At 46.6% G+C, this 111,447-nt stretch overlaps 1 protein-coding gene across 1 annotated transcript; it reads left to right on the forward strand.

Moving 5' to 3' along the window:
• The first annotated feature begins 35,192 nt into the window (after window positions 1-35,192).
• On the forward strand, window positions 35,193-108,428 carry SLC9A1 (solute carrier family 9 member A1). The gene is made up of 12 exons (XM_020983239.2): window positions 35,193-36,635; window positions 92,710-93,170; window positions 97,199-97,449; window positions 99,599-99,816; window positions 100,813-101,015; window positions 103,180-103,269; window positions 103,711-103,781; window positions 103,874-104,047; window positions 104,422-104,533; window positions 105,105-105,206; window positions 105,634-105,706; window positions 106,515-108,428. Exons 1-12 carry the CDS (start codon window positions 36,290-36,292, stop codon window positions 106,835-106,837), a joined length of 2,424 nt encoding a protein of 807 aa, XP_020838898.1. The 5' UTR covers window positions 35,193-36,289; the 3' UTR covers window positions 106,838-108,428.
• The last annotated feature ends 3,019 nt before the right edge of the window (window positions 108,429-111,447 follow it).

A 111,447-nucleotide genomic window follows, 5' to 3' on the forward strand; every position in this document is an offset into this window, starting at 1 on the left:
TCTCTTCTCTCTCTCTCTCTCCCCCCCTCCTCTCTCTCTCTCCCCCTCCTCTCTCTCTCTCTCTCTTCTTCACTCTCTCTCTCTCTCCTCCTCTCTCTCTCTCTCCCCCTCCCCCTCTCTCTTTTCCCCTCCATCACTCTGTCTCCTTATCTCTGTCTCTCCCCGCCTGCCCGCCTGTCTCTTAGAATCAGAAGAGCTAACTTCTTGATCTGTCTTAGTGATAATCTCATCTTTCAAAAGGTGAAAGAACCAACAAGGAGACATTCCATACTGCGTCTGATTCTCACTAAGAAGAGAAAGTGGCTATTGGGTAGAAATGATGGGAAGCTTGAGGGTAGGTGGGGACTCCGTCCTGGAATTTGTGATAGAGGAGGAGAGGAAAGCTGGGCTTTGTCTGACATGCACCAAGGGTTCAGAGGAAAGATAGGCAGGATCCCATGGAGTAATATGCTTCAGAAGCTCAGAGGGATTGGAGATACCCAAGAAGGTTATTCTGAAGACACAAAGGGAAAAAATTCCAAAGAGGAGGAAAAATAGGAGTCATTTAAATAGACTTGGATGCATTGGGAACTCATCAAGTAACTCAGATTTTAAAAAGAAATATATAGAATATGGCACCTAGGTGGCGCAGTGGATAGAGTTCAAGGCCTGGAGTCAGGAAGACTTGAATTCAAATCCAGCCTCAGAGACTTCCTAGCTGTGTGACCCTGGACAAGTCACTTCACGCTGTTTGTCTCGGTTTCCTCATCCGTAAATGAGCTGGTGAAGGAAATGGCAAAGCGCTACAATATCTTTGCCAAGAAAACCCCAAAAGGGGATCACGAAGAGTCAGACATGACTGAAAATGACTGAACCAACAAATAAAAACAGAGTATGGAAAGAAGGCCTCACTGAGGACAGGTCATGTCCTGAACTCATTGCTTTCTTTTTTACAAGAATAATAGGATAGTGAGTGGGGGCAGTGCTGTGGATATAGTTTCCCTAGATTTTAGCAAATATTTTGATAAAGTATTTCGTACTATTCTTGTAGAGAAGATGGAGAGACATGGATGACATGATAATATAATCAGGTGGACTAGGCCCTAGCTGGATGGCCAGACTCAAGGAGTAATTGTGAGTGGTTCAGCGTCAATATGGCAGAAGGTCTCCCTCGGAGTGGCCTTATATAACATTTTTATCTAAATTCATAGATGGCATATGACTGATGACACAGAGATTGCTAACACAGAGAATGACAGTCAGGATTCAAAGGGAAGTTGACAGACCGGAGCATTAGGTTGGATTTTTTTTTTAGGCAACTGAGGTTAAGTGACTTGCCCAGGGTCACACAGCTAATAAATGTCTGAGGCCATATTTGAACTCAGATCCTTCTGACTCTAGGGCTAGTGCACCATATAGCTTGTTGTTGTTGTTATTTTTCCTGTGTTCTTTAAGAGGACCATGACATCAGGGCGGTGATGCCATGACATGTATAAGTGAGGGAGGGCTGTGCAAAGTCACCAGCCTCACTTTTTGCTCTATAGCCATCTGGATCCAGTGGCCAGATATGGATCAGGATGACTGGAGATGGCCCAGGATGCAGTGGGGAACCTTGGCCTTTTCAAGCTAAGGTCTTTAACAGGTCTTAGTTTGACTGAGACAATACCCATTCAGTGATTGAGGCTTAATAAGAAATGAATTGCCATGTAGCTACCCCTGGGTTGCATTTCATAGGATGAATTCAATTGACTTGTGTACGAAAAAGAATCAAGGGGCAGCTAGGTGGCACAGTGCATAGAGCTCCAGTCTTGGAGTCAGGAGGACCTGAGTTCAAATCCGACCCCAGACACTTGATGCTTACTGGTTGTGTAACCCTGGGCAGGTCACTTAACCCCAATTGCCTCACCAAAAAGCAAAAAAAAAAATCAGCTCCACAGATGGGGGAATTATGGTTTTGAATTGTTTTGAAAAGGATCTGAGGGTCTTAGTGGATAGGAAGCCCGATATGAGAAAGTAGTGTGATGGGGCAGCCAAAAAAGTCAATGGGCTCTTGGGCTGCGTTAGGAGGGACATAGTTTCCAGGAAGCAGCAGATAAGAGTCTCATGACATTTTGCTGTGATCACATCTCATCTGAAGTAGTGCATTCAGTTCTAGGTTTAAGGACTCTGATGAGCTGTAGAACGTCCACAGGATGGTTGAGCTCTTGACACAAGAGGATGGGAAGGAAAGGAGTATGGCTAGCCTGGAGAAAAGAAGCCCACCTTCTATGGGACATAATAGCTTGTTTCTAATATTTGAAGAGGGATTAGGCTTGTTCCCTTTGGCCCTAGAGGGCAGGCCCAGGGACTGCAGGGAGTGATGGTGATAAGGAGGACAATTTAGTCCTGAGGTCAGGATAAGCTGCCTAAAAGTAGAGTGGTTAGCCTCAAGCCCCACTGGAGGGTCTAATTAGAAAACACTTAATAAATGTTCCTGGAATTTAGGGAGAAAAGGGCACTCTTGGGGGAATGTAGGGTTAGTTTGCTGTTGTCATTTTCTCCTGGTTCATCAGTCATCTGTTGTGTGACTCCATTTCCCCACCTGTAAAAATGGAAATAATAAAATTTGCACTATGAAAAAAAAGAGATGATGGTTTCCCTCTTCTTTCAGAACTTTGACACTGGCTGGCAGGTAGACCGCATGTCAGGTATGTTATAGTGGGGAATTCCTTTGTGCATGGAGGACAACATTTTCCAGTTGTCACATTCCTTGAATCTGTTATTCTGAGGCACCTAGGTGGCTCAGTGCACACACACTGGGTCTGGAGTCAGAAAGATCTGAATTCAAATCTGACCCAGATACTTACTAGCTGGGTGACCCTGGGCAAGTCACTTTACCTCTGTCTGCTTCAGTTTCTTCAATGGTAAAATGGGGATAACAATAGTACCAACTTCCCAAGTTTGTTAGGATGATCAAATGACATAATATTTGTAGTGTGCTAAGGCTCAGTGCTTGGCACATAGTAGGTGCTATATAAATCCTAGCTGTTATTATTATTATAATTATATGAGGGAATACATCCCTATATATGGGAGGAAGATTTCTTGTCATTTATTTTGTTATTCTGTTTGATTAAATGTCTTTTGTTTTAAACTAATGTGTCCTCTGGTTGGTCTAGTAGGAGAAAATATACCAGTGGGGCTTGTGAGCTATGATTCTGAGTCTGACCTACAGGAAACTTGAGTGGATTTGAAGGGGGCCCATATATGAGGAGGGCCCTGGGGTCTACACTGGCAAATATTTGCTAGTCTTTCTTGATATTGTTGTGGAAGCAATGGAGACGTTGAGCTACATGAACATTGGAATTGGAATTTGGTGAATGGCTAAATCTCCAAAGTAGTCATGATTCATGATTCCGAGATGACAGCTCAGAAGGACATGGTGTTCCCGTGATCTGTTTTGAATTGGAGCTGTTCAGCATGAGTGTTGGCCTTCTGCACCATCCGCCATTTTTATCAATGACTTGGATAAAGACATAGACAGCATCCTTATTAGATCTGCAGATTTGGCATCAAGCTGGTCTAGGAGCAATGGACAGAAAATACATAGGGCTAAAAACTTCCTATCCGGGCAGCTAGGTGGCGCAGTAGATAGAGCTCTGGCCATGGAGTCAGGAGGACCTGAGTTCAAATCCAGCCTCAGACACTTCACACTTACTAGTGACCCTGGGCAAGTCACTTAACCCTGATTACCTCACCAAAACAATCAAACAAACAACAAGAACAAAAAAACCACACACACACACACACACACACACACACACACACACACACACACAAAACCCCTTCGTATCAATTAGAGCTATCCCAAAATGAGAGGTAATGGCTTCCCCCGAGCTGAAGTTTTCAAGAGATCTGAGGCACGCAGACCCACCAGCAGGCTATTGCGAGAGTCCAGATGTGTTAAAGTTTTGCATTAAAACAGTGGCAGCATCAGAGGAGAGAAGGGGGCATGTGCCCTTTGCAGGTTTGTGGTAGAGGAGATTTTAATTCAGATATGGGTTGGAGTAGTTGGCCTCTTTTAACTCTGAAGGTACCTTTATTTTGTGTAATACTATTCATGCATCAGTACACAGAGAAGTCCTATTTGTGGGTGGGGGTTTTGTTCACATGCAAGCAACTAGAATGCACACCACTGTATTCCCTCTGCTGAGAGCTTCTCAGCTCACAGAATCATGAAATTTCGAAGTTGGGAGCCACCATTGGGTCCAGCTTTCACCTGACCCAGAATTCCCCTCTACAACATCCCTCCATAAGTAGTCATCCGGCTTCTGCTTGAAGATGCCCCCTTCTCTCCTCTGATACTGCCACTGCTTTGATACAAAACTTCCACACACCTGGACTCTTATAAGAGCCTGCTTGGGGGAGAGGGGACTGCCTGCCTCAAGTCTCTTCCCACTCCAGTCCATCTTCCAATCATCTGTCAAAGTGATCATTTTTTGTTGTTGTTGTTTGGAGGCAATCAGGATTTGGTGACTTGCTCAGGGTCATACAGCTAGTGTCTAAGGCTGAATTTGAACTCAGATCCTCCTGACTCCAAAGCCAGTGCTCTATCCACTGTGCCACCTAGCCGCTCATCTGTCACATAATTGGCCCTTAATAAATTTGTGTTTCCTTCTTCCTTACTTCCTCAAAAGGAAAAACAAAACAAAACAAAACTCTTTTCATTACCCTGTGCATTCACTGTCAGCCTCCTCTCATTCTGAGATTTTCAGGCCTTCTGGCATTGTTCTTACAGGACCAGGCACCCTCTTGACTTTCTCCTTTTCTAGCTGCCCTCCTTTTACCATTTATATTCACTTTAGCTTTTGGGTGAGTTCCCTCTATATCCATATCAGACTGTTAAGACAGCTTCTCCTTTTCTTCCTGATCAGTATTTATTTTTGAGTCAGTTTCATTCTCAAGTATTTCCTATTCTCCTAGGTACAACTTCTCCTCTACATTTTTGGCCACAAGATCCTATGTATGCTTTTTTTTTTCCTGAATTCTTCGAAATCTGCTCTCCAGAAACGTATGGTGCATATCAGACTCTACCCTGCTTCCTAGTGCTAATAAGGATTCCTGGCTTCTTTCCAAGCTTCTGATTGTTTTTACTTCAGGACGTGGCTCTTTCTTATTGGCCAGAATCAGGTCCCTTCTAGTCGTTGCCCCTAGTCATTCCCTCTGACTTTTGAAGAATTAAATTAGTCTTATGTCCAGGATTAGGACATAACAGGAGGTAATAGTAATGGGCACTTTGCCTTCGGAAGGCCAGAGCTGGAGAATTGTGTTCAGTTCTGGGCATGACATTTAAAGGAGATTGACAAATTTGTCCAAAGAAAGGTAAGTAGGGTGGTGAAGGCTGTCAGAATGTTCCAGTGGGAAGATGAATTAAAGAAATTGGCAATATTTGCCTGGAGAAGGGAAGATTTAAAGGGAACCTGACAGTTATCTTCAAGATCTGAAAAGCTGTCACATGTAAGACGGATTAGACCTGTTCTCCTTGGCCCTAGAGGGAGGAAGACTCTGAGATTCTGTGATCATCAAAACAAGTCAAAAACTTGTCAATTAATTTGATTTTGTAAGCAAGAGAGTTTCAGCATGTGTCCAGAGAGCTGAATGTCCCCATCACAACTATGTCGTGTCTTGATACCAGCCTCACGCTCTGCTTCCCAAATTACTTATCTATTTCCCCCTTCTGTCCAGGGGGTCTGTAGCCTATGTCCATGACAGTATTACCTCTATCAATGGAGAACCACTGATCCTCATTAAAAATGCTCCCTCCATGCTTCCCCTGTCCAGGTCATGATTTTCTACACTCAAGTATTTCTTCTAAAATCAGTTGATCCTTTAAGGTATGGTTCTCTTTTGAATAAAGTGTATCCTTTCATGGCTACATTGTAACATAGTTATCAGTCCCATCCAATCAGTTCTAGGTGCTACCTATTTCCCCTTTTGTTTCAGGGCTGATGACTTACCTTGCTTATCTCCCACACTTTGTGCATTTTTTATAATATTTTATTAATTTATTTTTGGTTTTCAACAATCACTTCCATACACTTTTAAGTTTTAAATTTTCTCCCCCTGCCTCCTCACCTCCCTCCCCGAGATGGTGTATAATCTGATATAGGCTCTACATATACATTCCTATTAAACATATTTTCACATTAGTCATGTTGTAAGGGAGAATTAGAACCAATAGGAGGAACCACAAGAAAGAGGAAACAAAACAAAACAGAAGAAAAAAATGGCAAATAATATCCTTCAATCTGCATTCAAACTCCATAGTTCTTTCTCTGGATGTGGATAGCATTTTCCATCATGAGACTTTTGGAGATGTCTTAGATCCTTGCATTGCTGAGAAGAATTAAGTCTATCAAAGTTAGTCATCGCACAACGTGGCTGCTACCGTGTACAGCGTTCTCCTGGTTCTGCTCACTTCGCTCAGCATCAGTTCATTTAAGTCTTTCCAGGTTTTTCTGAATTCTGCCTGCTCATCATTTCTCATAGCACAATAGTATTCCATTACATTCACATGCCACAACTTGTTCAGCCATTCCCCAATTGATGGGCTACTTTGTGCATTTATGTACAGACATTCAAGGCAATGGCTTTCTGTGAATTACTGGCCCTTTTTAATGACTTTCTTACTTTCTTACTATGTGCTACTCTGGTTTGACAGAGACACGTATAGAGAGACCAGTTCTTTTGTGCTGGCCAAAAAGTGGCACAAAAAAGACGAGTGAGTAATAAAGGCAACGATTTTTGTTGCTGAGGGCAGTGGAGTGAAGTCTGCCTCTTCATTTCAGCGTTCTTTGCCTAGTCCAGCTCCCCATCATTTTCAAGGAACAGGAGAGACACAGTGGGGGAGAGGAATGCTGCTGAGAACTTTTTTCCCATCATAGATTTATCGAGCTCCTTTGCACTTTTCTGAAGTGTAACTCTTGCAGTGTTTGTCAGGAACAGGAGGTTTTACAAAAATTTACAGGAACTTCTGACTGCAACTCAGAGGAGAGTTAGGTGGAGTGAGTCTGAGGAACCCAGTAAAGAGACCAATATAGTAGGTTCTGAACTTTCTGAACAGTGAAAGACCAGCAGGTGGCAGCAGAGAGCAGCCAAAGCTATAGGCCTATAGGACCGTAGACTTTACATTTTACAATTCATTTTACAGATAAGGAAACTGAGGCACAAGGGGGTTAAATGACTTGTCTAAAGTCATAGCAGACCTGGTGTTTGAACTGAGGTCCTCTTACTCCCAGTCCAGTGTATTTTCCAGTTTTCCATTTCACTTTTGAAGATAGAAAGTTCAGTAGAGATGATGAGATTCGAAAGCATCATGATATCATCACGGGAGGATGTTAATGACTCTGTGCCCTTAGAGGTATGTCTAGGCAGCATAGGCAACTAGCTGGACCTGGAGTCAGGAAGATCTGAGTTCAAATCCAGCTTCAGACCCTTACTAGCTGTGTGACCCCGGACAAGTCACTTTACCTCTGTTTGCCTCAGTTTCCTCAACTGTAAAATAGGCATAATAGTAGCACCCGCCCCTCAGGGTTGTTGTGAGGAGCAAGTGGGATGATGTTTGTAAAGCACTTAGCATGGTGCCTGGCTCATAGTAAGCTTCATGTGTACTTACATGTGCTCTCCATGCTCGTGCGCTATCCACCTGTATTCCTGAAACTGTGTACCATTTCATATACGTTCTCTGGATGTGTTCCTTATATGTGTATCTTGCTTGCATATATTAGGGACATACATATTCCCCGAGTTTATGTCCTTTCCACATGGGTGGAAAGTCCCTTTGTGTGTGTCCTCCCTCATAGGTGATCTGACAATCTAAGGGAAAGTGTATTCCATGGAGAGAGAGTTTGGTTTTTCGTTTGCTTTTTGTGTCTTACTTTACACGTGAGGTTGTTTGATTAGCTATCTTGTGCTTTAAGCAATTATCCCTTCCACATCAAAGGGGATAGGGAAGCAGCGCCCCCTAGATCTGGAAAATCCCTGTGAAATTTTTTGGTCCTTCCTTCCTACCAGAGAAGAAGTCTGAATTATCATATTAAAAGATAAAGTATTATATAATACTATACATATATTTTATACATTTCTGAGTTTCTAAACTTTTTCTATATCATCTGCTGGCCTTCATGTGTCATCTATGATTTCCACAAAATTCCTATTTAATTTCTTATGCCAATATATTGGCATATATTGAATATATATTGAAATATATTGAAACTGCAGTGGGGAAAGTCTGACTGTGGAAGGGATAACTATCCATCCTTCAATTGGTGGTAATAGTATGGGGGGCTCACAAGCTCTGGTTTTGAGTTGATGCTGACCCACAAAATGCCTCAAACCCAGGGCAGTGACTTCAGGCCTATGTATGAATGAACCTTGCACTTTACATGCAGAGGCCGGCTTTACTTGCTCTTCATTTTAAGTATAAAGTCCCCTTGATCAGATTTAGAGGATTTCAGGTAAATACATTTTTATAAGTCTTTCTTAGGTGCATTCCAGACTCACCAAGGTGCCTGTAGAGCTCCAATCACCAAAATCCCGCTGTCAGGTACTATCTGCTTACCCAGCTGTTCCTTCACAAACTTGGCTTTCACTTTTTAAGGTTCTGTCTTTAAGAGTAAGCAATGGGGAAAGCCTGGTCTGGGCCCAAGGTATTCCTTTTCTTGCCCAGGACTTTATAATCTCTTCTAATACTTACTGGATTCCTTCTGATTGTATCGTCTGTCTCCCACATGAATTATTAGTAAAGGTCTTCCAGTTTGACATTGTCTTGGGAGGCTTGCTGTAATGTCCGGATACTAGAGGAAGTCAGCAGCCTTCATTATTTCTATCAGGTCCCAAAGGAGGAAGGAAAGACCTTTTCACCCTCCCTGCATCGAGGGAGAGTCTAACAGTTTTAGTCTAAAGAGCATTAGGGGGCTAGGAATTAAGGGACCTAGGTTCTATTTACAGCTCTGCTGCTAACTTGACATGTGACTTTAATCAAGTCACTTTCTCCTTGGGTTTCATACTTATGTGTTAAATGAGGATCTAGGCTAAATTATCTCCAAGGCTCCTCCCAACTCTGACATTCTGTGTTCTAAGGGCCCTCCCAGATCTGACATTCTGTGTTCTAAGGCCCCTCCCCCTCCCAGTCCTGACATTCTGTGTTCTAAGGGTCCTCCCAGCTCTGACATTCTATTTGTAGCCAGGGGGAATTTGCCTTGCCATTTATCTCTTTGAGTACTTTTCCTTAGGGCCTGAGGAGATGATGCTCGGAGAGAGTCACTGGCAGAGCAATTTCTGACGATCCTGGCACACAAAAAGAATTGTGCGTTCCCCTCTGGGATCGTGGTGATGCTGTCTCTTGTGACAGGAGGAGCGGGTGCACCAGGATTAAAAGGACGGTGGCTGTACTTGGCTTCTTTCCTCTCCATCCCTCTGTCTCTGAGACTGTATCAGCGAAGGCTGAGATAGACACAACAGAGGAATGTGCAGAGAGGGCAAGCAGGACCCTGGAGCGCTCAGGTGGGCTTGCTCAGATGGCATTAAAGCCATGATTAATGCCCATAGTATCAACTGAGGCCTGGCATCCACAGTGCCTTCTGTGCATCTGCAGCGTGGTGAGCTGGGGAAACACCAGCTTCCCTCCTTCCAGAGCCTGGGGCCTGGAGTCAGGAAGACCAGAGTTCAGATCTGGCCTCAGACACTTAATGGCTGTGAGTCCTTGGGCACACCCATCATGATGACAAAGAGGGAAAATGATGACCACTGGAAGGGCTATATGAAAATAGACCCACTAATACACTGTTGATGGAAGTGTTTTTTGGTCCAGTCATTCTAGAAAGCAATTTGAAACTATACCCATCAAAACATCACTAAACTGTGCATACCCTTTGACTTAATACATTTACTGGGTATGTATTCCAAAAAGATCAAAGAAAGATGAAAAACACCCACATTTACTGAAATATTTATGGTGGGTCTACTGGTAAAAGAGTAAGAAACCAAGGAGGCAAAAGAACAGAAACTAAGGAGGTATCCAACTACTGGGGGACAGCTAAATAAATTATGGCATACGAATGTAATGAAATATTATTGTGTTATAAGAAATTATGAAATGGATAGCTTCCTTTGAAACGGTCCAGACTTTTATGAATTAATGCAGAGTGAAGTGAGAAGTAAGAGAACAATTTATATGACAATATATGACAATAACATAAAGAAAAGCAACTTTGAAAGATTTTAGAATTCTGATCAATGCAATTATAAACCCTGATTTAAGAGGACCAAAAAAGACCTGCCTCCTGCCAGAGAGCTGGCGGACTTAAAATACAGAATGACACCTACATTTTTGGACATGGCCAATGTGAGAATTTTTTTTTTTGTTTCACTGCATATTTCTTATAAAGGTTTTCTTCCTTCCTTCCTTCCTTTCTTTTTTCTTTGTCTTCTTTCTTTCTATGTTTCTTCTTTTTTTTTCTTTTTTTTTTACAGTACAATTGTTGAGAAGAGAAGAGAAAATGAGAGGGAGAGAAAATAAATGCTTGGTAGTTGGAAAAAAATAATAAGTAAAAAAAAAAAAAACAAGTCCCAAGGCCCCAGTTCAGTAACCAAAGCTGGACATACGAATCTTAAATAGAATAGAAGACTTCCAAGAATTCCTGATGAAAAGACCAGAGCTTAATAAGAGCTATGAGACATAAACACATGTTCGAAAAGAAAAACTGAGAAAAAGAAAGAAAAAGAAAAAGAAAGGACCAGAGGTGACCTTGGTTCTGTTCTACGGGTTTGAGAAAAAGAAAGAGAAGAGAGAGTAAAGGGAGGTACACACAAGTGTAGAAAAGAGGAAGAAGGAGATAGAGCTTGCTACTTCTCATAATTGGGGTGTGTGAGAAGAATACAGAAACATAGAAGAAGGAGTGGGGACATGGGCATCAGATGGACCTCACTCTTAACTAAACTGGACGACGAAAACACACAGGAATACATGACACTCAACAGGGAAACAGACTATTGAGGGGTGGTGTGAAAAGGGAGGATAATATGGAAAGGGAATTAAAATCTATGGGGGTGCCTTAGATTGCCTCTTGCACAATTAGGGAATGGCTAAAAAAATTGTGACCTATGAATGTAATGAAATGTTATTATGACATAAGAAATGGTGAGGTGATTGCAGAGAATTTTAGATTGTACGAATTGACAGAAGGGAGCCGAACCAGGAGAAAGATTTATATGAGGGCAATAATGTGATAGGGAAGAAAAACAACTTTGAAAGACTTAAGAACTCTGATCAAAACAATGGCCAATCATATTACTGAGACAGCTAGGTGGCACAATGGATAGAATGCCAGACTTTGGGTGAGGAACACCTGAGTTCCAATCTGGCCTCAGACACTTACTGGCTGTGTCACCCTGGGCAAGTCACTTAACCCCTGTCTGCCTCAGTTTTCTCATCTGTAAAAATCGGGCTTATAATAGCACCTACATCACAGGGTTGTTAGGACAAAATGAGATAACTTTTGTAAAGCACTCTGTAAAGCTTGAAGTGCTATATGAATGTTAGCTGTTATTATTGTTACTATTATAACTCCAGAGCATTGATGATACATGCTACTCACCTCTTGGTGGAGAGGTAATGCGCATAAGCAGCAGAGACTTACGTTTTTGGACATGATGCTATGTGGATTTTTAAAAATTTGATTACATTTACTTGTTACTATTTTCCCTCCTTTCTTTTTTCTTATTTAATATTTTATTTTTTCCCAATTACACGTAAAAACAAATTTAACATTTTTTTTCAAATTTTGAGTTCCAAATTTTCTCCCTGCCTCCCTTCCCCCCACCCCACACACACATCGGGAAGGCAAGTAATTTGACATAGGTTGTACATGTATAGTTATGCAAAACACATTTCCACGTAAGTCATTCTGTGAAAGAAAACACAGACAAAAAACAAAACAAAACAAAGTAAAGAAAAAGTATCTTTGATCTGCATTCAGGCTCTACCAGTTCTTTCTCTGAAGATGGACAGCACCTTTTGTCATAAGTCATACAGAACTGTCTTGGATCATTGCATTGCTGAGAATAGCTAAGTTATTCACAGTAGATCACCACACAATATCGCTGTTACTGTGTACAATGTTCTGGTTCTCCTGGTTCTGCTCATTTCACTTTGCATCAGTTCATGTAAGTCTTTCCAGGTTTTTCTGAGAGCATCCCACTCATCATATACAGCTTGTTCAGCCATTCCCCAACTGACAGACATCCCTTCAATTTCCAATTCTTTGTCACTACTAAAAGAGCAACTATAAATATTTTTGTGCACACAAGTCCTTTTCCTTTTTGTTTTTTAACTCTTTGGGATACAGACCCAGTAGTGGTATTGCTTGGTCAAAGGGTACACATGGTTTTACAGCCCTTTGGGCCCAGTTCCAAATTGCTCTCTAGAATGGTTGAATCAGCACCCCCCCTTTTTTTTTCTCTTGGTTAGTTGGTGAGGAAGGATGGTGAGAAAAGGGTTAGCAATAGTGCTGCCTCTCAGAAAGAGAGCACCATTGAAAATATTGCATTCACAGCACAAAAAGGTCTTTTCTACAGTCTCTATATTATGAAAATATTATGAAAAACCTAAGCAAGCAGCAATGTTAGGCTCAGGAAAAGGACTTCCTGACTATTGATGACAGGTGTTCAAAGCGGATAGAACCGCCCCGAAGGTAATGAGTTCTCCATGACTGGAGATGTTCAAGTGGAGGTGGGATGACCTCTTGTGGGGAAGGCCAGAGAGGGGATTCCAGCTATAGGTTGGACTGGACGACCTCTGGGTTCATTCCAACTCTGAGGCTCTCAGAATCTCCAAAGGGATCCTGGCCTGTTAGAGTTCATTGAAATATGCTTTTTGTCTCTTCCAGCCTACAGAGATATATGTTGTTGGTCTGTTTGGGGCCTGCCTCAGAACAAAGGACTACAGTTGTTCTAGCCATCAGCGATGGTCACTTTGGAGCCAACCCTAATGCTGCCGAGGAGGGCAGGCTACCTCTCCTTCCTCATGTACTTAGCAGGCTTCCCCAAGGGTTTTCCTGTTCTAGGTGGGGAAGAATATGGATAAGTTACTGCACCTGTGATTTCATTGGCATAGAGAATTCCCTGGTGAGGAAATTCCCTCTCTTAGGGCAGGCTGGCACCTTCTTTGCAACTTATGATCTTAGTTGCCTATGGCACTGAGAGGTTTAAATGACCTGCTCGCATCACAGAGTCATGCAATAGCAGTGGCAGGACTTGAAACCAGGTTCTCCCGGCTGTGCGGCTGGCTTTCTATCCACTACTCTGATTCCTGGGACACCCTGATACAGAGGAAAGAGCACTGAGAGAATAGTCAGAAGACCTGGGTTCATATCCTCCCTGTGGAATCTTCAGCCCCCAAGAAAGGAGTAGATCTAATGAAAAGATCATTAAGAAATGGGCCTGGGGGCAGCTAGGTGGCACAGTGGATAGAGCACCGGCCCTGAAGTCAAGAGGACCTGAGTTCAAATGTGGCCTCAGACCAAACACTTGACACTTACTAGCTGTGTGACCCTGGGCAAGTCACTTAACCCCAATTGCCTAAAAAAAAGAAAAAAGAAAAAAATGGGCCTGGGGAGGTAGTGGAGAGGAATGGGGGATGGTCCAGTTCTTTTCTAAGAGAACTACAGAAATCATGCAGGATCTAGTAAGAGTTCAGAGGATAACCAAATCCAAAGGGCAGGGGAAGGTATTAAATTCAGCAAATATTTAGAATATATAGACAGCACTGTGCTTTTTGCTGAGGATTCAGAATTTTTTAAATGACCTGGCCCTAGCCCTCAAAGTGCTTATAATAGAATAACCAGGAGTAGTGGCTACTCTGATATAAGGTAGAATGTGATGGGCCGGGGGTGGGAGGGAAGAGAAGATCCAGGCTCAATGCTTTGGGAAATTTGAATGGGAAATCACTTTCAGCTGGCAAGAGGGACAGGGAGGGAGGACAGAGGAGGCTTCACGGGGAAAGTGGAACTTGGGCCTTGAAGAAAGTGGTGGGTGGGGGGCAGCTAGATGGCACAGTGGGTAGAGCACTGGCCCTGGATTCAGGAAGACCTGAGTTTAAATTTGGCCACAGACACTCGACATTTATTAGCTGTGTGATCCTGGGCAAGTCACTTCACCCCATTGCTTCTTAAAGAAAAAAAAAGTTAAAAAAGAAAGAAAGAAAGAAAGTGGTGAGACTTCAACAGACAAAGATCCAGGGGAAAGTTTGTAGCAAGGCATGGATTCCAAGCATTGGAAACAATATTAGTTAAGATACTAAGAAAGAAACATAGAATCGCAGCTGGAAATAACATTAAGCATCCTTCAGGCGAACCTCTTCATTTGACAGATAAGGAAACTGAGGCCCAGAAAAGTTAAGTGACTTGTTCAAGGTCTCCTAACTAGGAAGCAACAGAGTCAGGATTTGAATCTAGAGGGCAGGATGAGGACAGAGAATGGAAATTAGTCAAGTTTGAGTAGAACATAGAGCACGTGAAGGAGAGTAGCATGAAAGGCTGGAAAAGTATGGTGGAGCCAAGAGATCTTGAATGCCAGAGTCAAGAGTTACAGCTTATTCAGTGGGCAATGGGAGTGATGGAGGTCACTAAAGGTTGGTTGGTTTGTTTTAAGCAGAGCAGTAGCACAGCCCTAGTAGTATAATAGGCAACAGTGTGGCCAAAAGATTCCTATTTACTCCCCATGCCATCTCACCTTTTTTGCCTCAGTTTCCTGTTCTGTAAAGTGAAGGAATGGGACTAGATTGATCTCCAATAGCTCTTTTGTGATCTTAGCTTGTATAAGGGTGATCCAGTTGAGGTTCTCTCTTTTTTTAAAAAAAAATTATTTTATTAATTTATTTTGATTTATCAACAATCACTTCCATATGCTTTTGAGTTTAAAATTTTTCTCAGTTGAGGTTCTCTTAAAATAATTTATGTGAAAAGAGATGAGGGCTGTAGATCAAAATAGGCATGGTAGATGGGGTGTTGAGTTGGAATCAGGAATATCTGGATTCAAATCCCATCTTTGGCTCTTATGTGATGCTGGGCAAGTCACTTCTCTATGCCTCTGTTTCCTCACCTGTAAAATAATGGGGTTAAGGTATATAGGGTCTAAGGTTCCTTCCAACTCTCAATCTATGGTCCTATTCATAGATGATCTTTTTGGAAAATCATTGATTGGAAAATGGTTTAAAAAAAAGTGGTGACACAGGAATGTAATGGAATATTATTGCACCTTGAAGAATGAAATACAAGGAATTCCAAGAAGCACTGGAAAACTTGTATGAACTGATGCAGTGAAATAAGGAAAACCAATGTACCTAATGCCTACAAGGCTGTAAACCAAAGAAAAATAAAACCAAGCTGAGTGTTATGTAATTATAATGACCAGTCTTCATTTTGGAGAAAGGATGGGGGCAGGGTAAAGTCAAGTTGATGGCATGATAAGAAGCAGTGCAGTGAGCTCCAAACGACAAATTCCTCCAAACAGATCTAGAAAATGAACTAAATCAAATCCTGATGAAGAAATCCAGAAAATGTCACAGTGAATCACTTGTCCAGGCCAGGTCAGCATAAGGAGACAGATAGGGAGATCTGTGGACAACAGTAATTGGGTCAGTTCAGGAGCACATTGTGTAGGGAGGATTCCAGTGCCCAAGGACAGACTATACACCTGGACAAGAGGAGGTCTCAGATTCAAACTAAGATACCTCCACACCATTACTTAGACTCTGAAGTGGGGATAGGTGCCAACTGGCAGCGTTGTTATCCACTACCCAGTTCCATTACAGATAAGATTCAGATAAGACTGAGAAGGGGATCAGCTGCAGGGGAGTGGCATTTTGACTAGGGAGGCTGGGTGGTATATTGAGAAAGGAGAAGTTCAGAAGACAGCAGCCACAGCAGCAGCAGTGGTGTGGCTTAGATCTCAGGCCCAGAGCAGGGTCTAACTTCCAACATGTAATCCATCCAGGGCAGGAATCCCAGACCAAAGGGAAGCTTATTTTGCCATTCTGAATCAACATAGCTTTCCAGTCGGCTGATAGGGGCAGAGTGTAGCAATTTACTCTTGCACAGACCCAAATCCAGGCCCAGAACTTGCTGAGCTCAGACTGGAGGGCAGCAATCAGATATTTCCCTGAAGTAAGTCCCTTTGGAAGTACTGAAAGCTTGTGGGTCCCCAGCCTGTCCCTGAGATAACAGTATCTGGAATAACGTAACACCCGACAACCCAAGAAAGCAGCAACAGGACCAGAAGAACTTCCTCCAGAAGTACTGCAGAACCCAGCCCTAACATCAAGTCAAAAGTCAGGAAGGAGGATGAAACAATGGGAAAATAAAAAAAAAGAAACCCATTATAGTGAGCTATTATGGCGGCAGGGATGTTCAAGACACAAACATAGAAGAAGAGAGTGACTCCAAAACATCCACAAGCATTGCCTCAGAGAAAAATGAAACTTGGTGCATAAATTCAACTAGAATTCCCAGAAGAGATGAAGTATGAGTTTATATAAAAAATTTAAAAATTGTTTTTATAAATGGAATGAGAGGGTGTGAAGAAAAAAAAATTGGAAAAGAAATAAGAGTAATGGGTAAAAGAATGGGGAAGTGAATTAACAGCTTGGCATAAGAGATACTGAAAATTTGAATGAACCGAATAGAAGCCAATGACTCTATGATGCAACAAGAAATATTAAAACAAAATCAAAAGATTGAAAAAGAAGAAGAAAATGTAAGGTATTTTTAAAACTGACCTTAAAATTATTTTGAGTAGAAAAAAATTAAAGAATCATTGGACTATTTGAATGCCATCACCAAAAAAAGAGCTCGGATTTTTTTTTTTTTTTGGTGAGGCAATCGAGGTTAAGTGGCTTGCCCAGGGTCACACAGCTAGTAAGTGTCATATGTCTGAATCTGGATTTGAACTCAGGTCCTTCTGACTCCAAGGCCGGAGCTCTATCCACTGTGCCACCTAGCTGTCCCTTAGATATCATATTTCAAGAAATCTTAAAAGAAAACTGCCCAGGACTTGTAAGACCAAGGAGCAAAGGGGAAATAGAAAGAACCCATTGTCACCTCCTGAAGGAAACCCCAAAATGAAAACTCCCAGATACATCAACCAAAATCCAGAGCTACTAGGTCAAAGAAAAAATGCTGTAAACAGTCAGAAAGAAAGACTTTGAGTACTGAAGAGCCACAGTGTAAGCAGTTACCATTTTAAGCTATTCGGGAATGCAAAGGATATGGGTACTAGCCAAGAATAACTTATCCAGCAAAAATGAGTATAATAATCAAGGGAAGAAATAGACTTTTAATGAAAGAGAGGACTTCCAGGTATTCCTGATGATGAAAAAAGACCAGGGCTTCAGAGAAACTTTGAAGTTCAAACACAGGAGGAAAGAGAAACAAAAAGGTAAACAAGAATGAATAATGATAAAGAGTTAAGCAAAGATAAACTGCTTATATTCAAATATAGGGAAATGATACATACATCCCTTCTGACGCCTACCATCATCACAGCTCATACAGGGTGTCTAATTAGACAAGGCCTTCTAGTGTTCCCGTTATATCTTGACTATCTTAAAAAGAGAAGGGATAGAGAGGAAAAAGAATACACTGGGGGTGAAAATTATCTAACATAACCAGGGTGTACCAGTATCTCTATCCAAAAAAGGAAGAGGAGGTGGAAGGAGTAGCTGATACTTGAAGATCACTTTCATCCAAAGTGTTCAAAAAGGGGAAGAATACACACACACACATACACACACACACACACACACACACACGTTGGGTACAGGAATGCATTTCACTCAACAGGGAAATAGGAGGAAAAGGGGAGAAGGGGGAGGGAGAATTAAAGGGAGGATAGATTAAGGAAGAACTTAGTCAATAGACATTTATTAAGGCCTATGTGCCAGGAACTGTGCTAAATGCTGCGGATACAAAAAGAGGCAAAAGACAACTTCTGCCCTCATGGGGCTTATACTCTAATGAGGGAGACTACAAGCAAACATATGTACAAACAAGCTATATATAAGATAAATAGGAAATAGTTAACAGAGGAAAGACACTAGAATTAAGAGGGGTTAAGAAAGACTGGATTTTAGTTGGGACTTGAAGGAAGCCAGAGAAGCCAGGAGGTAGAGATGAGAAAAGAGAGCTAGAGAAAATACCTAGAACCAAAGGATGCAGTGTTTTGTCCATGGGACAACATGGAGGCCAGTGCCACTGGACCAAAGAGTATACAGTAGGGAATAAGGTATAAGAAGACTGAATAATGGTGGGAGGGGAGTGGGTTATGGAGGGCTTTGAATGCCAAAGAGAGGACTTTGTATTTGATCCTATAGACAATAAATATGGAAGTTTGTTGAGTAGGGCAGGGTAACATGGTCATACCTTCACTTTAGGAAAATCCCTTTTGTGACTGAACAGAGGTTGGATTGGAGTAGGGGGAGACTTGAGGCAGGCAGACTCACCAGCAGGTTATTGCAATAGTCCAGTTGTGAGGTGGCAAGGGGCTGAGCTAGAGTGGTGGCAGTATCAGAGGAGAGACGGAACAGTATTTGAGAGATGGTACAAAGGTGAAATTGACAGCTGTTGGCAACAGCTTGGATATGCCCAAGTTGGGAACCCGAGTGCCTAGGAGGATAGTGTTGTCCTCTATAGTAATAGGGAAGGTGGTAGGAGCAAAGGAGGGCTTAGGGGGAAAGATAATGGGTTCTGTTTTGGATATATTGGGTTTAAAGTACTGGACATTCAGTATGAGATATCTGAAAGGCAGCTGGAGATGTGAGATCAGAATTCAGCAGAGAGGCTGGGCAGGGTACATAGATTTGAAAATCATCAACACAAGCAGAAGCAAGAGGACTTTGTACACAATAACAGCCACATTATGCAATGACTAAGAATGTTAAACTGAACCCTTCTCAGCATTACGAGGATCTAAGACATCTCCAGAGGCCTCGGGATGGAAAATGCTGTCCACATTCAAAGAAAGAACTACGGAAGTCGAATCGCTCTCACTTATTTTTACCTTCTGTTGAGTTTTGTTTCATCTTTCTGATGGTTCCTCCTATTGGTTTCAATTTTTACTTACAACTTCACTAATGTGAAAATATGTTTAATGGGTATGTAAATGTAAAGCCTATATCAGATTGTGTGCCGTCTTGGGGAGGGTGGGGGGGAGGAAAAGGGAGAAAAATTTTCAACTCAAAAGCATATGTAAAAAAACATAAAAAAAGAAAAATTAAAAAAAAAAAGAGAAAATCATCAACACAGAGATGATAATTAAATCCATGGGAGTTGAATGAAGTATAGAAGGAAAAGAAAAGAGGGCCCAGGACAGAACCCTGTGGGAAATTCCATGGTTAGTGGGTGTGACCTGGATGAGGATCCAGTAAAGGAGACTGAGAAGGAGCAGTCTAATAGGCAGAAGAACCAGGAGAGAGTGTTGTCCCAAAAACCTAGAAAGAAGAAAGTATCAAGGAGGAGAGAGTAATCAAAAGACTGCAGAGAATGAAGATTGAGAAAAAGCCATTGGATTTGGCAACTAAAAGATCATTGGTAACTTTGGAGTTACTGATAAATAGTTTGGAATAGTTGGAATCGTTTCAGTGGAATGCTGAGATCAGAAGCCAGATTAAAAGGAGTTAAGAAGCAGGTGAAAGGAGAGAAAGTGGAGGCACCTATTATAGATGGCCTCAGCAAAACAAATTCTAAGGATGTACAAAAACGTTTATGGCTTTTTGTGGGGTGGCAAAGAATGGGAATCTGAAGGGGTGTCCATAAATTGGGGAATGGATGAAGAAGTTATGGTGTACAAATATGATGGAATATTATTGTGCTGAATTTTTAATCATAATAACCAACCAGGATTATAGACAATTAATGATGAGCCATGCTACTCACCTCCTTGAAAGAGGGGTGAAGGACTCAGAATGCAGAGACAAATATTTTTAGGACATGGCCAATGTGGAAATTTGTTTTGATTGACTGTGCGTGTTTGTAATGGGTTTTGTTTTTCTTGTGTTCTCAATGGGATGGGGGGCAGGGTGAAAGGGTGAGAGGGTGGATGTTGGCTGATTAAAACAAAAGATTTTTATTTTAAAAGGAAACTTGGGAACTCTGATCAACCCAATGACAAACCATAATTCCTTATGATCAAACATGCTGCCCACCTCCAGATAGAGAAGTAAAGGACTCAGAGTTCAGTGTGAAACATATGTATTTAAACACACCCAATGGGGGAAAATGTGTTTTCCTTGACTATGTATGTTTGTAACAGGGATTGTATTTTATTTTTTGCTTTCTTTTACTTGCTTTCTCAATAGGGGTCAGAAGTACGGAAGAAGGAAGGAGAGAAAGGGGATTTTTTTGTTTGAAAATTAAAATTTAGTTAAAAAATAAATGATAATCTTAAAATTTTTTAATGGGGAAATGTATTTCCTTTTATTGGACAAGGAAGGGATTCTGGAATATTTCATACACTTTCAGATATGGTTGGCATATTAGTTGGTTTTACTTAACTTTTTTTTGTTGTCATAAGGAAAAGTTGACTAGGACAGACTTTCTGGGAGTGAATATAACTCTGAGTGAGTATGATGTAAAAACAAAAGGTATTAATAAAACTTTTAAAAGAAAAGAGATAAGGGACTGAACTGGGGTGGTTGCAATCAGAGTAGAAAATAATAATAAGGAAAATGACCTATATGTACAAAAATATTTATAGTAGCTCTTTTCTGGGGGCAAAGAATTAGACATTGACGGGCTGCCCATCAACTGAGGAATGGCTGAACAAATTGTGGTGTGTGATTATGACGGAATACTATTGTACTATAAGAAATGATGAGCAGAACGCTCTCAGAGAAACCTGGAAAGACTTATATGAGCTGATGCAAAGTGAAATGTACTGCATACAAAGTAACAGCAAGATTGTAGGATGATCAGCTGTGAATGATTTAGCTGTTCTTAGCAATACAAGAATCCAAGACAGCTCTGAAGAACTTATGATTAAAAATGCTATTCATCCCCAGCCAAAGAATTGATGATGTCTGAATGCAGATTGAAGCATATTTTTTGAAGCATATTTTTTAAAACTTTATTTTTCTTGAGGTTTATTTTTAGTCTATGCTTTCTTTTACAACACGGCTATTATGGAAGTGTTTTGCATGACTACACATGTATAACCTATATTGAATTGCTTGTATTCTCATGGCAGTGGGGAGTAGGGAGGGGAAAAGGGAGAGAATTTGAAACTCAAAGTTTTAAAAATGAATGTTTATAATTGTTTTTACATGTAACTGGGGGAAAATAAAATGCTAGATAAATAAATAACATCAAGCAACTCTCTTTACAATTAAATAAGCCTAGCAATAAAAAAAAAGAAAATAATGATAACAATAATGATAATTGCTTGCATTTATATAGTACCTATTATGTGCCAGGCACTGTGTTAATCATTTTATATATATTTTGGGATGAAAACCAGACACTTGGAAATTGATTGGATGTGAAGATCTTGCCTTTCACAGGAAGAGGGAAGAGTCTAAGGTTAAGCACTGGGTGGTGCCAGCAACAGAAATAGAAAAATGGAAGAAAAAGGATGACTTTAATTTTGTTTTATTTTTATTTTTTGGCTAGGCAATGGGGTTAAGTGACTTGCCCAGGGTCACACAGCTAGCGAGTGTTATGTGTCTGAGGTTGGATTTGAACTCAGGTCCTCCTGACTCCAAGGCCAGTACTCTATCCACTGTGCCAGCTAGCTGCCCTGATGACTTCAGTTTTAGACTGTTTTATCTGTAGAGGGATGGCTTGTCTCATGCAACTTCTCTTCCTGTCTTAGCTCTTCCTCTTTCTCCTACCTAGCACCTCTGCTCTCTCTTCTGGAATCTGCTGGGACATTTTCCGAGACAAACTTCTCTCTGTACCCAGCCTCTCTGTCTCTTCCCAGCCTGTGACATCAGGAAATCATGCCTTGAGGGTGATTCCCATGTGCTCACTGATTTCCTTCTTTTATAGTCTCAGTCATCTTGCCCAAGGCCCAATCCAGCCTTCCCTCCCAGCCACACACCATTGCTCATTTGGAGGTGCAGTTCAGTCAGTCATGTGGTGACTGTTCCTCTCAAGGAATCCAATGAGAGACCATGTAGCAAGGTGAAAAGCCTTAGGGCTTTCTGTGTCCCTTCAATGTCATATGGCACTTAACACGTACGACTGAGTCCTTGACCTTTTGATTGATTTTTCCCCCCATTACAAGGGAAGAGAGTGAAGTCTTCAACTTCAATTGGGAGAATAAAGCATTGAACTTCAGAAGATGGAATCTAGCAGGGTTTTGCAGCAAATGCAACATTTATGCCTTAAGGAATAAGGAGCAACCGTTAGGAATGACCCTAGCTCAGAGGAAGGACCCACCCAGCATTCATGCTAGATCTAGATGTGGAACAATTCTTTGTAGAATCTAAGCTAAGTTCTGAGCTTATTTCCCCTGTGACCAAGGTGGCATAGGAGAGAATATGCCCCAGAGGTATTGGGGGAAAAACTTGTACATTTGTTTTTGCTATACCTTGAATATAAATGTTGTTTGTAAAAAAAATAATAACTGATATTAAGTGGTTAAATGGAACTGGGATGCTGGCTAATGGCCCCTAACAATTTAAGGAGGTGGGATGGGAAGAGGAGGGGAACACAGTCAGTGGGAGCTCAGGTCAATGGCATTAAAGAAGCAGAATCCAAACTTCACAGAATAAATACCCCTTAATGAAAGGATTTGTCCTGTAAAACTTGGACTCAGTCAAAAGGCTGCACCCAAGAACCTAGAAGAGCCTCTCAATATTATCCTTTGGAACCCCGAGGGAAGATGTAGCAAATAATCCTGGAAAAGAAAACCAGAGTGTGCAAACTACATGAAGATGGCATCATAGTATAGTGAAAAGAAACAGCCTGGTGCAATGGAGGAAAGTGTGAGATTTGAGGTCAAAAGATCTGTGTCAAATCCTAGCTTTGACAATCATTAGCTCTGGGTCTCTGGAGAAATCATTAACTTCTCTGGGTATCACTGTCCTTATCTATAAGATGGAGATGATAACCACTTAGTTACCTACCTCATATATTGATGCAGGTCTAAAGGGAAAGGGTATGCTCCTTGCTTTTGGAGGGAACAATATCATTCTGAAGTCTGTGCATTGGCGCTCAGCAATTTTTAGCATCTTTAGTTTAAAAGGACAGGAGGATGGAGCTGGAGTGAGAGGAAGAAGCAGAAAAATTGAAAGAAGCTTTCCCCTTGGTTGTACTTAGACTGTCTTGGTAGGAACATTATTAAAAGGAAGCAATAAAGTTCTTCATAATATTTTGTGGTTCCCAAGCCAAGAAGCCACTCCTTCCATACAATGACTCTTCAGTACTTGTCCAAATAGCATGTCTTTAACCACCTTTCTGTTTCCCGGCTTGCAGTGCTGTGAGTGCTAAGAAGCCAGCACAGGGAATAGAAACAAGACAGTGAGATATTAATCCGGTGGAGATGCTTGTAGTCGCCCAATTCAACAGGCTGGTACATTAGTGAAACTGCCTGTGCCCCTCTTCCATCATACTGAAGATGAAAGATGGAGAGTGGACTCTCAGCCTCCATTCCTTGGTGGCTTAGGAAGTGAGTTTTTTAGGAAGTATGTGGTAGCATTTGCTGCTTGATTTAACTCTTTATTTATCCTGCCTCCTATTTTTCACTAAATGTCCTTTGCTTTAATTTGATATTATGTGATTTATTCTGGCTTGGTTGGAGAGATTCAGTGGAAATAGGGGCTTGTGAGATGAGCATTGGGATAGACAATTAAAAGTTGAGTACCATGTACTTGGGAGTAGCCAACAGGAGGTCATGTTAGGGAGCTACCGCCCCCCCCCCCATGTTGCTTAGGGAAAGTGCTTTAAAAACTGTTAAGTACTATAAATATGTTATATTTATTTATCAGCTATTATTACTGTTCTTGGAATTCTTCTTTTCTGATCATAACCTCTTTACCTGCTGTTCTTCCTGTGTTCTTGAACCCAAATCCTCTGACATCCTCTGGGGCCTTGCTCCATCAGTTACTTATCCCCCACTATCTCCTCCATCTTTGGCCATATCTCTTCCACCAGCTCCTTCCTTTCAGCCTATAAACATGCTCAGTTTCCCCTTCCTTGGACACTTCAATGGATCCGTGATCTCATTTGATGTGGGTACATTTCACAATGGTGCATACCACAACTTATCAGGGCCTTGTTATCCTAAGCAGTTCTTATCACCCCTATAAATCCTCCACTGAGACCCTGGGGTCTCTTTCTATCCCTTTAACAATAGCTACTCCCTTTGACTTCATTATTCCCCTAATCTCTTTCTCACTCTGTGGGTCTCTGTCTCTGTTTCTGTCTCTCTTTTCTCTGTGTCTGTATATGTCTCTTTCCTTCTTTCTCTGTCTCTCTGCCTCTTTCTGTCTCTCTGTCTGTCTGTGTCTGTCTGTGTCTTTTTCTCTTTCCTTCCATTCCGTCCGAACTTTGATACAATTACTTTACTTCTTTATCACCCTTGTTAACCTTTTACAGTTTGCCTTCTCTCATTTCTTCCTTCCTCTATTGAAACTGCTCTCTCCAAGGTCACTAATGACCTCTGAATCACCAAATCCAATCTTTTTTTTTCCCAGGCATCATCCTCCCTCCCAACCTTTCTGCAGCTTTTGACACTGTTAACCACCCCCTCCTTCTGGGAACTTTTTCTCTTTGACTTTTTTGTACCACATTATTCTTTTTTTTTTTTTGTAAATATTTTTACACTTAAATATGTACCACACTTTGCTCATTTTCTTCTATTCTCTTTGACTATTCCTCCTCCCTCCTACCTGAGAAACAGAGGCATTCGTCAAGAATCCATCTTCAGCCCATGTCTTTCTTCACTCTTTCCCTGGCAATCTCCTCCACTCCCATAGTCTCAACTGTTGTCTCTATGTGGATGAACTCTGGAGCTATATCTCCAGCTGTGATCTCTCTCCTGAACTCCAGAATCATTTGCTGTCTGCACATCTCTGCTTCATTGTCCTGACATTCCATAATCAATGCTTCCAAAGACGAACTCAACCTCTTCTCTTTAAAACCAGTTTCCCCTCCTGACTTCCCTTTTTCTTTTGATGTCACCAGGCTCTCAGTCACCAGACACAAAATCTTGGGAACGTTCTTGGCTCTTTTCTCTCTTTCTCACCCACCACATTCAATCAGTTGCCAATCCTGCTAATTTTTCCATCATGATGTCTTTTGCATCTGACTCCTCTTCTCTCCCCACTGTCACTGCTAGCAGCTTGAGAACTTATTATCTGTCCTTTGACTATGGCAATAGCCCTCCCAAATTTGTTCCCTTTCCTATAGTCTCTCCCTGTCAAATCTATTGATGCTGCATGAGGTACCAGAACAATTTTATTAAAATACAGTTCTGATCACAACATTCCCGGCTTACAACCTCTCAATGACTCCCAATTAATTATGGGATAGAAAGGGGACTAAACTAGTTCCAGAATTGAGTCACAAGATGGAGTCACTGTGGTTTGCTCAATTCCCACAATTAACCATTTGCTGTCCTAATCCCCTCAATTCCCTCAATTTCCTCAGTTCCCCCTTTTGATTAATGGGGGAGTGGGCAGTCCACTTCCACCTATGGATCACTTATCTATACGCCAACTTTATGAGGTTTTTTCATATAATCGTTATCAGAATTACGTAAGTCAAGTTACAGATCAAACTACTTAAAGAGCTCACAATTGACTAATTTTGAGAAGGGAGATTTGTACGCCACCAAGAAAACTAAAACATAAATACCATGAAACAAAAGGGTAAAGCAATACAATAATGATCATCAATACCAACTAACATCAAGTCTCCTTGTATCCCAGTAACCCATTCCCAAAGCCCATTTAACCAGCACATTTTGAGTCTCTGATGTCTCATGTAGGCAGCTGGTCCTTGGATAGCTTCTCTTGGACATTCTGGAATCAGGACAGCTATGAAGGAGGCTCTGCTTCTCTGATTCATTCCTAGATAATTCTTTGTGTGTGTGTGTGTGTGAGGCAATTGGGGTTAAGTGACTTGCCCAGGGTCACACAGCTAGTGAGTGTTATGTGTCTGAGGCTGGATTTGAACTCAGGTCCTCCTGACTCCAAGGCTGGTGCTCTATCCACTGTGCCACGTAGCTGCCCCCATTCCTAGATAACTCTGCTAGTTTATAAGACTTTATACAATTTAGTCCAGTCTTTTAAATTTGGTTTTCCAAACCTGAAGCTTCAGAGAATTTCAGTTTTTATATATCACGTGCTGTTTTTATCCTTACCTAAACCCTGTACCTGATAGAAGAATCTTTTAAAAAATTCACATGTGTAACTTATAAAATTAATCCTTCTGTCTTTTAAAATATCAGACAGATACCTTAAAATGGGAAAATAATTTCAATTCTTTACAATTACAATACAATTTTATGTGTAAAATCTTTAATCCAATTTTGAGAACTCATTACTATAACATACTCAAAGCCTGAATTTCCACATTAGATACATTTGGAAGACACTCATATACATGTGTATAATTCTTAGAGAAAACAGTCTAATCATATTGCTTTCTCAAAATTTACTATTCCATTTAATTAGAAAACTTTTATATTATCTCTTTGTCTGTTGACATAGGATTCAAACCCAGGTCCTATGATTATAAATTTTGTGCAAATCCCCTACCTCCCATTGCCTCTCCAAACCTAGGTCAAATGCAACTTCTTCCATGAAGCCTGTCCAGGAATCTGTCCAGATTCCTCTTGTCAGAACTGATCTCTCCTCTCTAGAAGTACTCCATAATACTTGGTTTATGCATCTCTTATGGTTGTTCCTGTATTATATGCCTCATATACCTTATTCTCCTATATGCTCCGTGAGTACAGGTACTCTGCCATTCATCTTTTTTATCCTTCACAGCCTTGCATGGGCCAAATGCCCAATAAATGCCAGTTGAGTGAATGAATTACACTTGGCTCCTGCCCTCAAGGGACTTAGAGTATAGCTGGAAAGATTATCAACCTTAACTCCCATTTTTTCAAAAAATTTAATAGATTTCTTTTTTTTTTTTGGTCACTTACATTTCTCAATGTATCTCTTCCCCTCCTCCCAGAGAGCCATCTTGTAAAACAAAGAATTAAAAAAGGGAAACCAGTTCAACAAAACTACCAACATCTCAAACTAATCTGCCATGATATACAATGTCCAACACCCATAGTATTCCATCTATGCAAAGATGGTGGGGGGCAGGATGATGGAATACTTTCTAATATACATCCTTTGGGGGGGGCAGGTAGGTGGCATAGTGGATAGAGCACCGGCCCTGAAGTCAGGAGGACCTGGGTTCAAATCTGGCCTCAGACCAAACACTTGATACTTACTCGCTGTGTGACCCTGAGCAAGTCACTTAACCCCAGTTGCCTTTAAAAAAAAAAAGGAAAAAAATATACATACTTTGAGACCGAGCTTGGTCATTATGATTTTGTGCCATTAAGTTTTGTTTGTTTTGTTGTCCTCTATATTTTTGTTGTAGTCCTTTTGCATATTGTTTTCTTTCATTGGCTTATTTTGCTTTGCATCAGTTCACATAAGTCTTCTCATGCTTCTCTGCATTCATCATTTTTGTTGCTTCTTAGAGCTCAGTAATTTTCCACTACATTCATGGATTACAGCTCATTTAGTCATTCCCTGTTGAAGAGCACTGACCTTGCTTCCAGTTCTTTCTCAGCTCCCTTTTTCAACAAGCCAGTTACAGTGCAGTACTCAGAGAGGCAGCTAAGTGGTACAGTGTCTAAGGTGTGGAGTCTGGAAGATCTAAGTTCCAATGTTGCTTTAGAATCCAGTTTCCCAGATTTTTCCATTTTAAAAATAAAGTTTTATTGTATTTAAAAATGTAAAAACTTTTCTTATCTGGGTTATATAAAAAGAGGCAGAAGTGGATTTGGCTGTTAGGTTTTACTTTGCTGACCTCCTGCTTTTAGACAATTATTAGCCAGATGACCCTGGGCAAGTCATTTAAATTATCTCAGCCTCTGTTTCCTCATCTGGAAAATGGGGATAACAATAGCACCTTCCTCCCAGCTTGTTGTGAGGATCAAATGAGAAAACATATGTAAAGTGCTTTATTAATTTTAAAGTATTAAAGTAGCCATTATTAGTAGTAATAATATAACTAACATTATAATTATAATAATTATTATTTCTTACCCAGTCAGAGCTTTCTTCCCAACAGCTCTGAGAAGTGCAGGTATTCTTTCCTCACCCCATTTTACAGATGAAGAAAGTGGGATTTGGGTAGGGGTCCAAAGTCATACAGCTATAGGTGCCAAAAGTACAGTGGTTTTTCTATTTCATTGTGGTATTATTATACAGCAAGATAACATAAGATCAAAGGATTTAGAAGTGGACAAGACCTCAGAAACCAACTAATTCAACCCTTTCATTTTAATGATGAGGAAGGGGAAGGTTGAGTGGTTCATCCAAAGTTACACAGGTAATAATGGAATTGAAATTTGTACCCAAGTCCTCTCTCTCCAGATGTAGGGCTCTTTCTAGAGCTATTACTAGGAATTTTGGTGCCCAGGGCAAGCTACCCAACATGTACCTCCAACTCAACATTTTGAGATAAAATTCAGTTGAGAGAAAGGGCAAGACTGCCCTGTGATGAGTGTCTGGGAGCGAGCGGGAGACCAAGATTCCAGGACACTGCAGTCAGCTATAGGACACCGTAAGGCGTATGCTGAGTAGGTCATCCAAAAGGCAAAACTGGACCAGGGAGGAGCCAACCTGGGGTATGACTCTAGCAGTGGGGCATTGGGAGGGGAGGGAGGGAGCTTCTCATTTTAGCTAATTATTCTTGTTAACTAGATGAGAAGCTCAGTTTTTGCTGAAGAAGCAGAAATGATATTGATGTCTTCTATGCTTCATTGCCTTGGTTTAAAATCCTGGTCATACCACTCTTGCTGTGATTCGGATTCTTCCCACTGTATTATGATACCATCAAATAACAGGCTAGTTAAATTAGTGCTGCTGGGCTTCATTGGAGGTAAAGATCAAAGTGGAGCTGGGGTGGTCAGAAAAGGCTTCTTTTAAGTGGCCCTCTTGGAAAGGCTAAGGATGACAGATCTCTTGAGCTCAGGAGTTCTGAGCTTCAGTGGGCTATGCCTATCAGGGGGTCTGAGCTAAGTTTGGCATCAGTGTGGTGAGCCCCTGGGTTGCCCGAAGTCAGCCCAAGATCAGAAGCTGAGCAAGTTAAAGCTCCCATGTCCATCTGGGGTGGCATTGGGCTTGTGAGTGGCCGCTGCACTTCCAGCCTGGGGAGGGCCAGTCTTTAAAAAAAGAAAAGAAAAACAGAGGCACTTGAGCTGGGCCCTGAAGGATGGTTGATAAATGGAAAGAAAGTAGGAGGGCATTGCAGGAAGGTAAGGCCCACTGATGAGAGGCTCTCTTGCACTTTGGAGACTGGCTGAACCGTGTTACTCCACTGATCATGACAGTTGACTTTGTGAATCTTGCTGAAAGGTACTCACTCCTCTCTGAAGTCTTCCCTGGTCACACAGAAAATTGTGTGAAAATTTTCTTGGGTCGTTTTGTTTGGAACTCTGTTTCCCCCCATCATTTCTACAGATATGCTCCATCCAGCTGTCCTTCTGAGCTGCCTGTCCAGATGCTGCCCCCTGATCTTCTCTCCACCTGGATATGCATCCTCCAGATGGAACCTGTAGAAATTTTGGCCCCAGGCTCTAGGGCAGTCAATCCACTCAACTTTGGAACTTCTGCCCTGGGACTGAGCTATCTTGATCGTTGAATGAGTAAATGTGGAGTCACCTAGCCAACTATACTTAACCTGCCCCCACAGCAGATCCAACTTCAAATCCCATCTAGCCATCCTCCCTGCCACTGCGTGGAGTGTGATATTCCTTCCCTCCCTGTCCACCTCCAGCTCTGGGTACAGTAATCAAATCAAAGGTATATCGAGCAGCTGCCCCATGGATCAACCTACATTCTCCTCTTGTGTCCCTCTACCATCTTAGAATGAGAATGGAAGCTCTTTGAAGACACCTTCTTCCTTGCATCCTTCCTTCCTTTCTTCCCTCTTTCCTTCTTTCCTTCCTTCACTCCTTCCTTCCTTTCCTCTTTCCTTCCCTCCCTCCCTCCTTCTTCCTTCCTTCTTTCCTCCTTACTTCTTTCTTTCCTTCCTTCCCTTCCTCTTTCCTTCCCTCCCTCCTTCCTTTTTCCTTCCTCCTTTCTTTCCTTCTTTTCCTCCCTCCTTCCTTCCTTCTTCCTTTCTTCATTCCTTCCTTCCTCCCTGGCTGTGAGAAATGGGAGACGAGACAAGAGCAATTTAAAATCTCCCACTGCCAAAGATAGTCCGTCGTAATGGATTGAGGTCTAGATGTAGAGTAAGGAAGACCTGGATTCAAATTCCATCTCAGACACTTTCTAACTGTGTTGTCCTGGGCAGGTCACTAACGTTTCTAGCCTCAGTTTCCTCATCTGTAAAATAGGGACAACAATAGTGCCTGAGAAAACATATGTAAGGTACTTTGCAAACCTTAAAAATGAGCTGTTATTATCCACTCACAGGTGCAGAAACTCCCTTTACCATGGCACAGACTCACAGAATCTCAGGGTGGAAGGGCCATCCTCAGTGACCATCTAGTCCAGCCTTTACCTGAACAGGAATACCCACTGTAGCATCCCTGTCAGATAGGCCTTCAAGCCCCTACTCAAAGATCTCTTTATGGCTTAAAAAGGGCTTCCTCACAGCAACCCTATAAGGTTAGCAGCTGACTCTCTGGCAGCTAGGTGGTATGGTGAATGGAGCACTGAGCCTTGACTCAGGAGAAGATCTGAGTTCAAATCCCACTTCAGACACTTAAGCTGCGTGACCCTGAGCAAGTCACTTCACCTCTGCCTCAGTTTCCCTAATTGTAAAATGGGGATCATAATAGCACCTAGCTCCCAGGGTTGTTATGAGGATCAAATGAGATGACATAGTAGGTGCTATATAAGACCTTATTTCTTTCTTTACCACCAAGCTTCAGCTGCCTTCTTACCCTGAAAAATCCCTTGGGTGAGTTCCTTCTGGGAATTAATATTTGAGGAACCATCCAGGCCAACCGCAGGCTCACTTCAAACCCCACTCAGCCCAAGCATGGCTCATGGTTCAAGGGTGGAGAATAACTTTCCTTCCTTTCCTTCCCCCCTTCCCTTTTTAGCTCCCTTGTATTGTTGTCTTTCCCCATTAGAATAACATTTCCTTGAGGGTAGGAACTATGTTTCTGCTTGTAGTTGTATTCTCAGCATTTTGCCTAGTGCCTGGGCACATCTGCTGTCAGTAAGTCTTTTCACTCATCCCACAGTGAGCTCATTCAGGGCTTTCTTAGCAAAGACACTGGTGTGGTTTGCCATTTCCTTCTCCTGTTCTTTTTACAGATGGGGAAACTGAGGCAAACAGGGTTAAGTGACTTGTCTAGGGTCACATAGCTAATAAGTATCTGAGGTCAGATCTGAGGCTTGACCCATAGGAAGCACTTAACCAATACTTGTTGACTTGAGGCACGTGGCACAAGTATCATATACATGCTCGTTTTTATTCTGGAGGAAATACAGGCGCAGGGAAAGGAAGTGACATAGTACGATCATCAATTTAGAGCTGGAAAGGACCTTGAAGGCCATCTAGTCTAATCCCTTTATTTTGCAGATGGGGAAACTGAGGCCGGTCTTGCCCAGGGTCACATGGTTAGCAAATATCTAAGACAGACTTAAAATTCAGGTCCTCCTGATTCCACGTCCAGTGCTGTATCTACGGTACCTCCTGGCTGTCTCTAGGACACCTAGAAAACGGAAGTTGAATGATTTGCCTCAGTTCACCCAGCTAGTAAGTAGCCAAGTCAGTATTTGAATCCAGGTCTTAGGACTCCAAGTCTGATGTTCCTTCTGCTGCTTCATGGCACAGCTGCTCCTGGTATAGACTCCCCACCCCCTTGCCCGTATATGTGGAAGGTACATATGTGTTTCTGCCAGGTGTGGCCAACCCTGATGGTGCCTCCTGGCCTACCTTTTGCAGCACTGTTGTTATAACCTTCTCTGGGGCTGTTCAGCATCTCCGGGGCTGGCATTTCCTGGTCCTAGTGCCTCAGGGCTGGGAAGACTGTCACAAAAATTGAGGTCTAGTTTCTTCCCTGGCTGGTACCCAAAGAATGGAGGAGAGGGGGGTCAAACAGGGAAAACCCTTAGGAAATCAAATCAGTTTAGACCATCAGCCAAGACTATCTGGAGCTTGAGAAAGAATCTTTCTGTCGCTCCCCTACCCCAGCTCCGGGAAAATTCTTCTCTGGGACCCCCTGTTCCACTACTTCTCACTTTGGGTCCTGAAATTGGTCCCCTTATCAGTTACTGCCACCTCCCACTTGAGGATGATTCACCGATTTTACAGTCATGAGCGCAATGGATTTGGAGTCAGAAGACCTGAGTTTGAATCCTAACTTTGATATATATTAGGTAGGAAACTATAAAAAAATCACTACCTTTCTTTGGCCCTCAGTTTCCTCATCTGTAAAATGCAGGGGTCAAACCTGATGATCTTTAGCTGGTTTTAGATCATCATTGAGGGACTCTGCATTTCCTACCAGCCACAATCCTTGGACTGGACTCCACCATGATCATGCTCCCCAGAAGCCTCAATAACGGGAAATTCATCATCCTGCCTTGGAGGTTGCATCAGCCTTGGTGCTCACACCTGCCTTGTCAATATCCTCAGTACCCTATGCCTCTTAGATTGGAGGGCTAGAGCAAAGAACTCCCAAAGCCTCCATGTTAAAGAGGGGCTCCCAGGCCAGCAACTGCATTTCTCACCAGCTGCACTACCTGGTCTGGGCTTCGCTATCTCCCCGCACCCTCTCACTTTCCGTCCCGTTTGGGTATTGTCTTCCCCCATTAGACCATAAGCTTCTTGAGGGCAGGCAGTGTTTTTCTTTTTGTAATTTGTATCCTCAGCATTTAGCACAGTGCCTGGTACATAGCAGCTGCTTAATGAATGTTTATTGACTGACTGCTCCCTCACCCCTATGCAGAGGATTCCAAGATCTGTTTATCCAACCCTAGTCTTTCTGCTGGTCTTCAATCCCTGTGTCACCAAATACAATGCGGACACCTCGAACTGGATTTCCCCACAGGCTTCTCAAACTCAACATGTCCAAAATGGAATCCATGATCTTGTCTTCGCTCCCCCCACCTCCATCCCTAACCTTTCCCTCTTTTGAACTCTCCTCCTGCTGTCCAGGGTACTTCTATCATGATTTTCTACAAGACTTGAGAAAACTCAGATTTCCGTTTGTGAAAGAGGTACAAGAGGCCTTTCCCCACTCCTCTCCCCTCCCTCCTCCCGTCCCCCTGCCTAGTGCCTTCCCTTTGGAATTGCCTCCCTGTACACAACATAGTTATTTGCACGTTGTCTCCATTGTTAAGCTCCTTGAAAGCAGGAACTAGGTTTTCGCCCTTTTTTTTTTAATCTCCAGAGTTTGGCACAGGGCCTGGCACATAGTAAGTGCTTATTAAATAGTTGTTGATTGATTGAGCCCCCCAGTCACCCAGGCTCCCAGCCTCTATTCCGCGATCTCCCTCAATCCCACATGTTCACTCTCTTGCCAAATCTTCTCAAGATTGTTCTCTCCCACTCATTCAGCCACTACACTTGTTCAGCCTTGATTGATTCACACTGGGACTACTGTGATAACCTCCTAATTAGCTCATCTCTCCCCACTCCAATTCATCCTCCACTCAGCTGCCAAGATGATTTTTTTAAAGCATCCCAGGTGTGACATGCAATGGCTCCCTAGTACCTTGGGGATAAAAGATGAACTCTAGTTGGCATTTAAATATTTCATACCAGATAGCAAGATAAGGTCAAGATGGATTAATGATTTAGACATAAAGGGTAATATAATAAGAAAATTAAAGGTACCTTCTCACATGTATGGATAAAAGAATAGTTTATAACCAAGCAAGAGATAAAGAGTATCATGGGAAGCAAAATGAGTAATTTTGGGTAATTTTGATTATATTAAATTAAAAAGCTTTTGCACACCAAAACTAATGTAGTCAGAAAATGGAGTGGAAATTTTACAGCAAGTTTCTCTGATAAAGACCTCATTTCTCAAATATATAGGGAACAGACCCAAATTTATAAAAATAATAGCCATTAACCAACTGATAAATGGTCAAAACTAACGAACATTCAGTTTACAGAAGAACCTTCCTATTTTACCAGCCTTCTTACGCCTTACTCCCAGCCATAATGGCCTGCCTGATTGCTGTTCCTTACCTATGACTTACCTATGACTTACCCTATGGCTTTGTACTCACTGACCACCCCCTTACCTCTGCCTCTTAGTTTGCCTGGCTTCCTTAGAGACTCAGCTTTCGGGGCAGCTAGGTGGCACAGTGGATAGAGCACTGGCCCTGAAGTCAGGGGGACCTGAGTTCAAATCTGGCCTCAGACCAAATGTTTGACACTTACTAGCTCTGTGACCCTGGGAAAGTTACTTAACTCCAATTGCCTTAAAAAAAAAAGATTCGGCTTCAGTACTATCTCCTGCCTCTGAGATTACCCTCCACACACTCCATATAGCATATGCACCTTTTGCTTCATGTTTGTCTCCCCCATTAGAATGCAAATTCCTTGAGGGCAGGGACTGTTTTTGCCTTTCTTGGGATGCCTAAGGTTTAGCACAGTGCCTGGCACATTGTAAGCGTTTAATAAATACATGCTGTGACAGGCTCAATGACTACAATGTTACACCCTACCTCCCTGCCCCTGACACTTCAGGCGGTTCTTCCATTCAATTTCCAGGGAGTTTCTCTGGGGAAACTGAGGCGCAGAGCAGTATTGATGGATTCTAGGTCCTGATGTCCTCAGTGCAGACTCGGACTGGAAGGAAGAGTAAGGGAAGGCAGCTGCCGGCTGCCGCCCCCCTGCACACCTCCCCGAAGCGCCGCTAAGAGGCGCTGTAGCGCGGCGGGCTCTGTTGGTGTTTCTCTAGCCTGCCGCGCCGGCCGCTCGGTGGTACGTATAAAAGGCGGTGCCGGGTTGACGGTGGGCTTAGTTTGCTGCTGCCGGAGCTGGAGCCTAAGCTACTGGGGATCGGCAGGAGCTGTAGGGCCGGGGACGCCAAGCTGGGGCCACGCAGCTGGCTACCGGCTGCCGCGGGCTGTCTCGGCCCTCTGGAGCCGCCCTCAGCGGCCGGAGCCCCTTCCCCGCCCCCGCACCCCACCCTTTCTCTGGGAACCTCACCCCGGCACGCCCGGCCACCGGCCTCTTCCCTGTCCTCGGGCTTCCTTCACCTGCCCGGAGTCCCGGCCTCCTCCCCTCCCCTTTCCCAGCTGCGGGGTTCCAGCCTCCCCTCTCCTTCCCCAGCTGCGGGGTTCCAGCCTCCCCTCCCCTTCCCCAGCTGCGGGGTTCCAGCCTCCTCCTCCCTCTCCCCAGCTGCGGGGGTCCCAGCCTTCTCCCCCCCTCCCCAGTTACTAGGTCCCAGCCTCTCCTCCCTTCCTTTCCGCAGCTGCCGGGGTCTTAGCCTCATCTCTGTCCCCTTCCCCAGGCTGCAGCTTCCAGGCTTCTCTGACTCCCTCCCCAGCTGCGGGGTCCCAGCCTCCCTTCCCTCTCCTGCCTCCCTGGGCTACCTCCTCCTTCCCACTTGGCCTCCTAACTTCCCTCCTTCCCTCCTTCCCTCTGCTTTTCCCGCCAGTCTCCTCCTTGGTGGAGGGGAGACCTAGCTCTCTCTTCTTGCCCACAGCTGGGAATCCCAGCCCTCCGCCCTCTTCCCTCTCCTCTCCCCTGCCCCGGGATTCCCAGACTCCTCAGCTTTCCTTTCCTTTCCTCCCTCATATGGAAATCCTGGTCTCCTCTCCCCTCCTTCCCCCCCTAGTCTGTGCACATCCCTTTCCACCTGCCCCACAACTCTCTTCCCTCTAAGAAGAGCAGTTCCTTAATTTTTTAAAACATGAACTTTTCTTAGTAATTCTTGTTTTCTTTTGTCTTTATTCCACCCCCACCCCCCACCCCCCTCAACGAGTTTATTTCCTATCTTTGGGCTCTGATTTCCAGACCTCTCCCTAGATTCATTGCTGCCTATGCCCCAGATCCTGCTTTTCCCTTGTTGAGGTTGGAGGGACCCTCCCCTTAAAGAACAACATAAGAAGATGCCGGGGCCTGGCTTCTGTGGTCTGTCCCCACTCCGGGTGTTCCCCTCCGTGTTTGTGGTGGCTGCCCTGCTAGGGTTGCTTCCAGTACTGAGGAGCCATGGGCTGCAGAATACAGTGACCTCAAAGGTGTCCACCATGGGCTTGTATATAGGCCCTGGCGATGGGGATGTCACCTCAGCTCCACCAGAGGTCAGCCACGAAGTCCACCCGGTGACCAACCATTCGGGGCCCTTTCATGGGAAGCCTCGCAAGCCATTTCCCGTCCTTGGCATCGATTATACTCACGTGCGGACCCCCTTCGAGATCTCCCTCTGGATCCTGTTAGCCTGTCTTATGAAGCTGGGTATGTTGTGTGACTTGTATCTGGGCTGGGCAGCAGGGATTGGAGGATGTACTGTGCAACAGAATCACCCCAGTGGGTTGGGGAGAGTTCCCCACTCCCCCTTGCCTGGGGTTTCTGAGGCCAGCTGTCCATAGTCCAAATTCTTTCAGTAGGGCTGTTTTCTCCAGGGTCTGCGACATTACTGAGGGGTCCAGGATCTCTGACAGTAGTGGGGAAATGTTGCTCTTACTCCCTGCATGGGCAGGCCTAAGGGACAGATTTGGTTGTGCCTTCTGTGTGTGTTAAGGCTAGTGAAGAGGGGGCTTTCACTGGGGTTCAAATTGCCAGATGGTTATTTGGTGGTGAGGAACGTGGTCTTTTTTGTTTCTTTGTTTTTGCTGTGGACACCTTCCATTTTGCCTAGTGGCAGTGATCTGTGGGACTGAGGCCCTGGGTAGGTTGTATGTCTTTTCTGGCTTGCTTGAATACCAGGTGAACTCCATGCTTAGGTGCGCTGGGAATCTTCCCAGGAGTTTGTTTTCCCCCTTCTCACCAATCCTCTACCCACGTTGGGAACCCTGAGCTGTCTCAGCCACCGGGGCTTTAGGAGTTCAGAGGCTCACTCAGGAATGCAGATGTTTCCTTCCACTTCCAAAGATTTAGCAGTCAGCTTTGCATCCTGGCCAGATTGGGAATAGCCTGGAGATGATTTGTGTGTCTATAATGCTGTCCTCTGTTCAGCTTATGGGGCTGGGTAGACCTTGGGAATCTCTGAGCTGGATCTGTGCTTGGGGAGGAGTCTGTCTGATCTTGGCTGGTTACCAGATCAGTCCCGAGTGTATAATACTTAGCTGTTTCTTAAAACTCAGCCTGTGCCTGGCCATGGTGCTGGCCTGGGAGCTGCCGGAGCTGAGGGGATGGGTGGATGAAGGTCCTTAGCACTATGGATGGGGCATCCTGCTTTGAGAAGTGATTTTGTTGACCTGGGTGAGGGTGGCTGGGGAGGATTAGTGGCTAAAAAGTGACTCCTCCCTGGAGAGGCCCAGGTGGACTGAGCCACTGTCACATGGGAGATTGACGGACCAGCCTGTCTGGACCCTGTCATGCCCAGCCATCCCAGTAGTCTGACTGGTTTTGCGTCAGGGGAGCCTTTTAAGCTGGTTTTGCCCTGGGCCAGCTCTGGGAGTTTTGGTGACCTGGGTGTTCCAGGGACTTGGTGGAGAACCTTCCTACCTTCCCAAGGACATGTAGGGGTGATGTCAGGATGTTAGGTTTTGGATAGTGATGCAGAAAAGTTGTACTGTCTTCTCTGATTCCCTGTATAGCTAATTTGGGATAGGTATATGATATGCAACCAGGCAAGGCCACCTTGCCTGGCACCCTGGTCCTAGCTTACCTTTCTGGTACCTCCACTGCAGCTGAACTTCTTGCAGGCAGCAGGACCTACTTACGAGGTCTGGAGGCAGGCAGCCTCATCTTCTGATCCAGACGATCCTGTGACCTTGGCAGAATGGAACTTCTCTCTGCCCCAGTCTCACCTTCTGTAAAACAGGGATGGTTCTTGAGGTGGAGACCATGCTAGTTGCCTTATAAATCAGTTTAATCTATTGGGCATTAAGTGCCTGAGGAGACTGGTGTGGTGATGCAGTTGGATTAGAGCTAGCCTCAGAATCAGAGTCAGGAGGACCTGGTTTCAAGTCCTGCTGCTGACCTTGCACTCGCTGAGTGACCCTGGGCAAGTCCTTCACCCTTCAGTGCTCTCAGCACCTCTCTTACGACTAAGTTACCAAACAGTTGTCTGGCATTTTCTTATCCGGGGTTTTCTGTGTCAATGGAATCATGAGTCTAGCCCCACAAAAAATGAGCATGGCAGTGCGCTAGGTGCCAGAGATACCAAGAGGAAGATGAAACGAGAACCAATTGCCTCCAACAGCTTACGTTTTACAAGATGTAAATGTAATTTAAGGAGGAAGAGGGGATCTGCAGCTAAGGGGCTTGGGACAGGCCTCCTTTGGAGATGTGGTACCTGAGCTGATGCTTGAAGGGAGCCGGGGCTTCCAAGAGGCCTGTACGAGGAGGGAGCACGTTCCGTGGCATGGGGGGAACCCGTGGCAGCCAAGGGCAGTTTGTACAGAGGCATGGAGGTGGGCATTAAGGTTCTGGCTTTGGGGCACCTTGGTGTGGCTGAGTCCATGATAAGAGCCTTCAGCAGCATGTAAATAAATAGAAGTAAAAAATCATCCCCTCCCCCCACTGGTACCTCTGGGCAGGGCCTCTGTGTGTGAGGCAGGGCTAAGCACTTACTACCACCCCTGCAAGTGGAACTGATTGAAAAACAGCCGAAGACCCGAGTATCTCCCCCAGGCGTAAGTTCTCATACCACTGATTCTCAGAGTTGGAAACGTCCTTATGTTGTTGTTCAGTCATGTCTGACTTTTCGTGACTCCATTTGGGGTTTCTTGGCAAAAGTGCTGGAGTGGTTTGCCATTTCCTTCTCCAGCTCATTTTACAGATGAGGAAACTGAGGCAAACAGGGTGAAGTGACTTGTCCAGGGTCACCCAGCTAGGAAGTTCCTGAGGCCAGATTTGAACTCATGAAGATGAGTCTTTCTGATTCCAGGATGGCACTCTATGCACTGCACCACCTTGCCACCCCTAAGGTCAGGGAGGGGGTGGGGAACCTGCTCTGCCCTAGGTTCTCAGGGCACAGAAATACCCTTTACGGCATCTTAGATGAATGGTCAGCCAGCCCTTGGCTGGAGAGCTTCCCAGGAAGGACCGCCTGCTACATCCTAAGGTGGCCCATTCTGCTTGGACATCATTCTAATTGTAGCAAGTTTGTCCTGCTACTTACTATGCCTCTTCTACTTTAACCTTTCCTCATAGATCTGCCCTCTGGTTCTTGGAGACGACTTTTCAAATGCTTGACAACTGCCATCATGGCCCACTAAGTCTTCCCTGGAGTAAGCATGCCCAGTTCCTTCCTAACAGGGTGATAGCTGCACCTGGGCTTGGGTTGCTTTCCTAGCGGACCAGTCTGCGGTGAGGAGGGGAGTCCCTAGGATGCTGGGGACTCCTCCCACAGGCTTGTAATGAATTGCCCACGACACTGAAAAGGCTCTCTGGGGCCTAGCGTCATCGAAGCGTATGATTTAGGGCTGGAAAGAGACGCTAGATTCCCCAGCCCCTCGAATTCTATGGAGGAGACACCTGGGCCCCAGAGAGAAGTGAGGTGCCAGGGGTGTACGGGGTCAGAGCTGAGCCCAGAGCAGACCTAGTGTTTTTGCCATCATACAGTGGGGAAGGGGGTAGCCAGTAGATTCAGGGGACCCCACTGAGACTATAGGTTATGAGACAGCTCTCCATTTCAACCTTCCCTTGCCTCCTGTTTTAAACACTTAACCATGTATTCACAAACAATCATCTCTAACCCATGACAGCTGAAGTGTTACCCCAGGATCCTAGGATTTTAAGTATCCTGCCCCAGGGAATCTTGCCGCGGCTGGTTTGGGGGTGTGGCTTATGGACTTTGTCCCTTTCCCTGAAGTTGTTTCAGGCTGGCCCTCGAGGGAGTTAATAAGCTAGAGGTGAGGTGGGGTGCCCCTGGGGCTGCTAAGGCTGGTTCCGCTGACTGTACCAGCAGACACCCAAGAGATCGAGTGGGCCATTTTAGGGCCTTGCCTTTTCTCTTGCCGTCCAAGGCAGCTGTTTCCCTGGCAGGGCCCCCTTCCTTTAAGAATAGAAAGTGCTGTGCATGATGCTCCTTTTTATCCCAAAGCTTCACATCAGCAAACCACGCCTTGGGTGGTTGTTGTAGGAGGAGGTGGTTAGAATCATACAGTGTTAGAAGTGAAAGGGATGTGACTTAGAACATAGGATGTCAGAGCTGGAAGGGGCCTCAGAACAGACATCAGAGCCAGGAGGGACCTCCCGTGGGTTTTAGTGCGTGCTTAAAGTATGACATCTAGAAGGGACCTTCAGAATCATCCAATCTAAGCCCCTTGTTTTATATAGCTTCCTGGATGGAGAAAAAAAGGCTCCCAAGTTCTCTCCCTAATGCACTGTTGACTCACTCTGTGGAACTGGGAAAATTCCCTTCTGTTAGCTTTGTTCTCTCTCTGAGAAGGAAGGAAGGGAGGAAACAAGCTCTTAAACTCTTGCTACATGCCAGCGATTGGGCTAAGTGCTTTACAAAAGTTGTCTCATTTCATCCTCACTACAGCCCTGGGAGGTAGGTTGCTATTGTTGAGGAAACTGAGGCAAACAGGTTAGGTGACTTGCCCCAGGTCACAGCTAGAAAGTATCTGAAGCTGGATTTGAACAGGTCTTCCCAACTCTATGCACTGTGCCATCTAGCTGCCTCTAGGGAGGGGACTCTCTGCCTTGTCCTTTGGTGGAAGTAATGGGTTATGCAGATGAAAATTGTGTGTGGTTCCGAGACCTCAGATTCATTGGTAGAGCAGTGCTCTCTGTGATTTCAGTTTCCACTTGTATAGAAGGATGGGATTAGACTGGTTGATCTCTAAGATTCTGTGGACCTGAGAGAAACTAGATTTTGGGGTAAGTAGTTTACTAATACTCAGATATATAGTTTACAGTTTTAGTGTTGACCTTTAGGCCCTTGTCCCGCTGTTGGCCCTGGCCTCGCAGCCTTTGCTTGAGGATCTTGCTGGCTGGTTGAGAATGTGTTCCCGGAAGTCCAGGATTGATATATTAGCCAGTGCTGTGAGCAGTGGGAGACTTGGAGGCATTGGATTCAGTGAAGGCACTTGGCTGTGTGAATGAACTAGAAGGCTCTACTAAGAATATCATATAATCATTGGCATGTTGCAGCTAGGGAGGGCCTTTGAAAAAGAGAATATTAGAGGTGGAACGGACCTGAGAGCAAAGACCAGCAAGACTGAGGAGGAACTTCAGATCAGTGTCTGAACTCGAAGGAGCCTTGGGACACAAGATATCTAGGCTGGAAGAGGCCTTAGAGCAGGAAACGTACATGGGAAGGACCAGAAGAGGACTTGGGACAGGGATGTTGGTGTGGGAAGAGACTTTAGAGCACCTGGGCTAGCAGGAACTTTAGAACAGGGCACATCAGAGAAGGTCCTTAAAAAGTAGTCTGTTAGAACAAATGGACTGTCACCATCCTTTGTTAGAAGGAAAGATGTTGAAGCTGGGAGGGACCTTAGAACACTGTAGGATGTTGAAACTGGAAGACCCTTTAAAGATTACCTAGCTATGACAGATCCCCTGGCCAGGTCATACAGTGAATTAGTGGCAAAGCCAGAACCGAGCTTAAGTGTCTCAACTAACTCATAGGCCATTTTTCTTTCTTCATCCTCCCCATAGTATTTTTTTCCCCAGTTATGTATAAGGATAGTTTTCAACATTCATTTTTGTAAAATTTTGAGTTCCAAATTTTCCTCCCACCCCTCCTTCCATCTCTCCTCCCCAAGATGGAAAGCAATCTGATATAGGTTATACCTGTACAGTCATGTTAAACATATTTCCAAATTAGTCATGTCGTGAAAGAAGAATCAGAACAAAAGGGAAAAACCACGAGAAAGAAAAACAAAAAACAAAAAAGTGAAAATAGTATGCTTCGATCTGCATTTAGATTCCATAGTTTTTTCTCTGGATGTAGTTAGCATTTTCCATCCTGAGTCTTTTGGAATTGTCTTGGGTCGTTTTATTGCTGAGAAGAGCTACGTCTATCATAGTTAATCATAGCACAACATGGTTGTTACTGTGTACCATGTTCTGGTTCTGCTCACTTCACTCAGCATCAGTTCATGTAAACCTTTTCAGGTTTTTTTTTTTAAATCTACCTGGTCATCATTTCTTATAGCACAATAGTGTTCTATTACCATAGCTTGTTCAGCCATTCCCCAGTTGATGGGTGTCCCCTCAATTTCCAATTCTTGACTGCCACAAAAAGAGCTACTATAAATATTTTTGTACATTTAGATCCTTTTCCCTTTTTTATGATTTCTTTGTGATACAGACCTAGTAGTGGTGTTGCTAGATCACAGGGTATGCACAGTTTGATGGCCCTTTGTGCATAGTTCCAAATTGCTCTCCACAAGGTTGGATCAGTTTCCAACTCCACCAACAATGCGTTAGTGTTCCAATTTTTCCCACTTCTTTTTCAACATTTATCATTTTCCTTTTCTGCCATATTAGCCAGTGTGATAGGTGTGAGGTGATACCTCAGAGTTGTTTTAATTTGCATTTCTGTAAGCAATAGTGATTTAGAGCATTTTCTCATGTGATTATACATAGCTTTTAATTTCTTCATCTGAAAACTCACAGGCCACTTTTCCTCCTACAACTGCGTGATAACAGCTTGGTTTTTAACACCCAGGGATCTTTGGGAACACCAGGACCCTGTTCAGTTGAAGCCTAATAGATAGTAAAGCTGCTCTATTTATCCTCTGACCAATGCTCAAGAGTTTCCATTATACCTTGTAGTCTGCAAACCTCCCTCCACTTATGTTTGGGGTTTTTTTGAGGTGTATTTGCACATTGCCTCACTGCATTTGTATAGCAATCCCTTGAGGCTGGACTGTCCAGGTTTACAGTATTGTTCTACTCGTGAAGAACCTGAAGACTAGCTGCAGTCCCTGCCTTGACTTAGCTCAAAGTCATGCAGGCCATGAGCAAGCACTCTAGCCTCTCACTATGATTACCAGAGGTCTCCTCTGCAGGCCTGGAAACAGACCTTTTTTTTTGCACCCCTAAATTGTTGCCTCTCCCTGTTGGAGGAGCGTTGTCTTCTTAATCAGGCAGGGAAGGGGTGAGGGATGCAGCAGGGAGAGAGGCAAAAGGATATGGGCTGTTTAAGAACTAAGATGAAGGTCTGTAGTTGGGAGGGGAGATGGCAAGGTTGAGGAGAGGTGTCGGGAACCTGTGGCCTCGAGGCCATATGTGGCCCTCTAAGTCCTCAAGTGTGGCCCTTTGATTGAATCCAGATTTTATTTAGTCTGTCAAACTTGAACTCAGTCAAAAGGCTGTACCCAAGGACCTAGAAGGCTACATGTGGCCTCAAGGCTGAAGGCTCCTCATCCCTGGCTGTGGAGGGTATTTAAAAACTTGTCTGTGGAGCCAGGAATCCCCTCTCTTCTCACCTTTGCTGTCTATCCAAATCTTTTAAGACCCAGCTCCAAGTCCTTATCTTTTGGGAAGCTTTCCCTGACCACTACAACCCGGGGGGGGTGTCTCTCTTTGTGTCTCTGTCTCCCTCTCAGCACTTATTTGGTGGTGAATTATCGCCTTGTGATACCAGATCAGAGATTTAGAGCAGCTGGGAGGGACGTCAGGGGCCATCTGATCCCCCCTCCTGAGGCTCAGAGAACCTAAATGATTTGCCCAGGGCCACTTAGCTAATCAGGTTCTGAGGTAGCATTTGAACCCAGGTCCTTCTGGCTCCCAAATCCATGGCTCTTTCCACACTGTCTTCTTTACAGATTGGGCCCAGAGGAGTTTAGTGATTGGCCTACTGTTGCAAAATAAGTAAGGCAGAGATGATTCAAACTGGGATCTGGTTCCAAATCTAGTGCCCTTTCTGCTGTATTGTGCTTTCTCACATTTCTTCTTTCACTATGTGTAGCCTTTCCCTGGTTTATGCCCTCCCTCCTAATAAATTGTGTGTTGCTGGAGTCCAGGCCATGACTACATGGCCTCTGGCAAAGTCACTTCTGAGCCTCAATTTTCTTATCTGTAAAATGGGGATAATGGCTGCCTCACCTACCTCACAGAGATCTAATAATAGATGGAAAAGTCCTTTGGAAGCTATAAAGGACTTTATGAGTGGAAGGTGGTGGAGTCATTTTTCTCTCCGGAAATCCAATGGGGGGGGCACCTTTGTACAATCTCTGCATGGAGGTGGTCATTAAGCACTTGCTTGATTGGTGGTGGCCTGCTGGCGAATTATAGGTGGATAGGATGGCAGGTCATTCATAGCTCTTAGAAAAAGGCAGTGCTAAAATGTAGAAATGTCAAACCTGGTTGGAACCCGAGAATGGAGAATTCTAAAACTGGAAAATATTAGAGCTGAGAGGAACCTAACAACAGAGACTCTCTGGGCTGGAAGATACCTGAGAGACAGTTTTGTTCAACTTCCCTCGTTGAAATGAAGTACCTTGCTCAGCGTCACGCAACGGACAAGCGGAAGAACCCAGACTCAAACCCTGGGCTTTTGGCCCCAAGTCTAGTACTCTTTCTACTATATCAGGCCAAGAAGACTTGGACTGGCTGAGTGTGGGACCCCTCTCCAGAGGAGTTCCACAGTGGCTGACCAAGAGAACCTGACAGTCTCAGCTTTATCTGCTTTGTGCCTATTTAGGCCTGGACCCAATCCCTAGGACAGCACAACCACACTCCTTAGCAGCTGGCTCCTGTTCTGAAATAGCGACTTCCCCTCCCCACCTAGCTCCCTGCCAAGGCCCTTTCTTAGAGCTCTGAGTCAATATTTGGCCCAAAGAGGAAGGGGGATAAAAACAATTCAATATCAAAGACACAAATGTAAAAAAAAAAAAGCACAGACCTGATTTCATAACTTAAAAAAACTGTAGACAATGAGCCAGTATAAATGTTAAACATATATGTACCAAATGATATAGCGTCTAAATTCATAAAGGAAAAACTAGCTTAATTGCAAAAGAACACATAATAGGAGACTTCAGTGTTCCTCTCTCAGAGCTGAATATATTTAACAAACAGGTAAACAAAAATAAACTGAACTGTTGGAGAATTTAGGCCAAAAAAATTTATGGTGTCTTCTGAATGAGACCACTAAAGATTATACATATCTCTCAAAGTACCACGTGGCACATTTACAAAAATAGACCACATGTTAGAGCCTAGAGCAATTGCAAATAAATTTATTAAACACATCCTTTTCAGGTCACAAAACAATATAAATATTAATCAATACTGAGAGCACTGGCAAAAGACACAGACCCAAAAGGAGACTTGATAATGAAACCCTGCTCAACAAGTGTGTCAAAAAAGGAGTCAAAAAAACTATAACCATGTGAAAGACAATAATGATACCGAGACAACATGCCAGCATTTCTGGGATACTGTGAAAGTAATCCTCAAAGGAGAAATTATGCCCATAAAAACATACATTAGGAAAATAGAAAATGATAGGATTCATTCACTTTAAAACCAGCTAGCATCCCCAAAAATAAGCACAACAGGGGAAATGACATAAATTAGAGTAGAAATTGATAAATTGGAAAGCAGGAATACTATGGAACTAAAATCAAAACCCTAGGGAATCAACTACAGTTTTTTCTTTCCCTAGTGTCTGGGCCTTCCCTCCAAGGACATCCCTTTGGCCTAGGGACAGTTAAAGATTCAGGGGTTGAAAAGTTACTGCTGGCGGGAGAGCACTTTTATACAGTGGGTCATGTTGTTGGTCTTTAGAAAGGGAAGAGTTTTGGGTTACCTTCTTTTATCCTTGGACTAGAGAAGCACCAAGATTCCCTGAGATTTGGAGCGGCTGGCACAAGTGAATTACTTGGACCAAAAAAAACCCCAGTCTACCTTACTCTGAGGGTAAGGAGGAAACACACTTGGGGATTTCCAGGTGATGCCCTTGGTTTTAGAAGGTAGGAGTTTTTAGCTGCCTGCTTAAATCTTTGAGAATGTGGTGATTACTATTGGGATTCTAGGGTGGGGAGGAGCTGTTTGGACAGATACCACAATTTGTGATGTGGCCTAAGGCAAGTCTGGAGCCCTGTGCGGGTAGGCCTGGGTTGGGTTTTGGTGGAAATGCCACTTCCTTTGTGAAAGGGGATGAAAAGGGGTAGGAGGAAGGGGGGTGATTGATGTATCTTCTCCAATAGATGGTGCTGGAGGAGACGAGAAAGTAAGGGGAGGAGCTTGTGGGGAAAGGGCCGACCCTGAACCTGGGTGTTCCCTATAGAGCAGCCTGGCTAAGGTGGCATAATTATTTCATTCTCTCTCTCCCCTCCTCCTTCATGGTATAGCTCATAAAAAGGACCTGTATGGAAGTTGAATCGCTATCATTTTTTTTTCTCTTCTGTTGAGTTTTGTTTCCTCTTTCTGATGGTTCCTCCTATTGGTTTTAATTTTTATTTACAACTTCACTAATGTGAAAATATGTTTAATAGGAATGTAAATGTATAGCCTATATCAGATTGTGCGCTGTCTTGGGGAGGGTGATGGGGAGGAAGGGGGAGAAGAATTTTAAACTCAAAAGCATATGGAAGTGATTGTTGATAAATCAAAATAAACTAATAAAATTTAGGGAAAAAAAAGAACCTGTAATAAAGGGGGGAGGGAGGAGGGGGGAATGGTGGCTGGAGCCCTGTTGGGCCTGGGTCTTCCCTGCTGTTACCTCCCCCAGGCTGGGCCTAAAGAATGAAAACAGTGACCTCCAGCTAATGCCAAGGAGCTGGCCCTGGGCCACAACTTTGTTATAAGACCTCAGACAAGTCATTCTCACTTTCTGGCCCTCAGTTTCCTCATCTGCAAAATGAAAGGGTTAAACTAGATCATCTCAGAAGCCAGTTTCAGCTCTGACACCCTACATGCTAGGCCTCTCCTGGCTCTGGCATTGACTTCTGAGGTTTCTCTTTTAGCTCTGACGCTTTGTGTTGTAGCATCTATGTTAGAAAGTTGCTTCCAGCTGTGATATTTCACAATTTTGTGTTCAAGTTTGGAGCTGGGAAGTTTTCTTTCTTTCTTTGAAAGGCTTTTGTATTTCAAAGCTTTCTTGGCTTTTGTCAGAAATTGAGATAGTTTCCTATGTCCTAAAGTTGCCCTTCCAAAATATAAAGCCCAAAGCTGCCACCCCAGAAGTGGCTTCATTTCCGAAGAAATCTACCACAGGAAGAGAAGAGCTGAAGCTAAGGTGGGCCCCTCAGAAGCCTGGGGTTGGCTTCCCTTCATCATGCCTCCCGTCCCAGCCACGGCCTGCAGCTGGGTGTTATGGAGCAACTGCTCTGGAGGCCCAGAGCCTGGGTTCTTACTGAGTCATCTCCATTTGTGTCTCCCAGTGCAGCGCTCCTCCCTGCAAACATCTGAATCAGGCCTGTCTGACCAAGGTTGTCTGCACAGGCTATGCTGGGCCCAAACCATCTCTTTACGTGCTGATAAACATCAGTAATACTTTAAGATAGCCCAAGATTATATTTAGGTATTTTTAAATCTTATAGATCTAATTTTAACTGAACTAAACCATCTGACTGGGCCTGGAGCTGTGGGCTTCTCCCATCCCCTAGTCTAGCATCAAGCTGTTTGCTCTTTCCTTTAGACCCTGCCCAGCAGGTCATGGTCTGGGTTTTTCAGGCAGAGCCCGTTTCTGGGGTCCTTCAGGCCAGCCTGGGGCCTGAGTTATTTTAATACTTCCTTGTTTGCTGGAATTGAGCAGGCTTGTTTCCCAAATTATAGCAGCAGGCTATTTCCCGAGAAATTGCTTCCTTCAGCAGGGTCAAGGGGAGAAGCTATAATCAGCTGCTGCCCAGGATTTGGGAGAAAAACAGTACCCTCCACTTCTTTTCCCTTTGTTGCCACCCTCCCTATTCCCTGTCTGTCCTTTGGGGAATGTGCAGATGTGAAGGTGAGAGTGAGGTGCTTGCAGGGTGATCTGTCTGTCCCCAACATCCCCGGTGATGCTAGGTAGAAACCACGGTCTCATGCTGGCCTTGTTAGGGCCAGTTGTATGTGGTTGTCAGGGGGTCACCTGCACGGGGTGTGCAGGCTTGGGGAGATCAGTCAGTCAGCATCTCTTCAAACCAGGGTAAAGAGGACACCTCAGTTGAAATTGGTCATTGTTTGTAGAGTACCTACCATGTTCTGTTCCCTATGCTGGACACTAGGGAGGCAAAGGAATGTAAGACCTGACTCCTTGCCCTCTAGGAGACTGTAAGTGGATTTGACCCCTAAAGTCCTTTCTAGTTCCCCTGGGCTGAGTCGGTAGAGGGCAGAAGAACAGAAATATATAAAAGGGACAGTCTGTGAAGGGCCAGAAAAATTAAGTGCCCCTGGAAATTCAGAGGAGGGACAGGGTTCGTTCTAGGTTGCCTTGGTGAGGGCTTCCTGGAAGAGATGGGCCTGGAGCTGAGCCCTGGAGACATAATTTTTTGGAATGGAACGTTGTATTAAAAACACAAAATACTTAACATTGGATATTCGTTCAAGTAACTTACCCTTTCAGTTAATTGGTAATGTCAGATATCATACCGCCTTTTCATTTCCTTCTTCTAAGTCTTTATCAGGATCTCTGGCCCATTCATTCTCATTCCTACATTTCTCCCCTCATGACTGTATGATCGTAGTCAGTGTGTGCTCCGTTCTTCTGCTTCTGCCTTTCTTGCTTGGCATTATTTCATGCTCGTTCCCCTTAATTACTTTATAGTATTTCATTCCATGAGTGTATCAGTCTGTTCAGATCTTCCCCTTGCTGTTGGACATTTAGGCTGCTTCCAGTTTTTTTTTCAGTTGTATATCAAGGTGTTAAGAAAAAAAGTCTTTGATGGGAAATGCTGTCCACATCCAGAGGAAGAACTTTGCAATCTGAATGCACATGGAAGCATATTATTTGCTCTCCTTTTTTTTTGTTGTTTAGTTTTGTTTCTTCTTTCTCGGGGTTCCTCCCATTAGTTCTAATTCTTCTTTACATTGTGACTACTGTGAAAACATGTTTATTATGGGGGGAAAAAAAGTCAGAACTCAAAATCTTGTGGAAGTGAATGTTGAAAACTAAAAATAAATAATAAAAAAGAAAAAAAAATCTTTGAGCAGATCAGCCTTTTAGATTTGAAATAAACAGAGGTCTGGAGGAAAGGGCAACACTGGCTTCCTTGCTGTCTCTTAAACGAGATCCTTCCACCTCTGATCTCCAGGCATTTTCCCTCATGCCTGGAACCTTTCTCTTACCTCACATCTGCCTCCTGGCTTCTCTGCCTTCCTTCAAGTCCCAGCTAAAATCCTGCTTTCTTCTTTTTTTTCTTTTGGTAGGCAATGGGGTTAAGTGACTTACCCAAGGTCACACAGCTAGTAAGTGTTGTGTGTCTGAGGCCGGACTTGAACTCAGGTCCTCCTGACTCCAGGGCCAGTGCTCTATCCACTGTGCCTCCTAGCTGCCCCCTAAAATCCTACTTTCTACAGGAAGCCTTTCCCTACCCCTCTTAATACTAGTGCCTGCCCTCTGTTGATTATCATTTCCTGTTTATTCTTTATATTACTTGTTTGTACAGAGTTGTTTGCATGCTGCCTCCCTGAGTAGATGGGGAGCTCCTGGAGGGCAGGGACTGTCATTTGCCTTTTTTTGTATCCCTAGCCCTAGCACTTAGCTCAGTACCTGGCACATAGAGGGTGCTGAATAAATGCTTATTGACTGGCCGAGTGAGGATATTCCAGGTAGTCTGAGATGGGGATTGAATGTGTTTCCTTGGAGGGAAGTATTGTCCCCATCTGTAATATGGGGCAGGTATACTTGCACCATCTGTCTTATGGAGATGTCATGAAGAAAGTGGCATAGGGCTGTATAAACGTTCATTGTTGTTATCCTCTGACTGGAGCAGAGGGTTCATACAGAAACATAGCGAAGAGATCAGTGTTGCCCCAGACAGTGGAGGGCCTTGAATGCCAGGTGAAGGAATTTAATCTTGATCCTATAAGCAAGAGAGAGCCATTGGAAGTTTCTTAGCTCCGGACACTGATCCGCACAAAGCCGTGGCCGTAATTGGACCACCTTGTGAGGCCCTGACTTAGGAAGCAGCTGGAGAGTTTCCCAGAAATGTCCCTTTCCTGACCTGAGGGAGAACAGAAGCTTCTTACAAACTTCTTTCTTTTTTCGTCAGTAAAAACGTATGAGCCATAATAATGGCTGACGTTATTTGGTACTTTGAAATCATAAACAGGCTTGTGAGGTAGACACTTTAGGTGGTGCTGTCTTAATTTTACAGATGAGCAAAGCCAGGTGTAGGGAGGTTGCTGTTTGTCCAAGGTCACAAAGCTAGTAAGTTTTCAGAGGTGGGATTTGAACCCAGGTCTTCCTGACTCTAAGCCCACCGTACTATTTGCTAGGCTCTGCTGCTTCCCTGTGAGCCCAGCATTGTGTTCTGTGTATTGGGCGAGGTATGGAAAAAGCAGGAGACACACATCTTGCCTGTGATCTCACATCCTCTGTAGGAAGATAAGACACAGACACATGCAACAGCTTGGGAATAGTTACAGGACGGCAGATAAATCTCTCTGGGGCCTGTGTGCAAAGCACTGGCCACAGATGGATGAACTGGTCCTAGGGTCTTAGATTTGGGGCTATAAAGGGACCTCAGGGGCCATCTAGAACATCCCCCTGGAGGCTAAGCAATTTGCCCAAGGAGAAGAAAGTGTCTTGGTCCATTCTAGCTGAGGCAGCATCAGATAGGAGCAAGAGACTTGGAAAAGGAGTCAAGAGCCCTGGGTTCTAGTTTTGTCTCTGCCACTGATTCTTTGTGAAGTCTTGGGCAAGTCATTTCCCCTCTTGGGTCCTCATTTCCCCCTAAGCCAGGGGTTTGGGCCAGATAACCCCCAAGACACTGTCTTCGGGTCAGTCCTGAGAGTGTCTGAGGCTGTGGCCTCTCCCCAAGGATGTGGGGGTTGCTCAAGTGGTGGCTCACTGGGGCTGGGGCCTCTCTCGCCTTGCCCTTCTCCCATCCTGCAGTGCTCGGCCACACATTGCTCATGTAGAGTGGGCAGCGGCCACCTCTCTGCTCAGTGGGCTGGGCCTGAGAATGCAGAGTCCTTGTTTGACCTGCCCTCTGCCTCTGCCAGTCAAAACAGGGAGCCAGAGCTTCCCCAGGAGCTATTGAAAAAGGGCCCTAATGGAATTCAGCTGTTCTTTTTTTTTTTTTGCTTTTTAAATGTTTTATTGATGCTCTTTTCTTTTCTTACATCATGGTTCCTTCCCAGTTTTTCCTTCCCTTGTAACGAATAAGTAGTTACGCAAACCAGATCAACACATTGGCCCCAGTCCCTCACTCCTCACCTGCAGCCCACCTCCTCTGCTTTCAGGCAGGAGGTCGAGCTTGACCATCGGGCCCTGGAAGTCACTCTTGGTAACGGTGTTGGTCAGGTTTCTGGTTCTTCTGTGTTGTTTTCCTTTTTATCATTGTGACTGTAAATGCCTTTCCAGGTTTTAATTAGTTCACATTAGTCCTCAGCAGTCTTCCCCAGTTTCTCAGAATCTTTCATCAGTGTCATTTTCTTTTGGTCTGGCAACATTCTGTTACCTCCCTTTGTCACATTTTGTTTGGACCCTCCCCGATCACCAGGCTCCTTGCTTTCCTTTCACCTCTTCGCTGACAATGAGGTGCTGCTCCAAATACTTGTGTATATACATGGGACCTTTTCGTCTGTCTGTGGCCATGAAGGGATCTGTGCCTGGTAGGCCACCGGAGGCGTCAGGCCATTCTCAGGTGGTGACGATTGCAACGCGGCTGTGAAATGAGGAGGCCCTTTACCCTTGGGACTTGGTGCTCAGCGCTCTGTACAGATTTATGTATATGTCGGAAGGCCTGAGAGGAGGTGAAATTCTAGCTTGGAGTCACCTTACTATTGAGGTGGACAACTTTATTTTTAAATAATTCTCAGCATGCGTTAATGGGAATGCCACTGGACCTGGAGCTCAGCCCACTCAACTAGGAAGACCTGTGCCTACATAGAATGGAATAAGCTTTTTATGTAGTGCCTACTGTATGTCAGGCACTGTGCTTTACAGATATCGCCTTTGATCCTCACAACAATCTTGGGGTATAGGTGCTATTTTTATCCTCATTTTACAGTTGAGGAAACTGAGGCAAATGAAGTTATGTGACTTGTCCAGTCACACAACTAGTAAGTGTCTGAGGCTAGATTTGATCTCGGGTTTTTCTGACTCTTGGCTAGAGTCCTTAAAAATATATAGATATTTTTTGAGGCAATTGGGGTTAAGTGACTTGCCCACAGTCACACAGCTAGTAGATGTTACGTGTCTGAGGTCATATTTGAACTCAGGTCCTCCTGACTCCAGGGCTGGTACTGTATCCACTGCTCCACCTAGCTGCCCCCAAGATATATATTATATGTACAGTGTGAGATGTTGATCTGTGCTTTGTTTCTGCCAAACTACTTTCTAGCTTTCCCAGCAATTTTTTTTTCAAATGTTGACTTCTCACCCCGAAATCTTGGATCTTTGGGTCAAACACTAGATTACTGTAGTCATTTGCTGCTATGTGTTGTATACCTAATCACTTCCATAGATCCTCCACTCTGTTTCTAAGTGAGTACTAGATTGTTCTGATGATTATCACTTTGTAATATAGTTTGAAATCTGGCTGCTAGGCCTCCTTCCTTAACATTTTTTTTCATTGATTCTCTTGATATTCTTGACCTTTTGTTCTTCCAGATGAAATTTATTATTTTTTTTATAGCTCTGTAAAATAATTCTTTGGTAGTTTGATTGGTATGGTACTAAATAAGTAAATTAACTTAGGTAGAATTGTCATTTTTATTGTATTGGCTGGGCCTACCCATGAACAATTAATATTTCTTCAATTATTTAAATCTGCTTTTATTTGTGTGAAAAGCATTTTGTAATTGTGTTCATATAATCCATTGGTTTGTCTTGGCAGGTAGATTCTCAGGTATTTTGTATTGTCTTCAGTGATTTTAAATGCTAATGATTTATGTGGGTTTATTTTATATCCTGCAACTTTGCTGAAGGTGTTAATTGTTTCAACTAATTTTTTAATTGATTTTCTAGGGTTCTCTATGGGAGCTAGGTGGCACAGTGGATAGCACTGGGCTTGGAATCTGGAAGACTTCTCTTCATTAATTCTAATCAAGCCTTGGACACTTACTAGCTGTGTGACCCTGGTCAAGTCACTTCACCCTATTTGCTTCAGTTCCTCACTTGTAAAATGAGCTGAAGGAGGAAATGGCAAACCACTCCATTATCTTTGTCAAGAAAACCCCAGATGAGTCATGGAGAGTTGGATGACTGAAATGACTAAACAATGGCTAGGGTTCTCTCATTTCCTTTACAAAGAGTGATAGTTTTGTTTCCTCAGTGATTCTTTTCATTCCTTCAATTCCTTTGTCTTGTTTTGTTTTTCCCTAGAGCTAGCACTCATAGCACAATATTGAATAATAACGGTGTTAATGGCCATCCTTGCTTCCCTCCTGATCTCATTGGGAAGGCTTCGCATGTATTCCCTTTACAATGTTTCTTGCTCTTGATTTTGGATAGATGCTACTTCTCATTTTAAGAAAAGCTCCATTGGTCCCCTTGCTTTCTAGTGTTTTTAATAGGAATGGGTGTTGTATTTTGTCAAAGGCTTTTTCTGTATCTGTTGATATAATCATAGGCTTGTTTTTGTTATTGCTGTGGTTGATTATGCTGATTGTTTTCCTAATGCTAAGCCAGCTCTGCATTCCTGGTATAAATCTCTGCTGGTCATAGTGCATGATCTTTGTGATCTGTTGCTGTAATCTCCTAGTTAGTATTTTGTTTAAATTTTTGCATTGATATTCATTAAGGAAATTGGTCTGTGGTTTTCTTTCTGTTTTTGCTCTCCCTGGGTTTAGGTATCCAAATTACATTAGTGTCATAAAAGGAATTTGGTAGGCCTCCCTCTTTACCTGTTTTTTCAAATAGTTTATCTAATAGTGGGATTAATTGTTCCTTAAATGTTTGGTAGAATTCACTTGTAAATACATCTGATCCTGGGGATTTTTTTCTTAAGGAGCTCATTGATGGCTTTTTTTCTGAGATAAGAGTTATTTAAGTATTTTGTCTCCTCTTCTGTTATTCTGGGCAGTTTATATTTTTGTAATATTCATCTATTTCACTTAGATTGTCAGTTTTACTGGCATATACTTGGGCAAAATAACTCCTAATGATTGCTTTAATTTCATCTTCATTGGTGGTCCATTCACCCTTTTCATTTTTGATACTAGTAATTTGGTTTTATTTCTTTTTAATGTAGTTAACCAGTGGTTTATTGTTTTGTTTTTTAAATAAAACCAGCTCCTAGTTTTATTTATTTGTTTGATTTCTTTTTTAACTTTCAGTTTTATTAACTACACCTTTGATTTTCAGGATTTCTGTTTTGGTGTTTGATGAGAGATTTTTAATTTGTTCTTTTTCTACTTTTTTTTAGTTGTATGCCCAATTCATTGATCTGTTCTTGCTCTCTTTTATTGATGTATGCATTTAGAGATATAAATTTTCCCCTAAGTACTGCTTTGGCAGCATCCCACAAACTTTCGAATGTTGTCTCGTTGTCATTCTCTTTAATGAAATTATTGTTTATGTGGTTTATTCTTTGACCCACTCATTCTTTAGGATTAGATTGTTTAGTTTCCAATTAACTTTTAATCTATGCTTTTATAACTTTTTATTAGATGTAATTTTTATTGCATGATGGTCTGAAAAGAAAAATTTCTGATTTTCTGGATTTAGTCATGAGATTTTTATGCCCTAATACATGGTCAGTTTTTTTTGAAGGTGTCATACAGAGCTGAGAAAAGGTATATATTCCTTTCTATTCCTATTAAGTTTTTTTTTCCATAGGCCTATCATATCTAACTTTTATAAGCTTCTATTCATCTCTTTAATGTCTTTTTTATTTTATGGTTAGATTTATCTAATTCTGAGAGAGGAAAGTTGAGGTCCCCTACTGGTATAGTTTTATTGTCTATTTTGTTCTGTAATTCATTTAATTTTTCCTTTAAGAATTTGATTGCACCACCATTTGGTGCATGTATGTTAGTATTGATATTACTCCATTGTCTATTGTGCCATTTAGTGAGATGTAGTTTCCTTGCTTATCCCTTTTAATTAGGTCTGTTTTTGCTTTTGCTTTGTCTGAGATCATGATTGCTACCCCTACTTTTTTTTTTAACTTCATCTGAACGTAATAGATTCTGCTCCAGCCCCTTATTTTAACTCTCTGTATCTCTGTCTGTTTCAAGTATGTCTCTTGTAAACAGCACATTGTTAGATTCTGATTTCTGACCCATTCCTCTATCTGTTCCATGTTATGGGTGTGTTCATCCCATTCGTATTCACAGTTATTATTACTAACAGTGCATTTCCCTTTATCATATTTTCTTCTGTTTATCCTTCTCTTTCTTCTTTTATCCTGTCCCTCTAAAGTCTGTTTTGTTTCTGACTGCTACCTTTTATCCATGTTCCCTTTTCCCCGCTTTCTTTTATCTCCTACCTCTCCTTCCTTATTGAGTAGGATAGTTCTTTCTTACCAGTTGAGTGTGTATATATGTATTTTCTCTTTTTGAACCAGTTGTTGTTCACCCATCCCCACTTTCCCTTCTACTGTAAAAGTTCTTCCTTGCATGCCTCTTACGTGAGTTAATTTTCCCCATTCTTCCTCTCCCCCCTTCTCCCAGGACATCCATCTTTCTCACCTGTCCTTTTTTTTACATCATCCCAACATAATCTACTCATTCCCATACCCTCTTGCTAAATAGAATCCTTCTGTCTTAATAATGATTAAAGTTCTTAGAAGATATATGTATCGTCCTCCAGTATAGAATGGTAACCAGTTTAACCTTATTGAGTCCCTTATGATTTCTCTTTCATGTTTACCTTGTTATTCTTCTCTTGAGTCTTATGTTTGAAAGTCAGATTTTCTATTTATTTCTGGTCTTTTTTTTTTGTCAGGAATGCTTGAAAGTCCTTTATTTCATTAAACATTAATTTTCCCCCTTGAATGATTATATTCTTGCTGGATAGGTTATTCTTGGTTGTAATCCCAGCTCTTTTGCCTTCTGGAATATCATATTCCAAGCCCTCTACTCCTTTAAGTGGTAGCCACTAAGTCTTGTGTGATCCTGACTGTGACGCCACCATATTTGAATGGTTTCTTTCTGCAGGCCTAGAGCTCTTTATCCACTTTGCCACATAGAAAACAATGGTCATGGGAACTTCACTCTTCTTAAACCACAGAATGTCAAAGCTTGGAGGGCCCTTAGAATGCAGAATGTCAGAGCTGGGAGAGTTGTTAAATCGTTTCAGTCATGTCCAGGTCTTTGTGACTCCATTTGGGATTTTTCTTGGCAAAGATGATGAAGTAATTTGACATTTCCTTCTCCAGCTCATTTTACAGATGAGGATGGAGTGACTTCCCCAGGGTCACACAGCTAGTAAGTGTCTGAGGCCAGATTTGAACTCAGGAAAATGGTTCCAGGCCCAGTGCTTTATCCACTTTATCCGCTGAACCACTTAGCTGATGCTTAGCTTGGAGATACTTAAGAACATAGAATGTTAAAGCTGAGAGCACTTTTACAATGTAGAATTTTAGAGTTAAGAGGGCCCTAAAAACAGAATGTCAGAGGGAGGAGAGGCCTTAGAATACAAGATATCAGAGCTGGGAGAGCCCTTAGAACACAGTGTCAGAGCTGAAAGGGGCCTTAAAAGATCTAGTCCAGTCTTCTTATTCAGAGGAAGAACCTGGGTCCTAGAGAAATGATTGGTCCAGGGCCATACCACTAGGTAAGCATCAAAGCTTGGATTAGACCCCCACTCCCCCATCTTCTGACTTCGCATTTCTAGTGCTCTTTGTGCATTGGCCCATTTCTTCAACCAATTTAAGGCTTCTGTTGTCTTTTGGAACCTAGTTATAAAGTTGAGGTCTTTATAGCTTCCATTGATATGACACTTTCTTCTAAATAAAAGTTGGGATGGAGGTAGTGTAACCAGTGACCTATTTTACAGACATAGAAACTGAGGCTCAGAGAAAAGTGTCATGCCCAGGGTTACCTCATAAGTATCAGAGCTGGAACTTGAACCTCAGAGATGAGTCAGTGCTTTCTTCTTTCTCATTCACCTGTGAACTGCTTGAGAACAGGAACTGTTTTCTGCCTTTCTTTATCTCTCCAGTGCTTAGCAGAATGCCTAGTACATGGTAGACTTGTTGACTTGTTGACTGACTATACTATGTGGCTCCTTTTGTGTGCAATAATTTAGTTTGTGGTAGGGATGTTGATTCTCCCAGTGGGCTTTCATGCCTAAGGTTAAGCCATCTGCTGGAACTTTTGCAAACTTCCAGTTGCCCTACTGGGATGCCTGTGAGCCCCTCCCCAAAAGAAGGATGTCCAAGGGATTTCCAAGATCAACCTTCCAAGGGGGTTGTCAGGTCAACCACCTGCTACTCCCCTTCCCCCCACTCTGGCTCAGGGGACAGGAAAACTGAGTAAAAGATAAGGGACCTCTCAGACCTCAGCCTCTGAATTTCTAGGGCTTTTTAGTACTTTTGAAAACAAATGTTGAATCAGGTACTGAGTTTTTACAGCATCTTTTACTGTCTGAGGTGTGTGTGTGTGTGTGTGTGTGTGTATGCTATCTCCAGTGTCCTGGAACCAATCCTGCAGGAATTTGGGTACCTCTCTGGGGTAGGCTTCCTGCCAGCCCAAAGAGGCGCCATCATCCTGGCTGAGCACAGTCATAACTGGGTGGACCCTTTACTCAAGTTGCATCCAGATTTTTGTTTTTTTCATTAGATGGGTACCTCACAATGCATTCTAACCTGGGTATCTTGAGGCCATCTTCTTTATTATGTTGGAGGGAAGATGTTACCCTGATGCCAGGACCCATGAGGGACAAGGTGTGCCAGCTTGGCACCTGGCCTCTGGGCATGAAGGAGCCTTCTACCAGACAGTTGTGAGCTGATGCAGTGCCCTCATGGTGGCTTGTGTCACCATCTGGGGGCACCCCAGATTTCTATTCTGGACTTATTTTTGTTTCTCTCTGTGATCCCGTCTCCATTTGCAGTGTGCTAGAGGTGCACAGCTCACTTTTTATAGCCCTTTCCTGTTTGCAAAGTGTATTTCCAATACATCCATTCACGTGAGATATTAAGTAGTAAACTATTATCCTCATTTTACAGAGGAGGAAATTGAGGTCCGGAGATGTGAATTGCCTTGCTTACCCAAGGCCACATAGCTAGTGAGTATTGGAGCCAGGACTAGAATGTAGTTCTCAACGTTTCCAAGTTTGGTTCTCTTTCCACAATACCTTGCATGATGCTGTTTTTACAGATTATCCATTGATGTTTCTCTGCTTTGCCCTGATGTGAAGGTGACCTACCTTCTTGAGGCTGTGTCCACAGAGCATAAGTTCTGGCAGAGCCTGCCAATGGCCGACGTGCTGGGAGAATCTGAGTCAAGGACTTGGTCACCAAAGGAGTTTTTGGGGGGGATCAGGTGGGGTGGGTAAGGAAGATGCACAACAGCTCATGGGAGTTAACTCCACATATTATAATCTGTGCCAGTGGGCAAGAATCCCTGCTTTGAGAATCCACATCTTTTAAAGAAGTTGAATATTTTACAAAGGAGGAAACCGAGCCTCAGAAGTTATATGACTTTCCCAGGGTCACAACATTGAATGAGAGGAGGAGTTGAGACTCAGCCAGATCTCCTGACTCCATGTACAGCATCCTTTCCACCATACGGTACTGGCTCTTTAAGGCAAGTTAGCAGACATGGAGTATCCAGCAACCATCCTTCACAAGCAGAAACTTCTCTTCATCAGTTTATGGGGGGTCAGGTTTGAAGAAATTCACAGGGAGGGAAGAAGGGCTGATCACCTTGGCTGATGGTTCCTGGACCCAGGAAGAGTAAGTGGGTGGATGGGGGCTTTGGGCTAAGCTGAGGGTTCCGAGTTACCTGTGCTTGCAGTCATCTGTACCCCTTCCTCCTGTGGGTACCAAGGATGGAGAGGGAACAAGGAAAAACTGTCTGAGTAGTCCGGTTCTAACACCATTCCCCCTTTGCCTCTTACCACACTGCCTAGCTCTGCCCACAGATTGCCTATGGTTCTTGAGAAATAATGAGGCCTATCCTGGTAGTCTTTGGGGTCTTTAGTTCTTCCAACCCCAGAGTGGGGCCATCCATTACAGGATGTAGGCTGAACTCCAGGGTGCTCCTCTGTGCCCTTAGTTGGATATGGTGCTTGGGTAGAATAAGCTCTGCGTCCATGTCTGAGTTGAATCGAATCTTAGAGCTAAAAGGAACATGGGTGAACACTGGCTTAGCCAACTGTCTGACACACAGTCTTCGATTCTGGGCACCACCTTTGGGCCCCACATTGGTAAGCTAGAGGATGGCCAGAGGAGGACACCTGGGATGGGGGAAGGCCAGAGGAGAAGACCAGAGGATGGCTGAAGGAAATGGAGGTATCTCGCTCTGGAAAGACCTGGGGACATGATTGCTGTCTTTGAGGCTGCAGTGTGGAAAAGGGATCAGACTTGTTCTTTGGAGCCTGAGGGAAGAACTAGGAGCTTTGGGTGGATGTTTCATAAAGGCCAATTTAAGTTTGATTTAAGTGAGAAAACCCTCTTCCCAATCTCTGCAAATAAGGAGCCATCCCAGAGTGGAATGGGCTGGCCCAGCATTTGATAGATTCCCCTTCGATGAGGGTCTTAAAGGCTGGTGACATGTTGGGTATGCAGTGGAGGGGATTCTGGTTCAGGCATGGATTGGACTCAGTGCCCTTCGAAGCCCTTCTCAGCTCCTCAGTTCTGTGTGTGTCTGCACACGTGTGTGCATGTGTGCTTCTCTATGGTTTTGTTTTGACACAGGAGATATTTCCCAATGAGCGTCTAGGCCAGTCCTTTTACGAAGTATGCTCCTGAGAAAGATGATTGCTTGTTTGCTGAAAGGGGCAATGTGCCCTTTAACTCTGGCGATAGGGTGCTGACATTGACTTCCATATTGGGGGAGGTCTTTTTGTCGCCTGTTTCTGTGACTTTATTTACCTTGTCCCTCTTACTGTATATTCTGTACTGCATAGTGCTATCCATTGCTGGTGATCCTTAAGTTTAGCCTTGTTTACAAAGAAAGGGCTTGCGTCCCTAGAGTGGCTGTGACTTGCTCAAAGCCACACAGCCAGATCGTGGCAGGTCTAGAACTGGAATTCTGCCCTCCCAGCTGGCTGCCCCAAATACCTGGAAGGCAATTAACAATCAGACTCAGTGAACATTTGTGGGTATAGGTTGGACTGAGCAGTCACTGAGGTCCCTCCCAACTCTGAAATTCTGTGATTAAGCTCCTATTTATTGTAAGACCCTGTGCCAGATAGTAATTCATAATGAGCATTAATAGAGTGCTTTAAGGTTTGAAAAACACTTTACAAATAATATCTTGTTTGAGCCTCACAACCACCCTGGGAGGGAGGTGCTGTTTTTAATCCCTGTTTTACAGATGAGGAAACTGAGGCTGAGGGAGGTTATGGGATGCACCCAGAGTCACACAGCTAGTAAGTGTCTGAGGAAGGATTTGAATTCAGACCTTCATGACTCCAGGGCCAAATCTAGCACTCCTTCTACTGTGCCACTTAGATTAGTGCTAGCTGCTAAGAGGGACCTAAAGATATGAAACAAGACATAATTCCTGACCTTGTGCAACTGATAGTCTAGTAGGAGAGTGATACAAAGGCAAAGAATGAAACAATCCTTACTATAACTTTTTTCTTTACCACCTGGCAGATTATCCTCCAGTATTGCTGTGGCCAAAAAATTCATCACTTTGTAGCCAACCTGGGGAGGCGCCTCTCCAAACACTGCTAGGTGGGGTGTTGGCAACAGACATGGACCGTCACAAGGCCAACCTGAGCCCTTCTGGCCTATTAAGATTGTGGGAGATTTCTGCTCTATCCTTGGAGAACCCACAATCAATGGGTTCCCCAATTAGGACATCACTAGGCATTTACTAAGCACCTCAGAAAGACAAAAATCAAAATTATCCCAGCCCCAAGGAGCTTGCATGGGGGGTTGGGAGAGACACAGCTTGTCTACACCATGATGAGAGATATTGGGAGAACATGAGTGGAGCATCCAGATCCCTAGAACACCAAGTGATGATGCCTCGCCGGGTTGGCTGAAAGATGATGTCTTTCTTGCCCATATCTCTTGAAGACCATCAGCTAAATCTTACAATTGTCCCTCATTTAAAGAGTGCTCCCACTGAGGAAATTATAGATATTTCAAGTATTAATGTGCAATCCACTGGCAAAACCCTTGAGAAAGCCATGCGAGTGATTTTGAAGTCGAAGTATGAAGGATGTTGTTACTAACTTGGGATGCAGGAAATCTGAGAAGGCTTCCTGGAAGTAGCAGAGATTCAGCAATTCACGCCTTTGAGTAGAAGTGTGAATAATCTCCAAACCACTGGCCTTTGACTTTGGGAATATGGCTGCAGGCAGAAGGAAAAGAGGCCTGTTCAGGCATCTGTCTTCTCTCCTTCATTACCTTGGTTCAACTGCTTAACCAGGCAACATGGGTTGGAAGAAGCCATTAGACATTTCTGAACAAAGGAATAATATGTAGAAAGCCTTCCTGTGTGGAAATAGTACAGCCTGTGTGTGGCCCTGAGATGTGTATTAGAGAGATGCTTCAGCAAATACATATAATGATATATACAGCATAAATATAAATGCAGTTATATTCAAGGTTGTTTGAGAGGGAGGTCACTAGCTGTTGGGGGAATCTGGAAAGGCTTTGTATACAAGATGGTCCTTGAGCTGCTTGTTTAAGGAAGAGAGGGACTTTATGAGGTGGAGGTAAGAAGGTATTATAGGTATTGGGGACAGCCAGTGCAAAGACGTGATGATGAGAGATGGAGTGTCCTTAGTGAGGAGTAGAGAGCAGCAGGAGGGGTAATGTCCAGTGAGGCTGGAAGGATAGATTGGGGCCAGGCTTTCAAAGCCAAATGAGGAATTTCTATGTGACTCTGGTAGCACTGGGGCACCATTGGAATTGTTTGGGTAGAGAAGTCATACCATCAGATGTGCACTTCAGAGCAAATACTTGAGCAGCAGTGGGGAGAGCCTTGAGACAAGGAGAGCAATTAGGAAGCATCTAGGGAAGAGAGGATAAGGGCCCAAACCAAGATGGCAGCTCTGTGAATGGAGAGAAAGGCTTGGACGCTTGAAATGTAGTGAAGGGAGGAACACAAGGTTTGATTGGATTTGTGAGGTAAGGGAGAAAGAAGAGTCCATGATAATGCAGAGCTTGCAAACATTGGGGCCTCAAGGATGGTGTGCCTTGAGCAAGAATAGGGAAGTTTGGAAGCAGGGATGTGGTGGATACAATTTACCTACATTGGGGGGCGGAGCCAAGATGGCGGGAGTGAAAGCAGTGACTTGCTTGAGCTCTCCCCCAAACCCCTCCAAATACTCATAAAAAATGGCTCTGAACAAATTCTGAAGCAGCAGAACCCACAAAAAAGACAGAGTGAAACAAATTTCTAGCCCAAGACAACCTGGATGATTGATCAGAAAGGTGTATCGCGCCAGGCTGGGAGCACAGCATGGTGCAACGTGGGCGCGCAGGCCGCAGCAAACCTGGAGCAGGCCTCAGAGGACTGAAGCACGGGCAGCTGTGGAGGTTTCCAGACTCCTAAATCCACGAATGCAAAGACACCTTAGAAGGTCAGTGGGAAAAGTCTGTTTCTGTTGGTGCTCAGAGAGGAAGGCGGGGTTTCAGCTCCATTCCCCAAGAGTGTGGCCCTGGGCAGGGACAGCTGCTTCCTGAGCTTCCGGCCCACAGACTGAGGGGGAATCCAGTGGCTGATCAGAGAGGGATTGCAGGATCTCTTTGCCAGTGCTGAGAAAGGAATCTCTTGCTTTGCCTGTGTGTGGATCTGGGTCACAGTTCTGGGCAGCGGTGCTGGGGTGAAGAGGAACGCTGGCAGGTGGAGCTTATAGTGGCTGTGGAGAGGAACCCCTCCTCACAGTTACGGGACAGAAAGGAATACTTGTGGTCACAGGCCAGGAAAGGAGTAAAATCCTCGCCCCTTATCATACCACCTTGGAAGAACTGAAAATTTACAGGTCCCTACAAGTACCTCTGAAAACAGCTATACAAACCCCTGAAGCTTGGGACAGTACACTCTCCACATTGGAAGCAGACTCTTACCTTAACAAAGAGTTTAAAACTCAAGTAATTGGCCGGGATCATGAGCAAGCAGCGCAAAAAGAGTCAGACTATATGTCTTACTTTGGTGAAAAAGAAAATCAAAATATACAACCAGAAGAAGACAACAAAGTCAAAGCTCCTACATCCAAAGCCTCCAAGAAAAATAGGAATCAGTCCCAGGCCTTGGAAGAGCTCAGAAGGGATTTTGAGAAGCAAGTAAGGGAAGTAGAGGAAAAACTGGGAAGAGAAATGAGAGTGATGCAAGAAAATCATGAAAAACAAGTCAACAGCTTGCTAAAGGAGACCCAAAAAAATGAAGAAAATAACACCTTAAAAAACAGCCTAACCCAAATGGCAAAAGAGGTCCAAAAAGCCAATGAGGAGAAAAATGCCCTAAAAAGAAAAATTGGCCAAATGGAAAAGGAAGTCCAAAAGATTACTGAAGAAAATACTTCCTTAAAAATTAGAATAGAGCAATTGGAAGACAGTGACTTTATGAGAAATCAAGACACTGTAAAACAAATCCAAAAGAATGAAAAATTAGAAAACAATGTGAAATATCTCATTGGAAAACAACTGACCTGGAAAATAGATCCAGGAGAGAGAATTTAAAAATTATTGGACTATCTGAAAGCCATGATCAAAAAAAGAGCCTAGACATCATCTTTCAAGAAATTATCAAGGAAAACTGCCCTGATATATTAGAACCAGAGGGCAAAATAGAAATTGAAAGAATCCACAGATCTCCTCCTGAAAGAGATCCCCAAAGGAAAACTCCTAGGAATATTGTAGCCAAATTCCAGAGTTCCCAGGTCAAGGAGAAAATATTACAAGCTGCCAGAAGGAAACAATTCAAGTACTGTGGAAACACAATCAGGATAACACAAGATTTAGCAGCTTCTACATTAAAGGACCGCAGGGCATGGAATATAATATTCCGGAGGGCAAGGAGATAGGATTACAACCAAGAATCACCTACCCAGCAAAACTGAGTATAATCCTTCAGGGGAAAAAATGGTCATTCAGTGAAATAGAGGACTTTCAAGCATTCTGATGAAAAGACCAGAGTGAATAAAAATTTGACTTTCAAATACAGGACTCCAGTGGAACATGAAGAGGTAAACAGGAAAGAGAAATCATAAGAGACTTATTAAGATTGAACTGTTTACATTCCTGCATGGAAAGATGATATTTGTAACTCATGAGAACTTTGTCAGTATTAGGGTAGTTGAAGGAAAAAAAATTGTATGTATGTATGTATATAGATAGAGGGCACAGGGTGAGTTGAAGATTAAGGGGTCATATCTGGAGAATAAAATTAAGGGATGAGAGAGGATGATACTCGGAAGAAGAAAGGGAGAGGTAGAATGGGGTAAATTATCTCACAAAAAAAAACAGAAAAGAAAAGTCTCTCACAGTGGAGGGGAAACAGGGGAAGGTGAGAGGGAATGAGGGAATCTTATTCTCATAGGATTTGGCTTAAGGAGAGAATAACATACACATTCAATTGGGTATGGAAATCTGTCTTACCCTACAGGAAAACAGGGGGAGAAGGGGACAAGAGAGCAGGGGAGTGATAGAGAGGAGGGCAGACTGGGAAAGGGGGTAATCAGAAGCAAATACTTCTGAGGAGGGACAGGGTCAAAAGAAAGAATAGAATAAATGGGAGGGCAGGATAGGATTAAGGGAAATAGAGTTAGTTTTTCACAACATGTCTACTAAGGAAGTGCTTTGCATAACTGCACATGTACAACCTATATTGAGTTGCTTGCCTTTTCAATGAGGGTGGGTGGGGAGGGAGGAAGGGAGAAAATTTGGAACTCAAAGTTTTAAAACCACATGTTTTTAAAAAAAATGTTTTCACATGCAACTGGGAAATAAATACAGGCAATGGGGTACAGAAGTCTATCCTGCTGTACAGGAAAATAGAAGGGGAAGGGGATAAGAGAAGGGAGGGGGGAGAGATAGAAGAGAAGGCAGACCAGGGGAAGGGGTATTCAGAATGCATGCCATCTTGGGGTGGGGGAGGGGTGAGACATTTGGAACTCAAAAACTTGTGGAAGTGAATGTTGAAAACGAAAAATAAATAAATTTGTATTTAAAAAAAACAATTTACCTACATTTCAGCAAAGCTTTTTAATGAAACCTCACATGTTCTTATTGTGGTCAAGACAGGTGTGGGCTTTTTTGTTGTTGATCAGTTATGTCCAAGTCTTTATGACCCTATGGACCCATCCTGTCCATGGGATTTTCTGGGCAAAGATCCTGGAGTGGTTTGCCGTTTCCTTCTTCAGCTCATTTTACAGATGAGGAACTGAGGCAAATAGGGGTTAAGTGATTTACCCAGGGTCACACAGCCAGATTTTGAACTCAGATCTTCTTGACTCCAGGCCCAGTGCTGTAGCCACTGCACCACCTAGCTGCCCCAGACATGGGCTAGATGATAGAGCTATGACACAGCTAAGTGGGCTGGTTTGGTGACTGGAATTACTAGCTCCAAAGAGTAGTTTCAGTGAGCTTGGAGGGAAGTGTCTGAGGAAGACCGCTTCCCAGACCTCAGGCTCTGGGTCTCTACCGTTGAACATTTTTCACATGGTACGTTTATCAGATCTATAGACTCCACAAATCAGAGAAGGATTACAGGATCCTGGAAGATCCCAACAGGTTAAATGTTGGGCCAAATCTAGGAAGAAATTTAACAGAGGTAAATGGAAAATCCTCAACTTGGGATCCAAGATCAGCCTCACATTCTCCCGAAGATGACCAACTCATTGTGTCAGTAAGGGTGATCTAACAGTCAAGAAAGCGGGCGAGATGTTAGGCTGCATGACGAGATGTCGAGGGTCCAGAAGGAAGAGGGTGGTGCTTGTGCCCACCCACGGTCAGTCACTTCTGCCGTGTTGTGTTTGGGATGGGTGTCCCATTTTAGCAAGGACATGGATGAGCTGGAGCACAGCTAGAATGAGCATGATTCCCATTAAAGGCACCGGGGGTGTTTAGCCTACAGGTGGAAAAACTTTCATGGGGTAAGAAGGACGGGATGGCCATCTTAAAGTGTCTGAACAACCATCTCGGCAAAGAAGGATTAACCACATTCTGCTTGGCCACAGGGGGCGAAACGAGGAGTCCTGGGTGTAAGCGGCAAAGGGGAAGACTTAGACCCATTGTGAGGGAGAACATTGTAATGTCGCAGCTGTCAAAAAATGGAACCTCCTGCTATGAGCAGGTAGTGGGTTCTCTCTCGCTAGTGGAGGCTGGGCGACTGCTGTTGAGGGGATCCCTAGTCAGACATAGCTTCCACGGGGAGAGTCTAACCTCAGCCCTCTCTTAAGCTTGGGTCTCTGTCTCTATGCACGTGGAGTTAATCAAATGAACACAGGCCTTTGTAGGAGGGGGCTCCTAGTTGACCTCTGTCTGCAGTGGACACTGATGGCTTCCTTTGGGAACCTTGGGTGGGAATCTGGTGTCCTGGGCGTGTGTCTTGTGCTGCCACTAACCTTTCCAAGTGACCTTGGGCAGGTCCTTCCTGGTGGGCTCTAGTGAAGAGAAAGCCCTGAATCCTGACCTTGTCACCTAGCTGCGTGGCTTTTAATAAGTCATTTACCTCTCTGGGCCTTGGTTTCCTCATCTAAAACGTCTGTCTGTGGTTCCCATGGGGCCTCAAATCCACTGCTGAGACCACCTCCACCTGGTTGGGGGTTCCTTACTCACCTCCCTGGTAAGTGTTCCATTTCATTCCCCAGCTCTCCCCTCTGAGAAGGGAGAGGGAATGTTTTAGAGGCTTAGCTTGATCTGACCCAGAGAGGGATGTATGAAAGGATGACTAACTTTCTTCAGCAGAGAGCCTCCCTGAGGCCTCTCCAGGCAGTTCTGAACCATCTGACCTGGACAGGAGAGCTTAGGAAGCCACGAGGAGGCTGAACGAGGCAGGCAGTCGTGACCTGTGTCTGGAGGAGAGCCAGAGAGCAAGAGGGGGTCCGTGCAGCCTGGTGCCAGCGCCAGCCAGGAGCCTTGGTTCTGCCAGAACATCAGGCTGAGACCCAGGACCAGAGGGAAGTGAGGGGCTGCTGTCTGGAGCCATAGCCACTTCCAAGTCCTGAGAGCTGGATCCTAGGGGAAAAGGAGGGGTGCTTCCCACCACTAGTTTGGCAGCATCATCAGATGTGTCATGTGGGGTGGGGGGTGGGGAGGCCTGGACATCGCCGCATGAACCCTTGTGCTAGTGGCCTGAGGGATTTCTCAGGAAAGAGAGAAGTTAGAATGAGAATCCTCAGGAATCCAGTCCAGCCCCTTCTTTTTACAAGCAGGAGAACTGAGGCCTAGAGAGGCGAAATGTCTTCAGCCAGGGCTGCACAGCTAGTGGTTAATCATTCAGATTCATGCAGCTCTCTAATGCTCCCCAAATTTGCTTCACAGCCATGTAAGGACTGTAAGACTGTATTAGCATCCTCACTTTTTCATTTTTAAAAATAAGTTTTTATTGGTGTCTTTTGTTTTTCTATCACCTGCATCTCCAGATGTCTCCCTCCCTTGCCCAGAGAAGGATCTTTTATAAGAAATGATTAAAAAACGAGGCAAAGAGGCCAGTTGAGTAAGACTAACCAGCAGATCACAAAGATCTGGCATTGACTTAGCGTTCCATCCCCGTATTCACCTGCATCTGCAGAGAAGGGGGATGGGGGTGGGCTGGTGCCTTCTCATATCTTCTCTGGATCCAAGCATGGTCATTAGAATTCCACAGCGTTCAGCTTCTGTTTTTCCGTCGATTTTTCCATTTGCATTGTTGTAGTCATTTTGTATGATTGTATATCGTAGTCTTTGCATAGACATGTTTTCCTTCCTTCACTTTACATACATTCCCTGCTTATCTCAATATATATATTTTTTAACAGATGAGGAAACTGAGACTGAGAAATGAGCAATAACTCACAGGTCATGCTTTGTAAAGGTCTTTGCAGACCTCAGAGTACTCTAGAAATGTGAACTGTTACTTGCTTTTCAGAGTCTCAGTTTCCTCCTTTATAAAGTTTGCAATAGAACCTCATACACATTTTAGCTCTAATTTATCCTCACAACAACCCTGCTAGGATAAATTAGAGCTAAAATGTGTGTGAGGTTCTATTGCAAACTTTATAATCTCATTTGATACTAAAACAACCTTGTGAGACTGGAGTTATTACTATCCCCATTTTATAGATGAGGAAACTGAAGTTCAGAGAGGTTAAGTGACTAGAGAAGGGTCCCACAGCTAGTCAGTGTGTGAGGTTGATTTTTTAATCCAGCACTTGATTCATTACAGGAATACACTGATAGGATGCGTTTGAGGTGGGATTTGAACCCAGTTAGTGGCATCATAGAGTTGGAAGAGAACTGAGAGATTCAGCCCTGGCCCCCTTGTTTTGTTTTTGTTTTTCAGCCAAAGATAAGGTTTATTAAAGATCCGCAATGTTGGCCAGACTCTTAAGGAATCTGAGTGCCTGTGAGCTATTGGCTAGATTGTAAAAATCTGAACAGTGGCTAGATTATAAGAATCTGAGCCCTTTGTTTTTCAAATAAACAGACTAATGCCTACATGGAAGTAATTTACTTAAGATCAGAACTGATGAACAATAGAGCAGAGGGTTAAACCTGAGTTCTTTGACTTTCTTTTATACTGCTCCGCTTCAGGGTCAAAACTGGGATTAGAACCCAGGTTTCATGCCTCAGGCCACTTCTTTTTTGGGAGTGTGTGTGTTGTGTTGTGTGTGTGTGTGTGTGTGTGTTGTGTGTGTTCATGTGTGTGCATGTGAGCACACTTTGTCAACCATCCACATGTTATGCAACATAACAAGGCCATCACGCTGCCCATTCTCCCTCAGATGTGAATGATTCTCTCTCTACCCAGTCCCTCCCATCTATCCAGCCAAGACTCTCGCTGATTTCTTCCCCCAGGATTCCTTTTGCTTCCTAAGAACTGACCTGGTTGGAAGGTGCTGGGAATATGTTGGGTTAGGAGAGCGCTGTTAGTGAAAGAGTTACTGCTGGCTTCTCCTTCCCCCTCGTTGGCATGGTAGATGGGAGTGCTCCTAGAGCTTCAAGGGTTGGGATTTGAGGGAGCATACAGCAGAGAGGCCCTGGAGACCAGCAAGGCCTGTGTTTGGGGCCAGGGGATATGGGGCTGATTATCCCTGAAACACAGAACCAAGTGTCTGGATAGACCTCCGGTTACTGGAGAGAAGAGTGGAGCTGCTCATGCCAGAGCTCCCATAGAAATGGGAGAATGACAGAATGTCAGAGCCTGAGGGGACCCAAGGCTTCAAGAGCATTTGATTCTATCATTTTACAGAGGGAGTCACTGAGGCTCTGGGCCTTGCCTGAGGTTCCACAGTGAATTGGGATTCCGTCTTGGGCAGTGGGCACACCCAGCCCTAGGGCTCTTGGTTTTCTGTGCCTTTAGTCCAGCAGCTGTACAGCCTGAAGTCATTGTTAGGATACCCCCAAGAAACACTTCTCTTTGACTCCTCTGGGGGTTCAGCATGGCCTAGCTAATTGGACTTAGAATTAAGAGACTTGCAAAGAAACCCATTTAGATCTAATGTAAGGAAAAGCTTTCTGAGATCGAGATGTCAGTAGGTGGAATTGGCCGCTGGGAGGTGGTGGGCTCCTCGCTTCTTTTCCAGGGATGGGTTGGACCAAGTGGTCGGGGAGGTTCCTCCCAATCCTGTCAGAAGGCCAGCTTTGTCACTTCCTATCTCAGGGACTTTGGGCAGTGCCATTGCCTTTCAGAACCTTAGTAACTTCATCTGTAAAATGGAGTGACCAGACTAAATGTTCTCTGAGGTTGAAGTCCTGTGATCACCAGGAAGTGCTTTTGAGCCAGAATGGACAGTAGAAATGTGAGCTTTTCTTCTTATGCTGCCCCTTCCTTCTCCCTTGGTCCTCAGGAGAGAACAATAGGCCTTCTGCCATCTCAGAGCACCCCTCTCTCCCCTGCCTTCCCAAGACAAGTGGTGAATGCCAGACTTAGGCAAGTGCCTTTGGCCTCAGGCCCAAGGAAGCAGGAGCTCTGGCTGGTATTGAGCAGAGCTGATGCTTAGCCTGGGTCAACCTTGTCTCCCCAGCAGGAATGAGCCTTTGTGAGTTGCGATGGTGGCTGTGATCTGGGGCCCAGCTTCCAGCCCCCTGCCCTAACCTCTGCCCTTAGCAGGAACCTGGCCAGCCTCAGGGCGCTGTGGTCCAGAGACTGCTAAGCTAGCCTCCTTGCTTTTTTAATTGCAAACACACAGAGACCGAGGCCGTAGCCTTGCTCCTTTGATTTTAAATACAAGTTTATTTTCAGTTCTGCATTCTCTCCCTCTCTCCCTCTCTCTCTCATTCTGTCTCTCTTTCTCTGTCTCTCTCCTCTCTCTGTCTCTGTCCCCCCTTCCCGAGCCTTCTGTCTCCCCTCTCTCTCTCTCCTCACCCCTTCTCATAAATGCCTCAGCCTGCACTCTGAGTCCATCCACTCTGTCTGGCGGTAGGCAGCGTGTTTCCTCATGAGTCGTCTGGAATCGTGGTTGGTCATTGCCTCAGTCAGAATTCCCAAGTCTTTCAGAGTTTAAACAGACATTTTTACTGAGCCCCTTCAGGCCCTGCAGAGAATTGGGCTGTTGGCTTCCCTTAGTAAAGTGGTCTGACCACAGCAGCCCATGGTGAGGCCACTCAGGAGTTAGCGGCTTCCCGTCCTGGCCTCAGAGTCCCTGCTGCCACTCACTGCTGATTCCTAATTGTTCTCAAGTGCTCTCAGACTTAGTAGTGCTAGGTTTGGCCCCGGCTTTCTCAGTTTTCCTTCCTGTGTCCTTAGAGTCAGGCGCCTTACCCTTCTAGAAGCATAGCACAGGAGCCAGAACTCGCGGGACTTGGAGGTGGAACACCTGGGTTCAGATCCCAGCTCGGCCGTTAATTTACTGCGGGACTTTGTCCAAGGCCCCTCTGTGGGCCTCAGTTTCCTCATGTGTATCATGGAGTTGGCTTAGATTTCCAAGGTCCCTTCTTAAAATTCTATGAAATTTGTGACTTCCCACCGTGGGTAGATAGTTGGCTGTTAATAGTCAGAAAAATAAATTTTTACCTTGACCTCATCTCCTGTAAGCCTCTCTGGTTACTACGCAAAGGAGAAAGTGCTGTTTGGGAATGAACCTTCAATGGGGACTCTGTTCTGTTCTGGCTGCTTCCCAGCTCCCTCCCCCTTTGTAAAAGCCATCAGCATCCCTCTGACTCAGGGAAGTCTCTGCTGCGTGTCAGCCCCGTGGACTGTTAGAGGTGGAATGAGCATTCGAGATCATCCTCTAGTCCAGCCTCCTCATTTACAGACAGTAGAGACTGAGGCTCAGAAAGAATTCCCAGCACTGGTCATAGGGCCAGGTCTCCTATGACACTGCCATGATTATACCTAGTCCGGGTCTCTTGGCAGGAGGCCTAGAGTGAGGCTGGAACTCCCCACAAAATGAGATGACCCAGGTTTGAATGGCAGCACTGATCCATACTACTTGTGTGACTTCTGTCTGGGGCTCAGTTTCCCCATCTGTAAAATGAAAGGGCTTGATCCTTACAGTCCCTTCCAGCTCTCAATCTTGGGGTCTTTGGGTGCTGGGCTCAAAGTGGGGCAAAGGCTAATCTTGTTCTTCCCCATGGCAGATTTCTTTGCTTGCTGGCTTGATCAGATCCATGCCGTTCTGGCCAGCTTCAGTGTTTCCTGGGCGCACCTGACCTGACCCCCTTCTCTAGGAGTAGCCCAAGCCTGCCCATGCATTGTTGAGTCATCTAAGCAGTACCAGGTACCATGGAGAAACTCCCTGGGGCTCCAGGTGCCTTTCAGAATTGCCCCGGATTAAAGACAAACGAAAAAACTTGATTCTGATAATGAGGGGAGGCCAGGATCTCAAGGTTGGCCTGGAGCGGTGGAGCCAGGCCTGGCCCCAGCCCTGAGCTAAGGTAGGAGTGGCAGAGATTACCAGGGGCAGTGACAGGCACAGATGATTAAAGCAGGCTGGTGCATTGAACCTGGAAGTTTAAACTCTTCCCCCGTGCTGCTTAGGAGCCACGAGACCCACCTCAATTGAGTGGTTGCTTTATCTTTGTTCCTTAATCTGAAAGAAAGGGCTAGTTCCCAGCCCACCTCCTTCACCTGGAGGCTCACAGGCCAAGGCAGAATCGGGCTAGTCTGATCCCTGGTATTTACTAGCTGGGAGCCCTTGGCCAAACTGTCTTCTCCCTCTGGGCCTCAGCCTCCTCATCTGTCAAATAAAGACAGTCCTCATGGGCTAGTGAGGAAAATGTTCAGAGTGTGACAGAAGTGAAAGCAGCTATTAGTATGAAGTAGATGGGCCTTGTGAACTACAAAGCCCTGTGTAGCTGGAAGGCAAGATTATCCAGAGCCCTCCCCTATCTGTCCCTCCTCCACCAGCAGCAGCGCTTCCCTTCATGGCTAGCCTCACTTCCCACCCCAAGGGGAGCGTGTGCACCCCACTAGTTGCACCACTCCACGTGCTGGCTCCTACTACAGACAAACAGCCTGCCAGGCCAAGCCGGAAGTTCTGACTAACAAAGGCCCTCTTATCTCCTTCCTGAATGCTGGGGCTGGCCAGCCCAGTGGAGGCTGGGGGGTCAGGAAGCCATACTCTGAGGCCTCTCTGGCCATCTCCTGAAATCTTGTCATTCAGATAGTTTTTGCTGGACTAAGAATCTTAGGACAGAGGCCTCAGAACCTAGCGTGGCAGAGGTGGTAGCATAATGTCTGGTAAATAGTAGGTGCTGAATAAATGTTTCCTGAATTAAAGCTAGTCCAGTCCCCTTGTCATGCAGGTGAGGATGCTGGGGCTCAGGAAGGGAGGTGACCTTTGCAAGACTGTACCATTAGTTAGTGATCAACCAGGGACCAGAAGCCAGGTCCCAGGATTCCTAGTCCACTAGAGACTATACTTCCCTTTAATTCAGCAACAGCTTAGTCCAGATTCCAGAAGCACAGATGACCGAGATTTTCTTGCTCTGGGGCAGTCCCCTCCTCCCTTTCTGCAGGAACCCCAAGGCACTTTGCTGCCATCCGGTGCACCCTGCATGCTCCAGCCCTCCAAATTCAGTATTGGGGGCGTGCCTGAGAGCAGCCCCACAAGGAAGGTGAGCCCTAGCAATCTATCCCCCGTCAGTAATACTTGTGGCCTCTGGGCCTCCTCAGCACTCTAGCCTGGCTGACAGTAATCATCTCTGTCACAGTCCTGGTCCCTGTGCAGTGTTGTTGACAGAGAAGGTGAGAGGTGTCCTGCTCTTGTCCCTACAGAAAGGAACAAAGGGTCCAGTTCTTGGCTCGATCATGCCTCTGCCCTCTCCTGCTCTGCTCCCTCCCTTTCTCCCCATCTGGAGGCCTTCTCTGCTCCTTCCCATCCCATCTCATCCCATCTCATCCCATCCCCGGAGCTGGAGATTGCAGTGGGCTGGCTCCCTGGGGCTCCCCTCTGCAGTGTCCTTCTCAAGGGCGTCCCTGCTGAGCATGCTCGGCTCTCCTGTGTGCTGATCCGGCTTCAGGCTCTCCATGCCTTCCAGTTTAGGGTGTAGAGCAGAGGAAGTCTGGGGCCCCTGAGGTCCCATACCCTCTTGGCCTTCCTTCCTTGACTGCGTGGCCACAGATGGAGGAAGAGTGTCAGACTCAGTCTACTGTCCTTTATTAGGACTTCCTTCCCCCAGAAGCACTATTCCCCAGAGCCTGCTTAGTAAATCAATTTATCAGCAAGCATTTATTAAATGCCTGCTACCTTCCAGGAACTGTGCTAATGGGTGGAGATAAAAAGCCCAAAGTGAAACCAACCCTGCCCTCAAGGAGTTTATGTTCTAATGAGACAGACAGGTTCATCTCTAAATATAATGTAAAACATACACAAATGAAGTAAGGTAGTATGGGGAGGGAGGGCACTAGCTGCCTGGGTACTAGAAAGTGGCCCTTGAGCCTTGAAGGAAATGAGGGGACTCCCAGGAGGCAGAGGGGAGGATGGTCGGCTGTTCCAAGCGTGTGGGTCAGCCAGTGTAGAGGCAGAGAGAAGATGGCACATGGGGTGTGGGGTAGTGAGTGACTAGGCTAATGAGACAGGCCCAGAGAGGGCACCCAGAGGATTAAGAAGACTGGGGAGGTGAGAGGGACCAATTTGGGAAGAGCTGGAGATACCAAATAGAGAGTCCTGGAGATAATAGGGAGTCACTGGAGTTGGAATTGGGAGTCAGGATAAGGTGAGATCCAACCTGCATTTTCTGCCCAGTATCTGAGAGGGGAGAGACCTGAATCAGGGAGAACAACTGGGTGGCTATGGAAATAGCCCAGGTGAGAGATGATCTGGGCCCTAACTAGGGGGGACTGTGTGAGCTGAGAGGTGGTCTCATGAAGACAAATGACAGTATTGGGCAGTTAATTGGCTACGTGAAGAAAGCAAGAGGGAGGGGTCAAGGATGACCCCAAGGTTTGGAGGCCTGATGATTTGGAGGCCAAATTTGAAGTCCTGGACTGTAATAGGGATGTTCAGAAGACCTCTGGGCTGAGGGGGAGAGGTAATGAGGTCTATTTTGGACCTGGTGAGTTTGAAAGGCCCCTGGGATGTTCAGTTCAGGATGTCCAGGAGGCCTTGGGTGGTGTGGGCCCAAGACTCAGGAGAGTTAGGCATGGGGAGAGCTCTGACATCCCCCTCCCAGTCACCTCCTCACTCTTTCTCAGATAACCGTGATTATCCTGCATCAGATAGAAACTCTAGCAAACAGAGCAGGTCTGACCACTTTCTCTGAGTATTTGATAACAGGAAAAGTGCCGAGTTTGGAGTCAGACCTAGGCTTACAAACCTTGGCTCCACCACTTACTGAATCACTGTGTGACCTTAGCCAAGTCCCTTAACCTCTCTGAGGTTCCCCTTCATCTGCCAAATGGGCAGGTTAGACTTTTTCTGACCCAGAAGGTCATTCTCAGCTTTAAATTTGTGACCATATAATTCCTATGCCTTGTACCCTCAGCTAGCTTTGAGTAGGAGTGGAGACTAAGTTGGAATGGAACCCCAAAGACCTGAGTTCTGGTGCTGACTTTTTGTTCCCTAGCTGGATGACTTTCCATTAAAACCATAAAAACTGTGCCCTCAATTAGTGATGACCTTGCCTTTCAGACAGACCTCCCATGACACCTGGCACCTCCCTGAGGCTGCACGTTTTGTGTGTGTTCTAGTTGTTTGTCTTAATCCTTCCTAGTCAGTAAATTTGTTCCATAACCTTGTCTTTAACCAAGCCTTTTATTTCTGGCCCAAGCACTTTGTGCTCTGCCCAAAGTAGGGCTCATTAAAGGTTTGTGAAATTGAGGTGTTCTGTGGCAGCTGGGATTGGGGCCACATCCCTCGTCTCTCCGATGGGCCATCAGCCTGACCCCGCTTCCTGCCATCTCCCCCAGTGCCAGCTAACTTCATCTGGGAAGCAGCCTGCCCACTGAGCTCTTCATCCCCAGGCCCAGAGCTGGGAGTAGCAGTGGAAGACCTCGGGGTCAGGAGGCAGGGAGACAACTGCATGCCATGGTGGAGTGGGAAGCTGGCATTGATGAAGTTTGCACCCTACACCAGACACCATACTGTCCCTGCCCACAAGAAGCTCGAGTTGCAGTGGAACCTACATTCAAATCCCCCCTCTGCTCTTTGCCCTTAAGATTTTGGCCAAGTCAGGATCCTCTGATCTCTGTCTCTCTGCTGCAGCCAAGGGAAGGGCCTGGGGAGAAAGCAACCCAGGACATTCTAAGCCAAGTCAGTGAATGAAGTGCAAGGCCATGGGTTAGGTACTCCTCCTGTATGGCAAGGGGTGCGCTGAAGCATCCCAAGGCCAGCCCTTATACCAAAGGGCTGCTTCTGCCCAGTGCTTTTCTGCACCTACTTCTGGGTCTCCTTCCAACCAGACTTCTTTTTCCTAGAAGTAAACCCTTTGGGGCAGGGCTTCTTAACTGTTTTGTGTCATGGACCTCTCTGGCAGGCAATCTGCTAATGCCTTCTCAGAATACGGATTTTTTTTCTTTTTTTTAAATTCATAATTGAAGGGAATGCTAAATTTTAGTTCGAGGTTAGTGAATAAAGCTGTCAGTTTTTTTTTCCCTTTGAATTTGTGGAGCAATTGAAATCTCTCCACTGACCCCAGATGAAGAGCCCCTGCCTTAGGGCTGCAGCTCCCATGACTCTGTGGTCCCTGAGGCTGTTATGTGGCCTGAACAGAATAAATGCTACATAGATTTGTTTTGTGTTGAATTATAAAAAAATAAAAATTTCAACTTAATAAAGCCAACTAAAACGAACATTTCCATATACAAAGTAGAACAGAAACAAATTGTATAGAAACAGTGAGCCTTCATTACATATAATGATTGTTTTTCATTTTAAGGACATTTAACACATAACTTTCAAAACGTTTCCTTTTGGCTTTCTGTGCATCTTAAAAAACAGTTTCAGTGGCCCTTCTTTTCTTTTCTTTTCTTTTCTCTTCCTTTCCTTTCCTTTCCTCTTTTTCTATTCTTTTTGAATCTATTACCAGCCTCCTTTTCCTTACTGCCTTTCTCTTCATTTCCTCAATTAAAAAATAAAAAAACCTTGAAAGAAACTATCACATAACTTTTTCCCCCATTAACAAATATTGTTCTCCCTATATGCTATTGGGAAAAAAAAAAAAGACAAACAAATTCCTGGTAACCAATATGCATAGTCAAACAAAGCAAACTATTACTTTGGCCATGTCCAAAAAACTCATGTTTTGTTCTAAACCCTGAGCCAGAAGGTAGCAAATATGATCATCATCATTGGGCCGCTGAAATCATAATTAGTCACGGTGATGGACAGGCAGAGTTCTTTTTCTCCTGGTTCTGCTCACTTCTTTCTGTGTCAGTTCATACAAGTGTCAGTTCATACAAGTCTCCTCAAGATTCTCTAAAACTGTCCCTTTTATCGTTTCTTACAGTCCAATAATATTCCATTCCATTCATATTCCATAATTCAGCCATTTCCTAATTGATGGATTACCCCCCTTCATTTCCACTTCTTTACTATAACTGAAAGATCTGTGAATAATGTGCGTATGAATTCTTTTCCTTTCTTTGATCTCTGTGGGGTATAGGTCTAGCAATGTTACTGCTAGATCAGTTGGTACAACTAGTTCAGTCACTTCTTGGGCTTAGTCCCAAATTGTTTTCTAGAATGGCTGGACCAATTCATAGCTTCATCAACAGTGTATTAAGTATATCTATTTTCTGGCAGCATCTCCACCAGTTGCCTTTTTCCTTTTCCATCCTCTTTGCCAATCTGATAGGTTTGAGGCAGAACCTCAGAGCATTCTCCTAGTTACTAGTGCTTTGGACCATTTATTTTCTATATGACCATTAATGGCTTGGATCTGTTCCTTGGAGAAGTGCAAGTGCCCGTTATCCTTTGACTGTTTGTCTGCTGGGGAATGGCTCTTGTTCTTACATATTTGAATTAGGTCTTTATGTATCTCTGATATAAAACCTTTATCATCATGCCAGGAAGTGCCAGTGCTGGCTCTCTCTTGCCCTTGGCTTCTGTGGTGATAACTGTGTTTCTGCTCTGCCCAACTCAGAGAGACTCTTCATTCAGCCTGACTCCAGTGGGCAGAATGAGGCCCGATGGGTGGAATGTAGGGAGCCAGATTTCAGGGCTATCCAGCCATCTAGTGGCCTTGCTGTCCTCCAGCAGAGGGCGGATGACCACTTCTGGGGTGTCAGGGAGGTCCCTGCTCAGGTGGGGTTTCATCTCCTGATTCTTTCTCTGAACCCTGTGGCCTTGGGGAATCACTGCCCCTCTCTGGGCCTTGGCTTCTTTATCTGCAAGTCGAGGGGGGTACAAAGTGTGAGAACTGGGGGCTTTGAATGATATGATCTCTAAAGCCCCTTTTAGCCCTGCCATTTTGTTATTATGGTTCCTGGCATTCAAGGCCCCTTCCTGTACTAGCCAATTTTCTCTTTTCATTCTTCCCCCTACTCTTCAACAAGTAATTAAAGTCAGACCTAGGTTCAAGTCCAGGCTCACATTTAGTTAAGTGTAAAATGGGGGTGTTACTACTTGTACTGCCCTCCTTGATATGAATGTGAGCAACCAGGATGCCCTGGAGGTCTTGTCCTCTGAGGATGAGTAAAAGGAAGTTGGAGGTGTTTAGCTTGGGCAAGAGTAGACTCAGGGGTGGATGATCACCGTCTTCAAGTATTTATTTGAAGTACTGTTATATGGAAGAGCGAATAAACTTGCCCAGCTTGGTTCCAGAGGATGTCGAATCAACCAGCATTTATTAAGCATTTACTATGTGCCCTGTACCAACACAAGACAGCCCTGCCCTCAAGGAGCTTAAATTCTAATGGGGGAAGATAATAAAGTATAAGAGCTGAAAAGGGAGGAGGGGAGAGGGCCCTAGAAGGGGTCCAGGTAGTGGAAGTTCTGAGAGCCTGGGAGCTGGGAGCCTTGGATGGAATTGGGAGGGAGAGGGGGGTAGATACAAGGAAGTGGAAGAGGCTGTCCCTGGAGCCTGAGAGATCCATAGCCTAGAGGCCTTCAGGAGGATACCACATGATCTCTGGTCAGATGTGTGGCTGAAAAGCTGCCCTGCTCCAGACTGGGCTGGACTAGAATCAATGCTCCTTCACTAACCTGGGAGCGATGAACTGTTCTTACTATTTTTATATCTTGATAACTTGGATTTCACTAGAAATGGTTTCCGTTGTGATCCTGGGTACTTTATTTTATACATGTAAAAGCATGATTCTGAGCAGGGGTCTAGAAGCCTCACCAGGTGCCATGATACCAAAGAGGCTAAGAGCCCCTGCACCAGGCAGATGCCTGCTGCTTGGAGACGTCTGTGGTTTTGCCTGCAGGCTATCTGCCTCCTCGAGGCCCCATCTCAGCCCTGGGCAGGCTGGCTGCCTCTTCATGGCCCTGGGCCATGTTCCTTGTCATTCGTGTCCAGAGTCAGAACTTGACCCCAGGACCTGAGACTCCAAAGTCACACACTGCTTCCATTGCAGCTCTCCAGTTCGTGTCTGTGGGGAATCTTTAAGGCCATATATAAGCTCCCTGAGAGCAGGACTTGTCTCTCCCCACACACAATTTAGCATACTCTTAGACCCATAGCAGGGTAACATTTTAACCTTGGGAAGTCTTGGAGATGATCTAACTGGGCTACTTGGTTCCCCATTCCCAGCCTTCCATTTCCCCCCTCCATGCTTTTGTACTGCTGGGTTCTCTTGTGCCTCATGCTCTCCCACCTCCTCTTTGCCTCTTGGAATACCTAACTTCCTTTAGTGCTTGGTCTGAGTGCCACGTTCTACAAGAGGCTTTCCCGATTTCCCTATTGGGTAGTGCTTCCCTGTCCTAAAATTATATTGTATCTATTTTGTGTGCCACCCCCAGAAGAACGTAAGCTCCTTCATATCAGGGTTGGTTTGGGTTATTGGTGCCATACCCACCATGTCAGGCCCAGTGCCTTGTGGAGAGCAGGTGCTAAATCTCAGCTTGTTGAATTGCATTGAATCTAGAAAATGGCTCTTCATGTGGTGGCAAAGACCTGGCAACAGAGGGGATGGATGCCCATCACCTGGGGAAAGGCAGAGCAAGTGATCGTGTGGGAAGATGATGGGATGCTATTGTGCTGCCAGCAATGGTGAAGGGGCTGGTTTCAGAGAGACCTGGGAAGACTTGTGTGAACTGATGCAGAAGGAAGTGAGCAAAACCTGGTGAACCATTTATATAGTGACAGCCATGTAGTAAAGACAAAGAGCTTTCAAAGACTCAGGGACTCTGATCTTTGTAGGATTCCTGAGGATTCATAATGAAACATGGTGCCCACCTTGGTGGGGGGGCGGAGGGAGAGAGAGGAGGGAGGGGAAAGGAAGGATGGACTCAGCATGCAGATTGAAGCATATTTTCTTTTCCTTCTTTGCTTTTTTGCACCTGGTAATGCAGTAATTTGTTTTGCATGACTGTACTTATTTGTAATGGTTTTGTTTTTCTTGTCTTCTCCATAGGTGTGGGGGGGGGGTAGAGGAGAGAATTAGGAATAAAAATAAAATAATAATGAATTTTAAAAATGTATCTCATGGATACCCACCTCCCAAATAAATAAATTTGAATCCAGACCAGGTACTTCCCTTCCCTTTTATAAAAGGAAACTAAGGGGGAGGGGAGGGAGAATAGAGTGCTTTGCCCAAGTGACCATAGTAAGCAGGAGAGCTCAGATTTGGACCCAGGCCCCCTAACTCCACATCTCGGCACCCATGCCATCATGCCACATTTGTTTCCTCTCCTCCCTGCTTATGGATTTGATTTGAAGTGGATAAATCACATTTATGAAGCATTTTCCAACTTATATGAGATGATATGGGTATTGTTTATATAAACCATCTCACTAGATTTTCACCACAGTCTCTTGAGAAAGGTAGTTAGAAGTATCTCCATTTTTTTCGGTGAAAAATGGAGGCCCAGAATGCTTCTGTGACTGCATAGGAAGTGAAGTGGCAAGTGCAGTCAGCACTCATCCCTGAGCCCTGCTGGGCTGGGACCATGGAGGGGGTGACCTTTCTCTCTTCCCATCATCCGCTTCTCTGAAACACTCACCTTCCCCTCCCCCTCCTTCCTGCAGAGTAGCTTTGGGATCAGACAGCAGAAAACGGGACACAGCTCCCCAGATCCCTGAAGGCTCATTGTTCTGCTAAAGGCAGGGTCTTTCTCTTTTCTCCCCTTCTCCACCCCCCCCAAACCTCCCGCTGCTTCCTTCCCACACAGTCACAGACATGATCAAGAACAAAATAAGTTAGGCTGAACATGTTTTTCTGTTACACACATACAAGAACCCCGTGTCTCTTGCATTTCTTTCAGTTTCCCCCCAAGAGTCTATCCCCTCCCCCCAACCAGATTTACTGCCAGGGCTTTGTCATTTCTAGAAACATTGCATTGCTGATTCAGCTTCCTTGCCCCCAACCCAGCCCCCTCTTTGGGGGATCTGCTTTATGCAAACTCCCCCCTGGTTCCACATTTCAGGGGGCTAGGCTGGCTCCAGATTTTCTTGATTCTTCATAACTACCTTGGCAGGCTCTCTGGTCCCTCTCGCCTCCTCCCCCCATGTACCCCACCCTGACCTACCGGTCTGAAAGTAGAAATGGTTAGCTTGGGCAGCTTGTGGACTGGCTGGGTGAGATAAGGCAAGGCGTGGGTTCTGAGCTCAGAAACCCTTCCCCCATTTTCCCCAACCCTTAGGACAGAAAGCAAGGGGATTGGGAAACCCATTGGCGACCTCCTAAGAAATCATTCCAAGAGAGGGCTGAGTATCTATCCCTGTTACCTTTGCTGGGGTATGAATTCTAATGAAAAGTTTGCCCCATGGGCAGGAACAAGGGTGTGGCAAAAAAGCAAACAGGTCCCTTCCCCCCTTCACCCAAGAGTCCAAATCCATCATTTCTCCTGCTGGAAGATCTCAAAGCACTTTGTTGAGTTGTCCTTGATAATCTTGAGAGAGATCTAGGACTCTGTGATAGACCAGCCTCATGGCCTTGTTCTGGTCCTGGAAGCTAAAGGCCCTAGGCAAAGAGGTGCTTGATCTAGGGGTGTTCTGCCAGCCCCGCTGGGGGCCAGCTCCCCCCACCCCATGACTTCCCAGCTCTTGCCCATGGCGTTGGGGGGTGGTTTACAGTATCTGCCTCTTTGGTTCTTGCCGGCCCCTGGGCTGGGGTCACTGTTTTACAGCCTCTATCCCTTGCCCTGGCATCCTCCCTTCGTCTCATTAACACACATAAGCTGTTTACTTTCCTGCTGAAGCCTGTTTCCAACATGAGTCATACATAGCATTAACCCTTCAAGGACTGAATGGTACAGATTGGGGCCTTTTTCTTCCTGGCACCTGGGGGTGCTGGAGGTGGAGGTGGGGGAGGGTCTGCTACTAGGTATCATTGAGTCATAGAAATTATAATAGAAAAGTCCAACCCCCTCATTTTACAGATGAAGAAATTGAGACCCAGCTAGCAAAACTGGGATTCGTACCCGGGGTCCTGATGCCACCTTCTGTGCTCTGGGCCTCCGGGGGAAAGGGGAAGGAGAGATCGGTAAGTGTGGGGTGGAGGGCGGTAGGTAAAGAACAGGCAAACTTTTGAGCTGAGTTGGTAATGCCAGACTGAGGCCAAAGGTGGATGTGGGCTGGTGCTAGGCAGGCATCTCAAAGATGTTTGAAGGAGGGGAGAGAATTATTTTACCTGTTGCAGAAGGGTTATTGAAGGAAATGAAAGAGACTGTAGCTATTTCCTCTGGCTTGAAAGTTCTTATCCTCGTACTTAAGGCCCCAAATTGCCCCAGCCCACGTTTTCAGCCCCATCTTCCACTAACCTTTTCCTCGAGCCCAGTGAGGATGTGCCGTTCCCGTTTTCTAGACTCAATGAAGCTACTTGCCAAAGTTGGCCCAATTAGTAAACATCAGAGATATCACAGGCTGGACTTGAACCCAGGCCTTCCAAGTCAAGGTGCTGCACTGCTTTGCTACACTCTGCATCAACCCCTGCCCCCATTTCTGAATCTTTCCCATCCTTCAAGGCCCACCTGGTGTCTCTGTTCCCATGAGCCTTCCTCCTGAGCTCCTTTTGCAATTACTGGATTCAGCAAGCACCCACTACTTCTGAGTGCTAGGAGAGAAGGGGGCGCAGGAAGGAGGAGGAGGAAGAGATAGGGAGGGAGAGGGAGATGAGAGAGAGAGAGAGAGGGCGATCAAGTCAGCTTACTGGCTGCTGGGGAAATTCAACACTTACACCAATAAATATGATACAAATTAGAATGTATGTGCCTAAAAAAATGTAGAAACATCATACTGTACTTTGAAATCAGATGAAGAATGGCCATTTTTAGCTGGGTGGGGAGAAAGGTGTAAGCAAAAGCATTGGAGGCAGAAAAGTATAAAAACACAGTATCATCGGGAAGGGAGCTAGGCACTCATCTAATCCAGTAGCCCATTTCACAGATGAGGAAACTGAGGCCCAGAGAGTGAAGCAACTTGGCCGTGGTCATATAGCTACTACATAGAAGAGCCAGGATTCTTGCCTAGGTCCTTACTACATACACCCCAGTCTGTTGGGCAAGCCCTGTGAATCTGTTTGCTAGGGGGCTTTGTCCAGGGATGTCCTACGCACTCTGTCCAAGGGCATTGTCTTCTATTTACCTCTTCTTATTTCCAGATGACAGTCATCTCTATTCAATGACAGTGCAGAGTGGCCCCAGCATCCATTGGGCCCAACCCAGTAACTGGTACAATAGCCCTAAAGGCTAAAGTTGAAGGAGAGTGAGATAAGGGTAGTGTTGGAAAAACCTGCCCAGCCTGTTGGCCGTCAATGGAGAAAGCATCACCTTATCTCCTGGTATGGTGTGTAAAATCCCCCTCCCCCTTCTTCCTCCTCCTTCCCCCCCTTCCCCCCTTCCCCTCCTCTTCCCCCACCCACTATCATCTGGTAGGTTTTTCCGGTTGTGCTGTGGGGGCAAGAGCTCAGATTTGGAGTCAGGGACCTTCTTACCCTGGCCACGGCCTAGCCAGCCGTGTGACTGTGGCCGAGGCTCCTCATCTCTGTCTCATCTATAAGATGGAATGATCTCTGAAGTCCCTTTTAGCTCTAACTCCTCAGGTGCTGGATGCAGGACACATGCCAGGAGGCGTTCCGGGATCCAAAGGTTGACTTGTGCTGAGCCGTCCACCTCCTTCCTTACCCGCCCCTTACCTCTCAGCAGTGGTGGCGTGATTTGTGAGATGGAAGGGCTGAATTGGGAGGTGGGGATGCCAGGCTCCAGGCCCACTCAGTTGGGTTGGGGTCCTTTTGTCTCTCTCCTGCTGCTGTTCCTAGGCCTTTGGATTGCTCCAGTCCCCTCCCAAGTCTCCAGGCTTTAGTTGGGACTCCTCTCACTAGTCAAGTTTGAGCTTTGGAAAAAGGTCTTTCCTAAAACTTATGGGGAAAAGAAGAACACCAAAAATCCCTTACATGGTACAAAATTGTAATGTCACAAAGCACAATCACTTTATCCCAAGAGACCCTTAATTGGGGTAGCCATTAGTGCTGGCTAAAGCAGCCCCCCCCATCTTCACTTGTGTCGGCCTGGTGACCACAGCTTGTCTCCGTCATCCATAGGGGCAGAGCCCTGCCCCTTCCTTCTCTAAATTCACCAGCCATCCCACTTTGATTCATTTAAATGCACACAGCATATGTACCACCTGCTGTGAGTGTGTGAAAGCCTGCTCAGCCCCAGGGGAGATGCAGAGCCCAAGTGCAGCTCCGTTTGCTGCAGAGGGAAAAGTAAGAATTGGATTTGGGGGCCAGAAAACCACCCTCACATCCCAGATCTGCTCCTTGTGACTGGGGTCCTTGGGCCTCAGTTTCTTTATCTGTCAAATAAATTCTCTCCTGTCCATCTTCCACAGCTGCCACCAAGTAATTTTCCTAACCCAGGACTGATGACATCACCTCATCTGTTCGCCAAACTCCAGTGGCTCCCAATTTTCCTCTAGAATCTAGTGTAGATTCCTTTGTTTGACACTTGAACTCTCTTTTCAGCCTGCCCTCTCTACGTTTCTAGCCATCTTATACGTTACTCTCTCCCTCCCGGCTCTGAGATCCAGCCATAGTCGCGCACTGTTCCCATCTTCTCCTACCTCCTTCCCTTTGCTGACCCCCTGCCTTAAATGCCCCTTCCTCCTCCCTCTGCCCGCTGGCATCTCTGGCACCATCCAAATCTCAGCTTCAGCACCACCTCCTACGTAAAGCCTTTCCACGTGTGAGTGTCCTCCCCCCCCAACCACTGGCCGTTCTTTCGGTATGCATTATGGCTGTCCATCTATGTGTGCTAGAACAGGAGCTGGTAGAGGACAGGGATCTTTGCCCTCTTCTGGTCTCAGTCTGTCTGTCGCTTTACCCGCTGCCTGGAATGGAGTGCTTAATAAATCCAGCAGTGGGGCTGGATGAGACAGCTCCAGGCTTTTCCAGGTCAGCGCCTGTGGCTTCAGCAGGGCGTGTTTCAGCCAGTTCTTCCCATCAAAGCTAGCCCTTCCTGCAGTCTCTGGGGCTAGTCATTCCAGCCCCAACACGCCCACCTTAGCATTTTGGGTAGAGCCTGTTCAGGCTGCAAGAATTTCTTTGGTTTAGGCAGTTCCTTGGTGAAAAAACTCCTACTACCAGTGAAAGTCAGCAGCTTGCACCTAGGGTCATAGAGGATCAGTATATGTCAGAGATGCGACTTGAACTTGGGGCTTCCTGGCTTCTCTCTCCATGATAGCAGGCTGCCTCTCAAGTCATAAAACATGTTTTAAATTCAGGTCCTTAAGATTTCATGGGCTCCTAGGGCGTAGAGCACCAGGCCTGGGAGTCAGAAAGACCCGAGTTGAAATCCAGCCTCAGACACTCACTAGCTGGGTGACTGTGGGCAAGTCACTTCACCCTGTCTGCCTCAGTTTCCTCCTCTGTAAAATGAGCTGGAGAAGGCATTTTTGCCAAGAAAACCCCAGACGGGGTCACGAAGAGTCGGACATGCCCAAAATGACTAAACAGCCGCAGCCCTAAGAGTTCCAAGCTGTGGTGCTTCCTCACCACATCTGGCTGCCCAGGCAGCTTCCTTGTGGTCCCTTCTTTCCCTGTGGCTTCCAGCAAGTCGGCCTTATGGAAGGAGCGTTCCTGGAGATGGGAGCCACAGCTTTCACTGGAGCGGAGCTGCCAGTCAGGGAATAAGAGTTGCTTGTTCACACCAGCCGCACAGCCAAAAAGGAGGTTTCTCTCTGTGTACAAGACTCATTGACTGGTGAGAGAGAGCCACAATCCAAGCCTGGTGAACCTTGTTTGATGGCTGGTCCAGCCTCAACTCTGCAGAGGCACCACGCCTACCTGGTCCCCAGCTTTTGGGCAGGGCACATTCCCTGGCATAGGACTGCTTCAGTGCCAGCTTCCCGTTGATGGGAACTGTTGCATGAGGGGGAAAAGGCAATGAGAGGTTACTCATTCAGCAAATATTGGAGTGCTTACTATGTGCAAAGAAAGCCCTGGGTGGGGTGGGGTGGGGTAAGCCACAGGGGACAGTGGGAAGAGGTCTGGATGGCCCAAGTTCAAATCCTGGCTCTGCCATTTCTAATGGGGATTTGGGACAAAGCACCCCATCTTGCTAGGCCTCAGTTTCGTCATCTGTCCAATGAAAGGGCCGGGCCTGTTGAAGTACCTGCCAGCTATAAATGTGTGATTCTGTGTATGACACCATACTTGGCCCAGGGTTTCATAGGCATGCCTTGCCTGTGAGATTGTATCTTATCTGGACTCTATCTCCCCCAATGCCTGGCTCTGATCTGCACACACTAAGTGCTTATTATCATTTGCTGGAGGTAAGCCATGGGCACATACATCTGTGTCACACAGCACAATTATGATCCATGCTGCAGGAGGTCCGAGAAGGGACTGACTGATTATTTCCAGACTGGGTGATCTGAGAAGGCTTCCCGGAGGAGAGGGCAGCAGCATCTGAACTGGGCCTAGAATCAGGAGGATTTTTATGATGTCTAAATAATAGGCCACATCTCGGGGTAAAATACAAAGTGGCCAAAGGTGGGAGAACTGTGAGTCCAAAGAATTCTCTAACCCTCTGGGCTCAGTTTGGCCCAGTGCAGCCCTAAACTGCCCTGCTGGCTCTCCCCTTATTACACCCCCCCCCCCCGATACCTCTCTGTCTTCCACCCACATTCCTCCAGACAGCTACCTTGTTGCTGGGGTGTTCAAGGAGGGAATTGAAGAAATGGAATGATTGTGTAGTGTGGAAGTCCCTGGGGCCTGGCTGAGATGAACTCCCATAGGGAGCCAGAGCTGGTACTCTAGGACCCCCGGCCCCTTCCTGAAGAGCCAGGAGGTGGTGCCAGCCCATGGGCATCCTGCTGGCCAGCAAACACCCAGTCCAGGATGGTGCTGTGCCTGGGCTACGGTCCCCTCCTTCCTGCCTGTGTCAGGGAGGAGGGATGGAAAATGGTAACCGAGCAGTGTCTAGTCCCCTTAGCAACAGAGGCAGTGACGTGAGAGGCCCGTGCTAGAGTGTCTTGCTTGTCTCAGCAGATGGAGACGGGAAGGAGATGTAAATAAACTCTCCTTGCTGAGTGGGAGCAGCTGCGGGGGCCAGGTTCCGGAGAGCTTGTGTTTTGGTGAAATCTCTTCATCCTGGCCGGTTCATTTTTTTCATAATCACACCGTCAGGCAGGACAGGAGGGAAAACATCCTACCATTCCATGGCCAAGGACCAAGCCTTTGGCAGCCTTCTGAGGTGGAGCTCATCCTGCTGGGGTGTTTAACCTGCGACCTGGCAGCACCAAATTGGACCTTGGCTTTCCCTCTACCTCTACCTCCCTTCCCCAGCCACCCCAGCATCACTACCAATGCCTGGTATCCTGAGAATGGCCACACATCTGCGCAGAGGTTGGAGGGTCCTGAAGGATCCAGCTGTACTTAGTGTGGTCCAAGCAATGTGGCAGTCAGGGCCTGCCAAGACTTCTGCTCACCCTTTCAGGGGCCCCTCAGGAAGGGGGAGAGACTTTCAACTGGCAAAATATCAGGGCCTTAAGAAGTCGCCTAGCTAAGCTGCCCTCACTATGGGTGGGAAAGCCGAGTCCCTGGGAGAGGGTGAATGACTTGCCCATGTTCACAAAGTGAGTCAGTGATCACTGCCAGGATTCAAACACGGGTCTTCTGAGGGTAAAACCAGTGCTTTTCCTGCTACACTGAGGATGAATTACCTACTCTCTTTGCTCTCTGGAAAGTTGGCATTCGTAGGTACCAAAGGATATGGGGTGTTTAGGGACAGGATCTGCAGAAGCCGGGCTCTCAGAACGCTTCCATCTCCAGAAGGAGAGGCTGCTGCTGTGGAATGGTCTCTGTCACTTTGTCAGCAGCAGGAAGGGTCCTGAGCTGCACAGATACCGTCTGGCTCAAGGATGTGGAGTACTGACAGAAAGAGCACTGCCTTTGAAATCGGGGGTAGGGTGTGGAGGCACACGTTTTCACATGCAGCCAGCACAGTGATTTATTTTGCTTGTTTTTGCTTCTCAGTTCCAAGGGAGATTATGGGGGCATGGGGGGTTATGGGAAAGTGACAGTTACATTAACAAGCCCCATGAAACATTTTAAAAGGTGGGGGGGGATAGATTTCATAGACTTTAGAGCTGGAAGGGACATTTGTGGTCATCTTAATGTAGATGAGGTAACAGGCCAAGAAAAGTGAAGCGTCCTGCCTTGGATTAGTAGCAGAGCAAAAATATGGCTCCACATTGTCTTCCTTCCATATGCCGTACCACTTCAGTGTCTGAGAGAAATTCTCTTGCATATTCTCTCTGTTTGTCTGTGTCTCTGTCTCTCTCTGTCTCTTTTATTATCAGGTATTCTTTTTCCCCAGCCTAGGGCCAGATTGTGTTATACCAGTCCTTCAATAGGTAGAAAGCACTTAGCACAGTGCCCAGCACATAGTAGGTCCTATGCTATTAAATGATTATTCCCTTCCTTACCCTCTGCACCAGGGAGACTAGGGAGTTTGCATTTTTATCCCTTAGGTAGTAAGGGCAAGAGTCCCATGTTGGAGATAGGGATTCCTGGGAGCCAGGTCTGGTGTCCTTCTGGAGAAGGCCCAGGGGCCTTGAAACTCTGGGGCTGGAGGCCAAGTAGCTTTCTGGAGTTTCGTCTGGAGGAAAAGTCTGCCTTCCTGTTCTCACTGTGTCAGCCCCCCTGGAGGCAGCCATTCCAACGTGGCGCCATGGAGAGGGCAGGATTTGGGGTTCCAGGACCTCCACCTCTGTCCTGGCTCTATCACTTCTTGCCTGTGTGACCTCAGGCAGGGCACTTTACCTATACCTTTGGGCCTCGATTTGCTCATCTGCAGTAATAGCCAGCTTTTCTGTAATTGGCACATTACAAGTATTGCCTTATTTTATCCTTGAAACAACCCTGAGAGGTAGGTGTTATCATCATCCCCATTTTACAGATCTGTATAATAAAGAGGTCAAACTAAGTGGCCTCTGTAGTTCCTTCTGTCTAGAAATCTCAGGTCCTGTGAATTACTTCCTCATAGCTTCCATATCTGAGACCTGGTAATCCTGATAAGCCACCTGCCTCCCCTCCCCAAGAGCAGCAGGAAACAAAACTAGTTGAGAGGTTGAAAACAAGAATGTCTTCAGTCACACGATCAGCAAACATTTATTAAGTGCCTGCTGTATGTCTGGTACTACGCCAGAGGAAATGGGCATCCTCCTCAGTCTCCACAAATGAGTGGGGGAGTCAGGGGCACGCAGGGTTCAGAAGACCTGACTCCAGACCCAGGGGAGACACTTCCTAGCTGTGTGACCCCGGGCAGGGGGACTTTGCTCTCTGGTTCCTCTTCTAGAAGATGGGGGTGACTAGAACAAGATTCCTTCCTCGAGTGAAGCTCAGTTGAGGTAACATGAGGCAAGCACTTTGCCAACTGAGCAACACCAATCACGTGCTTTATAAGTATGACCAGTTACTGTTTCTGTGCTGGATCTCAGCAGGGTGAATCTGAAGGGAAGCATGGAGTAGTGGGAAGAATCCTGTGTCCACAGTCAGGAGACCTGGCTTTGAATCCAGCAGGCCAGGGCTCTGTGGCACAGTGAGGCTGATGCTGCCTCCTTGGCCTGCCTCTGGCCTGTCCCACAGGACTCTTGGGGAGACTTGGGGGTGGCTTCCATGGGATGGGCCGCACTGATAAGGCAGGGGGTACTGGGGATCCCTGTTGGGGTACTGGTTGGATTAGGTGCCTCTGGAGTCCTTTCCTGCTCTGAGAGGTCACAATTCTGGGCATAACCCGCCCCCACTCCTTCCCCCTCGCCGCTGTTACTCCTGTTGCTCTTACCTTGGTCCCTGCCAGGCCTCCTTGCTTGCCCTGCCTTATCCCAGGGCCAGACCGAAAGCTCTGTTTTCCCTGTAGCCCCAGGTCATGCCTGTGGTAACTGGTGCTTAGCAAATAAATATCTGTTGACTGGAATGAATGGGAGAGGGTGTGAGTGAAAGAATGGAGTTAATGAGTGGGAATGTGTTTCATAAAGTCTGAATCGGTGTGCAAAGGTATGTCAGGTTTGGCATGGTTGAAAGAGGGTAGGACTAAGAGGCGTTACCTTGGCCAAGTCAGTTTCCCTCCCTGGGCCTAAGAAAGTGGGACTAATCTTTAAGGTCCGTTCCAATTGTAAATGCTGTGCCCTAAGAAAACAAAACTAAATGCCCTAAAATTAAAATTTTCAAGCTTGGCCCCCCAAGAAAGGAACAAGAAAGCACATCCTTCTTTTCTTTTGCAGAAGTGTGGGATGGAGGGTACAGAACATTGTATGTACCGTCAGATTCCCTTTGCTGGACTGGGGTGATTTGATTTCTTTGTTGTAGGAGATGACTTTCTGGGAGGGAGAATGGGGGGAGATGTATCTGGAAACCAAGGTGATATTTTAGAGAGATGGAGACTTTTTTTCTGTAATCCTCCGTTCCTGTGATACCGTAGACAGGTAGCCGCTGCCCTGTCACAGCTATGACAGAGACTCATTGTGGTTCAGTGAAAGGTATGTTTGCTTTGGTGACAGAGGACCTGGGTTCCAATTCCGATTCTGCTCCCTTACTACCTATGTGACCTTGGATAAGTCACCCTTCTCCAGGCCCCAGTTTCTTTATCTATGTGATGAGGGATTGGAGAGGTCCCTTTGAATTTCGAGTGTAGGACGGTGTGACACGCCATGGAATGAGTCCACGTTTCTTTAGCTCTTAGTGTGCTAACACTACCACCACCTATGCCCCCAAAAAGAGGAGTCAGGCAGCTGGAAGGATTCCACTCCACAGCGAGGGGAATTTGGTCTGCACGTTTTAGAGAAGCCAGCAAAGCACAAATCTGACGTCAGAAACTTTGGGGGCTGGTCCACAGAAGTGGCAGCTTTCTTTCTGGGCTGTTTGAGAGGCAGGAGAGTGGATGGCTTGACCTTGTAGGTCCCTCCCTGTGTAGAAGCTGATACTTGGCTAGGGGATTCTGTGCCTGTGGGGGCATTTTTCTTCTGCTCCAGACACACACAAGAGAGCACAGGTGTGGGAGGGGTGAGAGGATTTCAGAGGGAAGTGGGCTGCTCTCCTGACCTTTGACTGTAAGGGACAGGGACACAGCTCTTGGCCTCCTCAATGGAAAATGACTCATAAGCTAAACTGACCCAAGCAAGTGACAGCATCAGGCCCTGTGGCTGGGCTCCTGGGCCTCTTTAGGGGACAGACCAGGAGACCTCCTCCTCCAAGCTCCCTTTGTCCTCTGGTGCTGAGCAGTTTCCCCATGAGGCCTCAGGGCACTTCATCTGACCTGGGCTTTCTGGGGAGCCTCCCTGTGTCCTGAGCTGTTTCTCCCTCCAGCAGGGACTTTGGACTGAATGTACCGGTTCATGATGGTTTGGGACCCGGCCACAGAGGCTGCCTCAGGCACTCGCTAGCTTTTTCACTGAGCAATCTCTGTCTGCCTCACTTTTCTATCTGTGAAATGAGAGGGTTGGGCTTGGACTCCTTTGAGGACCCGAAATCTGTGATCCTGTGATCCCAGCGTCTCGTCTCTATCTATGCTTAACCTGGGCCTGTAGCCAAGTCATTTAGCCTCTGTGAACCTCAGTTTCCTTGACTGTGTCTGTGTTTGTGTCCTAATCCCCTTTCCCATCCAGGTTGCATTTCCTTAGCGCTCTGCACCTCTTGTCTTCTGTGGTGTCTCCGGGGCAGAGAGAAGTTAAGGTGTACCCCTGATTCTTCCATCCAACATCTCCTCCTATTTAGCTGTGACCTTGAGTGAGTCATAGAGGAGCAGAATCATCAGATTCTAAATTGAAAGAGACCTCAGAGGACGCGAAGCCCAACCCCTTCCCATTGTAGAGGGGGAAAGTGAGGCTTCGAGAGGAAAAAGGACCTTGCCAAGGTCTCCCTGATAGTAGGCCGCAGAGCAATGGTTTGGATGCAGAGGGAGTTGGACTCCCTGCTCTGACTGAGAGGAGGCGTTGTCTCCGCTCCCTTGGGCTGAGTGCTTTTGGGGCACCCAGACCTTCCTTTCCTACCTTGTGAGGCCACTGTGGGCAGAGAAACATGAGCCCCTGTTGTTATTCCCCTGCAGGTTTCCATGTGATCCCCACCATCTCCAACATCGTCCCCGAGAGCTGCCTGCTGATCGTGGTGGGGCTGCTGGTGGGGGGCCTGATTAAAGGAGTCGGGGAGAGCCCACCCGTCCTGGAGTCAAAAATCTTTTTCCTCTTCCTCCTGCCCCCCATCATCTTGGATGCTGGCTACTTCCTGCCCCTGCGCCCATTCACAGAGAACCTGGGCACCATCCTGATATTCGCCGTGGTAGGCACGCTGTGGAACGCCTTCTTCCTCGGTGGGCTCATGTATGCCGTGTGCATGGTCGGGGGCCCCCAGATCAATGAGATCGGCCTCCTGGACAACCTGCTGTTTGGCAGTATAATCTCAGCCGTGGACCCTGTGGCCGTGCTGGCCGTGTTTGAGGAAATCCACATCAACGAGCTGCTGCACATCCTTGTGTTCGGGGAGTCCCTGCTCAATGATGCAGTCACCGTTGTGAGTGTGGGGATGGGGGGGGGAAATGGGAACAGGGGAGGCCCTTCAAAACCAGTTCAGATTCAGACACGCAGATGTACCCAGGGTGAGGCCCTGCTCTTGGTGTTGGAGATACAAGACATGAGGCATGACTGATCTCGAGGACCTCATGGTCCAATGGGGAAGGAGTTGATACCCAAGGGCAGGAGGAAATGATGTGCCGAGGAGAGATCTTTCTTTGGGACTGGAGGAGTTAGGCACAGTTTCCTGGAGGAGGTAGGAACTGCATTGGGTCTTGAAGGAAGTCAAGAAAAAGACTCTAGGTTGGGGTCATGGGGGATGGAAGAGCTGTCAGGCAGGAGAGGACAGGATGAGAAGCACACATGGAGAATAATCCACTTGGGCCGGAACATCCTGTGTACATGGGAGGGAGAGAAGGCCTCCCAGGGCTCGCAGAGCTGGCAGACATGAAAGGAGGATCATAGGCAAGAGCTTGCCCGTGATTTGTACAGTGGAGTGAAGGATAGGTTCAAGAGGGGATGAACTGGAGGCCGGAGTATGGTTAGCAGGCCCTTACAGAGGCGTGGCTTAAGCTTGGAGGGGAGGGAGGAGGAGATGTTCCGGAAGTAGAACAGCCAGATTTGGAGGCTGATTGCTGTACAGGGACATGCCCCCTCCCGTGCTGCAGGAGGGCTACCGGTGTTTGAGTCCTTGCAGAGGACCCGAAGCTGTCAGGAAGAGTGAACAAATTGGAATACGAGACTCAGATCCCCAAAAGATCTCTACAGGCTAAAACACTTGGTTTACTCCAGTGAACCCAGAGAATGGGCTTGGGATGAAGGCAGCGGTGACAGTCCTTTCTGGCATGTTCTGCCTGGTCTGACCACTACCGCCCTGGATGGGTGCTGCTCTCTAGGGAGGAGACACGCAGAAGCTGGTGTGAGCTCCAGTGGGCAGCGACTGCAATGGAAACATGTCACAAGCAGGCTAGTTGAAGAAATTTGGGGTATTTATTGCAGAGAGAGAGAGAGAAGACTTCCTGGAAATATCATCACTATTTTCAGATATTTGGAAAGCCATCTTGTAAGATCATACATTCTGCAAGGCCCCCTTATTAGGGAAGGTTACCCAGAGGTGCAGTTTTTGCTCAGATACTTAATGGTTAGAGCTATCCAAGAGCGGAATGGGCAGCTTTTTGGGGTAGAGTTCCCTAAACACCTAAAGGTGTTCAAGTGAAAACTGTTCAGTCTCTTGTTAGGGATGTTGAGAGAGACAGCGAAACAGAGACAGAGAGATGGTGCTTCAGGTATGGGTTGGGTCAGCTGCTTTCTCATCTCCCGCCGGAATCCTCTGAGTCACTCTCCAGGAAGAAAGAACACATGTCCCTCTGCCTTCTCTCCACTTCTTATCTCTGCCCCAGGAGCTGGAGCGCTCAGGAAGGACAGTAGTATGTGGCTGACCACAGCCTTCACTTGCCCTTGCTCCGTGCTCCAAAGTAACAGCAGAGAGGCTTGGCCTTAGGCCTTCCAGGGCTGCTCTAGGAAAGAGCCCCTGCAGAGGGATGACAGCCAGAGACCCCTCGAGTCTCTGAGCAGGCCTGGATCATGGAAACCTGAGGTTCAATCTTAGCTTAGCCACAGTGAGAGGGGTAACTTGCCCCTGGGGACGTAGGAGGAAGAATCTGCTTGTGTTCCCAGACACCCACAGAAGAAATGAGAGGGTTGTACAGAAAGAAAGAGAAAGGTGGGAAGCACTCAGCCCCAGGGGTAGGTGGGCTTTGGTAAGGGGCAGCGGGGACACTTGGAGCTCATTCCTCCCAGAGTCACTGAGGCAGTGACCAGGAGGAGCACAAACACACAATCAGAAGAGAATTTATTTGGCGGAAAGACTGTAGCTTCCAGGCAGAGCCCTACCCAGTTTAGGAAAAAAAAGCCCCACCGTGCTAATTTCCCCATATTGGACTGGAATTGGGAGATTTGGCTTCTCATCCCTGCTTAACCCCTAATTTATTATGTGACCTTGTGAAGCTTCCATGTCCTCATCTGTTAAATGGGCGTCAGCAGCAGCGACGCTGTGATAGAGAGACCCCCTGGACCAGGGGTGGGGAGCCTGTGGCCTTGAGGCCACGTGTGGCTTTCTAGATCCTTAAGTGTGGCCTTTTGACTGAAGCCAAATTTTCTGGAACAAAAAGGGATCTAGAAGGCCTGGTTTACAAGCAGAGGGCCTCCACATACATGTAGGAGAGCTAGAAGAAGCCTTCAGAGACCCCCGGGCCAAAGCCTGAATTCTGCTAACACAAGTCACAACCGGACTTGGCGCTTAAAAACACTCAAGTCCTCGATGATGCTGGAATAAGCTGCTGTGCGTGGCGGAGCGCTCCCAGGCCCCAGGCGCTCACTGCCCAGCACGCAGCAAGAGCATTTGGATCCCCATTCTGAGCAACCTGACCCCAATCAAGGGACCAGAAAGACTCTTTTTACAGGGGAAGGACACGAAGGAACACGGTGAATTCAGAAGCCAGGGTGCGCCCAGCAAGCAAGCTAGCTGGTCCTGGCGATCCCTTTTTCTAACTCTTACCGTCATGGACAGACTCAGTTTGTTGGACTTTTTGCTGATTTCCTTAAAATGTTTGTACGTATTTCTTAAAGGAGAACAGGTCACAAATGAATGTGCTTACCATGGCGGGGAAATGAGATTAGGCCAGATGATCTCGAAAGGCCCTCCCAGATCTTGTAATGTGCTCAGCCCACCCCTGGCCACGGAGCTCCCAGGATTATGTTGAGAGCCCGGTAGAATCCCTCTGGATCACAGTGGGTCCTGAGGATCACAGGACTCATCCAGAGGAGATCTTAGACACCAGCTAGTGCAGCCATGTAATAGACAAGGAACTTTGAACCCCGAAGAGGGGAAATTACATGTCTAAGGTCATGCAGGTAGACACTAGTGGAGCCTCTATTTCTGGGCCTCTTCTCTTTCTAACTTGCACCACCCTGCCTTAGAATTATGAAGTATTGAACAGATGGCAGGTGAAGAAGTGGCCTCTGTTATTGCCATTGATAACTGATTTTTTTCACCTGGTGGTATAGTGGCTTGCATGCCAAGCTTGGAGTCAAGAAGACCAGAGTTCAAATCTGGCCTCAGATACTTCCTAGCTATGTGACTCTGGCAAGTCCCTTAACCACTATTTGCCTCAGTTTCCTCAACTGTAAAATAGGGATCATAACAGCACCTACCTCCCAGAGTTGTTGCAAGGATCAAATGAGGTAGTAATTGTAAGGTGCTTGGCACAATGCCTGGCACATAGTGGGAGCTATAGATCTAGAAATATTTATTCCCTATTCTAGGAACAGAATCCTATTCTAGAGGCCCTCTGGAAAGAAAATCTCAGAATGTCAGAGCTAGAAGGGTCCCTGGAACACAGAATGTTAAAATTAATGAGATGGTTAATCTAAATGACCCTACAGAGCCATTGTAGCTCTAAATCTATAGAATGTAAAGGCTGTAAGAGACCTTAGAAAATTAAATTGTTAGCTCTGGAAGGGGCCTTAGACCACAGAATGTCACAATTGAGAGGACCTTAGAACCCAGAATGTCAGAGCTGGGAGGGCCCTTAGAACATAGGATGTCAGAGCTGGGAAGGACCTTAGAATCTAGAATGTCAGAGCTGGGATAGACCTTAGAACCCAGAATGTCAGAGCTGGGATGAACCTTAGAACCCAGAATGTCTGAGCTGGGAAGGACTTTAGAACCTAGAATGTCAGAGCTGGGATAGACCTTAGAACCCAGAATGTCAGAGCTGGGATGAACCTTAGAACCCAGAATGTCAGAGCTGGGATAGACCTTAGAACCCAGAATGTCAGAGCTAGAAATAAAACATCCAGTTCAACTCCCAGAAACCCAGAAGGAGAAGGGGATTTGTCTGAGGTGATAAAACTAGTTAATGGCAGAGAGAAGCCCAGTGCCCAGCTCTTTGGCCCCGGCTTAGCCCCCTTCCCAGCAGGGCAGGCATACCTGTCCTCTTTGCTGAGCTTTGCCCCTGGCCTTCCCAGGTGCTGTACCATCTCTTTGAAGAATTTGCCGGCATTGACCATGTGACGCTCGTCGACATTGTCCTGGGCTTCCTGAGCTTCTTCGTGGTCTCGCTGGGGGGGGTATTTGTGGGGGTGGTCTACGGCATCATCGCGGCCTTCACCTCCCGCTTCACCTCCCACATCCGGGTCATCGAGCCGCTCTTCGTCTTCCTCTACAGCTACATGGCTTACCTGTCAGCTGAGCTCTTTCACCTGTCTGGCATCATGGCGTGAGTCACTGGGCCTGGGGATCCCTCTCACCTGCTTTGGGGGGAGGCTGCTTAACACGTTGTTTGTGGACCTGACATGGCCAAGTAAGAGCCCTCATGGCCCAGCTTGTAGCTATATTCCCTAGTGGCCACAAGTAAATTGGATACGAGTTCTCATGCAGCAATGTGTGTTCCTAAAGTCTAGGGGGACAGGGTCACCCACACTTCCAAGTCCTGTACTTCCAATGACCCTTAAGGGGTGGCACTTAGGTTAGTGAGGGGCGCAGCATGAGCAGCTGTCCCAGGAGCTGGACTTGGCACGGCCCCTCATTTTACAGATCAAGAAGCTGAGACCCCAGGAGGGTAAGTAACTTGGCCAAGGTCATACGGGTGGTGAGTGGCAGAGCCTCTGGCTTCACATTTACTGAATGACTAGGAGATGCTGAGGAAGGCTTTGAGTGGGGAGGTCGTGGCATAGTGTGAGCAGAAATCGTATTTTAGTTGGTGCTGGAGATGAAGTTTGATCAGTTCCATTCTGCAAGCATTTATTAGTCGCCTATGGTGTGCCCAGCCCAGTGCTAGGCCCTGAGAATGCAAAGACAAAATGGTTCCTGACCTTGAGGGAGACAGGGGGAATACATGTGTCTACAGAGTAATAACAACAACAAGAATAATAATAACTAGCATTTATATGCATTTTAAGATTTACAAAGCATTTTATATCTCATGGGAGCCTGACAGCAGCCCAAGGAGGTATTTTGCAGAAAAGGAAGCTGAGGCTGCCCTGCTGGTGTGAGGCAGAATTTGAATTCGGGTCTTCCAGATTCCCAGTCCGGTACTCTCCCACTGCACATCAATATAAAGTGTACACCATGCGATTCCAGAGCAGGGAGAGCGTCCTAGCGAACTGAGGGATGAGAGAGGGCCTTGTAGAGGTGGGAGTGCCCGCCTTGAAGCCAGCCAGGGGTTCTGCGAGGCAGAGGTGAGCAAGGGGAGCTGTTCTAGGGATGGGGACCCACGTGGGCCCCCAAAGGTCTAGAGGTGGAGGCACAGAGCTAGCCAGTTGGCCTGCAATGGCGAGTGTGTGAAGGGCAGTCCTACAAATAGGACCAGAGTGGTAGCTGGCAGCCAGGTTCTGGAGGGCTGAGACATTGTATTTATGGGCCTTGGTCTTGATTTCTAAGAGACAAGGAGAGCCTGAGCTTGAAAGAGTTGATGCAGAGGATCTGGGTTCAGACCCTGACTCTGTGATTTACTATCCTGTGTGACCTTGGGAAAGTCCCTTTCTTTCCTCTGTGCCTTAGTTTTTCTCATCTGTAAAATAAAGAGGTCAACCTTGATCCCTAAAGGTCTGTCCAGCACAAATCTGTGATCCTGAGATTCCTGGGTGGCGCTATCTGAGTAGAGAGAAGAGGCGAGGTGCAAGAAAAGTAGACATGGGAGAGCCTTAGTTGACTGGTGGATACAGGGATGGATTGAGGGAGCAGGAATCGTGACCAGCTCCAAGCTTGCAAGCCTGGGTGTCCCGGGAGAAGGAAGGATCTTCTCAGGAGAAGACCGTAGAGGACTTTGGATAGCATTTAAGGCAGACCCTTTTACTAGTCTACCATACAGGAGGCCAGTAGGAAAATGCCCCCAGCCCTACCGCTGACTAAGGAGAAAGAATGGTCCTTCCCTGGGAGACCTTGTGGTCTGGGTGAGCCGCCTCACGCCTCTCCAGAGGAGGGTGACAGACCCACAGGGGAGAGGCATGAGCGCCCAGAAGAAGTGTGCTTTCCTGGTGGGGCGGGCTCTGAGGGCCAGGGAGCACGTCCGGACCAACAGAGCCAATTAGGGCTCCTCTGGGACCTGGGCCCCCTAGCGCCTAGTACCCTGGTACAGTGTTCTCTGGGGCTGTTCGTCTCCATTTACAGAATGTGAGCTTTTCCAGGGCAGGCACGGCTTGGATTTTGTCTGGGACGTTATGTGGCATGTGACAGGTGCTTGGTGAGTTAGATTGGAACCAGGAAGAGAGTGGAAAGGATGGGGAGAGTGATCAGCTGTGAGACAGGAGTGGGAGACGAGGCCCTGACTCTGCTCCCGGCCACCCCCTCCCTTCTTCTCCCTGTCTTCCCCTGGGGACCCCACCTGTGGGTCCCACGATGCTCCCTCCAGCCCTATGTCCCCACAGGCTCATCGCCTCAGGGGTGATGATGCGTCCCTATGTGGAGGCCAACATCTCCCACAAGTCCCACACCACCATCAAATACTTCCTAAAGATGTGGAGCAGCATCAGTGAGACCCTCATCTTCATCTTCCTGGGCGTCTCCACCGTGGCCGGCTCCCACCACTGGAACTGGACCTTTGTCATCAGCACGCTGCTCTTCTGCCTCATTGCCCGTGTGCTGGGTGAGCGGGCAGGCTGGAGCATGGGGGTCTGGACAGAGAGAGCTGGGTTAGGTTGCCAGGAGGCTTCTGGTTCCTCAGGCTAGAGTCCAGGAGGCCGGCAACTTTTCTGGGTTCAGTCTTAGGGAGGAGGCCCCTGATGTCACACTGCAAAGCCTCAGTGTGGCCACAGAGCCCTACAGGGAGCCTAGCAGTACCCTGGGCTGGGAGCAAGGGTGTGTTGTGGTGGAGGACACATGGGAATCACATAACACAGTCCCTGCCCTCAGACTTCACGGTCTCTTTGGGAAGAGAGGACACATATGTACACCTGACATAAACATTTAAGCTAATCAAACCAAGTTGTGGCACAAGAAAGCCCTGACCTGGGAGTCCAAAAGCCCTGGCACCCACCTTCTGGGGCCTTCGACCTCATTTTTTCCATCTGTAAAAGGAGGGTCTTAGAGCAAATGATATCTCGGGGCCCTTCCAGCTCTGATATTCTGTGTTCTATGGACCCCTTCCAGCTCGAACATTCCATGCTCTAAGGGCCCCCCCCAGCTCTGATGTCCTGTGTTCTAAGGGCCCTCCCAGCTCTGACATCCGGTGTTCTAAGGGCCCTTCCAGCTCTGACATCTGGTGTTCTAAGGGCCCTCCTAGCTTGAACATTCCATGTTCTAAGGCTCCCCCCTCTTCAGCTCTGACATCCAGTGTTCTAAGGGCCCTCCCAGCTCTGACATCCTGTGTCCTGAGGACCCTCCCAGCCCTGACATCCGGTGGTCTAAGGGCCCTCCCAGCTCTGACATTCTCAGCACTTTGCATGACAGGTGCTAAGGGGACCAGTAAATGAGTGATTTGGATGGAAGGCCCCTCAGGGAGGAGAGGCACACAGGTTGACACTTGAGGGAAGAGTGGAAGTCAATGCACAGGTGGAAGGAGTGCCCCCACTTAAGGAAGTCTCCCCCACCCTGGGCTGTTCTCAAGCTGCTGCCTATTCCCCCCCCTTCTTTCCCTCCCCAGGTGTGCTGGGCCTCACGTGGTTCATTAATAAGTTCCGCATTGTGAAGCTGACCCCCAAGGACCAGTTCATCATTGCCTATGGTGGCCTGCGTGGAGCCATCGCCTTCTCCCTGGGCTACCTCCTGGACGTGAGGCACTTCCCAATGAGGGAACTGTTCCTCACGGCCATCATCACCGTCATCTTCTTCACTGTCTTCGTGCAGGTTGCTGGGGCTGGGGCTGAAGGGTGAGGGGTGGGAGGGACGCGCCCCCGGGCTGTCTTCCCTTCTGTTGGCCTTTCTCCTGCCTCAGAGGGCACCAGAGACACCGCTTTGTGCCGTCCACAGGGAGGCCGGTACCAGGGCCTCAGCCTCTGCTCTGGACCGTCTCACACCCGCTGCTTAACTTGTGGCAGGTCGTGTGTCTCCGTCTGTGAAGTGGGGGGCATGACCTCCCCATCCCTTCTCACAGGCTCTTAAATCTTCATGAGACCACAAAGGCTTTGGGATCCCAGGGAACAGAGCAGTGGAGATTAGACTGTGGCCCAGTGGAACGATCACCAGCCTCAACTGTCGGAAGACTCACTTGTTAGCTGTGTGTATCGAGCGAGTTCCTTCTCCCTGGAGCCTCAGCCCTTCTTCTGTGAAGTAGGGATAATGGGCTTATACAGTTCACCTGCCAGGCTGGCCACGAGGCTTTGAGCATTAGAAAATCTGCATCATTGTGACTCGGGTCCTTTGGTGGAGGCCCTGACAAGAATACTCAGAGGCCTGCGGAGTTGGGCCAGAGTTTGTACTGAAGCTGCTGGGCAGGGTTAGGTTCAGAGGAGGGAGAAATCCTTCTGTCTGAGGGGATCGAGGAGAGCTTTGAAGAGGAGGTGACACTTTGGTAAGGCCTCGAAGGATGTTCAACAGGTCAAAGTGAGGGAAGAGCCGAGCAGAGGCCTGAAGGCCTAGGATGAAGCCTGAGACAGCCCACAGTTAGCTGGTTTTGCTGGAACCCACAGGGAGAGGTAGCGAGTGGAGTAGAGTGAGGCCGAGGAAGGGCAGGGCCTTCAGTGCCAGGAGGGGAGGAAGGCAGCAGCAGCCTGGGAATTTGGAAGGAGGCCTGTGGGGAGACCCTTGGCTCTAAGACTTGACTGGCTCATGACAAGAGCTACTGTGGAAATGGGAGAATTAAGAAAATTATCATCAGTCACTAATGCTGCCTATGAAGAACCTTGTGTCCACACAGCTCCAGGTAGACCTGGCGCCACTGTTAATAACAGTTCCCTTGCTGAAGGAAGTGGCTTTGTGGTCTTCATCCCTCCATCTTGGAAAGTGTTTTCTTTTTTTTTTTCTTCCTGATTCTTTTTGTTTGTTTTTTTAAATTTTATTAATTTATTTTGATTTATCAACAATCACTTCCATATGCTTTTGAGTTGAAAATTTTTCTCCCCCTTCTTCCCCCCAACCCTCCCCAAGACGGCACACAATCTGATATAGGCTTTACATTTACATACCCATTAAACATATTTTCACATTAGTGAAGCTGTAAGTAAAAATTAAAACCAATAGGAGGAACCATCAGAAAGATGAAACAAAACTCAACAGAAGGTAAAAAATAAGTGAGAGCGATTCGACTTCCATAGTTCTTTCTTTGGATGTGGACAGCATTTTCCATCCCGAGGCTTCTGGAGATGTCTTAGATCCTCGTAATGCTGAGAAGGGTTCAGTTTAACAATCTTAGTCATTGCATAATGTGGCTGTTATTGTGTACAAAGTCCTCTTGGTTCTGCTCACTTCACTCAGCATCAGACCATATAAGTGAAAGTGTTTTCTTCACTCACAAACAATGACCCCTTATGAAGACCTCTTCCACTTAGCAGTTCACTTTCTCCGCCCATTGAATTCTTGTCCTGTCTCCATGTATTTGGTAGGGCAGATGGTCTTAATCCTCACTTTACAGGTAAGGACACAGACCAAGAGAGGGAAAGGTTTGTCCACATAGCCAGGCAGGGCCAGCATTTGAACGCAGGTCCCTTGACTCCCCCAGCCTATGCTAAAGTGCAAATACATGTGTAGATTGTTTGAATTTGTTTAAATTCCTTATCTCCTCTGTCCTTTCCAAGGGCCATCTAGGGCCAAAGAAAGAACAGGAATTTTTTGTCCATCCTTCAGTGATAAGGGAGAGCCCACAATCTCTCTTGGCTATCTAGGGTCTGAGGCCCTTTCCCTCCAGGTAAATTTAACCATTGTATTGGCCTGAGCAGGGCCCTGTGTGCAAGTTGTGGCCTTGACAGTTTTCTGCAGAGAGCTTTGGGGCTACTCTTGGCCCTGCTCTCGCTGGGGGCAGGCTCCTTGGAGGTCTGACCCCCGGAGTTGACCCTCCATCCTATCTGGCCTCCAGGGCATGACCATCCGGCCTTTGGTGGACCTGCTGGCTGTGAAGAAGAAGCAGGAGAGCAAGCGGTCCATCAATGAGGAGATCCACACCCAGGTAGAGGCAGGACGGGCCAAGGCAGAAGGGAGAGAAGGGAGGAGAATCAAAACTGGCCCAAAGTGGAAAGGCTAGCCTGTCTTCTCTGGGAGTCTTAGGACAAAGGCTGGATGACCAGGTGGTGGGGACCTGGGGTGGGGCCTTCCCAGATTGCTGGTGGTACGGTGACTTATCCTGTGTGGGGGAGAAGGGCACACCTCCAGGAAAGGTGATTGTGCTCTCCTGGGTGGGAATCCCCCGGACCTTGGCTGTGAGGCTGGACTGGGCTGCGTGAGGCTCTGCTGCCCCCTCTCGTCCATTCTTGGAAGTGCTGCGCGGCTCTAGTCAGTGCTGAGCTGGTGGCCTCCTGAGCCCAGAGCAGGGGATGGGTGTCCGTGACTCCGGGAGTCAGGCCGGCCTTTCACAGAGGCTCCGGCCCTCATGGCCTTGATTCCATTTCAGTTCCTCGATCACCTTCTGACGGGCATTGAGGACATCTGTGGCCACTACGGCCATCACCACTGGAAGGACAAGTAAGCGGAGGGAGGGCATTGGCTGAGGTGGGGTGTGGAGCCCGGCCGGCCAGGGAGGCAGGGCCTGCAGAGGGTCTGCTGTCGCCCCCCAGACTTAATCGGTTCAACAAGAAGTACGTGAAGAAGTGTCTGATTGCAGGGGAGCGCTCCAACGAACCCCAGCTCATCGCCTTCTACCACAAGATGGAGATGAAGCAGGCCATTGAGCTCGTGGAGAGTGGGGGCGTGGGCAAGATCCCTCCTGCGGTCTCTACTGTCTCCATGCAGTGAGTGTGGCTTCCTGTGGCTGCCCCGGGGTGGACCTGCGAGGCCGGGGGGATCCCATCAGGCCGCCTCTCTGTACTGCCCACAGCAGCCGCAGGGGCCGGGGAGAAAGGAAGGAGCCGAGGGGAGAATGTCTGACGGGAGGGCGTGAGGGGCAGAATTCCAGGCCGATGGGAGGTCACCTAGTTAGAGAGGGCTTCGGAGACTGGAGGGGACGCAGAAGAGTGTGCCTCCATTTCACCTGAGTGCCTCAGGTCATGTGGGTGAGATCCAGGCTTCCTCCCCTCCGTCTCCAAGCTGGCACAGACTCCCACTGGGAGAGAGGGCTTTGCACAAAAATGAGTCTGCCTAACCTCGCATATCTGCGTGTCCCCAGAAACATCCACCCCAAGGCACCTTCAGAACGGATTCTGCCAGCACTGTCCAAGGATAAGGAGGAGGAGATTAGAAAAATTCTGCGCAACAACCTACAGAAGACACGGCAGCGGGTAAGGGTCTGACCCGGGCATGCTTTCCCGGCCTCCGGGAGAGCCTCTCTGCACCCCTGAACTGGAACTCCCTGGGCCGCACTCATCCCATGCTAACATTGCCCTCTAGGCCCTCGCCCTTTCACTTTGGAATCTCCCCTTGTTCTCTTTCCTCTTTGTGTGTGTGGTCCCCCCTCCCCCATTCCCCTCTTTCCTTTATTGGATCTTCCCTCTCTTCTCCCCCTTCCCATTCTCTCTCTCTCTCTCTCTCTCTCTCTCTCTCTCTCTCTCTCTCTCTCTCTCTCTCTCTCTCTCTCTCTTTTTTAACGGATTGTGACTTGCCCAGGGTCACACAGCTAGTAAGTGTTATTTGTTTGAGGCTGGATTTGAACTCAGGTCCTCCTGACTCCAGGGCTATCCATTGCACCACCAAGTTGCCCCTACAGTGCTCTCTGTGGCCCCCCTCCCTGCCTCATATTGCAGCATCCTCTGGCTCCGTATTGGTGTCCCCTTTGCTTCTCCCTTCCTCCCCACCCCGATCTCAGTGCCTCCCTCTCTGCCTCCCCACTAATCTTCCCTGGTCGCCCGGCAGTTAAAATCCTACAACAGACACACATTGGTGGCTGATCCTTTCGAGGAAGCCTGGAACCAGATGCTGCTGAGGAGACAGAAGGTTCGGCAGCTGGAGCAAAAGGTACGTGGGCCTGGTCTGAGGAGCCAAAGTGTGGCCCAGCCCTGGCCTCAGGCCTGTAGGACAACCCCCCCCCCCCCCCCCGCCCCTGCCTCGGCCCCCAGCCCTGGCCTTGGTGTTCTCTGGGCCCCAGCTGTCCCCACCACTGGGGCATGGCAGAGAGAGGTGTGATTTCAGGGGCTGGGCTTCAACCTTCCCCTCCTCCCCCACCAATGTCAGACATGAAAAAGACCTTAGAAGCCATGAAGTTCAACCCTTTCTTTGCATAGGAAATTGAGAGTGAGACGAAGGCTGAGGATAAAAGCAGTGAGTGACAGAAGTTGGCCTAGAGTTAGATTCTGTTTGCCTCAGCCCAGGTCTCAGTCCTTGGCACTGAGCTCCTTGACCCCCCACTTCCAAGCCTGCCATGTGTTCTGTCTCCCTTCCTCAGATCAATAACTACCTGACAGTGCCAGCCCACAAACTGGACTCTCCTACCATGTCCCGAGCTCGAATTGGTTCAGGTATGGGGGGCCCGGGGCAGGGCTGGGGGCCCGGCTCGAGTGTAGGGGCTCCCAGGTCCCCCAGGATTGTCAAACAAATGCAGTGAGTGTCCCCTCGGAGTGTCTGTGTGCCCACCCTCGCCCAACCCCCCCAGGACTGGCACACTGTGCCTTGGGGATGGGCAAGGAAACAAAAGCAGATGGTTTTCTTCCACTACCAACTGTCTAAAAGGGAGAGCCCGGGTTGGGGGGAGAGAGAGAGAGAGAATGGCTGTGTCTGTATCTGTGTCCTGGGCTGCCTTCTAAGCTCCAGGAACTTCCCAGGGGCCTTCATCTTGACTCCATGGTACCCTGGTGCCCTGGAAGAGGTGGTTGAGGGTGTCCAGAGATCATAGGATTGAGAGACTTGAGTTGGAAGGGTCCATTCCTACAACTTATTAAGCCCACGTCCCATCCAGAAGCAGCTAGAAGAGGGAGGGGCAGGAATCGTTTGCCTTGCTGCTGCCCTCCAGCCTTGAAGGGGATGGGGCCATGTCATTAGCTACTGAGTCCTACCAGCCAGAGTCCTGTCCTGCTGCTGTAGCAGGCACAGAGATCCATATGCCCAGAGTGAGAGAGGAGACCCAGTCTTGCCCCTTTGAGAGGGAAGACAGTCCTCTGGCCCTTAGGTGCAGGTGAGGCCGTGTGTGCGTGGTGGAGGGAGCCGGGTTAGGATGTGTCAGGTTTGACTTCTGGAAGGAAGGCTGGGCAGAGCAAGGCTTTGCCTTGAGAGGACAGACTAGCTGTTGCCTGTCTCCTCCTCTCCCTGACCCTTCCCATTGACCCACAGATCCCCTAGCCTATGAGCCAAAGCCTGACTCAGAAAACCTCCCTATCATCACCATTGACCCCGCCTCGCCCCAGTCCCCTGAGTCTGTGGACCTGGTAAATGAAGAACTGAAGGGCAAAGACTCGGTGCTGGAGGAGGAAGAGGAAGACGAGCGTGGCCTTGTGATGCACCCCAAGGAGCCCTCCTCCCCAGGCACAGATGACGTCTTCACCCCAGAGCCGGGGGACAGCCCCAGCACCCAGCGCATGCTGCGTTGCCTCAGTGATCCTGGGCCTCGCCCAGAGCCAGGCGAAGGAGAGCCCTTCATTCCCAAGGGCCAGTAGTGGCAGGGCCAGGGGCCTCTGAGGACCCATGGGGGCCTCTCCCCTTCCTTCCAGCATGGCAGCTGGGCTCCAGCACGGCTTCCCACCCCTGCCGGGCAGTGCCCATCTCTCCTTCCAGCACCAGCCCTCAGAAGGCGGCACAGCGGACACCACTGAGATGCTTCACTCCCCTCCTCCTGCTGCTGAGGACGGTGAGGTTGATTGCCGTGCACATCCCTCCTTGGGGCTGGACAAGCGGCTGGCATTAATAACCTCTCCCTCTTTAAACGTCCTGTCATCTTCAAACGCTGGATTTTCAGAACTCTGGGGTCCTGGCCAGGGCTTGAGGCTCTCCCTGATGGCCCAGACCCTCGTTACCCAGCAGGCAAGGCCTTCCTCCCCTGCCTAGTTCCAATAGGCTCTTGTTTTCCTTAAACCCTATCAGTGTCTGTAACCAAAGAACCGTCCCCTCCCTGGCACGTGCCCCCTGCTGGGCTGGCCACCTTGGTCCTGCTCTGGCTGGTGGTGGGGAATCCAGAAGCAATGCAGCTGTTTACCCCTGCCTGCCCTCAGCCCCTAATTCGATTCACACAACACCTAGTAAGGGCCTGGTCTGCGCAGGGCCCTGTGTGCAGCACGGAGCCTACAGAGGAGGAGCCGGAGTGGCTCAAGAGAGGGGGTATGGGGGGTATCGGTCCTGGAAGGCTTCTTTGGGGCCAAGCGGGGAGTCCTGCCAGCTCTAGAGCGTATTGGTGGAAACCTGGCTCGAACTGAAGCTTCTGATAGCAGGCTGTCGGGCATGGAGCTTCATTCCCCTTCCCCAGAATCCGGAGTTCTCAGCCATGGGCCCCACCCCCACTGCCCCCACAGTCTCTGCTTTGTAAAAGGAAATGCTGATACCCCCCCCCACGGTGTCTTGGTCCCCCCCATTCCCGTGCCCCAGGGTCTCTAGGACTAAGCCAGTGTCACCCAAGCAGTTTTCCTAGGGGACCTCCTTCCCACAAATCTCTGTTCTGTGCCCCCCCCCAGTCAGTCTGAGTCCCCTTGCTTTTAATGTCTTTCTTGGGGATTCCCCTCCCCACACTATGTGTCAGTGTATCCCTGGCACCTCCACGAGGGAGGGTCATGATTATAGGGCCTCAAGACCACCTCCCCTCACCAGGGTCCATTGAAGCAGGTACCCACAGGCCCTGCTGTCCCCCCCACACACAACCCTGCCAATAGCTGTCACCCGTCCTGGTCCTGCTGTCTGTCTAAATGTCTGTGATCCCGGAGGTGATCAGGAGGTCAGGGGCAGCTCTCTAGCCCCAAGGAAGGGACGTTGTGAGGCCCCCCTTCTGTCCCTCCCACCTCCCTCCCACCATGATTGTGCAATATTCTCTCTTCCCCTCTATACCCCACACCCCCTCGGGCCTGGCTGCCCCTCACCACCACCATCCCTTGCCTGGGTGCGCACGCTGTCCCTGGCAGAAGTAGCTAAGCAGTGAAGAGGCTGACTGGGCTTAAGGCTGTGGTCGCCACCTCCCCCTCCCATCCCACCCTGCCCCACCTCCCTGTGTACAAAATGAAACAAATCTTTTTCATATTCTAATAAATCAATGTGACTTTTTAATATGTTTGAGGTTATTCTTGGGGAACGGGGCCAAGATAGGAAGTGTGACTGCAGGACTTCGATCCCCCAAGGAGCAAAGCAGATGAAGTAATCGGGTGGGGGGTGGGACGGACACAGGCCTCGCCACCCCAGTACTGACTGGTCCCCGGGTCCTATGAAGGATGCAGTATACAGTGATGTCCACCAGGGGGCAGTGGAGCCCCAAGCTCTCCCAGGCACCTTAATGGACTCGAATACCATAGTTCTTGGACAGACTTCCCTGAGCTGTGCTCTGGTGGCCCAGCGGGAGGGGGAGGGGCAAATGTCCTTTGTCTTCCCTCTTCCGCTTACCCACTTAACCGAGGTGACATGAAACAAGTCACCTTTGACTTCTCCACCTAGGATGAGAGCTATAAATTAATGATAATTAGCATGTCTGTAGAACTTCAAGGTTTGCAAAGCACTTTATACATCTGTTGAAACCTCACAACCCTGGAAGCTAGGTGCTATCAACCCCTTTTTACAGATGATGAAATGGTTGGCAGACAGGTTTAGTGATTTGTCCAGGGTCCCATCACTAGTGCTCAAGACTGGATTTGAACTCAGATATTACTGACTCCAGGTCTAGTATTCCATCTATACAATGTTATGTCTTGGGGGTCAAGACACTGCCATGAGCCCTGGGGGGTCTCTCCCTGTCATGGACCACCAGATCAAAGACAACCAGCAAGAGACTAGGAGAAAAGCAGTGACCATTAGGGTCTAGGATGTGGTAAGGAGGACTCCAGGCCTGGGCCCGAAAGTGCTGAGCACTCTGGCTCTTCTGCACCCTACCAGCTGAATAGTGGACTACAGGTAAATTTGAGAGGGCACGTGACTCACTCAAGAGACAGGCCCTGTAAGCCCATGCTGAATACTTTCTATGCCAGTGATTCTCAGATCTATTTATCCAGCCCTAACATATCTCCCGGCTTCCGACCTTGTATCACCACCTGCTTCTTGGACGTCTCTATGTGGATGTGCCATAGGAATTGCAAACTCAGCATGTCCAAAATTGAATTCATTGCTTTGCACCCTGCCAACCCTCCCCTCTTTGTAACTTTCCTGTTAGGAGCAGGGTACCACTACCCTTCTCACAGTCACTCAGACTCACAATCGACACATCATCCTCAGCTCCTCATTAGTTGCCACATGCTCTTTCTACCTTCCTCACATCTCTCCTCCACTCCCCCTTCTTTCCTCTGAAACTCCCAGCATTCTGATGAGGGCCCTCATCTCCTTGTGCCCGGACTGCTACGCTCTGGCCCTGCCTCGAGTCTCTCTCCACTCCATTCCCCTGCCAAAGTGACTTTCCTAAATCCCAGGTCACTCCGCTACTCAACAAACTTCAGTGGTTCCTATTACTTCTAGGATCCAATAAAATCCTTTGGCTTTTAAGGCCCCTTCTACCCCTCCCATCTTTATTAGCCTTCATTCCCCTCCATGTACTCTAAGGACCCAACTACACCAGCTTTCTTGCTTTTCTACCCTTAATAACACTCCATTTTCAGCATCAGCCTTTTCAGTAGCTTCAGCTCCTGCCTCCCCTCAAAGCTCATCTCAAATTCCACCCCCTATCCCAGTCACCCTCATCCCCTATCCCATGCTCTTCTGAGACTACGTCCCATTTGCCCTGTAATTAATCCCTGTAATCTCCCCCATTAAAAGGTGGGCCCTGTGAGGACAGGGACTGTTTTTTTCCCTTTCTTTGTATACCCAGGGCTTAGCACAGTACCTGGCACATTGTAGATGGTCAACATTCTTGTTGACTTACTAACAAAGCTGCAGCTCCCAGGAACTCACAGGGCTGGCAGCCCGACTGTTGGGCACTGCTATTCAGGTGCCCTGGCAACCCCAAGACGGCACCCCTCTTTACTCCTCCCCAAGCAGATGGGCCTGTGGATTATGGGAGGGGTTCAGAGGCCCAGAAAGGGATAACCACTTGGCCCAGACAGTACAACATAAAGCAGGATATGAAACCAAAAATGGTAGAGACCCAATAGTTCCCATGCCAGGATATTTGCTGAGGGAGCTTCCCACACTAATTGGGTTCCATGACCCAGCAGGAGATGGGGAGTAAAAAGAAGAGGTTCAGACTGTCTTGCCAACACACTAAGTATAACATGACTGCCAGACGAGGGAATTGTCCAGACTGGGCATGTAGATGGCATGAGTTGACATGGGTTCCCAGGGGCATTGAAACTCTGCTAAGTACTTTGAGATTGTCAGAAGAAGAGAGCTAAGAAAGATGAGTTATTCTCCACTTGGCAGCCACCTCCTGGAACTGCCTGGATGGTGCAGACGACTGTGAGTAGTCTTGCCGCTGGCTCTTGGCATTCAGTCATAGCCTCGTCGGCAGCTGTCAGTCAATAAGCATTTCTTCAGTGCTGACTAGGGGCAGCTAGGTGGCGCAATGGAGAGCATGCCGGGCCTGGAATCGGGGACTTATCTCCATGGTTTCAAATATGGCCGCAGATGCATGCTAGCTGTGTGACCCTGGGCAAGTCACTTAACCCTGTTGGCCTCAGTTTCCTCATCTGGAAAAGGAGCTGGAAAAGAAAATAGAAAACCACTCCAGTATGCTTGCCAAGAAAATCCCAAAGGAAGTCACAGAGAGTCAGACATGACTGAAATGACTGAGCAACAAGAAAGTGCTTACTGTTTTTGAGGCACTGTGCTAAAGCACTGGAATTGTAGGTTTAGTACTGGAAGGGACCTCCAAGGTCATTTAGTCCAACTCTTTTTTTCTTTTTCTTTTCTTTTTTTTTCTTTTTGGCAAACAGGGTTAAGTGACTTGCCCAGGGTCACACAGCTAGTGTTATGTGTCTGAGGCTGGACTTGAACTCAGGTCAGCCTGACTCCAGGGCTGATGCTGTATCCACTGCGCCACCTAGCTGCCCCAGCAATCTCTTCTTTTTACAAAAGACAAAACTGAACACCTAAGAGACCTGAGGTCCTAAGGGACCTCAGAGATCAAGTCCCGCAAGTAGGCAGCATCTGA

The sequence above is a fragment of the Phascolarctos cinereus genome, unplaced genomic scaffold (assembly GCF_003287225.1).
Source record: "Phascolarctos cinereus isolate Bilbo 61053 unplaced genomic scaffold, phaCin_HiC Scaffold_726;HRSCAF=1367, whole genome shotgun sequence".
Taxonomy (NCBI): Eukaryota; Metazoa; Chordata; class Mammalia; order Diprotodontia; family Phascolarctidae; genus Phascolarctos; species Phascolarctos cinereus.

Bases quoted from the DNA above. Each gene is read 5' to 3' on its own strand.
- SLC9A1 (XM_020983239.2), top strand. From the start codon at position 36,290: ATGCCGGGGCCTGGCTTCTGTGGTCTGTCCCCACTCCGGGTGTTCCCC. The intron at 93,171-97,198 runs GTGAGTGTGGGG...TGGCCTTCCCAG, and splicing joins TCAATGATGCAGTCACCGTT to GTGCTGTACCATCTCTTTGA. The intron at 104,534-105,104 runs GTAAGGGTCTGA...GTCGCCCGGCAG, and splicing joins TACAGAAGACACGGCAGCGG to TTAAAATCCTACAACAGACA.